General features: G+C 39.3%; 9 protein-coding genes and 1 long non-coding RNA gene across 14 annotated transcripts; 3 read left to right on the top strand and 7 right to left on the bottom strand.

The window, feature by feature from the left end:
* Positions 1-852: 852 nt before the first annotated feature.
* LOC110792598 (protein PHLOEM PROTEIN 2-LIKE A10) lies at positions 853-2811 on the bottom strand. The gene has a single exon (XM_021997423.2). The coding sequence runs from the start codon at positions 2436-2438 to the stop codon at positions 1113-1115; it is 1326 nt and encodes a 441-aa protein (XP_021853115.1). The 5' UTR covers positions 2439-2811; the 3' UTR covers positions 853-1112.
* A 1535-nt stretch (positions 2812-4346) lies between these two features.
* On the bottom strand, positions 4347-16648 carry LOC110792600 (protein FAR1-RELATED SEQUENCE 5-like). The gene is made up of 3 exons (XM_056839809.1): positions 16389-16648; positions 16117-16281; positions 4347-4980 (listed from the first exon to the last, which is right to left on the bottom strand). Exons 1-3 carry the CDS (start codon positions 16646-16648, stop codon positions 4347-4349), a joined length of 1059 nt encoding a protein of 352 aa, XP_056695787.1.
* A 25509-nt stretch (positions 16649-42157) lies between these two features.
* LOC110792597 (ACT domain-containing protein ACR1) lies at positions 42158-48610 on the top strand. The gene is made up of 7 exons (XM_021997422.2): positions 42158-42683; positions 42794-42839; positions 45824-45938; positions 46089-46156; positions 46631-47275; positions 47418-47522; positions 48044-48610. Exons 1-7 carry the CDS (start codon positions 42607-42609, stop codon positions 48413-48415), a joined length of 1428 nt encoding a protein of 475 aa, XP_021853114.1. The 5' UTR covers positions 42158-42606; the 3' UTR covers positions 48416-48610.
* Positions 48611-49365: 755 nt separating this feature from the next.
* On the bottom strand, positions 49366-55880 carry LOC110792595 (uncharacterized). The gene is made up of 3 exons (XM_021997421.2): positions 55162-55880; positions 54239-54426; positions 49366-50294 (listed from the first exon to the last, which is right to left on the bottom strand). Exons 1-3 carry the CDS (start codon positions 55778-55780, stop codon positions 49605-49607), a joined length of 1497 nt encoding a protein of 498 aa, XP_021853113.2. The 5' UTR covers positions 55781-55880; the 3' UTR covers positions 49366-49604.
* Positions 55881-83797: 27917 nt separating this feature from the next.
* LOC110792594 (uncharacterized) lies at positions 83798-106513 on the top strand. 4 transcript variants are annotated; one of them, XM_056840930.1, is made up of 4 exons: positions 83798-84263; positions 84798-84911; positions 85032-85158; positions 99335-106513. In XM_056840930.1, the coding sequence occupies exon 4, from the start codon at positions 100651-100653 to the stop codon at positions 106399-106401; it is 5751 nt and encodes a 1916-aa protein (XP_056696908.1). In that variant the 5' UTR covers positions 83798-84263; positions 84798-84911; positions 85032-85158; positions 99335-100650; the 3' UTR covers positions 106402-106513. The 4 variants fall into 4 exon arrangements, with proteins under 4 accessions (XP_056696908.1, XP_056696909.1, XP_056696910.1 ...); XM_056840931.1 differs by having other exon boundaries at positions 84792-84911; XM_056840932.1 differs by having other exon boundaries at positions 84767-84911.
* LOC110792593 (uncharacterized) lies at positions 87496-88453 on the bottom strand. The gene has a single exon (XM_021997420.2). The coding sequence runs from the start codon at positions 88352-88354 to the stop codon at positions 87872-87874; it is 483 nt and encodes a 160-aa protein (XP_021853112.1). The 5' UTR covers positions 88355-88453; the 3' UTR covers positions 87496-87871.
* LOC110792591 (CBL-interacting serine/threonine-protein kinase 14-like) lies at positions 95449-96590 on the bottom strand. The gene has a single exon (XM_021997418.2). It carries the CDS (start codon positions 96504-96506, stop codon positions 95670-95672), a length of 837 nt encoding a protein of 278 aa, XP_021853110.2. The 5' UTR covers positions 96507-96590; the 3' UTR covers positions 95449-95669.
* Positions 106514-107413: 900 nt separating the features above from the next.
* LOC130470572 (uncharacterized) lies at positions 107414-111310 on the bottom strand. 2 transcript variants are annotated; one of them, XM_056840934.1, is made up of 6 exons: positions 109733-111310; positions 109383-109636; positions 109211-109294; positions 109053-109136; positions 108301-108975; positions 107414-108214 (listed from the first exon to the last, which is right to left on the bottom strand). In XM_056840934.1, exons 1-6 carry the CDS (start codon positions 110805-110807, stop codon positions 107414-107416), a joined length of 2973 nt encoding a protein of 990 aa, XP_056696912.1. In that variant the 5' UTR covers positions 110808-111310. The 2 variants fall into 2 exon arrangements, with proteins under 2 accessions (XP_056696912.1, XP_056696913.1); XM_056840935.1 differs by lacking the exon at positions 109211-109294.
* Positions 111311-115592: 4282 nt separating this feature from the next.
* Positions 115593-118745, top strand: LOC130469926 (protein MAINTENANCE OF MERISTEMS-like). Its single transcript, XM_056839455.1, has 5 exons — positions 115593-116280; positions 116354-117259; positions 117331-117858; positions 117933-118031; positions 118111-118745. Exons 1-2 carry the CDS (start codon positions 116068-116070, stop codon positions 117029-117031), a joined length of 891 nt encoding a protein of 296 aa, XP_056695433.1. The 5' UTR covers positions 115593-116067; the 3' UTR covers positions 117032-117259; positions 117331-117858; positions 117933-118031; positions 118111-118745.
* Positions 118746-125822: 7077 nt separating this feature from the next.
* Positions 125823-127729, bottom strand: LOC130469923 (uncharacterized). Its single transcript, XR_008930101.1, has 3 exons — positions 127495-127729; positions 126392-126444; positions 125823-126081 (listed from the first exon to the last, which is right to left on the bottom strand). It is a non-coding gene; the product is annotated as an uncharacterized lncRNA (long non-coding RNA).
* Positions 127730-144179: the final 16450 nt, after the last annotated feature.

Here is a 144179-nt window from a genome sequence, read left to right as displayed (position 1 = left end):
TAGGCCCGAATAGCGAGTTTGCGCACAAATTTTTTGCCCGAATCTTGGCCCGGCCCGCCATTTGATCAGGTCTACATGCTTTCATCAGAGCGTTGCATAATGACACCAACAAATCTCTATAAGGCAGGGGCGAAAGCCACCTGACAAAACCGTGCTTGGTTCTTCTCCGTCCTGTTCAAGAAGTCTAAGAACCCTACAAGTATAGCCTCAGTTTCTGTCACTTGAAAGTATTTCTAATGCTAAATCATGTTTCTACTGAACAACAGGAAACTACGCGATCCATCTGCCGCCATGCACGTGGCAATAAAGTAATCACTCTTGTAATGGTTCGGAATCTGATAGTTTTCTGAAGAACGAATTCTTCCAGCAGAGAAGGCATTCAAGGAAGGAAGGAATGTTTGGGGGGTTTCTTCAGATTCATTACATGTTTTACAACTGTTACCAAAAAAAAAAAAAAGAGAATACAACATTTATGCAGGAAAAGGAAGACACTCCTAAATTCTGAAGTTTCTACGGCTGTTCATGACTGTACAGCACACAGAATGAGTCGGATCAAGCTAGATCACTTACATTATTCAATCGGAAACTGTGTAGAATAGAGTTACAGATATTCAAACTCGAATGTGAAGTTCAGGCCTTTTCCAAAGAAACTAAATGGGGCAGATATCAGCTTAACCTTTGGAACTAAATCCAATGATATTAGAATCCAATCTCCGAGCAAAAGTTAAACCCTCCACATATGGAGAGAATCTCATGCATAACCAACATAATAATGCTATAATTATCAGAAGTTATAACCAATATTGCAGTCTTGTAAATAATGCACACATGAAAACTCATAGAAAATCGCAATTCAAAGTAAATAAATGATATTCAGGAACTTTACGGTAAGTACTAGACATTTTCGAGAATTCATAGTTCATATATGCATCAAGACTTACAACAAGGTTTCCATCAAGGTATGTCATTACATAGCGCATACTGGAGGACAGAATAACATTCATGAACATGGAATCATCTAATTAACCAAATAAAAAACTATACAAAGTACCGCAGAGGCATATGCTATAAGAACAAGGAGTACTAGCTAACACGGAAGGGACTTACTTGACTCAAGCAGGCATCAATTCACAACGGCCGCCCAATACATATAAGCACAGTGAGAGACATATACTAGCAACAAGGCAAGATTTTTCCGTAAAATATCTCACAACTTGAACACTAGTATCGACAATAGCATCATTCACAACACGGACACTTCTTTTCACGCTGGAAAACAATCTTCCAATCAAAAATTCCAGGAATGATCTCACAGTTTCAAATGTGACTCTCCCAGTAACATCAAGAACAAGCTTTCTATTACTTGGAACGGCCAAGGTGGAAGACACAGTTGACATCCAATTACCACTAGAAGACTTCCTATTTTCCCCTAAATCCAAGAACCCTCCTCCTCTTCTATGCCCACTTTGTTTAACAGTGATGACATTATGCGCGTCATCAATCACCGAGCATAAAGTCTTGGACACCACAACATCTGAATTGGAACGCGTCACAACCAAGCGAGGTAAAGCAGAAGCAGAAGACCCTGAATTTTCACCAGATTCTGAACTTGTTAGAACTTGGTGAGACGTCTTAACCAAAGTTTCAATTGAACTATTGCATACCGATACTAACAAATCTTTGACTTGATTATCATGCTTTGGATTAGTTAATCCAGCAAACAATTCATCATAGGTGTTAATACTCAAAGTTTTGTCAAGATAAACTGAGACAGCAGTGCTAACAAACTTCTGTATGCATTCCCCAATTAGATCCCTGCAACCATTACTACACATTGCATCAACCCATCTAGGCAACGGGGCATCCTTTGAAACCGAACCATCTACGTTCGATCCTTTACCAGACTCTTCAATAGAATAGAATGCCAACACTAAATTTCTAGCAAAACTACCAACAACCACGGAAGCAAAACCAGAGCCAGAATCTGTGAATAGCTTATCCATAAATCGGTCATAAAAACCCGGATTCGAATCAACCCCAGAACCATCATCAATTGAGTTTTCAGCCTGGTAACCCCTGAAAACCCCCCTGGTCAAAGAAGCAGTAACCCTAACAACAGAATCAGAGAAATCTTTGGATTGAGCTATTTTCGAGATTTGCTTCAAACTATTGGGGATTTCATCAGAATCGGATTGTAGAAACTCCCTTAAATCTTTGGAAACAACCCCAAAAGTCTCAGCAGAATCAGAAACAGCCTCAATAATTGAAACTAACGCACTACATAATTTAACAAATTTGTTCCTTTTTCTAGCAACAGAGGGTAAATTGTAAACCCTATATACACCATACCCAGTTACCCCAAAAGCTGCTAAAAGAAGAACCCATTTCTTCTTTCTACGGGTCAATTCAAAACCCTTATTCACCAATTGCAAATCCATTCAAACAAAAAAAACCCCAAAAAAATCTAGGGTTTGGGAATTATTGTTAATAGGTAAATCAACATAATCTTGAAACAATAAAAATAGCAACAATTAATTGAAAAAAAAGGGAAGAAAAACCTGAGGAGAGAAAAGGAAGATGAAGAGAAATCGCGGTTGAGGATGTTTGAAATTTTTCCAAAGACGTCTTGGTTATAATCTGTGAACTTGTGATGAAAATAAGGCGAAAGCTCTATCAGCTGGCAAGTTGCAACACTGAAAACAATTTAGGATTTTTTGTTTTTTTGGTTTTTATTATACAACTGATAATAAAATTCCAAATAAAAGAAAAACACAAACCAAACTATTCTCTCAAGTCTCTCCCTTTCCCTTCCTAAATACTGAAAACAATAATGCTAGACAAAAAATCAATTTTGGCAAGTTGCAACACTGAAAACAATTTAGGATTTGTATAATAAAAAACCAAAAAAAAAAACACAAACCAAACTATTCTCTCCCCTCCTAAATACTGTAATCTCAACTAAAGATCATTGTGGACCGAGATGGGCCATGGCCTGACGGGCTCGACCCACTTACAACATGTCATACCAAGTTGGGACGAGAATTTCAAAAATGCGGTTAGACACGGCTCAAGCCCACGTGTTGGGCCACGTTAGATTGTCGTGTCTAACCTTACTTTTACTCAATTTAACGTGAATTGTCATATCCCGCAGTGTCGTGTCTTGTTTTTTCCTAAAAAATGCGCCTAGGCTAGGTCCACTGACCACGGCCCAGGACTTTGTGCAAGTACCGGCCTAACCCTGTGATATCTTTACTCATAACACTTGCCTCTTACCAGTCGTTTCTGAGTACTTACAAGTCGCAACACTTCCTAATTTCCTATTTTGGCATGGGATATTAATGAGAATACAAAAAAATGATAAAAAACACAACAAGTTAAAAATCAAAAAATTACCAATCGTAAAATGAATCTACAAAGGATGTATGTGTACTCCAAAATAATCATCTGGAATAAAAATTTCCAACTGTGTATTTGAAGCTACTGGATGAACCAAGACACCACCAACAGGTAGGTTTATGATACGCTGGATAAAGAACAAAAAAGGGACCAAAAAGAACATTAAAATGATGAAAAAGAACCTAAAATAATTTCAATAGAACATGTATAAATGAAACTAAAAAAACATCTAGAACAACAACATCAAAAAACGAACAAGGATAAGAAAAAAGAACAAATAATAATATGAAATAGATCACTTCACCTGATTAGAACATTGTTTTATGTTCTTTCATCTTTAAAAAGAATATTTAAGAGAAGAAAAAGAACATCACACAATTTCAATAGAACATGCTAAACTGAAAGTAAAATTAAAGAACATCTAGAACAACAACAGAGAAAAAAGGAACAAGGGAAATCAAAAAGAACAAATATGAGGAACAAAAGAACATATTAATATAAGAAATAGAACACTTCACCTGGTCAGTAGACTGAGTTTCCTCCCTCAAATTATCAACATGTCTTTCTCTTCTTTTGTTCCAACCTTTTAGTTTATTCCGTTTCTTCTCAACAATTCCTTTTGGCCTAACATTCCTCTCATTACTCTTTTCATTCCCTTTCTTGTTCTTCTTTATTCTCTTTGGTGGATTTTTAATCATTGTTGGAATAACTTCTTCAACAATCGGTTCCTCAACAATCGGTTCCTGCAATATTGGTTCTGTTGAAGGCTCAAAAGCATCAAGTAAAGTTTCATTACGCACGAAATGGTTTGATGAAACATCAGCCCCTCCAACTCCACCAATGTACTCCTTAACTTTAGTTGACATATCCAGCACACCCGAATCAACAATATTCCTTGCAGCCGGACAGTGTTGAGCTTCATTTATAACTTTAATGCAACTCCTTATGGTTTACATCCTCCACACCGATGCAGATACAACACTTACTTCATTATCTCTATCTTCTCCCTCATCAACAATTGTATTCATAGCCTGTTTTGTCCATCTCTTCATAATGTATCGATTGGGAATCCTTTCAACATTATGGACGATAAAAACTCGAAGGATATGAGAACAAAGAATGCCTATTTCTCCAAATGACTTGCAAGTACAATCAACAACCATGTCTAACTCATTAAATCTAACATTGTGTCTAATGAAATCCTTTGTAGGATGCCCAACAATATACTCAGAAACTGGATACTCAAAACGAATCCGTTCACTCCTCAAACTAACACCTTTGATGAATCGTTGCTCAAATATCAAATATATTGCAATAGTGTACACATCCCGGGCATGCAAACATAACATGTTATCCGAACATGCATAATACTTATTACCAGTAGAAGAATTATAATCTCCCGTGTTCTCCTTACTTCTCCACTCATCAATTACATCCAAAAAACACTTATAAAAATCACATAAATCGTTGGTTTTATGCAACCTCCTAGAAATAGAATGATTTGTAGTCTCACTCCTTTGAGAAAACAAAACACCCCCAGAAAACCACTCTTTGTTATATGCAGGACACCATTTCTCCTTCAAACTATATAACCTTATTATCCATGTGTAGACACCTACTTTTGTCCCCATTCCCGAAAGGGAAAGGTTCGATGATGAAAGCATAAATCTCCACTTGACAACGCATCTCCTATAAAATAAACGAATCTCAATTCCCCTTTTCATTTCAACCGAAACCTGATATTTATAGAAAACTGCTATTTATGGAAACCTGCTAAAAATAGTAACTGTCGTAAAAGGTAGCTTCTAAAAGTGGAAAATCATAAAGGATAGAAACCTGTCAGAATTAGGTGTTGCATTCCAACATAAATCCTAAATGAGATAGAAAACTGCGAGAATCCTATTCCTAATATGATTCGGAAATAAGAGTTACGTATTAATTAAAATCCTAACGAGCCTAGAGTTCGTAACGGGCCCAGACGCATCCCGTCGCAAGGTTAATACGCACTAAAAGACTCGATTAAGTCTCAAACTCTACGGATTTCAGGAATCCGAATCTGACTAAGAAAACAGCCCAGATCCTATTTTCAACGCCTGGCTCTGGGCGCCGAAATCTTCGGCGCCCAGGCCTGGGCGCTGAAAATACCTGGGTACGTGTTTTTTCCTAATTCTTTGTGGATTAGAACTCTGAAATTCTATCTTTCCACGAACTCTTCTCTATAAATACAGCCCCAAATTCGACGTGAAAAGGACACACAACACAATTATATTCTGAGTATTGACTCCAACCCTTAGCCTAAGCCTCACGCTGCGAAACTGTTCACGCGTTCTGTCGCAATCGATCCATAAATCGAACAGAACGTATCCTATCCCATAACTGAGATTCGTTAAATAAAAAGGAGAAATATCAAAGTCAAAGTGGTTAGTTTTCTGAGAACCGTGACGCACCTCTCAAGGGTGCGTCGTAATGTGCCTCTTCTCGATGATTTAATTGCTTTCTTCGCCCTTTTTATGAACTGTTAAACTAACTAAATCTGATTGTTCTATCACGCCTAACAAATATAATATTTTCGGGAAATTGGATTATCATGCTAGGTCCCTTAATACTATTTAAATCAGATAATCACGATCGATCTAGTATTATATGTTGCATATTGCTAAAATCCACTCAGATTACTTTAATAGTTAACGCATGTCCCTTCAATTATTTATGCTGAGCTAGTAAGGATATCCTGCCTCTGGAGTTATCGACGAGCGAAGTACTCCTCTCGGTAGTTACAGTCCCCCGAACCCTCAATCTCTACCTTGCGGGTGTATGTTGAGAGATCCCCACACCAGGGATCACAAGGGAACCTACGGCCGTCGTGGTCAAACATAATTGCACTCCCTTTATGTCACGATAACCGGGTTTTGTCAGTTTTTCTCATTGTCGTTAAAAACTGAATGGCGACTCCTATATTACTAGTCAATTGGGTGTAAACTCACAGGAAATCCAATTACACTTGATTGAATAAAAAGAATCGTCACACCCACGAGGGACGAGGTCACGCATTAGCCTCGTGCTTTTTCGACCCCCTCACTGTGGCGACTCCACTGGGGATAGTGAAGGAAATACTCGTGTTTGTAGGTAATCAAAATAGCCAAAGGGTGAAACGATCTTACCCCGCGTTTATTTCCCAATCAAGTTGGGACGACCTGAAAATCAGCATATTAATGTGAACGGGCAGAACAGCATAACGAATCTCGGCTCCCTCAGGAGTTGGGACTAAGGATACCTTATTTCGCCAATAGGGGGGTGCATACGCCGCGCATGTTGCCCACTCGGTACTTGTGCAGGTAGTACACCTATCCCGAACCCAATCGCTCGCCCATTAGGTCCCTCTCGCCTGCATGCCCCCTTGGCTTGCACTTGCGGGTTGGCCTCTTGAGCGAAATTCGTCTATTGAAGACACTACTTCGACCGGGGCATGTGTTGGATCTACGATAGAAGCGGTACCAAGCCAGGCGCAAATACTACCCATAGAAGCCTATCATAAACTACGTGACATATTTAATTTTCAAATCCATGTTTGTAATGTAGTTATGTGTAGGGAACTATGTGACTATGTTATGATTGTGCGTACGAATAATGCTAGACAAATAATGCTAGAAAAACAACGACCCTAAAAATTGCCCAAACATTCATGAACCGATTGGCCAAAGAGTTATACCAAAATACGTGTTCCGCAAGCCCGAACGATCGCCACAAAAATAAGCGAAGCTCGGGATGGCCGTAACGAATCCCACAAACGCTGCACAACGCGTAAAGGACGTTATAAGGCAAGCACGCAAAATTAAAGTCGCAAAAACAAAAGTAGACGAAAACTGAAAACGAGTACCAGTCAGGGACGCATTTTCAGCGCCCCTGGCTGGGCGCCAAAATTTCTCAAGCCCACTTCTGGGCGCCGATGTTGCTGCCTGGCCTTTTGGTCAGGCACAGCAGCCTCGGTGCCCGCGCATAAAAAAAAATATACGTAGCAAAAAAAAGACTTTTCGAAAAAAAATTGCTACGAGGGCGTAAGAAAAGCACTCGATTTCAAAAGCGACTCGTAAAAAATTAATAACTCTTTGCGTCGTTGTTAGGCCTCCTACGACGACAATGCTCGGCACTAAAAACCAAACATGCTAATAATTATGAATGTCACATGGGCGAAGTATTCAAAAAATAAATGTTCGAATAAAGTGTTCAAGAAAAAATAAATGTTCAAATAGAAAATAAATAAATCCGAGTCTAGACTAGGCTATGCCAAAGTACAATCCAAATCCTAAGTCTTAGTTGTCTTATCCATAGAATCGGTCCTAATGCTTGGTGTCGTTCTGCAAGCTAAAAGGTTAAACCATATTGAGTCTCCCTTCCTAACATTTAAATCAATGAGCACCCATATGTAATTATCATCCCTTGCTAAGAATCCACGGCCTCAATACTCTCTCTCACCAATAAAAAGAATATATTATAGTATTTGCAAAATGGAAACAGTCACATTCTGAAAATCATTTCCCCATAGTCGCACAACCCCCAAAGTGAACCTAAGGTGTCAATACCGTTAGCAAAAATTAATGGCCTCAAGGCTTATGATCACATTGGGTCACGACTATCATGGTCCTCTCGAGCCACTCGCTCCTTTAAATACTCCTAAGTACGGACTAAAAGATTTTCCATGAATGCAACGTGACCAACCATGAAAATACCCAGATCGGCATACCATAAGGCTACCATTGGGGTAAAGCAATACTCACTAAGAGAGAAGCCGCACTAATGATTCTAGTCTTGCAAAAATAAAATTCGATCTCCCCAATTAACTACCTTGCCAACATTAAGCAAAATGGCGCGTGACAAATGAACACCCAAGGGTTAAAATCTAAAGTGTCAACCAACGAAAGTTATGGTCCAATTAGCCTAAGTCTGAGAGTCGCTTAGTCAAGTATTATAGGCTTACACCACGTCATTATTTTGAGTCTAGGCCACCTCCTTGTATTCATACACGGGTTATAATCAGAAAGATTAATGAAAGTTCGAGTCTAAATCACAACTTCCAGTTAAATCCCAGAAACTGGAATCTGAAAAGAAGCAAAAAGTTATTTTCGATGTAATTCTTTCGTTAAATTTCAATAAGGTAAAAATAACATTTTGAATCTACGCTATTTGCACATTTTAAGAAACGACTAAATACGCTTGCAAAGTAAGACAATTTAAAATGTCCACCCTAGGCCCACTAAAGCTAAAGATCCACCCTAGGCCCACTAAAATTAAAGGTCCACTATAGGCCTACCAAACGAGGCTCACTCAGTCTCGCCGCGTGACTCAAAGACCACAACCATCTACCTTTTAGCCCAAATAAAAATTTTATGTTGGGGAGAAATCCCAAGCAAAAGAAAAAAAAAGAAAGAGAAAAGGGAGAACGAAAAGAGCGAGCCATGAAATACTTAGCCCGTACCTCCCAAAGTGCGAAATTTACCCAAGTAAACGAAGGAAAAGAATTGAGTCAACCAATCCAAATCATAAAATTCTACAATGTCTACCCTTTCCAATCTTTATGTTCTTAGACGCCTTCGCTCTGGGGCCCCTGTTCAGCTCATCCATGTTCTCATTGCCATAACCCAAGAAACCATTACCTCGACCCTTGTTCTTGAACTTGTTATCAACTGCAAACCACGTACGGTCATTGACGCGTGCGTCATACCCATCATTTCCAAAGCCCAAACCTGCTCTTACACCACCGTTGGCATAATGACCATATAACTCGTTTGGATACATCCCGTTGATATACCCTTGAGCTGTCCCCATGCTATTCATTGGCCTTGGTTGATGTAATCCTCATGCTCGACTAATACCTATACAACCTATCCTATCTCATTTAACCCATCTTTCAAGCCGTCTTGAGTCACAAATAAAAAAGAGACAAATGAAAAGTACATTCTACGCTCAATGTAAAATATATATATATATATATATATATATATATATATATATATATATATATATATATATATATATATATATATATATATATATATATATGTGTGTGTGTGTGTGTGTGTGTGTGTGTGTGTGTGTGTGTGTGTGTGAATAATAAAAAAGGAAACTTTGCAAAGCGCCTCTAAAGTTAGTCTAAAAAGAAAATGAAGCATTTAGCGCACCAAAAAAGATCCTCCCAGAAGTCATTATCAGCGCCCATAGCTGGGCGCCGAAATCTTTAGCGCCCCAGCCTGGGTGCTGAATCTCTCTGCTTGCTAAAATTTGTCCAGAAGTGCTCGTCATTTTATCCGCACATGCACGGAAAAATAACGAACACTTGGAGGGGTACATCACGTATTCAGAAATACGTACCACCAAAGAAATACATGTACTCAATCAAAAAAAATATAAAACAAATTTTTGGCTTACGGCAAAGCAGCAGATTAAAATAATAACAAACTTCATTTATTCTACCGTTTCAAATAATATGTTTTCACCTCAGAACATACTTATCGAATTCGGCATTCTAAGAAACCATTTTCTAGGCTAAGAACTACGCAAGACCTGATTCCAAATTAAATCTATTTAAGGCGGATACGTAGGCAATCCATGATTCGGTCCAACCAATTTGCAAAATATTAAAGCCTATAGAAAAACAAGAATAAAGAATAGAAGTCCCTTATTGAAATTTAATTACTTGCAATCCAAGTCGAAAGAAAAATTTAAATCAAAGGAAGAATCCAAGTCATCAAGATGCCAAAATTAATGAGCACACATCGAAAAATAATAAGGGCACATACCCTTGCTAGAAAGAGCACTCACACTCCTAGGCACCTAGCCAAGACTCAAAAGATCGCTTTGCCTCAATTAAGTGGGGGCTAGCGCAAGCGTCCATGACCTCTAAAGTACTCGACTTGACCCTCCCTAAAGCGAACTAACTCACTTAAAGACTTTCTTTCACCACTAGACATAGTCGTTCGCTTAAAGACCTTCTTTCACCACTAGACACAGTCATGATCGCCAACAAGTAGTAAAGGCAGTAAGCTTGCAATGAAAAAGATTGTTCTACGGCATCGCCCCATCGTTCCTTCGAACTCAGGGCACCCGTTCATGGTAATTCGAATGCTTGCTAATCTCCTTTGAAAAAAAATCAGACATTGTCAATAGGACTTGGCACTTAACCAAGGCTCACCCTACTCAGGCATATGACACGGGCATCTAAAATCGAAATCTAAAAGCATCATTAATGGGAAGACATAATAGCAACTGGAGGCTAAAAATTGAAATGAAAGATCTAGGGAAAGAACTAAATATACCTTGACCTTTTGTACAGACATACGCCAAGTAAATCTAAGTCAATTTGAAAACGGTTTATATTCCCGCAATTCTGGAAAAGATGGCCCTTGACGCCTGCACCCTGGCTTCCAGCAAATCCTTAGACAGCATTCCAAAATCGTAACAGTATTTTGATCCACTCATGTAATCCTGTACGAACCCTTCTATAAGTCAAACTTACTTAGGACACCTCGGATTGTATACAGTAGGATTCGGATTTTAAATAATTTTCAAATAATTTTCAAAGACTTTTTCGAACATAATAAAGTGTCGTTGGTTTAAGCTAAGTATGCGTTTATCTCAATGTTGCAAGTGAGTCAAAAGATTTCCAAATATGATTATGGGTAAAGAAAGGCACCTAGCTTTTGGACAAGGCACACTTCAACATATGACTACCTTGACCATGGCAATATCGTACAATACGACATCTACAAGAGAAGTAGCAAAATCACTACTCGAACATACCTCGCACTAAACGAGTCTGGTTCAAACTATTCATATGCCAAGCATTATAGCACCAAGCCAATCCCGTAGCTACAGTTGGAGGCTTGAGAAAAACACTCTAAAAATGCTCGAAATGACGATTTTATCGAAAATTCTCGACGCTAATGCTATACATACATCATAGGGGCACAATCCTAAGCTTTAATCGTGTAAAACGAACCTTAGAATGGCTACAACCCCTCCCAAATTCTAAGCGCTACTTAGAATATATAAAGTCACCCCACTAACAAGGGTAACTGAAAATCGCGAGTCACCAAAACTCCGATCAAACTACTACACATAACGCTCGCCCTACAAGCGCCTGTTACACAGTCTACCTCGTTCAAAAGCAAAAGCGAAAGAAAAAAAATCAAGGATAAGAACTGTCAAAATATACCCAGAAATCATTTTTAACGCCCAGAGCTGGGCGCCTATATCTTTAGCGCCCCAGCCTGGGCGCTGAATATTTCTGCTAGCCAAGTTTTGCCCAGATATAAAAATAAGAAAGAAACACCTATGAATCCTCGCATCGAACGAAGTAATAAGCCGTGCAAACCCACGCAGAAGGTGCTACACTTATTCGAGCACCTGAACAAGGCATGATGAAATACTCCAATGCAAAAAATAATAATGATATCCCAACACCTGGAGAAATGTTCTAATACATGTGGTTAGGCCACACAAGCCTACGTCGCACCATAAATTCAGCTATCCCACGGTACAAGTCTAAAAAAGAGAGTAAGGCATATTGCGCTAATGCGGGCACGACCAAAGAGCATGTGAAAAAGAGGCAAAGACTACTTATCGCCCAAATTCAAAATGCAAGCCACACGACTTCTACATTAAGGATTAAAGGTAGCAAAACATTACCTACCACGGAAGGGATAGCTCGCACCTACACGAGCGGAACCCCAAGGCATCTTTCTCAAAAGAACCTACAAAAATCGTACGCCGAAAGGAAGCATCCCAACATGCATACTTGGGGGCTCCAAGCTGCAAAACAACCATAGCAAAATAAAAATCTCGAAGCAAATGTTTGAACAATCAAAAGAGCACGATGTTTAAGCCCACCTCGTGAAAGGGCCTGAACCCTATCAAGCTTCTAAGCAAACTATTCAAAATCAGTCGTTGCTCAAAAAAAAATGATTCAAACAAACTGATTAATGGACCGCACACAACGGCCATTCTATGAACGCTCGTTCGCACATACATATCATCTTTTCTAAGTATCGTACATTTACGAACGCGTTCAAAAGAAAAAAAAAGAAAACGAACGAACAAAAAGGCCAACTGTGTCATCAAGAAACCTCGCCAGAAATTATTTTCAGCGCCCAGAGCTGGGCGCCGAAATCTTTAACGCCCAGGCATGGGCGCCGAAAATGATCCCAGGCCCAAAAAACAGCTCTGACTTCTATAGAGCCCTTCCGTATCCACTCGACTCAAAATTGCCGATTTCTTTACTGAAAGTCGCACCTTACGACTTTGTTAAGAGTAGCACACCACCACAAAGATCGCTCGCACTTACGAGCACAATCCCAAACACGATCAAGGACATTACAGAATGCGTATCCCCAAGGAACCTCTTTGACAAAAAATGACCGTCAAGCAATAATGCTTGGGGGCTCGAAAGAAAATATATAAAGTTAAAACAATATTCCCAGACTAACGCTGTACGAAGTCCCGTGTTTGGATGTCTCAAAAAATAAAACCGGTTTACGACCTCAAGACAAAGGTCGCCGTTGATACTTATACATAGTCCCCTAATCAAGGACCCAGGTAGTGGCAAAATTGAGCCGAAAAGACTAGCTCAAAACCATGAAAAGGTGATGACCACGAGACTATGGTCCATCTAAACACATTGTCAACCCACATTCAGGTTGCAACTAAATCCGAGCATTCCTCGGAAGAATTCTCTCCTACAAGAATGAATAAAAAGAAATTCTCAAAAGAAATCACAAGAAAAAAAATGAAATAGGGACTTGCCCACCTCAATCGCAAGATCGAACCACGCGAGTTCCAAATTAAAAAACGAATTCAGGGACGTCCATCCTCAGTGGACAGGGCTCGCCCACCTTCAGCGGGCGGGGTCTGCGTCATTAGCCGCGCAGGTCCTCAGTTTTCGAAAATGAAAAGAAAATAAAATCTTCAAAATAAAACAGGCTCGCCATCTTCAGCCGGCGGGGTCTGCGTCACTAACCGCGCAGGTCCTCAGTTTTCAAAAAATGAGATCTTCAAAGCACAAACAGGCTCGCCATCTTCAGCCGGCGGGGTCTACGTCACAAACCGCGTAGGTCCTTATTTTCAAAAAGCACAAACAAATTTCAAAATAGATTCGTCCACTTCTATCGGACAGGGTGTCCACCCTTAGCGGACAGGTTCGCCATCTTCAGCCGGCGGGGTCTACGTCACAAACCGCGTAGGTCCTTATTTTCAAATTTCAAAAACAGATTCGTCCACTTCTATCGGACGGGGTGTCCACCCTTAGCGGACAGGCTCGCCATCTTTAGCCGGCGGGGTCTGCGTCACTAACCGCGCAGGTCCTTAGTCGCTGCAGCGATAACTTTTTCTGGTTTTCCCTTTTCCAAAAATTAAAAGGATTGATTTTCCGTTTTTTCCAAAAAAGAGCGATGTGCTGGATTTTCCTTCGTTTTACGTCCCATAAAAACAAGGGGGTTTTCTCGTTTAGCTAGCCTTGAAAATGAGAATCTTTAAAAACATTTTTACCTCGTGGTTGGGCTTGGCCAGGCCCAATTACACTTTATAGCTTTGATTTCGAAAATATCTGTAGCTACTCCCAATGACAAAGTGAGGGAGTTTCTACGCCTCTTTAGATACTTCCAATGACAAAGTGAGGGAGTATTCTATACTATCCGTCGATAAATCCCAATGACACGTGAGGGATATGTAACATTTCAAGTGATGACCCTTAAGTCAAATGTTATCACTCGGGGGCTCGTGAGACCCTCGCAAAACAGGTCACATACACCATGGCTTGTGTGACGCACTCCGTCTAATACTTTGACCATCGTCTTACTCCAAGACTCAGTTAAAGTGGGGGCTAACTGTAGACACCTACTTTTGTCCCCATTCCCGGAAGGGAAAGGTTCGATGATGAAAGCATAAATCTCCACTTGACAACGCATCTCCTATAAAATAAACGAATCTCAATTCCCCTTTTTATTTCACCCGAAACCTGATATTTATAGAAAACTGCTATTTATGGAAACCTGCTAAAAATAGTAACTGCCGTAAAAGGTAGCATCTAAAAGTGGCAAATCATAAAGGATAGAAACCTGTCAGAATTAGGTGTTGCATTCCAACATAAATCCTAAATGAGATAGAAAACTGCGAGAATCCTATTCCTAATATGATTCGGAAATAAGAGTTACGTATTAATTAAAATCCTAACGAGCCTAGAGTTCGTAACGGGCCCAGACGCATCCCGTCGCAAGGTTAATACGCACTAAAAGACTCGATTAAGTATCAAACTCTTCGGATTTCAGGAATCCGAATCTGACTAAGAAAACAGCCCAGATCCTATTTTCAACGCCTGGCTCTGGGCGCCGAAATCTTCGGCGCCCAGGCCTGGGCGCTGAAAATACCTGGGTACGTGTTTTTTCCTAATTCTTTGTGGATTAGAACTCTGCAATTCTATCTTTCCACGAACTCTTCCCTATAAATACATCCCTAAATTCGACGTGAAAAGGACACACAACACAATTATATTCTGAGTATTGACTCCAACCCTTAGCCTAAGCCTCACGCTGCGAAACTGTTCACGCGTACTGTCGCAATCGATCCATAAATCGAACAGAACGTATCCTGTCCCATAACTGAGATTCGTTAAATAAAAAGGAGAAATATCAAAGTCAAAGTGGTTAGTTTTCTGAGAACCGTGACGCGCCTCTCAAGGGTGCGTCGTAATGTGCCCCTTCACGATGATTTAATTGCTTTCCTCGCCCTTTTTATGAACTGTTAAACTAACTAAATCTGATTGTTCTATCACGCCTAACAAATATAATATTTTCGGGAAATTGGATTATCATGCTAGGTCCTTTAATACTATTTAAATCAGATAATCACGATCGATCTAGTATTATATGTTGCATATTGCTAAAATCCACTCAGATTAGTTTAATAGTTAACGCATGTCCCTTCAATTATTTATGCTGAGCTAGTAAGGATATCCTGCCTCTGGAGTTATCGACGAGCGAAGTACTCCTCTCGATAGTTACAGTCCCCCGAACCCTCAATCTCTACCTTGCGGGTGTATGTTGAGAGATCCCCACACCAGGGATCACAAGGGAACCTACGGCCGTCGTGGTCAAACATAATTGCACTCCCTTTATGTCACGATAACCGGATTTTGTCAGTTTTTCTCATTGTCGTTAAAAACTGAATGGCGATTCCTATATTACTAGTCAATTGGGTGTAAACTCACAGGAAATCCAATTACACTTGATTGAATAAAAAGAATCGTCACACCCACGAAGGACGAGGTCACGCATTAGCCTCGTGCTTTTTCGACCCCCTCACACCATGAATGTTCAGAGCATTTGTAATCAGCCAAAAGACTACAAAAGAACAAATGAGAAGAACAAAAGAACAATTAGGGACACAAAACGAACACCTGAGAAGTATAGACTCTATTAATCAAAGAAAAGAACATTAAAACTACAAGAAGTATAGACTCTATTAATCAAAGAAAAGAACAAACAATCACAATACAAGAAGTATAGACTCTATTAATCAAAGAAAAGAACATTAAAACTACCAGATTAAAAGAACAAGTTTTATCAAGCATGAAAAAGAACAGTACTTAACAATAGAAAGAACATGGGTTGGAATGAAAAGAACAAAATAAAATTTTGAAAAACTAATCAGTCTAATAGCAAAAATAATTTTTACCTATTCCAATAATGCTCGAACTCAGCAACTGTATCAGTATATTTCAAAACATAATCAAACCGACGTTTGAATCCTTCTTTGGCCATAACACCTTTGATGTTTACAATAGCATTTTCTCCAATGTGCCACGTACACAACCGATGCCTCGATTTTGGAAACACTTCCCTAAAATCCATAAACCAAAAGAAAAAGAACATAAAAACTTGTACAAAAATACAAAAGAACAAACATGTTTGATGAACGAACATATAAACATCCTAAACGAACATTACCTTATAGCCTTGTCCATGGCAGAACATTGATCAGTCATGATAGTCACAGGTTGCTTCTCTCCCATGGAAGTAAAAAATGAATTAAAAAGCCACTCAAAAGTACATGCCTTCTCATTCAATATAAAACCAACTCCAAACATAATATTTTGGGTATGAAGATTCATTCCAACAAAAGGCCCACAAATCATATCGTATTTATTAGTACGATAAGTTGTATCATGAATCAATAAATCATCAAAAGCTTCATAATCAGACCGCATTCTTCCATCTCTCCAAAAAAAATTGATCAACTGATTCTGTTCATTCAATTGAAAATAATAATAAAAATCATGTTCATTAGCTTGCCTCATAGCGAACATCTGATCAACTGATTTGAATCACAACCATCCAAATTTTTCTTCTTCTCTGCCAGAACAGCATCATACGCATCGGGAACAGTGAAGCCTAAATGCGCCTCACCACCAACTTCTTTCCTCATAGCTCTAAGAATATCAGCAAGCTTAGTGCCACTACAAGTAAAAGTAGTAAGAAAAGCCAACTGTTCTTTTGAAATGTGCCTATGTGACCTAATAAGGTATCTCTTATTAGCAGGAACCATTGAATGGTTATGCAGACGGCAATGTTTGGAAAGAACATACACTCCAGTTTTCTTATCAACATCAAACTGAACTGAAGCCTTGCATCCAGTTCTCCTATCAATTTTTTTAAAGGATTTAGGCACAACACCATCTGGATTTTTAAACCCCTCGTATGCACAAATAAAAAACCGTTGTCGAACTATTCTAGTTGAAGGAAATAATGCCCTTGGTCCAAGTATGCATTCTATGTTAAGTCTAATAAATGCGGTTCAGTATTAATTAACAAGTTAATAATTCAGTGAGATCAAGTGAGCTGAATGCCTAGCTAGAGGCCGCTTCAGTTCAAGTGGAATTAATGATATTAATCCACAGCTTACTCTTGACTGAACCCGTAGGGTCACACAAATAGTACGTAAACGGATCAAGTATTTAATGGCATTAAATACTCCATCTATGAATATTCGGAACCGACGGATCTTGGTTTCAGTGGGAGCTAAGATCGTCACAGGCAAGAAATGAATACTCCGGAAACGATGATATTGCCAGAAATGGAAATATGGATCGTATCGGAAATATGAATATTATCCAAGTCGTAGATGTTGCCGGAAACGGAAACATGGTACGTATCGGAAAATTTTATTGGAAATGGAAATATTACCAGAATCGGAAATATTACCGGAAACGGAAATATTGTCAGAATCGGAAATATTGCCGGAATCGGAAAATAATTCCGGAAACGGAAATATTAAATATTTGTTCGAAACGGAAATTAATTCCGGAATCGGAAATGTTAAATATTGTTCGTATCGGAAATAGATTCCGGAAATGGAAATTTAATCGGAAGCGTATCGTACGAATAAGCATCGGACGAGGCTTGCCGGACGAAGGCCCAGCACGAAGCCGGGGCCATCGCCCAGCAAGCATGCGCGCCACAAGCCCAGCCAAGGCAGCGGCCAGGCCTACCGCAAGGCAGGCCCAGCGCGCGCCAAGGGCCACGGCTGCGTGGGCCGTGCTGCGCGGGCTGCTGCTCGCACGCGCATGGGCAGCCCTTGTGGCTGCCGTGTGTGTGTGAGTTTGTGCTCATGCGTGATTCCTGAATATGCAAGAGTCAGTGTATGATTAAGTTTCTATTCCTAATTGGATAAATTAATTAAATAGAATTCATGTAGGATTCTAATTCCAATTAATTCGCATCCTACTAGGATTACGATTCCTTTTCCATAACTCTATAAATAAAGGCCTAGGGGTCATAATTTAGACACAAGTTTCAAAGTATTCAAAAGTGAGTTTTTTGAGAGAAAATTCAAACACCCATCTTGCCCCAAAAGTGCCGAATTTTCTGAGTACCTTAAGGGCGATTCTAGTTGGTCAATCTTAAGGCGGATCCGGACGTGCTGTGGACTTTCTACGGAGGGACGACACTTGGAGTCCTAAAAGACTTGTTCTTGTTCGGTTCGGGCGCAGCTAGGGAAGGCACGCAACAAAGAGTATGCATCTAAACTATGCTAAATGATTATGTGTAAATAATATGTTTCCTGGGTTAATGGTTGTTTCCGCATGATCTATGTAATGTCATATGTATCATAACCTAACAGTGGTATCACGAGCCCCTTATTATTTTCATAATCTAAATTGCATGAACATGGTTAAATATTACAAATTTGCAAGAATTAAAAGGGGTGATTAATTTTCGTAATTGTTAATTAGTTGCAAATTGCGTTTATTTAATTATACGTACGCAGTTTTTCGGCAGTTTCTTCATTACTCATCCGAATTGAGTGATTTTTGTGTCAATTCCGCATGTAAAAGGCATTCTAAAATTTTGACAAAAATAGTATTTTTCTGCCGAACCCAGAATTCTCAAATTCGAAGCCTAACTATGACTTTTCGAAGGTTTTAGTTTTTCGAATGCAAAATTTCGTAAATTTAAGATGTTAAATTAAATATTTGCGATTCTTGTTGATAAATCTTGAATTTTTGATTGACCTATTGCATATGTTTAACAAGTTTGAATGCCTAGTCTTGTTAATTATGCAATCTAATTTGTAATTATGATTAATTTGTTGAAAATTAGAATAATTTAGAATTAATTTGATTTTCATAATTAATTGTAATTTAATTAGAAACCTATGATTAAAAACCACCATAAAAATTGTAAATTTACGATAAATTTTAAATTTTTATGACCTAGACTTGAATCCATATCAATCGGAAATCAATTGGATAATAAATTTTCGATTTTTTCGCCCTAAAATTATGAAATTAATATTATTTATTAATTTGTCATTAATTTTAAATATAAATTTTAAATTTTTATGCGATTCGTTCAAATAACTTGCACGCACGAAGCAATGGACGCTTCGTGTTACCCTTAAGGGGTGTTGTATAATGCGGGCATGCGACGACGAGCAAGGGAGCTCGTCGCCCGTGCGGCACGAATGCAATGAGCAAGGGCGTAGTGCACGAGCGCAAGGCAGCAGCCCTGCCTTGTGTCGTGTGCCCCGAGCAATGAACGGATGGGCATGGGCGAGGGGCGAGCCAAGGCAGTCGCGTGTGGGCAGCAAGCGAGCTGCGCCACAGCGCGCGCTGCCTCGCACAAGTGCGCGCAGCCTCGCGCGCAGCGAGCGCAAGCTCGCGTGCCACGAGCGCTGCGCCCAGCACTGCTCGCGCGCGCAGCGCGCGATGTCGCTCGCCCAGCGAGCGATGTCGCGCCCCAGCGAGCGATGGCTCGCGCGCGCAGCGCGCGATGTCGCTCGCCCAGCGAGCGATGTCGCGCCCCAGCGAGCGATGGCTCGCGCGCAGCGCGCGATGTCGCTCGCCCAGCGAGCGATGTCGCGCCCCAGCGAGCGATGGCTCGCGCGCACAGCGAGCGAGCCAGCGCGCCCAGCGAGCGATCTCGCGCGCGCGCACTGCGAGCGATAGCTCGCGTGCGATGGGGCGCTGTGCGGAGGCTTGCGATAGGACAGCAGCAGCTATGCGACGAGCGCATGGGCTGCGCGCACATGGCCAGCAATGGCTGTGTGCGTGCGGCCCATGGGCGTGCAACGCATAGGGTGTTTGCGTTACGATTAGATCGTTTTGAATGTTTAATTTGAAAATTTCAGTTCACGTAATTTTAAAATTAATAATTTGAATTAATTTCTTGGATTTTAATTTTGAATATTATAATTATAATAAATGGAATTTATTCTAATTATTTTACTAAAATTAAAATCATGAATTAATTTAAATACGACTGAAATTAAATTAAATTTTTGGATTCAATTATAAATTTATATGAGCTTTAAATTTTAATTAAATTTGTATGTTTCCGGTTAGACTAGAAATACAATTTTATGTTTAAAATTAGTAAAGCATATGAATTTATTGGTTTGAGTGGGAGCGCTTTTTAGTCATAAACTCTTGATTAGGTCTACAAATCCTTAAGGTTAAAACAACTCGATTAGAATTAATAAGGACTGAATAATTGGTAGATTATTGGTGCCCTTGATTAATTGCTGCAAATGTTTACGTGATGCATAATGTGTTTTACTAACCAGTTATGTGGGCCATTCATGATAATGAATGGGTGAATGGTATATATTGTATATGTACTGTTTTGCAGGTTATGAAGTGACTAGTATGGCCCAAATAGGATAGAAAATATGGTCTGCGTACCATTAATTTGAATGTAATTGGTCTAAAGTACCAAAGTTGTTTTTCAATTCAAATATGGTCTGCGTACCATCAAATAGTTGTAATTAGTTATAACTTATCCTATTTGAAGAAAATGGTGCCTCCCACGGAGATTTTCAAGACGGACTTTGAAGTCAAAGCTTCAAGATGAAGTCGGGCCATACTAGATCACAAATATCTTATGCATGTTTTAAGTTATTTATTGCTTTAAATATGTCTTAAAATGCATGAGATCAAAAGCTTGATTATGTTGCATGATTAAGGATTTTAGTTCACTTAAAATCTAACCAACATAGTAAGAGCCTTAAGTTCCAAACTTAAAAAAATTGAGTTATAAGGTGCCATGCCAAAATATACACTTGCTTGGATATCCTTTACATCAATCTAGTAATAGTTTTCGCTCAGCGAGGTGTTACTTATTGGTCCTAAAGGGGCAAGGTACACAAATAATTGTGAGTACATGTTAGTTTTGGTGAAACTCAACGATATAAGTAAGGAGTCCTTTTATGTCGTGGCAAAATCGATAGGTTTTCCTAATAAGTTCTTAGACGTACCTATCAACCAAGAGTAGTTTCTAGACTATTAGCAAAAGGCTTTTGCTTACCTAAAATGTTTTAGAATTGAGTCGACAAACTGTGCTTAATTCTTCAATGGTTTTAGGATCTTAGAATCATTTTATTCACACCTGCCGGAACAATAAATTCGAATAAAATGCTAATAACTTGTTTGAATTGCATGGTTGCTTTAATTTCAAGTTATTATTCATGATAAATGTTTAGACTTTGCATGCTTCAATGTATGTTTTAATTATTGTTTATAATTAAATATCTTGCACTGCAATAAATCCTTTTAGAAAGGTAACAGTAAATTTCCTCGATTGGTAGTGAATCCAAGAACGATTCACGGAAAAGAGAGAAAGTGAGCAATTTAAAATGTACGTTTCTTATATCGACTTTTATGGTTGTTTTCGAATATCAAAATCGAATGGCAAACCAATTGGTGCTTGTGAATTCAAAATACACTGTAGTTTTGAGATCATAAAGCATTGAGTCTAATACGCTCAGCTTTACCAATGGTTAACAACCTAATATCTTTGTCCATTTAATTCTCGAATGAGTCTAGTCCCTAGACATTCGAATAGATCGATACTTAGAGAACTTTAGAAGCTTCTGGTAAGATCATCTAGTTGAAACTTAATATTCAACATAAATTAAATGTAAAGAACCTTGTTGGTGACATTGGACATGTCTAACAAAGTATAAAAGTCAACACTAAAGAATTCAATTCTTAAGACTATAAGAAAGGGTACAAGAAATAGGAAAACGAGGAACAAATGAAAGGAATTTACGATTCCGTTTCTACCTAAAAGTTAATGTTTAAAGAGAAGTGACCTAGCAATCAAACTTCCTTGGTATCATATACCGCTTGAGGTTCTTACTTCGGTAATAACTCAAACAATGGAAGCTAGGATACACTAATGACCTACAAGTGGGAAATGAAGCATGGCAATGCTACATTAGTTGTAGGGTCATCTAGTTTGTTTTAAGTCCTTTCAAAGGCTGGAACTTAATGGCTATTTTGTTCCATAATCAGCATACCTAAATTTCTGCTTCAAACACAGAAAGACTCACATTCAGAAGAACAAAAACAATGCTTGTTTGTTTGTTTATTTGAATGAAATGGTCAATTACTGGTTGAGTCAATATGCTTGATTAAAACAAACAACTCTTTAAAGAACTTTACTAGGTTCAAATCAAACCCTTGATTTGAGTTCCATTAAATCTTTGGCATTGTTGCTTAGACCATATCAACAAGTTAACATTCATAAGCTCTATTTTGATGGACTTTTGAAAGTTGGTTGATTTCTAGATCAACTTAAGACAAGCTAGTCTTACTTGTTGAAAGTAACAAAGAATATGAACTATTGTTAGAACGCCTAGACAATAGAGTTCAAAGCTAAAGAAAGGTTTTATGACTTTATTATTTCACATGGATTTGAGTGAATATAGGTTTATTTACTCAAATGTGATATAAGTTGAATCTGTTTGGCTAGTTCAAAGATTCAGAAGTATAAAATCCACTTGGCAAGAAATCATAAAGATCTAGGTTAGATCATGTTGATGATTACTTGAGACCAAATATGATCATCAATGATTGTGTGTTGTAATTTCACAATCTAGGTCCATAAGATATGGCATATCGTAGTTGGAATAATCGAAGTCAATTAGTACTTGATTCGATCAATGATGGATCATAAAAACTTTTCCTATAATTTCTAAAACAAAATGCTCAACTACCACCAAACTAAACCAAATTCGTCAAAGCTATTGAAAAGTAATTTCAGGATATCTTTTCAATTATATATCTAAAGAGTTGCTAAACTCAGTGGGAGCTTAGTGTTTGTTATTCAACAAACTAAGGCCCAAGTCTAGATATATGTTTCATTGTGATTTATTCAAATGAGACACAAGGGTATTGTTTCTACCACGAATTTTTGAGAACATAATGTTTGTTTGCTCGAAATAATGTCCTTTTGGAGATTCGTTTCCAAAATGACAAGTGGGAGAAAATAGACCTCGAAAGTTTTCGAGGCGAACAACAAACATAAACGGACATTCCGGAGGCTTTTCGAAGTACTTCAGAAAATCCGAACTTATTCTTTAAGGACTTTAGAAGTGGCTTTAAAGAATAGATATCTCTTAGAAGACTTTACAAGTGCTTCAAAGAGAACAGAATATTCAAAGGACTTTCAAGTGGCTATTGATATTCTAATGTTTGATGTTCTATACCCAAGTAGGCATAGAATTCAAGTCACTGAAACTATGAGATTCTTCTATTAGATAGTAAAGAAACATAGAGATCAGGTCAATGAAACTATGAGATTCTTCTATTAAATAGTGAAGAAACCTACAACTTGCAGTCAAACTATTATCATGTAGATTAATGAGTTTGTGACTTGTAAGAAAGCTATGACGAAACCTAGATTCCCTAAAATGGTTAGAGGCCATATATAGACTCAAATGTTTTAAATGGTTAGAGGCCATAAAACATACTCAATGTTTTGATGACAAAATTGAAATTATTGTTGATTTGCAAGAATGGGTTCACACCTATTGGTTGCAAGTTTGTTTTAAGGATAAAAACCATCAAACATGGAATTGTGTTCACACACAAAGCTAGATTAGTTGCTAAAGGTTACAAGCAAATTCATGGTGTAAATTGTGTTGAAACCTCATGCATAATCGTAATGCTCAAGTCTATAATTCAAGCAATGATTGCATATTGGTACATATAGCAATTGGATGACAAAACGTATTCCTCAATCAAATGTTGGAATAAACTATGTACATGGTATGTCATAGGATTTGTGGATCCAAATAAATGCTTGAAAAGGAAAGCTAGCTTATAAAATCTAAGTACAGATTTAAGCAAGCAATTGGGAATTGGAACTGTATTTTAAGTGAAGCTAATAAGCATTTTAGTTTCATAAAATATACATGATTCTTATAGATGTATAAGAAGTTTAGTGGGAGTACATAAAAACTTATTTGGTCCTATGTGTATCACACACATATCTCTCTATTGTGAAATAACATTCAAATGCTAATGACTTAGATTTGAAATTATTCATCAATGATGGACCATGGCGAAACTTAGTACATATTGGGTATTAAGATCTATTTACAAAGATCTTATAATATTGTTTTAGATTAAGTAATGGCATTTACTAAATCAAACACGAAAGTCTCCATTGGAGATATTCGACCCATGTAAATAAATCTAAGTAAAGAATGTTTGAACTATGTATAAGCATTTACTAAGTTAAACATCAAAGAATCTAAATGAGATTCTTAACCTATATTATATGTCAAAGAATTTAGCTGGATCCAGTATCTACTAAAATTGAATGAGCTAAAGTTACATGAATAGAATTCAATTGGCAATTATTCTGCAAAAGAATTTATCATGTATGATATAATATGAGGATCGCCAAAAACGTATCGTATGACTTTAGGCATGACGAACATATACCAATCTCTATTGATCTAAGTGAAGATCAACTAGATTGAGATCAAGAATACTTATGGTACTTGAAAAGGTACACAGGAATAGTTCTTGATTCAAGGAAATAAAGATACGCTAAATATTGATGCTACACGCATAAACACTGGCAAAGGATCAAGCAAGACCCTTTGGAGTTAACCATTGATAAGGACGAGCTATAGAGCATCGTGTTTTGAAATGGCAACATGGATTGGAGACCATGAGTTGTTGCGTGGGAAATTAAAATATTAATTTCTATGTTCTAAGATATAGTTGGAGAGTCTTCCACATATCTATGAACTGCTTGGATAGGTAAATCCAAACAAAGCATCACTAGCAACCTATGCAGTTGAAGTAAAAGTAATTATTGCCTAAGAAGCAATAAAACAGGGTTGTTTAAAGTTCTTCACTGAACTTGGGTAGATCACCTATCTGCTGGCTTGATGGTTCTTCATTGAAAAATGCGTGGAACCACTCTTGAAGCAAGAAAACCGTCTGCTAACTTAATGGTTCTTCATTGCAAAATGCGTAGAACCACTAATGTAGTAAGAAAGACTAGATCACATAATAAACAAACTCGAAAAGATCTTATCATCATATCTCGAAGAACATTCGATGAAAAGGATATTAAGATTGGCAAAGCATGATAACTAAACCTATGCAACAAGTGAGAAGCAACACTCACATTGTAGCACTGGAAATCAAGCATAGCTTTGAATTCCATGAACTGTTTTAGAAGATGGGTTTGAGGCCCATGCTTGTAAAACATTGGGGTTGAACATTTATCATATATGAAATGTATTTTCATATTCCATTTAATCTTGGTTTAGTATTAAATGATGAGTCCCTTCAATTTGACGATATATTCAAGATAGACTGTCAGGACCAGTCCTGTGACTAAGAAATGTCTATCAAGTGAACTTGAATGTCAAAGATTGAAAATGGTCCCTAATCGGAGTTTTCTATAAAATTGGACGCATAGAAAACGTTAGACGATTAGAATGCAAGATGACTAGTAGTTCTGTTTCTTGAACTATGTGGACATGGCAATGTCATAATCATTTGCATAGATACTTACTTTGGGAAGACTAGTATCGGACAAGACCTATGAAACTTTACTGTAAGAGATGAAAGTCTGTCATAAGTAAATTTCATTAAATTATTAGACACTAAATCCTCAATACCTGAGTGATTTGAGATTACTTGTTTGAGAACTGGTTGCTTTGACGTTGACCAACCGTCGCACCGTAAAAGGAGGCTATAAAGGCAACGCTCAGGTAATCACCTATCAAACGAAGTCTAATCTCAAGATCGCAAGATTGGGATTGTCCTCCCATAAATCGGGATGAGATGCTTAAAAGTTGTACAAGGCCACTCGGAGAGCTAGAAACTGTGAAATGCATGGCCGTGCTCGGATGAATCATAGGCTATGATTATCTGTTTATTTGATCAGTTCAACTCTGAAACCGAGGAACACCTCTGGACATAATAAGGATGACAACTCTTACCTTATGTTCAAGAGCAAGCATCGAGCGACAAAGGAATTAGGAAATGCACACTTGTCCCTAAGGACAAGTGGGAGACTGAAGGAAATAATGCCCTTGGTCCAAGTATGCATTCTATGTTAAGTCTAATAAATGCGGTTCAGTATTAATTAACAAGTTAATAATTCAGTGAGATCAAGTGAGCTGAATGCCTAGCTAGAGGCCGCTTCAGTTCAAGTGGAATTAATGATATTAATCCACAGCTTACTCTTGACTGAACCCGTAGGGTCACACAAATAGTACGTAAACGGATCAAGTATTTAATGGCATTAAATACTCCATCTATGAATATTCGGAACCGACGGATCTTGGTTTCAGTGGGAGCTAAGATCGTCACAGGCAAGAAATGAATACTCCGGAAACGATGATATTGCCAGAAATGGAAATATGGATCGTATCGGAAATATGAATATTATCCAAGTCGTAGATGTTGCCGGAAACGGAAACATGGTACGTATCGGAAAATTTTATTGGAAATGGAAATATTACCAGAATCGGAAATATTACCGGAAACGGAAATATTGTCAGAATCGGAAATATTGCCGGAATCGGAAAATAATTCCGGAAACGGAAATATTAAATATTTGTTCGAAACGGAAATTAATTCCGGAATCGGAAATGTTAAATATTGTTCGTATCGGAAATAGATTCCGGAAATGGAAATTTAATCGGAAGCGTATCGTACGAATAAGCATCGGACGAGGCTTGCCGGACGAAGGCCCAGCACGAAGCCGGGGCCATCGCCCAGCAAGCATGCGCGCCACAAGCCCAGCCAAGGCAGCGGCCAGGCCTACCGCAAGGCAGGCCCAGCGCGCGCCAAGGGCCACGGCTGCGTGGGCCGTGCTGCGCGGGCTGCTGCTCGCACGCGCATGGGCAGCCCTTGTGGCTGCCGTGTGTGTGTGAGTTTGTGCTCATGCGTGATTCCTGAATATGCAAGAGTCAGTGTATGATTAAGTTTCTATTCCTAATTGGATAAATTAATTAAATAGAATTCATGTAGGATTCTAATTCCAATTAATTCGCATCCTACTAGGATTACGATTCCTTTTCCATAACTCTATAAATAAAGGCCTAGGGGTCATAATTTAGACACAAGTTTCAAAGTATTCAAAAGTGAGTTTTTTGAGAGAAAATTCAAACACCCATCTTGCCCCAAAAGTGCCGAATTTTCTGAGTACCTTAAGGGCGATTCTAGTTGGTCAATCTTAAGGCGGATCCGGACGTGCTGTGGACTTTCTACGGAGGGACGACACTTGGAGTCCTAAAAGACTTGTTCTTGTTCGGTTCGGGCGCAGCTAGGGAAGGCACGCAACAAAGAGTATGCATCTAAACTATGCTAAATGATTATGTGTAAATAATATGTTTCCTGGGTTAATGGTTGTTTCCGCATGATCTATGTAATGTCATATGTATCATAACCTAACACTAGTACCACTTCTATACTCCTTTTTACCATTCCTAGTACCAAAACCATTCCTAAATGCATGACTGTTGTATAACTCATACGCCTCATCATCATCCTTAACTACACTTCCCTCTAATGAAACTGGTTCTTCAAAATCTGCATGACGATAAAAAAGAACACAAAGAACATCATAAGTATGATAAAGGAACAAACACAAGACGTAAACGAACATTGTGACAAACAAGTAAAAGTACAATTCATGTACCTTGGCCAACAACAACATAGGATTCTGGATCCTCATTAGGATCATTTTGTTCTGAATTACTAGGCGCATTATGTGAAATATCTGGAGATTTATAAAATAAAAAAAATATCAGAAAAAGAACTTAATAAAAAGAACACATTAAAACCTAAAAGTACTGTCCTTATAGACTTAAAAGAACACTACGAATTAAAAGAACACTCTATGACGAGTTAAAAGAACAATTAGTGTAGTCAATCAAAAGAACACATTAAAACTTAAAAGAAAAATTTGTGCAGATTTAAAAGAACAACCAATGTAGACTCATAAAACAATAAAAGAACAATCCATGCGGATATAAAGGAACAACCAAAAAATAATCAAAAGAACAGTAGCTATAAAAGAGAACAATGCATCAAGAGTAAACGAACAGTCCTTGAAGACTTAAAAGAACACTCGGAATTTAAAAAACATTCAATGAAGAGTTAAAAGAACAATCAGTGTATTCAATCAAAATACCAAACTAAAACTTAAAAGAACAATTTTCGCAAATTTAAAAGAAAAACCAATGTAGATTCATAAAACCTTAAAAGAACAATCCATGCGGATATAAAAGAACAACCAATAAATAATGAAAAGAACAGTAGCAATTAAAAAAGAACAAAGCATCAAGAGTAAACGAACAGTCTATGTAGAAAGAAAAGAACACTAGGCTATAAAAGAACAATCGAAGAAGAGTTAAAAGAACAATCAGTATACAATTGAAAAGCCAAATACAATAAAAAGGAACATCTCAAACGAACACAATCATGTATATTCCTTAAATATACTAAGTTATTACACAATCAATTTCACCACATAAATGAAATAAAATGCAAAATCAACGAAAAAACCAATTCGTAACCTTCATTTTCAACAATCCCCAAAATCAACGAAGAATGAGATTCAAAATTAGATTAATCAAACTAATTACAATCACAAAAACATAAAAAGTACAATTATTATGAAATCGAAATCATAAAATCAAAAAAAAAATTGCAATTCGTTATTACAAATTGAAAAAATACCTTCGCAAGTCCGATTTTCAGTTGAAGAATTCAAATGAGAAGAAGAAGAATCATTCGAAATTGATGTTGAAACAGAGAAATCATAAAATATTTGAGAATTTTTCATCAGTTTCTCTCTCTAAAAACAAAAATGTAAGATTTCTCTCTCCTCTTCGCACTTTTTGAATTCAAAATTATGAAGCCCAGACTTATATATACCCGCAAAAAGGAGCGAAAAAAAAATCGCGAAAACTAAACAGAGAAGAACAGAGCACATGATGTTCTTCTGTATATTTGAACATGTTCTTTTTCTGCGGAATTAATGAAAAATGTCTGCGTTTTGTTTTAAAATCCGCGCGTTTTAAAATCAGGTGCACCTACATCTACGTGCACACGCCTGCACCTACGAAATTGCGCTATCAGCTGGCAAGTTGCAACACTGAAAACAATTTAGGATTTGTATAATAAAAAAGCAAAAAAAAAAACACAAACCAAACTATTCTCTCCCCTCCTAAATACTGTAATCTCAACTAAAGATCATTGTGGACCGAGATGGGCCATGGCCTGACGGGCTCGACCCACTTACAACATGTCATACCAAGTTGGGACGAGAATTTCAAAAATGCGGTTAGACACGGCTCAAGCCCACGTGTTGGGCCACGTTAGATTGTCGTGTCTAACCCTACTTTTACTCAATTTAACGTGAATTGGCATATCCCGCAGTGTCGTGTCTTGTTTTTTCCTAAAAACTGCGCCTAGGCTAGGTCCACTGACCACGGCCCAGGACTTTGTGCAAGTACCGGCCTAACCCTGTGATATCTTTACTCGATCATAACACTTGCCTCTTACCAGTCGTTTCTGAGTACTTACAAGTCGCAACACTTCCTAATTTCCTATTTTGGCATGGGATATGGGACAAAATCACATTTATGGTGTTGTCACACATACTGACGTGACGTTATTTATCTATATAATATATAGATAATTTAGATAATAAGTTAACTGTTGCTCATGAGTGCAACTATTTACATTTTACTCTAACTAATATATATAAAAACATAATTATTCGCCTCATAAGTAAAACGATTTGTATACTTCAATTACTTTCGGTTATATATTCTATACTAATTTTACTATTACTCCTTTATTAACTCCACTAGAACATACCTTCAACATAAAAAATAAAATTAAAAAAAACAAAAAAAAAGTTCCACTAAAATATTACTCTCTCCGTCTCTTTTTGTTCTTTACGTTTGGTATTTTTCACGCGTTTTAACGATTAATTAATTTGCATCGAGATTCCTCAATTTTGTTTTATTTAAATAAGATAAATTACGTTTATTTATAATGTTTTCACTTTTATCAAAATTCTGATATTGGGAAATGAGAAAATTTTAATGTCCCAAAGAAAAAATGTGAGAGATTAAATGTTCCAATGAATTTAATTGGTTAAAATAATAATTGGACACAAAATTTTTGATAGAATACTAAGTCATTTATGTGATAATATAAAAGGAAATGTAAAAACATTTTGAAATACTCAAAAAGGAAAACGTAAAGAACAAAAAGAGACGGAGGGAGTAATTTATTCTAAGCCCACTTGAACTAATTCTTTACCCGTATTATTTCTTTCTCACACGGTCAATTAAAATATCTTTATGAACTCCACTAGAACATTAATTAATTTATTATTAATATACTTATTTCATAAAACTACATGTAAACACAAGTGTCGTGAGTATTTTTAAACGGATGGACTATAAAAGAAAAACAAACTACAGTTCATAAAATATATACGAAGTATATAAAAAAATAAAAAAAAATAAAATAAAAACTACGGAGAAATAAGACGTGATATATCCATGCGGCCACACCCCTAGAATCCTCTTTTAATAGATACCACCTTGTTAATTCTAGAGGTGCACAATATGAAATATTAATGTTTATGTATTGAGAAACGCTATTGATTTGCTTGTCAATTCGCTACTCGGTTTCCTTCTCTAAAGACATTCCACCTCAAACACTCGATAAGCTTGACGCAGTAATTAAACAAATATGTCTAGGAATTAGGAAGTACTAGTATGTTTTTTTTTCCCTGGATGAGGATAATGTCTAATAATATTTTAGTTTCCAATTTAAATTATGACACATAAGTATGTCATGTTATAATTGTAACACGGTTTAAAGGTCGTATGTTACGACTTTTATCATTTCCGTACAAAAATATAAGGAAAGTCTATCACATTCAAAGACTAGTGGAGGACTGGAGGAGCTAATGTTGTAGCCTATGTGAATGTTTGTGCGTTGTATTATCTAATTCTCTGACTTCTTTACCGAATACCAAAAGAGTACACGAAAACAATGTGAATAAAGGCACAAGTCAACATTTATTTTTTAACTGGGCATAAGTCAACCTTAGCGTAATTAACATAACTAGTGAAGTTGGAAGGTCAAGGTGATTTATGTTTATCAGGAAGGAAACCGTATCGACTGTCTTATTTATATTTTTTATAGTAAAAATATTCAATTGATAGTAAAATAAATTGATGATGTGTAGCCTACATGGTGCTTATTTGTACCAATAAAATACCGACACGTAATATTACGACAATATTTTGTTGTCGCAACTTACGACCTATAGCATTGTCCAGCTCCATTTTCTCTCTTTTCGTCGAATTTCAATCATCAACTCCCATTTTCTTTTGTCAATAACTTTTTAAGGTACCAAATAAAGAACAATTAGTCTAGAATTCAAAAAATATTTTCCATGTAAAATTATGTTTCACGAAAAATATTCCTCGTCAAATCCAACGAATCGAAGCCCTAATTATAGTGAATGAGAAAATGTTGGCAAAATTGTTCAACATCTGAATAACAATATACAGAGTATTAAATTGTCAAAGTAGGTTATATTAATTGTATGATTATATCCTAAAATTTATGTTGCAAAAATAAAAACTAGTTCGGAATTAAAATTATTTTATCGAAATCCTAGAGTAAATGACAAAATGTTGACAAAATTGTTCAACATCTGCATAATACTGTGTTAAGGCCTTGTGCTGTTCGACTTATTTTGACTTATTTTAAACAAAATAAGTCCAGATAAGTCCAGATAAGTCCAGATAAGTTCGATAAGTTAAGTTCAGCAAAAATAAGTTTTGTCAGAATTTTCACACACAAATAAGTCTATTTCAAACAAAATAATTTTTTAGATAAAATAAGTTCAGTTAAGTTCAGATAAGTTCAGTTAAGTTCAGATAAATTCAGATAATATAAATTCAATCAAAATAAGTCCAATAAAATGGAGCCTTAAATTAAAAAAAAAAAAAAAAGGTATGTATGACTGTATCTAAAATTTATGTTGGGAATGATATATTCGTATTTGAATCAAATAAATTATTCGTTAAACAAAAAAATGCGAAGACTGATTAGTTTGCTTTTTAGCCACGTGTCAACAGCAGCATTCGTGAGCTGTCACACAATTATACAGGTAATAAATGGTAGAGTTTGCCACCTGGCATAATTTTGTGTACGTGGAAAATGCACAAGAGACCATCTTTCATTTGACCAACCTTCTGGTTTTCTTCATCTTCACTCATTGGCTTTGCACGCAAGTGAGTCGGCTACTTGAGCATATTCACATTTACCCACAAAATGAATACTAAAAAAAACATGGGATAAGTCTTTATTTTTTAATTATCTTTCTAAGGTTTGTTATTTTCAAATTATATAAGAGCCGAAATTATATGAAATTACAAGATTTAATTAACTTATACGACCTTATTTATTTTATAGAACTTTGTAAGATCCTATAACTAGAAGTGTAGAACCTCATGACTCATGAGACCTTATACATCATTGGACCTTATTTAAAGTTATTAGATTATTTCTAAATTTTTAGCCAATATTCATCATAGTTGCAAATATTAATAAATATAAATTAATAAAGTAATCATTATTTACTCTGCTTTTTATATTAATAATATACAAACTTTTATATAAGGCGGTCTTACACAAAAGACCATATTGATGTCATATAAGTTAAACAATGAAATCAATTAGTTAAACACTTGAACTAATTAGTTAAGCACTGAAACAAATTAGTTAAACAATGAAAATAATTAGTTAAGCACTAGAACTAATCAGTTAACCAATAGAACCAATTAGTTAAACAATCAAAGTGGTCTTTCCGGTAATGCGGTCTTACACAAAAGTTGCCGATAATAATATGTCTTTGTTATTATTAGATAATATAAATTATTACTCCGTAATAAAACTAGGTTGCGTTTTATTCACTTGATTTTCACTTTTTTTTGAACTTATATTATATGAACTTATCTAATTTAACTGAAAGTATCTGAACTTATCAAAACTTATCAAAACGTACTTATTTTAGTTATAAATTGTACTTGGGTAGCTTAGTAATACTTTATTTTTAAAATTCAAGTTCGAATTCAGATCTAAAATCTGACGTAACAATAACTATTAATCGTAAATTAGTAACCATGAAATATTTTAATATAACAATATAAATATAAATATAATTTATTTAATATACCAACGTAAAAAAAATAGTCAAACAATAGTAACATATATAATAATGATACAAAATTTATTTACTAGATTTTAGCCAGTGCGATGCACGGATTCTATTAAATTTTTAAGTTAAAAATAAAACTGTTATATATATCAACTGCTATATTTTATATATTAGATTAGATACGTGTTTGATGTTGGATTGAATTTCATTTTAGTTAATTGTTAGTGGTTGGTTTTGGATGGAGTTGTATATACGTAATATTCGTAATTAATTAATAAAAATATCTACGTGTCACCTAATTATTTATCTACGTGGCACTCGACTTTTTTAATTAATAAATAATTTTGAAATCTTATTTTTCATTTTGGATTGAATTTTATTTTAGATTAGTGTTTGATTTTGGATTAAATTTTATTTTATATTAGTGTTTGATTTTGAATTGAATTTTATTTTAGATCTATTTTTTAATTATGAGAGTGTTTGATTTTGGATGAAGTTGTATATATTAATTAGGTGTCACATAGATTTTAGCCCGTGCGATGCACGGATTCTATTAAATTGTTATGTATATACCAATTTTATATACTTCGTATTAATTAAATTAGTTTTTGATTTTGCATTAAATTTCATTTTAGATTAAAAAAGAAGAAGTTATGAGAGTGTTTGTTTTTGGATGAAATTTTATATGCATAATATTATTAATTAATTAATTAAAATATCTACGTGGCGTTTAATTATTTATCTACGTGGCACTCGACTTTTTTAACTCAAAATTAATTTTGAAATCTTATTTTTCATTCGCCAAAACCATTAGATTCCCTACATGGCGCTCTAATATTGGATAATGAATTTTATTTATTTTATTTTAGATATTTTAGATTAGTGTTTGATTTTGAATGGATTTTTTTTAGATTTTTTTTTAATTATTATAGTGTTTGATTTTAGATGGAGTTGTATATATTAGTAATTAATTAATTAAAATATCTATGTGGCACCTAATTAATTATCTATATGGCAATCAATTTTTTAATTCAAAAATAAATTAGAAATCTTATTTTTCATTGGCCGAAACCATTAGTAATCCTAGGTGGCGTTCTAATCTTTCAGCAAATATGCCTCCTTTATATATATATATATATATATATATATATATATATATATATATATATATATATATATTAGATTCTCTTGTGCATTAGTCGTAAGTTTATTTATTAAAAGAGGTCGAACTAAAATTTTCTTCTTATTTTTCCCACCAAAAAGTATATTTGCAAACACCAAAAATTATGTACGTCGGTCTTATATACATAAAAATCAATCCTTTATATTATCCCTTTGTGTGCAAAGGCAGATTATGAGATAGATTTTGAGCATGCAAATCCTAAATATACAAGTAATGTTAGAAGGAATGCTCGTGCAAGTGCTCTTACTATTGTTGCATGGAAAGATTAGAATGTGGATACTCTTAACAAGACTGCTGCAAGCTCTTCAGCTTCTCAAATTGTTTTTGGATCAATCGTGTCAACAATTAAGAAACGTGGATAGTTCTTCAAACAAAGACAAGGTGCAGATGGATAAAAGGTAAAGGAAAGGAATTCATCACTCCCTTTGTTGTTGGTGGTTCAACAGTTGTTAATGCGATAGAGATAGTTGAAGTTGAAGACGGGGAGGTCACCAACAACTGAGGGTTGATGCCAATTTGTGTTTTGGGAAATGCATATTGAAGATGAAGATGATTTGACGTTTTAGGTTTTTGGATTGTATACATTTGGATTATATGTGTTGTATAGTTACTAAGAAAAAGTATTATATTAGGAGATTTGCAATGGGGGGTTGGCCGGGTAGTAGGAATTACCCTTTTGTCAAGTTTTTAATTTGGATATGAATAAGGTTAAACGGAGGAATAGGTCTGGTTTCAGTTTGCAATTGGGGTTTCAACCTCATGTTTTGAGGTTTTATTTTGTACCTTTTCCCCTAACTAATTAATATATATATCGACAGTTTGAGTTTAAAAAAAACATAAAAACCAATTTCTTAATAGTTACACTTTCTAATAAAAATCAAGTAGTTATACATTGTGATCAAGTAGTTATGTTCAAATAATTAAAGGGGCGTTTGGTTGGGGGTCTTCAAGAAAGGAAAAGAGAATCAACTGTCATGGTTTCCTTTCTTGTCGTTTGTTTGACTATTTCAATCATTCCCTTTACCCCGTTGATTCCCCAACATCCCTCTACCATGATTCCCCCCCCCCCCCCCAAGGAATCACCCTAACCCCCAAATTCCTCTTCACCCAACCAACTTAACTACCCGTTTGACAGACCTTGACCACCACACCACCACCCAACCGCCTGCCCCTCTCCCCCCAAAATGCACTAAACAACCGCACCACCACACCACCACCTGCGTCGCTGAACAACCACACTACCACCCAATCACCTGCGCCACCACCCCAAAACCTCCAAAACCCACTGAACAACCACCGTACCACCACCCACGAAACCACTAAAACTACGGAAACCACCATAACACCACCCAACAACCCGCTACAGCCACTGAAACCACTATACAACAACTAAAACAACCCTAATACAACCCAAATCATCTAAAAAACTACCTAAAATAAACCCTAATCTCGCCAGAAAAACTAGATCTAGAAAATAGAGGAGAGAGAAAGGGGAAGGGGCGGCGCATGGGGTGGGGAGGCGGTACTCGTAATGGGCGTAATGGGTGGGTGGGGAGGCGGGGAGGCGGTAGAGTGGGGCGGCGGTTGAGGGGTGGCGGTAGAGTGGTGGTTGTAGATTGAGGGAAGGGATGGTGGGAAGAATGGGTTTCCTTTTGATTTTTGTAAACCAAACAACTTGTGATAATTTAGGGATTTCCTTTCTATTCATTTTCAAACCCTTTGTTGGTTCCATTCCCTTTACCCCTTGTGAACCAAACGGCCCCTTAAATCAATCAAATATATATATTTTTCTAACCAAATATTAAGACTTTTTGTCACTGTGTAGTTATACTTTTTTAACGGCAACATCAACATCTTTATACATATGGTAGTTTCATACAACAAATACAACAAATAAACACATACAACAAATCTCTAAAACAGCCAATTCGTTTATAACAAATACGTAGTAATCACTTTGTTAAAATTGATCATGAAAGTCAAAGTTTATATGCTTTATAAATACTCCATATATCAGATGTGATGGAATTTAAGGAAGAGATCAATGTATTGTGGAACTCTTTGATAATCTACTGTACCTAATATTTGGCCCTAGATGGCAATGAAAATTAAAAACTTGATTCCAAAACGAACGTGTATCTCGTTGGGAAAAATAACACTTATTTCATTAAATGAGCCTAAGGTTTTACAAAATTCACCAAAAGACCCTCATATTTTTAATAATATATATCAAATACGGAGTATTCAAATACACCATTAGCCAATAGCCTTAAACCCTAATAAATCAATTAACCCACTAACCCCACTAAATTAAACTATTAAAAATCTATTGCATGTTGGTTTAGTGGTGGTTGAGGCTGAACTTGGTAGGGAGAACTCCGTGTTCGATCTCCTGCAATAGCAATTGATAGGACTGGAACCTATCCACCTAGAATTCGTCCCAAATTCGGATTAGCCCTAAGGGTGAACCGGGTACCCAAAGAAAAAAAAACTATTAAAAAATTCATTAACCCCAACCCTTTTAATTTTCGGCTCATTTCTCTCCTTTGTCAAGCAACCTTTCCTTCTTCATCCGACCTCTCTCCAATTATCGCCTAGCATTGACAACATCTCCTCAACCAGTCAACCCTAGTCAAAACCCCGCCAAAAAAGTATGTATGTTAGTCAATAAAGCCATTTGATACATTTTCGCAAATCCCAAGGGTATTTGGTGCACTTCTGAATACGTGAGCGTATTTCGTAAAATTTGTGAAACCTTAGGTCATTTCATGAATTTAACGAAAAGAAAATTTAAGTTTGAACTTTTTCGTAAATAAAACTACAACTAATGCATAGGAAAATATATACACGAAAGGGGAAGTAAAAAAAAAAAAAAAAACGGTTAATATATGTAACTATGGGTAGGGGTGTGCAAAATCGGGTTCGGTTACCCGTTATGAATTTATTTCGGGTAACCGTTAGTTTCGGGTTACAAGAATGTCGACCCTAAACCGTATCCATAACTACCGGTACCCGCTTTTTCAGGTTTCGGGTTTTTTTCGGTCGGTTCGGTCGGGTAATAGTTCAAATTAATATGAAATATTTTCTATAAAAATTGCAAATAAAGTAAGTACAAAAATCTAAATATCTACTAAAATAGTCTGACTAAAAAAAATGGAAGAACAAAATCATACACCACTAGCAAACAACAATAATACATCATCCAACAGTAATAGATCGAGCAAAATCCAACATCAATCACAACATTAGCAAAACAGCAAAAACAACTGTATTACTGGAAAAATGAGGAAAGTGAAAAATTGAGAGGGAAATTTCGGAGAAAATAGAAAAATTCAATATTGTTAAAAAGTATTACTGGAAAAATGAATAAAGTAAAAAAAAAATTTGTAATGTCGGGCGGTTCGGTTACCCGCTTTTCGGGTAGGTTACCCGCATGTTCAGTTCGGTTTTTTTAAAAATTCAAAAAGACTGACCCTGACCCTATTATTTCGATTCGGTTACCCGCTTTTTCGATTCGGTTTTTTCGTTTTTCGAATTCGGTTTCGGTTTTTCGGGTTTTTTCAACAGCCCTAACTATGGGTAGAATATATTAATTGCATAGGTTAGAAGGAACCGTTTTATTAAGGGATTTTTCATGAAATGCCCCTGAGGTTTGCCTTAATGCATCAAATACCCCTAAACTTTCCAGAATGCACCAAATACCCTTGAGGTTTTAAAAAATAACACCAAAAGCCCTTAATGAGCATTTTCCGTCAATTCCGTTAAGTCCCCGTTAGTATGAATTTACTTGTTTGCCTTTACTCACCATTTTCTCTACTAATCCTAATATTAATACTTAATTAAAATAATTAAACCCCTAAAAAACTAATTAACTATTATCTAAAAAAATTAAGCCCCTAAAATCATCTAATTAGCTATTAAAAAAACAAAAAAAATTGACCCCAAAATGTGAATCTGCTATTCTGCTTGCTTGCTTCTTCATTTGTCTTCATCTTCACCTTTGTAATTTTGATACGACATCTTCATCATCATCATCTTCTTTCTCATCTCAAACCACCATGGAAGCAATGACCATCACCATCCTATCCCTAATTAACCGTCTCTCCTCCAATTCGCAAAACCCGCCCCTTTTTCTTTCTCACTCTCGCCCAATTTCTCTCTCCTGTTCTTCACCATCACCATCATCATCACAAAACCCAACCATCAAAACCAAACAAAATCAGCCATTATATATAAGCACCCGGAAAAATTATTCACGAAATCTTCAACAAAACATACCCCATCTCCAACCTACACGGGCGACGACGGTGGTGGAGCCTGCAATGTGATTGGGGGAGACTACCATGGCTGCTCACAATGAACTCTTCCTCTTATTTTCTTCCAAACCCAAAAAATCAACCCAAAATATCGACCCAAAAAATCACCCAAAATTGAGAAATATTATCTACACAAATCGAAGAGAAACACCCCTTAATTTGCAGATGATTCACAACAAAAAAACACTCATAATTAGCAGAAAATTCGCAACCAAAAAACCCTTAATTCGCAACCATGGAGGAGGAGAGAGAAAACCCATTTTTTTTTAATTTTTTGTTCGAATTTAAGGATCCATGGAAAGAAGGGGAAGGAAGCAGAATAAAGGAAAAGGAAAAAAAAAAGAAAAAAAAAATAAGGAAAAAAAATTTGATTTGCAGACTCCCTGAGATTTTGGGAAGGAGAAGGAGAAAGAACAAAGGAACATGAAAGAGAAAAGAGAAAGAAAAACAGAAAAATTTAAAAAATTTAATGTTAACGGAGACTTAAATGAATTGACGGAAAATGCTCATTAAGGGTACTTTGTGTTATTTTTTAAAACCTCAAGGGTATTTGGTGCATTCTGAAAAGTTTAGGGGTATTTGGTGCATTAACGCAAACCTCAGGGGCATTTCATGAAAAATCCGTTTTATTAATTGTCGACTTAATTCTGGCTGTTTTTCTTTCTCTATTTATCTCCTCCTCTTCCCACGGTTTATAAAATTAAGGGTTTTCTAGGTTGTAGCTGAAATTTCTATTTCCGACCCTTTGCTTTTCATTTAGTTTGTTTTTAGTGTTGTTTATTAAAACTACATTTTATGTTGTGTATTTGTTAGATTCAAATATATTTGTAGAGGTCATGTGAGTTTTATCCATTTAATTTGTTACAAATAAATAAAACTAGTATTGAAGCCCGTGCGATGCACGGGTTTGTCAATTTTCATACATATCATCGTATAGAAATAGGTATTTTATAAATTATAAGTATAATAGAAAGTAGAATTCTATTGTATGCTTAATAATAGTTATTATGATTTAAATTTATGATATGAATTAATCCAAATATTGAAGGTTTAATATAAATAAAACTCTATTACATATTTGATAATTATCTAGGCATAGAGTGTTTTATAGTATTACGAATATGCATAATCTCTATAACGAATATGCATAAGTATGTAATGGTATAGAATGAAGAATTGTATAGAATGGTCACATAAACTCTATTAAGGATATGCATACGTATGCAATTGTATAGAATGAAGAATTGTAATTATATCTACTTTTCTTCGTTGACTATTCTATCCACTCCCAATGGTATTTTGTCTTTGTGAAAATTCACTATTTGTAATTCTATCTTATTTTTTTAAATAGGATAATTGTATTTTTTTCTGTTATTTACTTAGTACTTTATCTTTTTTATTCTTAGTAAAATTTATCTCTTATTATCTTTTATTAGGTGCTTATTTATCTATTTTTATTTTAATAATCTGAAATATATTATTCAGAGATTTGATGACATGGAAATAACGCATGCCCATCCAAAATAGTCTGCTATACTACGTATCAAAACTAAACAACGCTTTCTAATACATATGAACCTAATACAAAACACAAATACGATAACTACTCAAGACATAGGCATTTAAGTTTATAGACATAGCAAAATCATGATTGACCAAAAATGTGTGATATGCCAATAGCCCATAAAGAGATTTATGAGAACAAAGCATATAAACTTAGACGACATGGTTAGCAAGATGTGTCACAGAAAAACCATCAAAGAAACAACACAACATATCAACTGTTTCCCACGAATCAGAATTCACACCTTAAGCTTCATCTTCTCATGTTCTGAAACAATAAACAGACACCCAAAAATAACAACACTGGATAATAATCTCATCTGTCCCCGGGGTATAATTAACACCACATTGCGTCACATTGCATATTTTATCACAAAAACGTAGAAAGGAAGTAGGATAAATTCCCATCAAAAGCTTATATGTATATATATAAAAAGGTTGAAGAGAAGTAGGATAAATTTTAGTTGGAATCTATCTTATCATATTATCTATCATCTTATCTTATTAAGTGGTCAATCATGGCAAGACTCTAATATTCTTTATTTAATTAATTAATAAGTTAATAACATGTGATGACGTGGAAATCCTACGTGGACGCTCTAAATGTTCTCCAAAAAACTCCCCTTTATATATATATATATTAGATTGTCTAGTACGAAGTATATATTTCTTGAAAAAAAAGTCTTGCACGTATAAGGTGTACAATAAATTTATTGTACATCAGGCTAACAATTACCCTATATTTTTGTAGCTTTTACTTAATTTTTTGATAGATAATACTCCCTCCGTCTCCTTTTGTTCTTTACGTTTGGTATTTTTCACGCGTTTTAACGAATAATTAATTTGCATCGAGATTCCTCAACTTTTTTTATTTAAACAAGATAAATTACGTTTATTTATAATGTTTTCACTTTTATAAAAAATCTGATATTGGAAAATGGAAAAAATTTAATGTCCCAATGGAAAAGTGTGAAAGATTAAATGACCCAATGAATTTAATTGGTTGAAATAATAATTGGACAAATTTTTTGATAGAATACTAAATTATTTATGTGACAATATAAAAGGAAATGTAAAGAACATGTTAAAATACCCAAAAGGAAAACGTAAAAAACAAAAAGAGACGGAGGGAGTAATTTTTATTAAAATACAAAATATATCCTTAAAAAATAAAAGTAAATTTTACGCATTTTAACTTTTCTATAAGACGGTCTTACACAAAAGACCACCTTGGTGTTATATAAGTTAAGCAATGGAATCAATTAGTTAAGCACTTGAACTAATTAGTTAAGTATTGAAACCGATTAGTTAAGCAAGGGAATTAATTAGTTAAGCAATTGAATCAATTAATTAAGCAATGTAATCAATTAGTTAAGAAATGGAACTAATTAGTTAAGCAACCAAAGTGGTCTTTCCGGTAAGACAGTCTTACACAAAAGTTGCCGTTTTAAATTAACTTTTATTTCGGTATACAATATTTATTATCAACTTTTAATAAATAAAAATTTGTGTTTCATGAAATATTAAGCACGTATCCCAATTCCAATCCATTATCCCAACATCTGTTTTATACGCCGTACTTCGTATATATAAACCACATCTCCTTTCCTCACCTTTCTTTTTCTTGTTCTTTTATTTTTGTTTTGTCTCTCCTCTCAACGTCTGTTTTTCCCAACCCATCTTCCAAGATAACAAACTTCAGAAAAAAAAACCTTCCTTTTTGCAACAACAAATAACCAGTTATTTTCTTTCTATGTCATCACTTCTTCACTTTCCTTTCTATCTCTTTCTATTTAACTCTGATTTTCTTCCATAAATTCTCAATTCTGAATCCTCCCATTCAAACCCATTAAGGATTTCTTTCCTTTTTTTAAAGGAAAAAAACTTTTGGGGTTGTTTTTAATTGATTGAGAAGTAAATAAATTTACTGGGAATTCCTACAAATTGAGCTACCCTAATTAAGAAAAAACCAGAGAAGATATTAAAAGAGTCGAAAGAATCCCGTCAAAAAAGGCGCCGAAAAGATCCCGTCAAACAACAGCGACGCAATATCCGTCAAAAATAATAAAAGCGTCGCAAATTAATGGCACAATTTTGCTATTACAGGCCTTACTTCAATCCCCAGCTCGAATCTTTGATCGAACATATAAATCCTCCAAGGTTAATTTATATTTTTTTATCAATACTAATCAGTGGATTAATTGTGCTTAAAGATTCATAATTTTTTGACTTTCATACTTAATTTCTGTTTTTCTGGGTTAATAATGTAGGATTCGAATTGATAACGACGCTTTTAAAGATTGCACTCTTATCAAGGTTAGACATTCTAGAACCACCGCTTTTCTTTTTTATAATGTTTGTGTTTTGTTTTAAAGTATTTGTTTAATCTAATTATGGTTCTTGATTAAGCTTCCAATCAATGGGTCTTTGATTATGGATTCTATATTCTACCTATTATTAGAGGTGGAAACAACTAAAAACAGATACCTTACATCACATTCCAATTAAATTATTGGATGTTCTTAATTATTAAAATTAAACCAACGAGGTTTTGACCGAGTAATTAAGAGTGAGGGTTTTGTACGACATGTCTTATGTTTGAATTTCTCTCATGTATTAGTAATTTGTATTAGTAGTTCAATACTATTTCCTTTCCTATTCGTGAATGTTAGTCTGTTGGGGAACTACAAGAAATTGTACCATTAACGATGAGATTAATGACGGGATTTCCTGTCGCAAACCTATCATAAAATGGGGTCGTCATTAATGGAAAATTACATTATTAACTCATCATAAAAGACATTTACGACGGTTGTTCTCGTATTTGTTTGGTTGTTAGCCCCGTCACAAAAAAAATTTGCGACGGATTTTTTTGACCCGTCGTAATTAGGTTGTCATTAAAGATACAAACTCTTATAGCGGGATAAATGTAATATTCCCAAAGAGACTAACAGAAAAAACAACTCAACAAGGAAAGCAGACTAACATTAAAAAACGGAGGGAATAATATATATATATATATATATATATATATATATATATATATATATATATATATATATATATATATATATATACATATTACGGATATTTCATGAAATACCCCCGAGTTTTGCCTTAATTCACCAAATGGCCATCAAGTTTCAATAATTCACCAAATACCCCTCACAAATGACTTAATACCCCAAATACCCCTCTATGACGTCATCATCCTCATAATCGACCAATTACGATCTAATTACTCACCTAATCCCTCATTAACCCCCTAATCTTTAATTACCCACCCATTAACCCATTAACCCACCCATTTCTTTTTCTTTTTCACTCCCCTTCCTTCTTCCATTAACCCACCACCCACCTCAATTGATTCGGTCACCCTTGTTCCTCATTCCCTTTCCTCCATGGAAGCCCCCTGCTACTGCCTCCAGCACCCCGCCATCTCCTTCATCCTCGTCGAACTCAATGCCCAGGAACCCTAGAAACCACCATAACTCAGGGACCACAAAATCAAGATTCTACTCAAACTCTCTCCCTTTTTCTGGACCATTCGATCACCACCACCAATTTACCAAACCCACCTTGCACCGCCATTTTTGGCTGGAAAACGAGAAGGAAGCAACTAGAATTTTTGGCTGAAAATTATTCGATTAAGACGAATTTTTGGCTGGAATTAACTAATTGAAAAAGTGTGAATTGAATGAAAATTTGATTTGTGTGATATAGGGAGATGAAAAGTGCGAATCCATCCAAAAAAAATTGGAGATGAAAACCTAAATAATGCAAAGAAATCAATAATGGAAAAAGATGGGTTTATTTTGAAGAAAGATAGTGGATCTGGAGGAGGATGATAATTGGGTTTAGAGTTGTTCTTGGATGTCGATTGATGAGATTTGACGCATCATTTGCTTTGAAGAATTGGAATTTGCAAAGGAAATAAAAATGGTGATGATGAGTGGTGTTGGTGTTGTCGGGGGAGGAGATCAGATGGTGGTGATGAGTGGCGGCGGTGGTGGTAATGTAGGGAGGGAGGGCGTGAGGGAGGAGGAAAAGGCGAGGGGCTTCAATGGTAAATGGGGGCGAGGTGGTGGCGGCGGTGATGGGTCGAGGAGGGAGAAAACGGGTGCGATGTGGTGGCGGAAGAAGGGAGAGGAAGAAGGGTTGGTGGCGGAAGGAGTGAGAGGAAGAAGATGGGTTAATTAGGAAAAAATGGGTTAATTAGGAAAAATGTGTAAATGGGTGGGTTAATTAGATGATAATTGAGTTAATTAAGGATGATGACGTCATGGAGGGGTATTTGGGGTATTAAGTCATTTGTGAGGGGTATTTGGTGAATTATTGGAACTTGATGGGCATTTGGTGAATTAAGGCAAAACTCGGGGGTATTTCATGAAATATCCGTATATATTATGTATGGTCTTTAGGGATATAGCTAGTGAAGTCCACGGATGCAAGAAGGATTATCAATGTTATCCGTATGATTAATTGATCATTAATTTCATAAGCTGATCCAACATGGATGGATACCATATTATGGAGTTAGAGGCTTGTCACAATAGGAAACAATCCACATGGTACGGAACTAGGGATCAAAAGTAAAAGAAAAAAGCTTGTTTAAGGATACTTTGGTTGTCATTTGTCAAGAAACATGATAACATGATAACATAGGACTATAGTCCATAGGAGTAACAATAAAAAGGGGTACGTCTCAATTGATAAACGATACAACATATTAGCTGTATCGGGGTGCACGGTGCACCTTTATATAAGTGGAAAATGTGAGAATATTCGTGAACATAAAAATATCCTTGGGTGTACGGTGTACCCGGGTGCACCTAATAATTTTCAGATATACGAAGTATTTGTTTTCCTGGTCTGGCCAATCTCGATTTGGGTTAAATCGGTCAATGTGGTTTCGGTGTGTATTGGATAAGTAATCGAATCTAGGTTTATTTTGTAGCTCTTGTAGGAACATGAAATGTGAGCTTAATTTTGTTGAAACATAGTTGTTTTTCGTTATCAATGAGGTCCTGGTCCAGTGATTAACACTGAGAAGTCTGTATACGATAGGTCTAAGATTCGAATCTTTCCGCTCGCATTTGTTATTTGTATTGTCTCGTGACTTATTCGCACCCAAAAAAAATGTTGCTTTTTGTTGGATGGTAAAAGCAAATTATAAACAGAAACCTCCACATAAGATTGGAATATGTTGAGCAAAACACCTTTTCACGTGAGCAAATTTTGTATGATGGGCAAGTTTGTATATGTTTATACTTAATTAATTGCTTTATGTGAAATCACAGTTTGATAGCGCAAACAAGCATGGGATTCTGCTAGAAGTTGTTCAAATCTTGACTGATTTAGACCTTGTTATTTCCAAATCATACATTTCTTCTGATGGTGGATGGTTCATGGACGGTTAGTAGTCATTTTCATCATATAATTCTTCCCTTTTATGACATAAAAATAAAAATCCAAACAAGATTTCTAGCTGGAAAAATATACAAATTGGTTCCAAGCTTGTCCTTGTGTTTGTGTTTATGTTCATTTTCATTGTATGGTTTTCAGTCTTCCACGTGACGGATCAATTTGGCAACAAGATTACTGATGAAGCTCTCATTCAGTACATTCAGAAGGTCCTCTCTTTTTCCCAACACAATTCTTTCTCATGTTACAATTGTACTTATTTTAAGAGTTTTGGAAATGAAATGAAGAGCAAGGTCTCTGTTCGTTTGAGCTGAATTTTACTGATCTGAACTGAAAGATCTTGAAATTCAACCAAAAAGAACATGTTCTTTTTAACTGAATTTTACTGAAGTGAACTGAAAAATCATGAAATTCAATAAAAAAAGAACAGGTGTGTTCTTTTGAGCTGAATTTTACTGAACTCAACTAAACTGAAAGATCCTGAAATTCAACCAAAAAGAACAGGCATGTTTCTTTTGAGCTGAATTTTACTGAACTGAAATGAAAGATCTTGAAATTCAACCAAAAAGAACATGCATGTTTTCTTGATCTGAATTTTACTGAACTGAACTGAAATATCCTGAAATTCAATGAAAAAGAACAAGGCTTAAGATTGACACAAGTTGTGGTTGAAATTTTTGAAGGCGGTATGCACCAAGAGGAATTCAAAAGAGGCGCAAGTAAACCCAGAAAGAAACCTGAGACCTCGCCATGTAGTTGTAATGGAGCATACGGCCATAGAGATGACTGTAACAGATCAACGAGGCTTACTATCTGAAGTATCCGCAGTCCTTGCTGATCTCGGGTGCCACATCAGCGCCGGTGTTGCGTGGACCCACAATCACCGCGGTGCATGCATCATCTACGTGGACGATCAGGAGACAACCAGACCAATCACAGATCAGAAACGCCTGTGTCACATACAAGAACAGTTACAGACTGTTGTTGATGCACGTAATAAAAATGGTGAAAAACAGAACGTGAGGTTAACCACCCCTGCCACCACTCAGACACACACCGAGCGGAGGCTCCACCAGCTCATGTTGGCTGACGGTGGTGGTGTAGGCGGCGGCGGTGGTGAAGGGGTAGAGTGTGAGAGGCATCATGGGATGACTTGTGAGTGTACTCATGTGTCAATACAGAGTTGTAAAGAGAAAGGGTATACTGTGGTAAATATAAGGTGTAAAGACCGTCCTAAGTTGCTTTTCGACACTGTTTGTACACTTACTGATTTGCAATACGCGGTGTTTCATGCTGCCATTTCTTCCAATTCCTCCATTGCAGCTCAGGTGAATCTAATTAACCTCCCTATTTATTAGTGATGCGGTTGTATACACATAATTGATCAGTTTTATTAGGTATTATTAGCAAAGCAGTGTAGATAACAAAAGAATGTTAACCAGTGTGTGTTATTGCACTCTTTTATCTCAGGAGTATTTTGTGCGACGCAAAGACGGATGTACGGTGGAGACCGAAAACGAGAGGCGTAGAGTAAGACAATGCTTGATTGCTGCAGTAGAAAGGAGAGGCACGCAGGTATGACTGGTTACGTATAGAACTGATCAAAAGACGGGCCGGGTTGGGTTGGGCTGTGCCACGGCCAAAAAAATCTGCCCATTATGTTGGGTCGGGAGAAACTTTGGGCCCATTTCTACCCAAAACCTGCTATTTTGGGCCAAATAATGAGCAACTTGGTCATTTGTGGTTGGGCCGAATTTATAACTAAAATCCAATTTGAGTTGCCTAAATTTTGTGAAAATGAGACCGGGTCCAAAAACGGGCCTAACAATTCTGCCCGGCTCTTCTGTTTTCGGGTCGGGTAGGGTGAAATTTCGGGTCGATTTCTACCCCCAAAACCCACTGTTTCGGGCCAAATTATAAAAAAAAATTGGTCCGGGTCTAAAAATTCTGCCCAACCCCCCGTTGTTTCCGGGCCTGGCTCAAGATGATCCGGTCTGCTGGTTACCAACCCCCTCGTTCCCTCTTTTCTGAAATGAACTTGATCACTGGTCTTAGAAACTTATACTGAATCATTGTCCATACTTTTTTTTATGTAGGGTTTGAAGCTAGATATAACGGCCAAGAACAGAACAGGGCTACTTTCAGATGTAACAAGGGTTTTCCGGGAGCATGGGCTATCCGTAACAAGAGCCGAGATCGGCACCAAAGATGAAACAGCAATCGGAACATTCTATGTTACAGATAGTTCAGGTCGCAGGATAAGCAAAGAAATGGTGGAGGCGATAGAGAAAGAGATAGGTGGAACGACGACTACTGTGGCGGTGCAGCATGAAAAACCGCTCAGCAAAAGCATAGACTATAAAAATACAAATGGTATTGACGATAAGCCAAGTTTGTTATCGTTGGGTAGCTTGCTTTGGTCAAGACTCGAGAGGATATCGGGCAATTTCGGACACATAAGGTCATAAAAGAAACATATATGAAGCAATAATCTCATGTAGTTTGTGAATACAAAGAATAGGTTTTAAGAATACAAAAGTGTATAGGAGTAGTATTTTAGGAAGTTTTTCCAGTTTTTAAGTTTAGGTGTAGGGCTGTATGTAATAATGCAAATAGATCTTTAACAAGTCTCAACAGCTATGGAGTATACGTTACAGGTTGGCGTTCGTAGTTTCTAAAGTACCATATCTGTGAACTATTACTTCCAACTACTGGTAGAGGCTATGCACTAGGATGATGCACCATACACTAAAAATGACTCTGGGCCGGGCCGGTCTGAGGTATGGCACAGCCAAACACGAAAAAAGCAATACTCAATACGAGCACGAGTCGTGGGGTATGGGCTGGGCTTGTGGCTGCACTTTTTGTTTGGAAAAAAAACACGACGAGACAGGACACGATAAAACATGTCTTGTTTAGTGAAACTATGCTCAAGTATGAAACCAGCCCCGATGGTGCATGCATTCCTTTTTTGAAATTTTCCTTACAGCCCAACCCGAAACAAATGGTCTTGATATAGGCCAAACTCATTCAGGCTCAAGACACGCGAGTTTAGGACAAATCACAGTCTAGCCCACAACCATCTTTACAATAGACAATGAGTGAGATTTATAATCTACGAACTTATTTTGGTAATGTTAATGGCAAAGATAAACTTCGGATATAAGAAAACTTTTGAGGTTATTAACGTATTTTTTTAGTATCCCTCCATAGAATCTCTAAAACACCCATTTTAACCATAAATTATACTTCGTAGGAAGTATTAACATTAATTATTGAATACAATAAAAAGGTGAAAAGGAAATCAGTCAATAAATCAATTTTATTTTTTGAACCACAATTTTTAGTTTTTATATAATATCGTACGCATATCTGCGTGTATGAAAGATTATATGCAAAGCAAATCATTGAGAAAAAATTAACAAACAAGACGAGAAATACCATATACAACAGGGATTTACATTGACCATTTCTTTTATCGCGTTTTACAGCTGATAAAAGCGTCATTCCATTAGAAATTTAGAACTAAGACGTAAATTAAAAATACATTATTTACATAGGACGACCATGAGAACGAAATAAACCATAGACAATTTAAGTTAGATAATAACACACAATGCCGATTAAGAAGGTAAAAAATAAAAATTATAACAGACATCAAGCATCATCAAAATCTTCAATATCTAGCCAGTCATTAGATTCCTTACTCTTGTTGGCAATAACATCCTTGGAGGAATCAGCGGAACGGCCGCCGCTAAGCTTAATCCAATCACTAGATTCTTTTTTGTAGTTTGTGGGAACATCGTCTTCTTCCTCAAGATCACTAAAAGATACATCTTCATCATCATTATTTGGTACTTGATAGGAAGTTGACGAAGTTCCCTTGAATGGTTGACCTCCTTCTTCAGTACTATCTTCTTTCAACCAATCGTCTACATCTTCGTCATCTTTTTTATCTATGGTTGTTTTAGGAGTGTCTGGTTTTGGTGTTTTAATGTCCATTTGCTTCTTTGAAGAAACTTCCTCGTCGATGGTGGATGTTGTTGGACCCTCGCTTGCTGTTTGATTCTTAGAGACTTCGTTAACAACTGCTTTGTCGATAACGGGAGTTTCAGTGGAAGTGATTGGATGTTTGTCTATTTCAACGGCGTCTGTCACTGTAGAAGAGGCTGGCTCAACGGCGAGTATCTCAACTGGGATGGACTCAGACCGATCAGCTACTGAAGTAGATGGGTGTTCTTCATGCGAAAACTCTGTAACATCAGCAGATTTCTTGACATTTCTAGCGTCATACGGCTTACCACGGCTATGGAGCTCTTGGGTTAGCATTGCTCTGGCTCTCACAATCTGCATAAACAGAGTGATGGATCAGTATGAAAGTAGGACTAGTAAAGGTATAAAAAAATAGAATGATGAGTGCATTGAAGCTCACTCAACCCATGGACCAAATTTAGTGTTTGATGAAAACAATTGGAAAGATAGAACTTAAATTCAAAATCAAACACTGATGAAACAGAGTAGATAGTTCCAACATATGCAACAAATGAACTATGAAGTACTCCGTATATTTCAATAGAATGCACGAATTACCTGGGATATACATATGAAATAAAATAAAATAAAATACTAAGGCAAGTAATGTATGAAAAAATCTTTAACTGGAAGCAAAGAAAAAGATGGAGACTATGAGGAAGCCTTCTAGAGACGAGTAGTTCACTGCAAATGGTTGTGGGCCGGCCCGGCCTGAGGCCCGACACGAAAAAAGCACGGCCCGACACAAGAACGACGTCGTGGGCCAGGTCTGGGCCACATTTTTTGAAAAAATACGACAAGGCACAACACGTCAAAGCACGCTAAATTTAGTAAAATCAGGCTTAGGCACGGGCCGCCCACAAAGACCAGTGGCCTGGGACCGGCCATGGGCTCTATTTTGAAAATTCAGCCCGGCCCAACACAGAGTGCTTAGCATGGGCCGGGCCTGTTCAGGCCCTTGACTCGGTCCGAAGCCCGACCCATTGCCATCTTTAGTTCACAGGAGAAAACTTCAGTTTATTGATTCTCATAGGCACAAGTTGTAGATTTATAGGTAGCTTATATTTGACTATACCACAGAAGTGGTTCCTCAAAGACTTGGGTTGACTTCAAAAATCATAGTTCAGCCTCACTGCTCAACCTTGTAGGTAAAAGTAGTTCACAGGAGAAGAATTTTATCAGTTAAATAATAGCTCTCATAGTTTAGATCAAAGGCCAGATTACAATGACCAACAGAAGTGGTTCCTCAAAAACTTGGGCTGACTTCAGAAATCATAATTCATCCTGCATTGAATTTTTTTACTTTCTTTTACTGTCCCTCTCTCCATCTCCCCCATACGTATGTACGTGTGTATGTACGAACCACCCAACTCAAAGGTTGCAAGGTTATGCTGTGACAGCTTGGGCTTGGACAGAATCAAAGGAAGAAAAAGATGGGTATTTCTATGGAGTATGAGTATTAAAGAAAGTATAATTGATAACACAAGTCACAAACTGCTAATCACAGATGCAGTGGCTGGTAGTAAAAAAGAACGAAATGGACAAACTCTCACAGTTTGTCTATATTAAAGGTGAAATTATGAGAAGATACAGTCCATGTTGTATTGCATGATGAATATAGGAGCACAGTGATTCTGCTACAAGTTACTCTGTATAGGAGCACAGTGTTCAGTGTTAAAATCAGAATACCCTAACACATTAGTGCAAGAGCCAGGAACATGAAGTAGACAGCAATGTATCAAGAAATCTATCATAAAATTAGTTGCTAAAGCTCTGTCATAAAGTATCAACTGGCAACTGAGATAAACAGCCAACTTCAAAGAAAGAAGATACCATAAGCATTAGCAAATACAAGCAACCAACAAATAATGTAGCGCTTTTTCAGCATGGGGCGAAATTTGCTCAAGAGGATGGTGTAAAGCAAAAATATCATCAAAAAATACAGAATAACACATTTTTTTATGAAAATATGTGATAAAGAGGGTTTGACAGTAAGATTAGCATAAAACGAAAACCTGATGGAGGATAATGAAACAGCCATATGGTTTGGGGCAGGATGTAGACGAGTTCAACTTTAACATGCAGAAAAACGATGGCAAGGGTACCATGGGAATGTAAGTTGGAGCAAACATAGGGTCGTGATGTCTTCCAAAGGATAGTTACCGGAATGACTAATAGGTCGTAATGAGCTTTCCCTCAAGTTTCAATATAATAATTCTCAACATCCTTCATATATGTTAAACAAGTGTGACCCCAAAAATCAATTATGGCATCCACAGTACAATCCTTACTGTTGTAATTCTTCCAGACAAACCCTAGTGTCATATTAGAGCCATGGTACCAAACTACCGAACACTGTCATCATTGGATGATCAAAATGCTTATGGATACCGCCCTAGCTTAAAGGGTCACCAGAGAGTACCCCTTGAAGTTAGAATAACTTCCTCCAAATTCTTCATGGAGATATCTGGCATTGCTTAATTTGATATACTAGGATGACAATAGCCTTTCTTGTCGGTAATACACACAAGACTAGATACATCGAAAGATCTGTATAAAACTCAGATCTGCATATGACTCAAGTTTCCAACAAAACAAAACACGATGACAGTGCTTCCCGTATACTAAAAAATATCAATAGTATTGATCTTTATAATTTTGGGATATGGTTAATTCTACAGATTAAAGCTACACTAGTAATTTGTGCTGTTTGATGTCAATGTATCTGTTTGGTGTGGGCTGCTACTTATTCTTTTAGCATGAGCTTAAAGACTTGTTCTAGTTTAAATTTCATAAAGTTTATCTATTGTCTTCTAGCATATTAGTGGAAGAAGTCGAACAACATGTTATATTTTAGCTAGGATTCTAGTACTTAGCTAGATTAGTTACTTTAATAAATTGAATAATGTTCAGATCTGATTAGTGGCAGCGTAATTAGGACAGATTATTATATTTATAATTATTTAGTCTGATTCATTACTATTTTTTGGCCTATAATTCTATAAATAGGTTTATGCTGTAAACTTTATTTCGACTGGAGATGATTGAATAGAAGTTCTGATATTTTGCTTAAAAACATACTGGTGTGTTTGTGTTTGTCTGTTGAGATTTATTTGCTAACCTGAGGGTGATTTATTCTTTAATCAAGTTGGATAAATTTACTTTCTAGCAATTGTTCTTGGTGGCGTGCTAATATTCACATCAAAACATCAAGCCAAGACACTTAAAATGGAGCTAACTATGGAAAAACCAAAACAGAAATTTACTGAACTAATTCAGTTAAGGGCGATACAACTATACAAGAATTGAACCATTTAGTTTGTCAACTAGTCAGCCAGTCAGTTTCAGCAACGTATTGTATTTGTAACAAAAAGAAGAGCAGAGCGGCAAAGGTAATCCAACATAATTGTACAGGAATTCAAAGCATGGCTCTTGCTACTTGCTAGGATTTGGTAGGACTAAAACGGAAATCTGTTTTCGTCTTGCTTTCTGTAATTGTTAAGAGAACCATATATTATGCTTTAAAAGCTTCATCATGATGACTAGCAGGCAGCAGTATTGTCTTTATAATAAAACTATTATAAGTGCTTCTGATTTGACAGCATAGTTACTTTAGTCCATTAAAACAGCCTCGCAAAGTAAGAAAATATACACCCTGACATACCAACATCATGTCTTCTCCAAATATTTACTAGTGATTATTATGCAACTTAAGTTCGTTCTCCAACCCGTTTCTCTCTCTTCTTTATGATCTCAGACTCTCTCAACGCTGATTTCCCAGTACATTTTTCAGTTCTGAAAGTGATCAACCAAATGCGAACAGGACTACTAGCCTGGATGCATAAGTATGTAAGATAGGTAAAATCCATGCAACAAGATAATAACCACGTGCCATGTAAATTAAAAGAAAAGCTCCTCTGTCCTTGTATTTTGGCTCCCATAGCTGGTCCCGCTTTAAAATGAATCCAATAACACTAAACATTCAAAGATTCCTAAGTCCAATATTACTTGTGCAGTTATGCCGACAACATTACCAAACACGAAGATGATTAGAAGTTTAGAACAAACTGCAGACATTCTATGCTGGCTAATTGGCTTTCAAAAACTGTAATTTCAATGAGTTTAATTTCAACTCCGTAGCTCACAAATCATATATGAGGTAACACACGGACTCATAGTTGATTTGTAAATAGCTAAACATCATATCAAGTAATGAATTTGTAAATAATTAAGGACAAGAGTGAGTAGTGACAACCTACCTGTGGTGTAGACAAGATTTCAGCATCTTGACGGCTAAGTCTAGGGTGCACAAGCACAAAATAAATTTTCCAAAAGGAGCCCTCATTCATGTAGCCTAGGCAAAGTTCAGTTCTTAAGGCAGACAATTCAGGTGCAAGACGTTCAACAGCCAATGCATGTTCTTGCTGAGCATCTGACAAGTCAAAATCTGAAGACAAAAGTGGGAACCTTTGTTATGCTCAAGATATGCTGAAAAATACAAACATCGGAAAATATAAAATCCACACTTTCTGTAAAACCAATTTGCACGATGTAGAACTACAGCCACAGTAAACTCAGAGAAAATATTGCTTTAGAAAACTGGACGTGACTTCCCATAGGAAATTATTGAATAGTAACCAGCAACAAAATGTGAATACATTGCTTTCAACCAATCAAGTTCTTCCATAAGATAAAAAGGAGTTCTCAACAGCCACTCAAGATCAACATGGTCATCGGAATCATTCTCACAGGAACAAAAATACGAGATTACGATCCCTTATCCCATCCTTTCAAAATTTCAGATTTAGCATAACACATCCTACACCAGAAATCCTGAATAAAACTCCAAAGGAAATCTGCTTATTGAACTAAACGACAATCGATATCATAACCAGCAAGGAGTTCAATCAACTATACCACTAGTGTTCTATCACTTCTATGCACAATTCATCTATGAAATAAATAATTCTTCACCATTATTGTATCGAGCGGAATGGCAATCTGTATCACAACCAGCAAGGAGTTCAATCAACTATAACACTAGTGTTCTATCACTTCTATGCACACTTTATCGATGAAATAAATCAATTCTACGCCAAAGATAAAAACACAATTGGCAAGTTAGCAGCTCACAACTCTTGAATAAAAACATAAAAAATAAGGAAGGGAAGTTGAATCAAACCTTCATCCTCGTCATCCTCAGGCAAAGGAAAATCAATCCAAGTCTCAGGATGCATAGCAACATCCCTAGCAAATGAAACCACCTCTTCCGTGACACCAATGACACCTCGTTGAGTGTAATCCTCAATCGACAATTCCTCCTCCGAAGCAAACTGCAGTATATTCGAAGCGATCTTCGAAAATCCGGAAACCGCCTTATTAGTCGAGAGCTTCGAAATTCCGGACCGAAACCTCCCGCCAATCTCCGACAAATCATTACGAATCCCTGTAATTCCAGCAAGATCGCCGGTATTATCCTCGGAATCGTTAATTTGCGGATCGCGATCGGAGATCTGTGGAGGAGGAGCGAGAAAAGAGGCGACTCCCCAAAGTTGTCGAGTTAGGGTTTTGGAGAACTCGGAGAGGTCGTCTTTGACGCCACGAGGTGTGGTGTTTTGATGATCCGGCGGTGAGGATGAATCGGATGAGTCCGTCCGGCGGCTGTGGGTTTGGTGATCGTCCGCATTATTAGGGTTTTTAGGTCGTAATGGAGGATTTTCACCGGAATTTGCGGTGGTGGCATCGTCTTCGTAGTCGTCTAGCTTGAGAGAGTTAGCGATGGAGGTGACTAGCCATGACATATCTTTACAGAGGAGAGAAAAAGCAGGAGAGAGGGGGATAGTGTGTGGGGAAAAGGAGGAGATAAAATTAGCACCGACGAGTCTATGATCAATTATTCACATACTACTCCGGAAAATTAATAAATCTGTTATGGATAAACCTGCCAACCGGTTCAGATCGATTCAGGTTACAACAAATTAGTTTGGTTCGGTTTAATTCAGGTCGATCACTTTTAAGTTTAGGCATGGATAAATGCTTGTTCGTGACCTGAAGTTTTCGGGTATGGTTCAACCTAATGAATTAATGGATTTTAAAACGCGTATTCTATTTTTATTAATTAGAATAATATATAACCATATATATCAACAATAAAAAATACTCAAATATTTAAGTTATTGTAGACACCTAATTTGTGTCTCCCCTCTGAGATGATGACGATACCATTATCCTTACTAGGTGATTAGAATAACTCCAGGCGGAAATCCCAATTGCTAAGAATACTTCCAAAATTCAAGATCATAAATCCAACCCCCGAGACCGTTCCCCTTTCGGTTCTCGGTACAAAATACAACTTTCCAAATCCAATTTCAAAATCCAAGTACAATCTCATCTAGTAGACCATCCCATTGGTTTTACTAGGCCTTTTCCACTCAAAATCATATAAGGCAAGTTAAATTCGGGCGCCGACTCACAAAACCGAGCATGCCGGAGCCCGTCCCGTAAAACCGGAATTCAAAACCCGAGAAAGGCTTGTTTTTAGACGCTAAATGATGCCTTAACCTCCAAGCAAATACAAAACGCCAAACCTAGTACTATTCGTACAACAGGTACAACACTACAAAACGAAACAAGGACGGAGCCCGCGTCCTTGCTTTGGCGGCATTCAAGCCACGTCAGCAGCGCACTGCGCTGGTCCAGCGTGATGCGCGTGTGCTGGCGCCTTGCACCCATTCCTCCTATAAATACCCCTCATTTTCAGCATAATGAGGAGGAGAACAACAATACAACGTCATAATTCTGACATTACGCCTCAAAATACAACTCAAAAACTCCTCAAAAACACATACAAAATTCCTAAATTCTAAGCAATTGAGAGCTCTTGCCTAAACCTAAATAGGTAAATCCGAATCCCATTCTAATCAACTATGTTGCTTTGATTTCAAAATGATTAGCAAGTTGGTGTTTCTTATCATTAAAAACACCACTTGCAACAATCATACATGTTTTCCAAAAATACAAACTTTTTCAAAATACAAAATGCAAACTTTCAAGATTCAAGGATGCCCAAAGTTGTTTACAATCACCTCTTTGGACTAGAATCACCTTCAAGTATGGGGTAATCAAAGATGACACCTTTTAACATTTAAAGGTTTAGTCTTTTGAGATTCAAAACTCCATTTTTCAATATACAAGTTCAAGTTTTCAAATTTCAAGATCCCATCATGTTTAGGGTTGTTCATGGTGTTACTTCCATAAACTAGGATCCTTTCAAGTTCAATTTAAATTATTTCAAGTTCAAAACTTCAATATTCAAGCTTTCAAGTTCAAGTTTAACATGCAAAATCTAGGATATTTGGGTTGAGCAACCTCTCCCAAGTTGAGATTTTTGGCTTTGAATTCGTGTCGGGCGCACTTATTTTTAAGGAGCCGCTTGGCGTTCGAATCTCATGTGCCCAAGTACAAGTTTCAATTATGCACCTTTCAATATTGCAATTTCAATATCGCACCTTTCAATACCGCAATTTCAATATCGCACTTTCAATACCGCAATTTCAATACCGCAATTTCAATATCGCAATTTCAATTCCGCACTTTCAATTCCGCACTTTCAATTCCGCATCTTTACTTGCCTAGTCCATTTCTAGGCAATGTGGACCTACTCCCTAGTCCATTTCTAGGGGGTCTTGTATTTACTAATTCCGCACTTTATTTAGTATTGTGATGTTGCTTTATTTGCTTTATTGCTTTCATCACCGCACATGCTAAATACAACAAGATACAAAGGTTACATCACGCTTAACAAAGATAATTTCTTGGACAAACCGGCCTTAGGTTCCTTAAATTAATCTTTAAAGGAAATTGACCACCATACAAAATAGAGATTCTATTTGCTCTAAATTCAAACCCACATAGTCTAATCTAGGGTATATTTTCGAAAATGTTGTGCCAACGTACTTGAATATTTCTAAAGCTCGCGGAATAAGCATTTCGTTCCCGTGCCCGGATCTCACCCATCCGTTTCGAGGATTCAAAGCCTTATCCAAAATAGAGTCACTTGCGGTCTCTCCAAACGAGACTTTAAACAATGTTTGGTGGCGACTCCTTCGAGGTACAAAAATTCTATGGTTTTCTATAGAACCGCCCCTCTTGTAGAACGGGAAACAAGTTTTGCACAAAAAAACCCCTATAATTCTGGCAACTCCGCTGGGAACTTTACTAATTTCAATTCGAAAATGCAGGCAGATTTCGAGCAGCAAGCCACTGATCTGCTTAAGTACTGGATGCCAGCACTGGCGCCAGGCGCTGCCCCTGCGCCCAACGCCACTGCCTGCATCCAGGACAGTGACTCACAGTGGCTTGTTGCCCACTTTTGCTCAACTTTTCGTGTTGGGAGTTAGTCTATTTTTGAATCTGGAAGGACGCTCCCAAACCTCGTGAACGAGTGCCGAAAAACGAGCTTTACAAATACAAATTCAAGTACGATTTCAATTTTAATTTCTAGGCATTTCATGCATTTTTCGAAAACCATATTGTGCAAAATGAATTTCTACCTTTGCCCAAACGGATGTGTTCTACATTCGGGCTAGCCCCGGGGGCAACGAAATGGTGACTCTCCATACGGTTCCCGACCAAAGTGTGTGACCATTTCCGCGCCTACCGAAACTTGGCATTTACTTGACATTCCCGATGTCAAGTATGGAGGCCGTCTGCCGACACACACTTCCCTTAGACGGATGTGCAAGCTTGTCGCCGGATCCGTCTCTTAGCCGAGTACCTTTTGACACCCAAAGCCGACCACTTGCATCATACAAAACTTAGACCGACCTTAGGTTGAGAACTTTGCATGTCGCATTCATATTCATGATTAGTGTGACAATGTGCTACTTGTGCATTGTGTGGGCGTCTTTGCACGCGTGAATGGCTAACCTCGAGTTCTAGCTTGCCAAAACCAATTAGCCTCCAACTAGGAAACCAAACCCCTAGGAGCATCATTCAAACCTCATGCATCTAATCGCCGATTTTAGGGTCTTTAGGAGTGTCACTCCATTTGATTCAAAACCCTTAAACACGCCTCACGCACAAATGCCAAATTCAAAATTCAATCCAACGGCGTCATAATGCCGGATTTTCAAGTCCCAAATTCCAAGTTCCAAATTCAAAATTCAATCCAACGGCGTCATAATGCCGGATTTTCAAGTCCAAATTCCAAGTTCCAAATTCAAAATGCAATCCAACGGCGTCAAAATGCCGGATTTTCAAGTCCAATTCCAAGTTCCAAATTCAAAATTCAATCCAACGGCGTCATAATGCCGGATTTTCAAGTCCAAATTCCAAGTTCCAAATTCAAAATGCAATCCAACGGCGTCATAATGCCGGATTTTCAAGTCCAATTCCAAGTTCCAAGTTCAAAATTCAATCCAACGGCGTCATAATTTTCAAATCCAAACCTCAAGTTTCCAAGTCAAAGTTCAAATCCAACAGCGTCATAATGCCGGATTTTCTAGTCCAAATTTCGAGTTTCAAGTTCAATCCAAATTTTCTAAGTCCAAAACCTCAATTTTCAAAGTTCAAATCCAACGGCGTCATAATACCGGATTTTCTAGTCCAAATTTCGAGTTTCAAGTTCAATCCAAATTTTCTAAGTCCAAAACCTCAATTTTCAAAGTTCAAATCCAACGGCGTCATAATGCCGGATTTGCTAGTCCAAATTTCGAGTTTCAAGTTCAAATCCAAATTTTCTAGTCCAAAACCTCAATTTTCAAGTCCAAATCCAACGGTGCCATAATGTCGGATTTTCTAATTCAAATTTCGAGTTTCAAGTTTCAAGTCAAGACTCAATCCAACGGCACCATAATGCCGGATTTTCTAGTCAAAATTTCCATTTCCAAACTCAAAACTCAAATCCAACGACGTCATAATGCCGGATTTTCTAGTCAAAATTTCAAGTTCAAAACCCAAATCCAACGGCGTCATGCGGATTTCCTACTTCAAACATTCAAGTCTTCAAACCTCAAACTCAAGTTGCCAATTCCAAGTCTCAAAACCTCAACTTCAAATGTTCGAGCCCGTACCGGCATAATGCCAACTTTCCAACTCGACCTTTCAAAATTTCAAGCTTCAAGGGTCAAATTCCAAATTCATGCCGTCGTAATGCCGACTTTTCTATTCTATATTTCAAACCTCAAGTCCTATACTTCAAGATTCCAAGTCCACGGTTATGCCGGACTTTCAAATTCCCAAATTCAATGTTTCAAATCCACGGTGGCATAATGCCTGATTTTCCAAATACAAAGCCTCATGTTCTACATACAAAAGTGCGTCCTTTCCATTTCAAAGTTCAAACTTCGAGCCAAATTCAAATTCCAAATTCATCTACAAGCTACAAAGAAATCTTGCTTTCCATTGCTCCCCAATACCAAATTCAAAATATTTCCAACGGGTTGAAACTCCCCAGAAATAATACAAGTTCGAGATTCCATTCAACGGGTTGAAAATCCCCTGAAATAATACAAGTTCAAATTCTATCCACGGGTTGAAAATCCCCTGAAATAATACAAGTCCAATCTTCCAACGGGTTGAAACTCCCCTGAAATAATACAAATTCCAATTCTCCCACGGGTTGAAATTCCCTTCAAATACTCCAGATCCAACGGGTTGAAATCCCCCTGAAATATTGACGGGTTGAAATTCCCTTGAAATAATACAAAATCAATTCCCTTTCAATCGGATTGAAATTCCCTTCAAATACTCCAAGTCCAATGGGTTGAAATTCCCCTAAAATATTGACGGGTTGAAATGAAGGAAATAGTGCCCTTGGTCCAAGTATGCATTCAATGTTAAGTCTAATAAATGCGGTTCCGTATTAATTAACAAGTTAATAATTCAGTGAGATCAAGTGAGCTGAATGCCTAGCTAGAGGTCGCTTCAGTTCAAGTGGAATTAATGATATTAATCCACAGCTTACTCTTGACTGAACCCGTAGGGTCACACAAATAGTACGTAAACGGATCAAGTATTTAATGGCATTAAATACTCCATCTATGGATATTCGGAATCGACGGATCTTGGTTTCAGTGGGAGCTGAGATCGTCACAAGCAAGAAATGAATACTCCGGAAACGATGATATTGCCGGAAACGGAAATATGGATCGTATCGGAAATATAAATATCATCCAAGTCGTAGATGTTGCCGGAAATGGGAAACATGGTACGTATCGGAAAATATTAACGGAAATGGAAATATTGCCGGAATCGGAAATATTGCCGGAAACGGAAATATTGTCAGAATCAGAAATATTATCGGAATTGGAAAATAAATCCGGAAACGGAAATATTAAATATTTGTTCGAAACGGAAATTAATTCCGGAATCGGAAATATTAAATATTGTTCGTATCGGAAATGAATTCCGGAACCGGGAATTTAATCGGAAGTGTATCGTACGAATAAGCATCGGACGAGGCCTGCCGGACGAAGGCCCAGCACGAAGCCGGGCCATCGCCCAACAAGCCAAACGCGCGCCACACGCCAAGCCAAGGGAGCGCCCAGGCCCACCGCAAGGCACACCAAGCCAAGGCAGGCCCAGCGCGCGTCAAGGCCATGGCTGCGTTGCGGGCCTCGTGGCGTGGGCTGAGCGCGCGCGCGCATAGGCGCCCCTCGTGGGCTGCCGTGCGTGTGTGTGTTTGTGTTCATGCACGATTCCTAAAGCTATTAGGATTTGGTATATGATTAAATTCCTAATCCTAAAAGGATAAATTAATTAATTAGAGTTCTTATAGGATTCTAGTTTAATTAATTCATATCCTAGTAGGATTCCAATTCCCTCTCCATACCTCTATAAATAAGAGCCTAGGGTCATAATTTATAGACACAATTGAAGTATTCATAGGGTAATTTTTTGAAAGAAAATTCAGCCATACACTTGCACTAACCTAGCCGAAAATCCTAGCACCTTAAGGGCGATTCTAGTTGGTCAATCTTGAGGCGGATCCGGACGTACTGTGGACTATCTACGGAGGGACGACAGTTGGAGTCCTAAAGACTTGTTCTTGTTCGGTTCGGGCGCAGCTAGGGAGGGCACGCAACAAAGTGTATGCATCTAAACTATGCTAAATGATTATGTGTAAATAATATGCTTTCCTGGCTTTATGGTTTTTCCGCATGATTTATGTTTTGTCATATGAATCATAACCTAACAGTGGTATCACGAGCCTCTTATTATTTTCATAATCTAAATTGCATAAACATGGTTAAATATTACAAATTTGCAAGAATTAAAAGGGGTGATTAATTTTCGTAATTGTTAATTAATTGCAAATTGCGTTTATTTAATTATATGTACGCAGTTTTTCGGCAGTTTCTTCGTTACTCATCCAAATCGAGTGATTTTTGTGTCAATTCCGCATGTAAAAGGCATTCTAAAATTTTGACTATGACTTTTCGGAGGTTTTATTTTTTCGCACGCAAAAGTTTGTAAATTTAAGATGTTAAATTAAATATTTGCGATTCTTGTTGATAAATCTTGAATTTTGATTGACCTACTGTATATGTTTAACAAGTTTGAATGCCTAGCCTTGTTAATTGTGCAATCTAATTTGTAATTATGATTAATTTGTTGAAATTCGAATAATTTAGAATTGATTTGATTTTCATGATTAATTAATAATTTAATTAGATACCTATGATTAAAAACCACCATAAAAATTGTTAATTTGTGTTAAATTTTAAATTTTTATGACCTAGATTTGAATCCATGTTAATCGGAAATTATTTAATTAATAAATTTTTGATTTTTCGCCCAAAAATTATGAAATTAATATGATTTATTAATTTGTCATTAATTTTGAAAATAAAAGTTTTAAGTTTTATGCAATTCGCTCATAAAACTTGCACGCACAAAGCAATGGACGCTACGTGTTACCCTTAAGGGGTGTTGTATAGTGCGGGCATGCGACGACGAGCAAGGGAGCTCGTCGCCCATGCGGTACAAATGCAGCAAACAAGGCAATGGTGCGCGAGCACAAGGAAGTAGCCCTGCCTTGTGTCGTGTGCTATGCGCGATGGAGGAGTGGGCAAGGGCGAGAGGCAAGGCAGCGAGCAGTCGCGTGTGGGCAGCAAGCGAGCTGCGCCACAGCGCGCACTGCCTCGCGAAGCGAGCGCGGGCTCGCGCGCAGCGAGCGCTGGCTCACGTGCAGCGAGCAATGCCTCGTGTAGCGAGCGCTGGCTCGCGTGCATCGAGCGCTGGCGCGCGCAGCGAGCACTTGCTCGCGTGCTTCGATTGATGCCTTGCGAGGGTGAGCATCAGCAGACGCGACGCATCACATAGGCTGCGCGCATCGTGGCCAGCGATGGCTGCGTGCGTGTGGCCTATGGTTGTGCGTTGCGTGGTGATGTGCGTACCTTATGTTACGATTAAATCGTTTTAAAATTTTAATTTGAAATTTTCAGTTCATGTAATTTTAATTAATTTTAAAATTAATAATTTAAATTGTTTTCTTGGATTTTAATTTTGAATATTTTAATTATGATAAATTTTATTTATTCTAATTATTTTACTAAAATTAAAAATCTTGAATTAATTTAAATTCGACTGAAAATAAATTAAATAAGCGGATTCAATTATAAATTTATATGAGCTTTAAATTTTAATTAAATTTGTATGTTTCCGGTTAGACTAGAAATACATTTTTATGTTTAAAATTAGTAAAGCACATGAATTTATTGGTTTTAGTGGGAGCATTTTTTGTCATAAACTCTTGATTAGGTCTACAAATCCCTTAAGGTTAAACAACTTGATTAGAATTAATAAGGACTGAATAATTGGTAGATTATTGGTGCCCTTAATTAATTACTGCAAATATTTATGTGATGCATAACGTGTTTTACTAACCAGCTATGTGGGCCATTCATGATAATGAATGGGTGAATGGTATATATTGTATATGTACTGTTTTGCAGGTTATGAAGTGACTAGTATGGCCCAAATAGGATAGAAAATATGGTCTGCGTACCATTAATTTGAATGTAATTGGTCTAAAGTACCAAAATTGTTTTTCAATTCAAATATGGTTTGCGTACCATCAAATAGTTGTAATTAGTTTAATTATAGCTTATCCTATTTAAAGAAAATGGCGCCTCCCACGGTGAAATTCAAGACGAAGTATCCATTTTCAAGACGGACTTTGAAGTTGAAGCTTCAAGATGAAGTCGGGCCATACTAGATCACATTTATCTTATGCATGTTTTAAGTTATTTATTGCTTTTAAATATGTCTTAAATATGCATGAGATCAAAGCTTGATTATGTTACATGATTAAGGATTTTAGTTCACTTAAAATCTAACCAACATAGTAAGAGCCTTAAGTTCCAAACTTAAAAATTGAGTTAAAAGGTGCCATGCCAAAATAACACTTACTTGGATATCCTTTCTTCATCGATCTTAGTAATAGTTTTCCGCCATAGAGAGGTGTTACTTATCGATACTAAAGGGGTAAGGTACACAAATAATTGTGAGTACATGTTAGTTTTGGTGAAACTCAACGATATAAGTAAGGAGTCCTTTTATGTCGTGGAAAAATCGATAGGTTTACCTAATAAGTTCTTAGACGTACCTATCAACCAAGAGTAGTTTCTAGACTATTAGCAAAAGGCTTTTGCTTACCTAAAAGATTTTAGAATTAAGTCTAAATACATAATGTGCTTAATTCTTCAATGGATTTTAGGGTCTTGGAATCATTTTATTCACACCTGCCGGAACACATAACTTGAATAAAATGCTTAATGAACATTGAATTATGCATGTATGCTAGAACTTAAGTTTATTAAGAGAAACTGTGAATGATTATTTATTTGTTTATTCTTTTCAATTGTAGTTTTAATTATGGCAAACAACAATTCATTCAACATTCGATCAATTCTCGGAAAGGAGAAGTTGAGCGGGAAAAACTTCCTTGACTGGCAAAGGAACTTGCAAATAGTTCTTATGCAGGAAGAAAAGGAGTATGTCCTGGAAGAGGCGATTCCCGAAGCCGCAGGCGAAGGGGTCACTCAGGCAGCCCTCAATCGTTGGATTGATGCCAACAAGGATGTGAAATGTCTAATGCTCGCCACCATGAGTGCAGATCTACAGAAAACGTTCATCAACTCAGATGCTTTCACAATCATCAGTGAGTTGAAGAACATGTTCCAAGATCTGGCTCGAGTCGAAAGATTCGAGACTCATAGGCAAATTCTTGAGACCAAGCTTAAGAAAGGCGAGCCCGTAAGTCCACATGTTCTCAAAATGATTGGACTCATTGAGAATATGAGTCGGCTGGATCAGCGATTCTCTCAAGAAATGGCTGTAGACACCATCCTCCATTCTCTTCATAACGGGTATGATCAGTTCAAACTGAACTACAATATGAATAGTCTGGACAAAACTCTCACTGAGCTTCACGGTATGCTGAAGACCGCTGAAAAGACGCTCAAAATTGATAAGCAAGATGTGCTTATGGTGCGTGGGGGCAAGTTCAAGAAATCTGGAAAGAAGAGGAATGCTAAGGAAGGTGGCAACAAGGCCAGCCCAACAAAGCAAATTGGCGCCAAGTCTGAAAAGAGGAAGGTCAGTCAACCCACTTCTGAATCCGAATGCTTCTACTGCAAGAAGAAGGGGCATTGGAAGAGAGATTGCTTGAAGCTAAAGGAAGATCAGAAGAACGGAATAGTCGTTCCATCTTCAGGTATTTTCGTTATAGACTGTACACTTGTTAATTCAACTTATTGGGTATTAGATACAGGTTGTGGCTCACACTTATATTCCAATTCTCAGGGACTAAGAAGAAGTAGAAAGTTAAGCAAGGGTAAAGTCGACCTACGAGTGGGAAATGGAGCACGGATTGCTGCATTAGCTGTAGGAACTTATTTTTTGTCGTTGCCCTCTGGGCTAGTTTTGGAACTGGAAGAGTGTTTCCATGTTCCAAGCCTTACTAAAAACATCATTTCAGTTTCTTGCTTAGATGCTAAGGGATTTTTCTTTTTAATAAAAGACAATAGTTGTTCGTTTTATTTTAAATAGATGTTTTATGGATCTGCTAGATTAGTCAATGGACTTTATTTATTAGATCACGACAAACAAGTTTATAACATAAATACCAAAAAGGCCAAAAAGGATGATTCAGATCTCACCTATCTGTGGCATTGTCGATTAGGCCATATTAACTTGAAACGCATGAAAAGACTTCAAAAAGAAGGAATTCTAGAACCATTTGACTTAGAGGATTATGGTAAGTGCGAATCATGTTTACTTGGCAAAATGACAAAGCAACCTTTCTCTAAAGTTGGAGAAAGAGCAACTGAACTATTGGGTTTAATCCATACAGATGTATGTGGACCAATGAGTACAAATGCTAGAGGTGGTTTCAGCTACTTTATCACTTTCACTGATGACTTCAGTAGATATGGTTATGTCTACCTAATGAAGCATAAGTCTGAATCCTTTGATAAGTTCAAGGAATTTCAGAGTGAAGTAGAGAATCAATTAGGCAAGAAGATTAAGGCACTACGGTCTGATAGAGGCGGTGAATATCTGAGCTATGAATTTGATGACCATCTGAAAGAATGTGGAATTCTATCAGAATTGACCCCTCCTGGAACACCACAATGGAACGGTGTGTCGGAACGGAGGAACAGAACCTTGCTAGACATGGTTAGGTCAATGATGGGTCAGGCCGAACTTCCAATAGAATTTTGGGGACATGCACTAAATACAGCTGCACTCACTATAAATAGAGCTCCGTCTAAGGCTGTCGAAAAGACTCCATATGAGTTATGGTTTGGAAAACCTCCAAAAGTGTTTTTTCTTAAGATTTGGGGATGTGAAGTATACGTCAAACGATTAATTTCAGACAAACTTCATCCGAAATCTGACAAATGTATCCTTGTTGGCTATCCAAAGGAAACAAAGGGGTATTACTTCTACAATACATCTGAGAACAAGGTGTTTGTTGCTCGAGATGGTGTCTTTTTGGAGAAAGATCACATTTCCAAAATGACAAGTGGGAGAAAAGTAGACCTCGAAGAAATTCGAGTCGAACAACAAACACTAGAGAATGCTCAAGATGACATAGGATGAAACTCAGAGATCTTTAGAAGTATCTGGTGAGGATCATGGTCAATCTAGAGATGTAACCCCGCGTAGATCGCAGAGATATAGATCTCAACCGGAAAGGTACTTAGGTATTTTGACGAACGAGAGTTATGACGTTCTATTACTTGAAAGTGATGAACCTGCGACTTACAAACAAGCTATGACGAGCCCTAGCTCCAAGCAATGGCAAGAAGCCATGCAATCTGAATTAGACTCCATGTCAGAAAACCAAGTATGGGATTTGGTCGATTTGCCAGATGGCTACAAAGCCATTGGAAGCAAATGGGTTTTCAAACTTTAAGTTTTCAAAGCTAGATTGGTTGCAAAAGGTTACAGGCAAGTCCACGGTGTGGATTACGATGAAACCTTTTCACCAGTTGCAATGCTAAAGTCTATTCGGATAATGTTAGCAATCGCTTCATATTACGACTACGAAATATGGCAGATGGATGTCAAAACCGCTTTCTTAAACGGCGTTTTAACAGAAACTGTGTTTATGACACAGCCTGAAGGTTTTGAGGATCCAAAGAATGCTAAAAAGGTATGCAAGCTAAAGAAATCAATCTACGGATTGATGCAGGCATCCAAGAGCTGGAATATACGTTTTGATGAAGCAGTCAGTGACTTTGGTTTCATCAAGAACGCATACGAATCTTGTGTATACAAGAAGGTCAGTGGGAGCAAAATTGCTTTCCTAGTATTATATGTCGATGACATATTACTTATCGGAAATGACATTCCTATGTTGAACTCTGTCAAGATTTGGCTTGGGAAATGTTTTTCGATGAAGGATCTAGGAGAAGCACAGTACATATTGGGCATCAAGATTTACACAGATAGATCTAAAAGGATGATTGGACTTAGTCAAAGCACTTATATCAATAAGGTGCTTGATAGGTTCAAGATGGCAGACTCCAAGCGAGGCTACCTACCCATGTCTCATGGAATAACTCTAAGCAAGACTCAGTGCCCAAAAACACTTGATGAGCGTAGACGAATGAATGGATTCTGTATGCATCATTGATTGGTTCAATAATGTATGCTATGATATGTACACGCCCGGATGTTGCGTACGCACTCAGTGCTACGAGCAGATACCAGTCAGACCCAGGAGAGGCGCATTGGACTGCTGCCAAGAACATTCTGAAGTACCTGAAAAGGCACAAAGATGACTTCCTGGTCTATGGTGGAGATGATGAATTAATTGTTAAAGGCTATACGGACGCAAGTTTCCAAACCGACAAAGATGATTTCAGATCACAGTCTGGGTTTGTCTTCTGCCTCAACGGAGGAGCAGTAAGCTGGAAAAGTGCTAAGCAAAGCACCATTGCGGATTCTACAACTGAAGCGGAGTACATTGCTGCACATGAAGCAGCAAAGGAAGCTATATGGCTAAGGAAGTTTATAGGTGAACTTGGTGTAGTCCCCTCCATTAAAGGACCAATAGCCCTGTATTGTGATAATAACGGAGCTATTGCACAGGCGAAGGAGCCTAGACACCACCAAAGAGTCAAGCATGTACTTCGTAGATTTCACCTTCTACGAGAGTTCGTTGAAAGAAAAGAAGTCGAGATAAGCAAGATTGGAACTGATGACAACATATCAGATCCATTGACTAAACCTCTGCCGCAGGCGAAGCACAACTCGCACACTGCAGCTATGGGAATCAAGAATGTTGGAGAATGGCTTTGATGTCCTTATTTAATGTTTTAAAGTTTTAGAGTTTAATTCTTTGTAAAACATTATTGGTTAATCATTCACAATAAATGAATAGAATTCATTTTTCCATTTAATTTGTGGTTTATTAAATGATGAGTCCCTTCAATTTGACGATATATTCAAGATAGACTGTCAGGACCAGTCCTGTGACTAAGAAATGTCTATCAAGTGAACTTGAATTCAAAGGTTGAAAATGGTCCCTGGTCGGAGTTTTCTATAAAATTAGACGCATAGAAAACGTTAGACGACTAGAATGCAAGATGACTAGTAGTTCTGTTTCTTGAACTATGTGGACATGGCAATGTCATAATCATTTGCATAGATACTTACTTTGAGAAGACTAGTATCGGACAGACCTATGAAACTTTACTGTAAGAGATGAAAATCTGTCATAAGTAAATTTCATTAAAATTATTAGACACTAAATCCTCAATACCTGAGTGATTTGAGATTGCTTGTTTGAGAACTGGTTACTTTGACGTTGACCAACCGTCGCACCGTAAAAGGAGGCTATAAAGGCAACGCTCGGGTAATCACCTATCAAACGAAGTCTAATCTCAAGATCGCAAGATTGGGATTGTCCTCCCATAAATCGGGATGAGATGCTTAAAAGTTGTACAAGGCCACTCGGAGAGCTAGAAACTGTGAAATGCATGGCCGTGCTCGGATGAATCATAGGCTATGATTATCTGTTTATTTGATCAGTTGAACTCTGAAACCGAGAAACACCCCTGGACATAATAAGGATGACAACTCTTACCTTATGTTCAAGAGCAAGCATCGAGCGACAAAGGAATTAGGTAATGCACACTTGTCCCCAAGGACAAGTGGGAGACTGAAGGAAATAGTGCCCTTGGTCCAAGTATGCATTCGATGTTAAGTCTAATAAATGCGGTTCAGTATTAATTAACAAGTTAATAATTCAGTGAGATCAAGTGAGCTGAATGCCTAGCTAGAGGCCGCTTCAGTTCAAGTGGAATTAATGATATTAATCCACAGCTTACTCTTGACTGAACCCGTAGGGTCACACAAATAGTACGTAAACGGATCAAGTATTTAATGGCATTAAATACTCCATATATGGATATTCGGAATCGACGGATCTTGGTTTCAGTGGGAGCTGAGATCGTCACAAGCAAGAAATGAATACTCCGGAAACGGAAATATGGATCGTATCGGAAATATAAATATTATCCAAGTCGTAGATGTTGCCGGAAACGGAAACATGGTACGTATCGGGAAATATTATCGGAAATGGAAATATTGCCGGAATCGGAAATATTGCCGGAAACGGAAATATTGTCAGAATCGGAAATATTATCGAAATCGGAAAATAATTCCGGAAACGGAAATATTAAATATTTGTTCGAAATGGAAATTAATTCCAGAATCGGAAATATTAAATATTGTTCGTATCGGAAATGAATTCCGGAACCGGGAATTTAATCGGAAGCGTATCGTACGAATAAGCATCGGACGAGGCCTGCCGGACGAAGGCCCAGCACGAAGCCAGGCCATCGCCCAGCAAGCCAAACGCGCGCCACACGCCAAGCCAAGGCAGCGCCCAGGCCCACCGCAAGGCAGGCCCAGCGCGCGCCAAGGCCATGGCTGCGTTGCGGGCCTCGTGGCGTGGGCTGAGCGCGCGCGCGCATAGGTGCCCCTCGTGGGCTGCCGTGCGTGTGTGTGTTTGTGTTCATGCACGATTCCTAAAGCTATTAGGATTTGGTATATGATTAAATTCCTAATCCTAAAAGGATAAATTAATTAATTAGAGTTCTTATAGGATTCTAGTTTAATTAATTCATATCCTAGTAGGATTCCAATTCCCTTTCCGTACCTCTATAAATAAGAACCTAGGGTCATAATTTATAGACACAATTGAAGTATTCAAAGGGTAAGTTTTTGAAAGAAAATTCAGCCATACACTTGCACTAACCTAGCCGAAAATCCTAGCACCTTAAGGGCGATTCTAGTTGGTCAATCATGAGGCGGATCCGGACGTACTGTGGACTATCTACGGAGGGACGACACTTGGAGTCCTAAAGAATTGTTCTTGTTCGGTTCGGGCGCAGCTAGGGAGGGCACGCAACAAAGTGTATGCATCTAAACTATGCTAAATGATTATGTGTAAATAATATGCTTTCCTGGCTTTATGGTTTTTCCACATGATTTATGTTTTGTCATATGAATCATAACCTAACATGAAATTCCCTTGAAATAATACAAAATTCAATTTCCTAGTACAAGTCCAATTTCCAAAATTCTCGAACGGGTTGAAATTCCCTTTAAAATAGTCCAATTTCCAATAAGTCGAAATATTCATTTTTGGATATTCCAAGTTCTAGTACAAAGAGTCAACTTCCACAAAAGAATGAAGGCTCCTCTCAAACATTTCCAATGGGTTGCAAATCCCGGATACAAGTACAAAAATCCAAAATCCCGAATCTTCGGAGTGGCACTTAGAGTCAAGTCTAGGTCTCATTCATTGCATGCATATCATATCATGTGTCGGAAATTCCAAGTTCTAAATCATGTGGTGTGTCCTAAATAGGAGTCCGAGGATCCTGTGGGTTCGCCGAAGAGGAGAGAGGTTGAAAAGAACTCCATCAGCCCTAGCCTCACTCATAGCCGGCATCGAGCAAGCAGTCAACTCACCTTCTACAAATCAAGCTTCAAGTCCCTCAAGATATCTGCTCCAAATGGCAAAATGTTCAAGATTACTGTGGGCGAAGGATTTATGACGAGCGAGTCCGAGTCAGAGGATGAGTCTGGATCTGAGTCTAGTTACGAGTCTAAGAGTCTAGGGCTAGATTCTTGCATCAATCAAGAGCCTCTAAAGGCCGAGCTTCAAGTCAAAACTGTCGGAGTAATGATTGCCAATTTCAATAACACTTCAATTTCCTCCTACTCTTCGAGTCCAAATTCAAAACACAATCCTAATCCAAACAACTTTGCTTCACAAGAAACTGACTTTGAATTTCTAAAAGCTATCGAAAATCATGAAAACAGGATGCCCATAATTGAGGAAACAAAAAAAATCAACCTTTCTAACAACAGTGATTCAAAACTAGTTCAGATTGGTTTAACTCTTTCTCAAGCAGAGCGGGACGATCTTATCAAGTTACTTTCAGAGTACATAGACGTCTTAGCATGGTCCTATCATGATATGACAGGGGTTGATCCAAGCATCGGTCAACATACAATTCCCCCTCATCCCAGGTTCAAAACCCATCAAGCAGAAACTCCGTCGCATGAAACCGGACGTTTCCCTCAAAATTCAAGAAGAAGTCTCTAAGCAGCTAGAGGCCGGGTTTATTCAAGAGTCCAAGTGTTCAAGGTATTGGGTTCCAAGCAAGCGTCCCAGTTTATTCAAGAAAACATCATATGCAGATACAGTGTTCCTCACAAGTTCATCAGTGACCAGGGAACCCATTTCCAAGGAGAATGTGAAGACCCATTCAACAAGTACAAGATTCAAAATTCAAGTTCTATAATCTCTAACCGAGCAAGGTTGTGCCAAGCAAGGCATCTACAATTCCAAAGTACAAAATTCAAGTTACAAACTCCAAGGTTCAAGTTCTAAAAACATCTACAAGCTTCAATAGTTCAAACTTCAAAAGGGGATACCGTACAATCTTCAATACAACAATCCCAACGGACCCATGCTCCGGGAAATTCAACATCATCGTTCTTCGCCTTATCGCCCACAAACCAATGGGGCAGTCGAAGCAGCCAACAAGAATGTCAAAACCATCATCATGAAAATGACTACCAATTACAAGGATTGACCCCAGAAGCTGCATTTCGCATTGTGGGGATATCGAACTTCAATTCGCACTTCAACTGGTGCAACTCCGTTCTCATTGGTTTATGGAATGGAAGCAGTACAACCTATCGAGCTGGAGATACCTTCTCTAAGGATAGTCCTCGAAAGCAAAATCCCAAGAGCTGCATGGGTACAAGTAGGCCTGGCAAAAATCGACCCGACTCGAAAACCGACCCGGACCCCACCCGAAAATACTGGGTCATGAACAAGATTTTGTGACCCGTAACCCGATTTTACCCGAACCCGAGCAACCCGAAAAGTAATGGGTCAAAACCCAACCGAACCCGTTTCGGACCCGACCGATGGAAAATCATTGTATTTATAGTAATAAATGAGATTATGAGAAAATTTAAGCATTATAAACACGTTGTTTTTACTATTGTTGTGTGTAATATGATTTCAATTTGAATTATTCGCCATTTTATGGTTGAGTTTGACTAAATATAAACTTGTGTTGGAAATTTTGTTAATTTGTGCCCATATTTTGTATATTTATCACCAAAATTAATGAAAATATAATGCGCGTTTTAAAATCTCTCAACCCGTTGGGTCGACCCGGACCCGAAAGTTCTAGGTCTTGAACAAGCATTTGTAGACCCGAACCCGAAAGTGACCGACCCGATTCAACCCTATCCCGAAAATAATTTTTTACAACCCGACCCGACTGACCCGTTTGACAGGTCTAGGTACAAGCAAGATATGACGAGCTAGTCATGCTCGACGAGCGCCGGCTTCAAGCCGTTCACCATGTACAAGTCTATCAGCGCCGAGTGGCCAGACATTTCAACAAAAGGGTCAGAACCCGAAACATCAAAGAAGGCGAGCTTGTCCTGAAAGTGAAGGAAATAATGCCCTTGGTCCAAGTATGCATTCTATGTTAAGTCTAATAAATACGGTTCAGTATTAATTAACAAGTTAATAATTCAGTGAGATCAAGTGAACTGAATGCCTAGCTAGAGGCCGCTTCAGTTCAAGTGGAATTAATGATATTAATCCACAGCTTACTCTTGACTGAACCCGTAGGGTCACACAAATAGTACGTAAACGGATCAAGTATTTAATGGCATTAGATACTCCATCTATGGATATTCGGAATCGACGGATCTTGGTTTCAGTGGGAGCTGAGATCGTCACAGGCAAGAAATGAATATTCCGGAAACGATGATATTGCCGGAAACGGAAATATGGATCGTATCGGAAATATAAATATTATCCAAGTCGTAGATGTTGCCGGAAACGGAAACATGGTACGTATCGGAAATGGAAATATTACTAGAATCGGAAATATTGCCGGAAACGGAAATATTGTCAGAATCGGAAATATTATCGGAATCGGAAAATAATTCCGGAAACGGAAATATTAAATATTTGTTCGAAACGGAAATTGATTCCGGAATCGGAAATATTAAATATTGTTCGTATCGGAAATGAATTCCGGAACCGGGAATTTAATCGGAAGCGTATCGTACGAATTAGCATCGGACGAGGCCTGCCGGACGAAGGCCCAGCACGAAGCCGGGCCATCGCCCAGCAAGCCAGACGCGCGCCACAAGCCCAGCCAAGGCAGCGCCCAGGCCTACCGCAAGGCAGGCCCAGCGCGCGCCAAGGCCACGGCTGCGTGGGCCTCGCTGCATGGGCTGCTGCTCGCACGCACGCGCATGGGCGGCCCTTGTGGCTGCCGTGTGTGTGTGAGTTTGTGTTCATGCATGATTCCTAAAATCATTAGAGTTAGTATATGATTAAATTCCTATTCCTAAAAGGATAAATTAATTAATTAGAGTTCTTGTAGGATTCTAAGTTTAATTAATTCGTGTCCTACTAGGATTACAATTCCCTTTCCATAACTCTATAAATACGTGCCTAGGGTCACATATTTTCAGAGATTAATTCAAGTATTCAAAGTGAGTTTTGAGAGAAAAATTCAGCCACATTCCTTGCTCAATAGTGCCGAAAATTCTAGTACCTTAAGGGCGATTCTAGTTGGTCAATCTTAAGGCGGATCCGGACGTGCTGTGGACTATCTACGGAGGGACGACACTTGGAGTCCTAAAGACTTGTTCTTGTTCGGTTCGGGCGCAGCTAGGGAAGGCACGCAACAAAGAGTATGCATCTAAATTATGCTATATGATTATGTGGAAATAATATGTATTCCTGGGTTAATGGTTGTTTCCGCATGATTTATGTAATATCATATGTATCATAACCTAACAGAAAGCCCTTCGCAAAAGCACCATGGACCCAAGGGGAAAATTCAAACCCAACTGGGCAGGCCCATACATTTTCAAGAAGATCCTCTCCGGGGGAGCAGTCGAACTAACAGACATCGATGGAACAGAATTCAGATCTCTGACCAACCTCGATCAACTCAAGATGTTCTATGTCTAAGTTCCATGTTCAAATTCAAGAATCCAAATTCAAAGTCCTGTAAGGTAGTCAGAACTACGTCCGGCCTGATTCCCTAACGGGACATGTAGGCAACACCTCATTTCGAGGCTCGGCCACTTTAATACAAAAAATTCAAAATTTCCTCAATTAAGGGCATCCTAAAAATCAAATCAAATCAAATTTCAAAAATTGTTGTTGTCTTTATTCCAAATGTGCCAATTCAAAGCAAAGCATATTCAAGCGGAATTTAACACAATAAATCTTTTTATTTGGCCCTAAGGCCTTCAAAGCTAATTCAAATACAAAGTCAGGATCAAGTGAAGCAAAGTTCAAAAGCCTTTTCACTTCCTAAACACATTTTCTAAACACATCTTCCAAACACATTCCAAACACAATTCATTCCAATACAATTTCAAACACATTTAGCCTACAAAGATCTAGGGTCGGGCGACTATGCTCTCGAGTCTTGGCACCTTGAGTACTATCCCCTGACTCCTCCCGCAATCAATCATCAATCTTCCCCTTGCCCAAGCGGCGGGAGAAGGAACTTGCAAGCCTTCCAAGACGGGAGGACGGCGAACCTCCTTTGGATTCCGAACGGTCAAGCACCGGATGGGCCACATTCCCGTCACCTTCCTCATAGTCAGTTGATGCAGGACGTCTAGCTTTAGAACCTCGGACTCTAGCAGGTCCGGAAAAAGAAATGTCCCTCTAGCTTAGACCTCGCATCCATACAATGTACCCCGCAGACAGAGTAACTGGCTCAGGTGGGAACTGGATACTCAAGAATGGTTTGACGACCCAATACCGCCTCCAAACTTTAAGTCGATTTGCATTCAGCACAACAGGTTTCGGGTTCTCTTCAATACAGTCCGGGATCTCCTGTTTCAAGCCATATTGTCTCATCACTCGAGCAGGCGAGTAGAAGACCACCATTGTGATGCTTGGCACCCTCAAAGCGGTGGAACCAGGGGCATGTCTCATAGCAGCAATTTCCCACCAAGGAACTACCCACCTTATACAAGATTCAATCCCAGAGAGTGCGCATCGCCACTCATCCAATGAAGGCCGGCCACACAGCATGGGCCGCACAATGAATCCCTTTCTGTTATAGCTCTCCATGTTCTCTGGTGGTGCCACCAACATGAGCCTCTCCATAAGCCAAACCTTGGAGAGTATACAAGAAGTGCATTTCAAAATTCAACATTCAATATTCAAATACAAGTACAAATTCAACATACAAGAAGGCTCCAGATCCTTACTTGGAGTAATACCGGACTTCCCGACGGCAGAGAAGAGGGGTACGACTTCAGCATATCAAGGCCCATCAATGTTTCGCCAATCACGAGCGGCATTGGGTCCCGACCATTAGCAAACTGCTCTACAATCTCTATTAGGGAGGCATCGCCATTGCCAAACCCCTGCTTCGTAAAGAGAAAGCGAGCGAATATACACCCGAAAAAATGGGGGGCTTATAGTGGGTATATACACCCGAAAAAATGGGGCAAATTTTTTCAAATTTTTTGCAAATTCTCATGCATGCATCTAGCCACAAATTTCAAGGCACACACAACGCATACAATTCCAAACATTCAAACATACAAAAGCCAAACTTCAAAAATTGTCAAACCAATTCAAGTTCAAAAACCATACAACCATACAAAAATTCAAGTTTCAAATCCATACAAATACAATACAATCCAGCCTATACAAAATCAACCCAGGCAAGCTGGAACTCGCTACCATGCAGGGTCAATCTGAGTCATCATCAACAGTGACATCAACCACAGGCGCCTTGTCCCTGTTCCGCCTCCTGAGGCGCTCTAGATCCCGATCCAGCTCTGTCCCAAGGGTACTAGGATCCTGCTCCGAGATACGAAGTATGCCAGTGGAGGGATGAACTCCCTGCTGAGGAGAGGAATACTGATACGGCGGCGGCATCGCCATATACTGGTACGACCCAAACATCTGAGCCTGACGCATCCTCTCCATCTCTGCATAGTAAGCCCAGGAATCTGTACCCCAAGGTTGAGGACCACTTCCTCCGAAGTAGTAACCAGGGGAAGAAACAAAGGGTCGTGAACTGCCTGCACCTCCAAACAAATGCCTGGTGGGATCAGCATGTACAAAAGGGGAAGCTCCCCGCTCAGCATCAGAATGCCTCTGGTGAGCACCAGCACCGGACCCCTGTCCCAGCTCCAAGCTCGGCCCCTCCTGCCTCAAGGACGTCCCCGCCTGGGGTTCTCTGTCAACGGATCCTCTACGGTCTCGACGGCGCTCCTATACAAAATACAATTTCAAGAATCAACATCCAAGTTCGAATTTCCAGAATACCAATTTCAAGATCAAGAAAGGCACCTCTCTGTCCCGGCCAGAAAGCTTCCGGGTCAGCTTGGCACAATGCCTCTTCCAAGAATCAAGCAAGAGCATCCAGCGACGCACTCTCGCCTGAGGCGCCTGCATACAAAATCCAAGATCAGTTTCCCAATACAAGATTACAAACAGTTTTGAGGAAATGCAACAGTACTTACAGCGGCATAATGCTCAGGTACAGCATCATATGATTTCCGGTGCGGAGGAGAAGCAAAAGGGATGGTCTCCACCACCTCTTCCCCGTCCGAGTTCTCATAGCGGAGGATCCTATCAGCATGGGGAATGTCCTCATGATCAACCTCCTCCTCCTACATACAATCATACAATCATCCAATCAATACAAGAATACAAGAATACGAGATACAAGGTTCAAAAGCTCACCGGCAGTACGAAGCGTACTGGTGGAGCCAGCGTCCCCAGGAAGTCGTCATAGCTCCCCTTCCTGTGTACAAAATCCCTCCAAGAGCGGCAAACAGCATCGCCCCTAGCCTCCGCATAGAGCCGGGCAAGATCTTCATCTGGCGCCAGCATGGACTCCGGTGGGTCCTTGAGGACAAGCCTATCCCCCAAATTGTGCTGAGGGGACACTCTCTCCCCTAGATACCACATGTGGTGGTACACCCCTGAAAGCAAAACCCGCCGCCCATACAGGAAATGGGCACGAGCAGCCGAGGCAGGTATAAGCGCGTTGGCAAAAGGACGCCATACCACCTGCAAAACAGACAACTCAGGCAATAATACAAATACAAATACAAGGAGGGCACAACAGTACAAGAATATTACCTCGTCAGCAGGTAGGACTCTCCTAGCTTTGCGAGAGGCCGCCAGAGGCACACTCTTGCGCACCGCTCCTATCCAAGAGGCAGCATACGGGTAAGCCGCATCTCTAGTACGATCCGGCGCCAAAGTCGGAAAGTGCCCATATATCCAAATCTTTCAAGAAACCAGCAAAACATCAGTCAAGTTCAAGATACAAGAATACAAGTACAAAGTACAAGGTACAAGGAGTCTTAAATACCTCCAGCACACTCCACAGAGCAGCCATGCTCGGGTCACTCCCCAGCGCAGTCCGGGAAGCCCGCTTCATCTCGTACAAGAGGTGGCTATATGCCAAGCCACCCAAGTTATAGCTCGAAACAGCTCTCAAGTCCCGCAGAACGGACAAGAACCTGATGTGCACCCGACTATTCCTACTCGGGACCATCACTCTGCTCACCAAGGCTAGGAGAAAGAGCTTAACCCTCTGCTCCGCGGATACACCCACACTGCAGATAGCCTCCACGATCACCGTCACGGAAGCGTGGGCATCATCGTATGACAAGTCAACAACAGGGTCGAGCAAGTCTCTGGCAGCGGCCGAGCGCCACGTCAGCTCAGAATCAAAGATCACATTCCTCTTAGAAAAAGGAAGACCTGTAATCATGGCAAACTCAAATGGGGTAATGGTGATCTCCCCCCATGCCATGTGGAAGGTGTTGGTAGTATCCCACCATCGCTCCAACAAAGCCCACAGCCGGTGTTTAATCCTCGTTCTCCTCGAAATACCTCCCATGGTACGCCAGAAGTCAGCTAGGCCCGTCTGCGACCAAATCTCCATGGCCTCCTCATCAGCACGAAGAGCTTTTAAAGCCCTCTGAACCTCCACCAAGGACCAGAAAGTACGAAACGGCTTTCCATCGGCCTACAGGTGAACGAGTTAACTCCAAACCTATACAAATACAAAATACAAATTCAAAACGCAGTACAAGACTCACCATGCCAGCGCGAGGCCGCTGAGACAAGTGTCACTTCGGCCGAAACATCAGGTCGGAAGGGCTCCAACCAGTACCAACAAAAGTAGCCGCATCTCGGGGAACCATACCCCCGTCTGGCGCATTTATTGCAGCCGCTTCATCATCCGAAGCGTCGTCCTCAGCAGCTCGAACCACCGACGATTCGGCGAGCTTCCTCCGAGTGTGATGAGGCATACTAAATCAAGTGGAGTACAAGGTGTCAAAATTCTAAACTGGGGGCTATCCTATACTAGCCTAAACAAAGTCAGAAAAATTCAAGACAAATCCCCAGTGGACCTCTAGTTCAAGGTACCAGTTCAACACCAACGCCTAGGCTACCCACGCCGAAGCAGGTATACAAGTTTAACACCAACGCCTAGGCTACCCACGCCGAAGCAAGTATACAAGTTTAACACCAACGCCTAGGCTACCCACGCCAAAGCAGGTATACAAGTTCAAACACCAACGCCTAGGCTATCCATGCCAAAGCAGGTATACAAGTTCTACATCAACGCCTAGGCTATCCATGTCGAAGCCGATACAAAAATATACTTTCAAGAAATCTCAAAAAAAAAAAAATTCAAGTCTACAAGTTCCAACAGTTCAAGTTCAAGTGGCAATCAAACAGTCTTCTACAAGATTTAAGAAACTTAAACATACAAGCATCATTTCAAAATACGAGAAAATCAAAACTACATGCAATCCTAGAGTTATTTCATAAGCAAAACATGAAATACTTACATGGACAAGGCAAGAGCAAGACCAAGGGAAGACAATTCGACCTTTGAGAGAGAAAGAAAACAAGAAAGCAAGAAGTGCTCCTCAAAATGGCACGGCAAGGGGCGCTTATATAGTGCAGCCCCGCGCCGTACGCCGCCCCAGAGCCAAGCGCTGCCCACTGCATGCGCGAATCTTCAGTGTGCGGTCTCCCGTGCTGATTGCACGTCCTTTGCTGCTACGGTCTTCCGCACCAAGCATCAAACGTCGCATCGGACCATCCATCGGAAATGCTGGTATACACCTGTATCTCTAAGTACAAACAGATGGATATTTCAAGAATACAAAGTCCAAAAAGTACAACGAATCAGGCGTACAACTCCCAACGGACCCAAGCTCCGGGAAAGTCAGTCGAAATTTCAAAATTCTAAGGGCCAGTAAAAAGCTCTTATCCCCAGCAAAGCACATCCCCAGCGGATTAACTCCGGGTATTCAAAAATTCAAAAATTCAAAAAATTCAAGATTCAAAATTTTCGATGCCAAGCTCCGTCCTGAACTGAAGGCGGAAAAGTACAAGTACAAAACAGAGTCGTCACAACCGCACCGAGGTAGATTCTATTCTTTTTTCTAACGTCTGTTTTATGCAGGTACCGGCGTACAAAGAGTGATCTCGATTGCAGAACATCTTGATCATTCTCCGTCCCTTTCGAAATACTTTGACTTGCGCTTTCCTAACCGAATGCTCAGTCAAAGTGGGGGCTTCTGTAGACACCTAATTTGTGTCTCCCCTCTGGGATGATGACGATACCATTAACCTTACTAGGTGATTGGAATAACTCCAGGCGGAAATCCCAATTGCTAAGAATACTTCCAAAGTTCAAGATCCAAAATCCAACCCCCGAGACCGTTGCCCTTTCGGTTCTCGGTACAAAATACAACTTTCCAAATCCAATTTCAAAATCCACGTACAATCTCATTTAGTAGACCATCCCATTGGTTTTACTAGGCCTTTTCCACTCAAAATCATATAAGGAAAGTCAAATTCGGGCGCCGACCCACAAAACCGAGCATGCCGGTCCCCGTCCCGTAAAACCGGAATTCAAAACCCGAGAAAGGCTTGTTTTTAGACGCTAAATGATGGCTTAAACTCCAAGAAAATACAAAACGCCAAACCTAGTACTATTCGTGCAACAGGTACAACACTACAAGACGAAACAAGGACGGAGCCAGCGTCCTTGCTTTGGCGGCATTCAAGCCACGTCAACAGCGCACTGCGCTGGTCCAGCGTGCTGCGCTGGCGTGTGCTGGCGCCTTGCACCCATTCCTCCTATAAATACCCCTCATTTTCAGCATAATGAGGAGGAGAACAACAATACAACGTCGTAATTCTAACATTACACCTCAACATACAACTCAAAAACTCCTCAAAAACACATACAAAATTACTAAATTCTAAGCAATTGGGAGCTCTTGCCTAAACCTAAATAGGTAAATCCGAATCCCATTCTAATCAAATATGTTGCTTTTATTTCAAAATGATTAGCAAGTTGGTGTTTTTTATCATTAAAAACACCACTTGCAACAATCATAAATGTTTTCCAAAAATACAAACTTTTTCAGAATACAAAATGCAAACTTTCAAGATTCAAGGATGCCCAAAGTTGTTTGCAATCACCTATTTGGACTAGAATCACCTTCAAGTATGGGGTAATCAAAGATGACACCTTTTAACATTTAAAGGTTTAGTCTTTTGAGATTCAAAACTCCATTTTTCAATATACAAGTTCAAGTTTTCAAATTTCAAGATCCCACCATGTTTAGGGTTGTTCATGGTTACTTCCCTAAACTAGGATCCTTTCAAGTTCAAATTTCAATTATTTCAAGTTCAAAACTTCAATATTCAAGCTTTCAAGTTCAAGTTTAACATGCAAAATCTAGGATATTTGGGTTGCGCAACCTCTCCCAAGTTGAGATTTTTGGCTTTGAATTCGTGTCGGGTGCACTTATTTTTAAGGAGCCGCTTGGCGTTCGAATCTCATGTGCCCAAGTACAAGTTTCAATTATGCACCTTTCAATATTGAAATTTCAATATCGCACCTTTCAATACTGCAATTTCAATATCGCACTTTCAATACCGCAATTTCAATACCGCAATTTCAATACCGCAATTTCAATATCGCAATTTCAATTCCGCACTTTCAATTCCGCATCTTTACTTGCCTAGTCCATTTCCAGGCAATGTGGACCTACTCCCTAGTCCATTTCTAGGGGGTCTTGTATTTACTAATTCCGCACTTTATTTAGTATTGTGATGTTGCTTTATTTGCTTTATTGCTTTCATCACCGCACATGCTAAATACAACAAGATACAAAGGTTACATCACGCTTAACAAAGATAATTAACCGGCCTTAGGTTCCTTAAATTAATCTTTAAAGAAAAGTGACCACCTTACAAAATAGAGATTCTATTTGCTCTAAATTCAAACCCGCATAGTCTAATCTAGGGTATATTTCCGAAAATGTTGTGCCAACGTACTTGAATATTTCTAAAGCTCGCGGAATAAGCATTTCGTTCCTGTGCCCGGATCTCACCCATCCGTTTCGAGGATTCAAAGCCTTATCCAAAATAGAGTCACTTGCGGTCTCTCCAAATGAGACTTTAAACAATGTTTGGTGGCGACTCCTTCGAGGTACAAAAAATCTATGGTTTTCTAAAGAACCGCCCCTCTTGTAGAACGGGAAACAAGTTTTGCACAAAAAAAACCCCTACAGTTATGCATTTAAATATAAAAATAAAGGAGTATAAAATATGCACACAAAATAACAAATATTATACACAAGTTTATTGGTAGTCAATTTTAACTGGCATATAAGTTAAACCAAACTCATATTACACGCACCCTTCAATAGTATCAACAATGTGTTTATTCTTAAAATTATAAATGCAACAATTTTTTTTTTTGGTTCGAATGAGCCACAAGGGTGGGGATGAGAATCGATACCAGGATTAACCTGGAACTGGGATGAAAGCTCTAACCAACTGAGTTATCCTTCACTCTCACAATTTTCAATATAACGGTGGAGTCAGACGGGTTCGGTCGGATTATAAAAATCTATTTTTGAGGTTGTTCGATTTTCAGAAAAAATTGAGTTTCGAATTATAAACTTTGTTCAAGACCTAGTATTTCCGGGCTGGTTTTATTTCGAGTCGGGTCGCTTTTTGACATGTCTAGTTATTGAATTAGAATCACTCTTTGTCGGCTTACCTACGCTTCTTACATTATTACTCTAACCGTTAATTAACATGATATGAGGTAATAGAATACGGGAATTGAAGTAATGGGAATTTGGATATTAGATAAATTTCTACTTTATTGAACATGAGGTCAATAATTGGGTCAGTTTGGATTGGGACATCTTTGATCAGGTCACATTTGGCAAAGAATAAATTGGATTGATTTCAAGTTCCTTTGGTACGAGACATCTCAGGTCGAGTCAATTTTGGGTTCTTCTTTGGGTGTTGTTCTCAACCTAGGTTCACATCCTTGCAGGCTGCATTTAATTCATTTGTTTTTTAGAATCTTAAACTTCAATTCGATGCTTTGAAACGAGCTTAACTATAAACGAACATGAACAAGTCGTCATGAGTCTAAACGAGTCTAATATCAAGTTGTTCGAGCTAGTCTCGTTTATTATACGAGCTTGAAAATTTTTGTTCGAACTCGTTCATCTATCAATGGCCTAGCTTTGATCGAACTTTACCAAGGTTGTTTACGAGTTATTCACAAACGCATAGACTCATTATTATAGGACAATATTCCAATAACATAAATAAACATTTTCGATACCCTTATAACTCGACCTACTACCGAAAGATGTTACTAATACCCTAGTAAGACTCAAAAACTTTTTCCGGTATCCTAATAAGACCAACGGATACTTTCTCCGGTAACATAATAGTAAGACTACCGGTTATAATTTCCGGTAACATTTATTTTCAAAACAAAATTTATTTGGCGTCCATTTTTCAAATTACCCTCTCAAACCTAAAATCCTTGCGCAAACCCAATTCTCTATCTCCCCCGCTCCACAACCTCTTCTCCGCCAATACGCCTTGTTCATCTTCCGCCTCCACCGCCTTTCCACGCCGCTAATTGCCCCCGCCACCGCGCTGGTTGTTGCCATTGAGTGTCAAAACTGAATATGTAATCGAAGAATAATCATGCCTCGTTTCCAGCATTGTGGTTGGAGAAATCTTACGGGAAGTCATGCCCACCAAATGTTTGTTTTTATTCCTGACTGAGAAACACCAGCTCACAAAACCATATTTCTAGCAACCGTAATTGTGGAATTGCCTGGATATTGGTAAGTTATTGAATCTTGAATTGAGATTTGCCAATGTTGTTGTGTGTAATATATGCTAGGATGTTCGATTAGGACATCTCATCTTTTATGATTCTATGTTTTTGTCAATGATACACTGAATCTAGCTGACTAGTTGATCAATTTGTGTTGAGGAATGAGGATAATACTCATGTGAAATTCAACGAAGGTATTGGGTTGAATTACCAGTCCTCCTATTCACATATTGCAGATTGTTTGATGAATAGATGATCTAGCTGCAAAATTGCAGGCTTGTAAGCTTGTACGAAGTAGCAATCAATCCATGTCTCTTTCAGAAACAACCGTCCCTAATAGTTCTAATTGCAGCAATCAATCCATATTTAGGAATTAGGAGGATGCTAAATGAAAATCCATGTAGCTTGAATCGGCAGATAGCAATTTAGGTTACCAAATGTCTTTGTTCATAGCTCGATGATTTATATGGTAACACTTGCTTTAAACATACTGCATGTCTGCATTTACAGGATTACTTCCTTTGTCTAATTGTAGTTACAGTTCTACTAGGAGTTGATTACAGAAAACTACAAGCAACACTGAGTATGGACCATGGTTAGCAACATCACCAGCTTACTCAGAGTATGAACATCTTCCCCACAGTGTGATAGTAAGGTAAATGGCACTTCTTTGTCCTTGATCTTGTGAGGAGGCTTTCAAAAAGATTAAAGACGTAATGCTTTAATTTGTTTGAATTGTTTCTAATAGACTTTTGGTGTTACATTGGTATGGCAGAATATTTTTCTGCAAAAAGCTTGGAGAAAATGTGTTGGCCATTGCATACTACAAGAAAGGGAAGCTCAGAACTGAGGAGATTGGTTTTCAGCATCCTGGCAGTAGAGACCGTCGATCTGTGGCACAGGTCTAGTACTTTCTCCCTTCCAAATTTATCCATTGAGCTGAAATTGTATACTATTTACCCTTATATATATATTTGAATCTGAATATCTGATGCCCTTATATATGTAGATAAAAGACTCTGTTTGGCAACACTAGCTGAAATGTAGCTGAAACTGAGAAGTTAGTTAAATTAATAAGGTATTAACTGAAATGGATAAAGTGCTGATAATTTAATGTTCGTTCGAAAATGATAAAGGTCGCAACATGCGACCTTTAAGCCCTGTCACAATGATGACATGGGATGCTTATGTGTCATGATTTAAATTGGAAACTAAAATATTTAACTTATATAACCTATTATACATGTTTTTTAAAAAAAGTAGGAAAATCTTACTATTCTAATGTGTTTCCTTTTGATATCGAATACCTTATTTACATATTTTCATAGTAAAAATATTTTGATGATGCATAACCTACGTGACGCCTATATGTACCAATTAAACTCCGACACGTAAGATTGCGACCTTTATCATCACCCATGTTCGTTAAGTAAGGAGAGTAGCGTCTAGGCAATTTATTTGATTGGTGAAATATGTCATTCAAGGGACATTCTAAAATATTACATACGCAGTATACTGATATACGAAGTACAATCTAATCGACGCGGAGAATATTTAAAAAGTAAAAATAATAAGAAATATGTAGTGATCTGTATATGTAATATTTTAGATTGTGCGGAGTATATTTTTTCAATTTATTTTATGACATATTTCGTTAATTAAGGAAGTGCTTGTTAATTAGGACTAGTTTGGTTAACATTCTAGTGCATGAAAAGTTTCATTTCCTAGGAAGTGAAGAGCAAAGAAGTTGTTTGGTTGACATAAGACTTCCTAGGAAGTTGCTTACCTAGTTTCCCTATGTAAGTAGAACTTTCCATGGAACTTCCTATACTCAATCAAACAAGAATACTCAATTTCTAGGAAGTTAAAGCACATGGTAATTACAAATAAAAGGAAAATGTAACTTCTCAAGTTCAACCAAACATCACTTAAGTTTCTTCACTATGTGAACGCTGAGGATCTGGTCAGTAGACCAGCAGAAAAAACTATTAGGTGATTTTGTTAAAAAAAATGACCTTGTTTGCCTTTCATAACTTATAAACTAAATGATGTGAAATGGCTTGACATTTGTAGACTTGTAGGCAGTTGACCTATTCGCAACCGTTTTAATGTAGTTTAGCAAGTCTAAACGGGACATAACTTGGAGATTCAAAGGTCTTATTTATTTCTAATAGGTTCCTGATTCTCAAAGTAAACTCTTACTTTACTGTTTTTTACTAACAGTTTTTTTCTTGGTCATAGACTTGAAATGCTTAATAGCATCATTAGTCATCTCCGTGTGCTTCACACCAGTTTTTTCTATGCATTTTTCACTTGTAATGGGACAGTTAAAGTCGTTAAATCGTTATCATGAAGTAACTATAAGTTGACTAACTCTTTAGCAATGTTAGAGTCAATATCTAAGGTGTGAATCATGCATCTAGTCTACATTAATTGTAGAATATTGGATTTTGTTCTTTCCACATTTCAACAAAACAAAGTTTCATGGAAAATGCAATATGTTGAGTTCATATTGGACTATTGAAGTTCAACGCACACCTAAGTCAATATTAGGGGAAAAAATAAGTGCTATCTAGTGTTTAGCCCGGTTGATGTTCTGGGTTACTATTTTAAACATCCTAAATTGTGGTGTGCATTATGTAAAAAGTTGGTTTGTATTATAAACTTGGATGTTCCAATTATATATATTTATGTGCAATAAAGATCATATCTAATGGTTGGTTAAAATGGTAAGATATCAAATGTTCGTGTGATAGGTCCCAAGTTTAAATCTTATTGGATGAAATTTCTTCCATAAGCTATATGTGGTAGATATTCTTTACTGAGAAGATGGTGTGGCACGTGCTAGTGATTAGAGAGTTCTATTTGACAAGTATATGTTATTTGAGACGTTTTTAATATATTTAGTATAGAGAATAAGGCCAAATTAGGGGAATTCAGGTGTAAAAACATCTCCGCTTGTTTGTTAGCCGGTAATAAATGGTGGAAATAAGAATGATTCTAAGTGCTATTTGGCGCGAAAAAGTAACATTATAATAAATAAGGAGAATGAGAATAAGTGGTTATGGACCTAGGTCCGGGCATTGCTCATTTATAGCACAGATGTAGCGAGAAAAATAACATCTTAATGTCTATGGCAATGAAACTTTATCTCAAATTCGGTGTTTTTCTTCATGAATTTGCATTCATATGATCATATCCAATACCACTTCCTCAATGTTAATGGACAATAGTGAAAATTCCGAAGAAGAAAAAAAAAATTATCTGAACTAGCATTACCATGAAAATATATATTAATTTTCCTTACAAATTTACATATAAATTGATTCGCGTCTGTTTATAACCGGTCAGGCAGCTACCGAACGGGCCAAGAAGAGTATAGCCTTCATTTTGAATTCCGAGTTTTATTCATCTGATCAAAGATTTAGATGTAGGATCGGAACTTCCAAGTTGTGTAACTGACTGGTGTAAGCTAATTAGTCTAATAAACAATCAAGAATTTAAAGAACAGAAGAAAAAACAACTTTTCCGGCATAAAAAACAGTACTTCTTGCCTCTGGTAAAAAAAAATGAAAATTACAACAAAACAACCTATGTAAATACAGCAGTAATTAATTACAATAGCTGCCGTCCAGGGCTCAACATAGCAAAAGAAAACCAAGACTGAAAATTCGGGGATAAGATTAGTTCAGTTGTACCAACACCATTCTGCATCATCATCTTCTCCGAGAAAAGTTTCTGTTCTTGTTTCTGGTCTTGAAGTTGAAGTTGGTGAGGATGAAGTGGCATAGGAGGTGGAGCAACCACCTGAAGATTACTACCCCTACGCCGTGCTTGAGGCTGAGACTGCGGCGGAGGCTGAGATTGCGGGTTTCGTAACAGTTGTTCAGGTTGTGGTTGTGCTCCGGTGAGTTTTTGAACTAGTTCCCGGAAATGGATGGGTTTCACCTTGTAAACCTTTGGTTGTGGTGGACCTGTTGGTGGTGTTGATGATGGTGGTTTAACTTTTGTGATTTTGGAAATGGAGGATTTGTTGAGTGTGTGAAGATGATCATATTGATCTTCTGATCTATGCTGTTGTTGTTGTTGTTGTTTCATGGTTTTTTTCAGAGATGATGAACTTGAAAAAATGCAGAAGACAACAATATATAAGTATAAAATACAGAGTTTTATGAATTTAGAGTTTTACTTTAGTGGGAAAGGCGCGGAGGCAGCTGAATTTAATGGGACGTGTTTGAGAAGGTAAGCGGTCAATATCATAGTGCTTGACTTTAATATAGAAGTATGGGTATAATTATTATTATCGGACTTGTTTGGTAACTGGCTTTTTGCTGATTTTTTTTTTTTTACTGGTTTTGGCTTTTGGTTTTTGGCTTTTGGCTTTTTATATGGTTTAACAACCAATAATACATGTTTGGTAAATGTCTTTTCCCTTAGTTAAAAAGCCGACTTTTCCGTCAAACTCAAAAGTTAGTAAGAGACTAAGAGTAGCGTTTTATATTGGCTGATGGCTTTTCATTTTGGTGATTATATTTTGTATGAAACAGCTAGTAACCAACAGTCAATTTTACCAATGTAAACTTTAGGAAAGACGGCCTAATGGTTAGACCAATTTTATGCACTGGAACCAATTAGTTATGCTAATTAAATTAGTTAACCACTGAAATCAATTAGTTAAAAGTCTGAAATTCAATTAGTTAAGCAATCGAAACCAATTAGTTATGCAACCGAACCAATTAGTTAAGCACTGAACTAATTAGTTAAACAATGAAACTGATTAGTCAAGCAATGAGATCATTTAGTTAATATTTTATGAGTTTTAGTTCATAATAAGTTTGTTAAAAAATAATAACTATTTAACTCATAAATTTAATTATTTGTATTTATACCTTAACTATTTTGTTATTTAATTAGTTACGATTTTATTACTTTTAGTTTGTTTCACACTAGTTTAGTTAGTACCAAAAAAATGGTATACCCGTTAGGCGGTCTAACACAAAAATTTATGTTTTACCAAAAGCATTCTTAAAAAATCCACTGTCGAACAACCAACATAAAAAACCCACGCAAACAACCGGTCAAGCAAACAAGTGAAACAGTCACCAGCGAATGACCAATTGCCAATTGTCAAGCAGGTCCATTATAATTGTTATTATTATTATTATTATTATTATTATTATTATTATTATTATTATTGTTTAACACGTGGCTAATTTGGCTTATATACGGCCGTGGGCCATTGTTTTTAGTGTTGAGTGTTTGACTAGCCGCCTTCTAGTTGGCGGCTACTTAAAAGGTGATGTAAGAAATTTAAGAATGTAGGATGGGTGCTTGAGTAAATCTTCTCACTACATCACACTCTTTGTTTTGTTTTTCTTTAAAATATAGTATTTCAAGTGTCGGTAATACCCGTGCGCAATAAGAAGTCTTCCTATCTGTATAACAGTATACAGTATACTCCAATTTCATATGGAATTAAAAATGTATTTATGTGAGATTGTTGAGCTGTGGTTTTTTTTGGATATCAGATTTGTCAACACATATATTAGTTAATAACTAAAAGATAAATAGCTAAAAAGAAATTACTATTCTGTAAAAAAAGTATTATTTTTATTTTAAAAATTACTTTTTTGTTTTTTTTTTTTTACTTTTATCTTATGCTATGATATGCATTAACAAACACATATCAGATATGCAAAAATACTTCCTCGATTGATGATGGCTTTTTAGGGTAATTAGAACCTTAGTTGGGTGATGAATCGATGATATATTGCTAGTATTTGCTATACACACATGCCAAATTGATTAACAGATTCTATATACCGTTCTTTATCTTGACTTAAAAGGATTAATAAAAGTTGGGTGATCCATTTCATTTTAGTTCAATTTAGTTTGATTTTATTTATAATTAACAGAGTCAATTTTCTTTTTCTAAATTAGTAAAATAACTTAGGAATCCTTCCACATAAGGGGGAAACCTAAATGGTCGTTTTGTACAACCGATGATAAATGCGGATTATTACAAGGATCAATATGTATACTATTATTAATTAGATGTCTTACATTCGCTATCCATTATGTTGTCTTAGTTGCTTCTTGGTAGACACGTTGGACTGTCAGAACTATTGAAGAATAGTCTTGAAGTCGCTTATGATGTAGTGTAGTTTCCAAGGAAAAGACCAGGTTCCCTAGATATGTTAATAACAAGGAGGTTGTCACTTTCAATGTGGAGATGTTTAATGTTAAGATTTTGGGCTTCTTAAATACTTTTTTGAAGAGTCAAAGCTTCTACCGTAGAAGCTTGAGTTGTGCCTAGGTTGAAGATGTGGGCTGAGACAGAAGCGTCATATGAATCTCTGATGATGATACATGTTGTTGATGAAGATTTTCTTGAACCGTCAAAATTGAGTTTGATGGCTCCCATGGAGGGGGAGGAAATCAACGATCAAGAATGGTGGAAGGAGGCGCGGCTGGGAAGTAGTAGGAGTGATAGTGGAAAAAGGTGTACCCTAAGTTGATGATAATCAACTTATAGTCGTATGTTCCATTCCAATAAGGTCGATGAAGCTTTTAAACCCCGATGAGAATTGAAAGTGACATTATTGAAAATGTAATAAAAAAAATTCCTTCCATAGAGACCAAATTAGAAAAATGATTTTTTTCTAAAGTGGTGGTAAACTTTCAAAGCGAGATAATCATCTCTAATAATTCCGTAAAGGAAGTGGAGAAAACTATCCATTTGATTAGCATGTTAAGATTTCACATAGTTTTCGAAATCGTGTATTGAATAAAAAAAAGGTGATTTATATTTTTGTTATATAGGTAAGTATCATAAAGAGAACAAATATCGAAAGGGAGGGTGCGTCTACAGAAAATGTGTCTCTGACACGAACGATATTATGACATAGATGCCACATAAAGTTTCTAAGTTTAGGAGAAATATCTAATTTTCAGATTCATGCATATAGTCATTTAGGCTATCTGTAGGTAGATTATGCGGAAGCCAAGTGACTGATATAATAGTGAAACTCCGAGAGGAAGTGAGCCCCCCAACCAATTGTGTCTTCTGGTGGTAAACGCTGGAACAACTTTGGGATATCCCTTTCGTAGGAAGAATAATCTCAAAGATAAGTAGGCATCCATCTATTGAGTCAAAATTTCTAGCAAGGAAAGTAAGAAGATTGTCCTGGATAACCCGTTGTCAAATAAGAAACTGAATGATATTAGTGCGGTCTGGTTACCTACATTTTTCAGTTCGTTTATTTATTTATTTTCCGGATAATTTAGACAACCCTAGTTTTTGTTATACAACGATCGGAAAAAACATAAAGTGAAATCTTTGTAGTTATTGGGAGCATCAAAGAAATCCTCCATCCGGACATGTTTTAATGTTACTTAGGGCTGCCAAAAACTGATCTGATCCAACCGATTTCTGGAAAAAATCGAAGTGACCCGAAAAATAAAATTCACACATTCAATCCGCATAAACACAATAAACCCGTACAACTACATCATCCGATTATACCCAAATTGATTATTCCCGATCCGTAACCAACCGATGACCCGATTTAACACCCCTAAATTGTTACTCTTATAACAAGCCAGGTGGTTCGCTATGTGCATGGGCCTCTTAATTGAAATTTGGTTACAAACTTGACTCAACACAACTTCTTTTTGGCTTTCCCTGGCCCATCTAGACTCTTTAATAGTTCTACTTTAAATTAATGGGTCCTCTCTTTTTTTGGGATTGTAAATGAGCCCGTATCTTTATATGATGATGAATTCGAATTTGATCGGTTAATAAAGGCCCAATACTCAAACTGACTTTGATATCATGTTCAGTTTGCTAATCATTTGGCCAATTATAGGAAGCTTTCCTATCAAAAAAAAAAACAAAAAGACAATTTTAACATAGTTAACATCTTAACATAATTACAGGAAGCTGATGTGAAGTTCATGAACAAAGTTTTAACATAGTTACGTACTTCGTATTTCATTATGTATAAACAACCAAAACAGGGTCTAAAAGATACTAATTGAAGTTGGCATGAGCGGTTAAGGGACTCTTGCTTCTTACCAAGATCTCGGGTTCGAGCCTTGGGAATGGAAAAAATCTCAACTGGGGAGATGCTGTCCATCGAGGTACCCATACAAACTCCCGCGGGATATTAGTCCAATCGCCCTAATAGTAAATATTTTCAATATGGTACGAATAGTAAATATTTTCAATATGGTACGAATAGTAAATATTTTCAATATGGTACAACCGAAAATGCAGGGCCTAAACTGCGTGAAGGGGATATGTAGCATTTTTCTTAGCTCAAAAAGGCCAATATTTTAAGTTTAGCAATATGAGTGAGTGTTTCCCTTTCCTTTGCTAAACTTAAAAACATTGGCCTTTTTGAGCTCAGTACAATGCTACATAGGCTCTGTTTGGCTTGGCATAAAATATTTTCAGTGAAAAATGCAATTCTTTGTTTGGTTTCTTGCAAAAAAATCATAGAAAACGGAAAATAGGAGATGGTGGGCCATGGGTGAAGATTGATAGGAAGAAGGAAGAGGGAGGTAAGGATAAAAAAAATGGTTTCCCTTTCCTTTCAAATGGAAAGGGTTTTTCCACCTTTAAGAATGTTATGGAAAACTGTTTTTGATTTCTTACCAACCAAACAACGTAAAATGATTGAAAAGAGGAAAATCATTTTCCATAAAGCGTTTTACACAAAATCAAACACACCCCTAATTCGATTGTATAAGATTGAGGTGATGTTTGGTTGACATGAAAAATCATGGGAGGTATAACTTCTTAGGAAGTGGAAGATTTTAGGATTGTTTGTTTGACAAAAACATGGGAAGTCACACTTCCTAAAAAGTTCTACTTCCTACAAACTGGAGGAAGTTGCTTACCTAGATTCTCCTAGGTGAGTGAAACTTCCCATGTTTAACCAAACAATATCACTCAATTCCTAGGAAATGCTTATCCATGAGAAAAGTTTCTTCCTAGAAAATTCTATTTCCCACGATCAACCAAACGACCCCTGAATAGAGGTATGTGATTCCTACAAAATGTAATTTGTTAAAATAATGTACTAGTTTCATGTTAAAATGCACATTTTTAGCTCTTAATTCCCCAAATGGTTAGAAAATCAGGTAACCTTGAGACTCGTGAGGTTTTTAAAAAGACACGAGGTCTCTCTCGTTCTAGAATATTCTATGTTAAGGAGGTCCATTTAAAAACCCCTTGGAATGTTCTACGAGTAGCATACTTTTCTTCTTACACACCGTACATGTTTTTGTACTCCGTACTTATTACGTAGGTTGAACATATAAAGCTTTCTGGGTATGTTCATTTTACATTTAGCCTTATGGGCCCTTCACACTTTGTTGACTAAGTGCACCGAATTACTATCTTGTTATTATCTACCCCCATACCTTTTTAAAGAGTATAACAATAATAATAGAAGTCTTTAGTGTAAATTGTTGAAAATTTTGTCAATTATCTACCCCCATACCTTTTTAAAGAGTTTGTCATAGTTTAATAAAAATTACCAATTGTTTGTTGGTTCAGTGGTGATTGGGGCTGAACTTGGTAGGAAAGGACTCGTGTTCGATCCCCCACAACAACAATTGGGAGGGGACTGGAACCTATCCACCCAAAACTCGCCCTGAATCCGGATTAGCCCTAAAGGTGAACCGGGTGCTACCACCAAAGAAATAGTTTAATAAAAATTATCAATTACTACCTAGTTTTCTAACACGTAATAAAATTATCCTTAAATCATTTTAATGAATAAATAAAAATTAATCCCACCAAAGTTTAAGAAAAGTCAGTCAAAAGTATAATAGATTTCGAGTAATCTGGATTCGAGTTGGGTCAGACACCAGTTGAGATATTGATCAAGATAAGTACTTTCCACATGTGGTTGAGGAGATAGGAATCATGCAGTCTCTGCTAACATTTGTGAGTTCATTTAAGGATTTTTTTAACACAACTACGGAGAATATATTAGATTAGCCCGTAGGCTCCAAAATAAGTTTGTAACAAAAGGGCTTCAACCACAAAACTTACATCCCATAATAACTAGGAAATTTTGTGAAACACTACCTTTAAGTTTAGTGGTTTTGTGAATTGCTACCTTTTAAAAACTTTTTTTAATTTTACTACCTTATAAGTTTGATTTGTTTGACTAACACTACCATTTGACGTTTTCCGTTAATGTTTTCCGTCGTGTATTTGTTCTATTCTTTTAAATATATGCGTTCCTTTGCCGTTTTGTTCATTTGCCATATTAAAATTTTTGTTTTAGTGGGGTTCAAAGACGGAAAATATTAACGAAAAACGTCAAATGGTAGTGTTAGTCAAACAAAACAAACTTATAAGGTAGTAAAATATAATTTTCTTTTTAAAAGGTAGCAATTCACAAAACCACCAAACTTAAAGGTAATGTTTCACCAAATTTCCTAATAACTACGATAACATGACTTACACTTCCAAAACAGAGTCCCAAAAACTTAACAAAAACTTCACCTAGCACCTTAACTAAACCTTTGAATTTCCATCCAGCTAGGCAAAGGATTATGCCATCCCAATTATTCGCTGATTTCCACAATGGTAGTCGGATTTCCCATTACTTGCTTTCCTTTTTCTTTGCTGCTCCCTTCAGTCATTATATCCTTTCCTTTTTTATTTTTGTTGCCGTTGTAAAATTCACTTCCCTCGTTATGGTAGTAGCAATAGAACCGAACATAATTTGATCCTCTGAAGTGTCAACTTTTCTGGCATCTGAGCTTATGAATTTCCAATAATCTCACTTGCTTGCCCTAATGATGGACCGGAAAGGGATCCTCTACACCAGATCTAGGGCAAATCACCTTCAAATCTGCATCATAAGCCTCCTGGGCACATTCTGGCACCACCAAATGTATCTTCTGTTTTCCCTCCGTACGCGCGTACCCCAAAAACATGTAGCCAATAAGACCATCTAAACTACATTAAAGGTTTGAATGATCCCTTCAAAAGGATAAGTAAATTTTGTTTGAAAATTCTGAAAAATGCAAGAACACAAAGATAAGACAATTGTCTTAGGATAGTACAATATTTACAAGATTAATAAATATTCTGATTTTATTCTAAAGAATATTTATGTAATCTATCATGAATGATTAAGCTGAATAACAGAGCTGAGACTTGAGAGTAGTATAAGATTCATAATGTCCATTGTATTTATATTTCTCCATTAATTGCTACTATGTTAATTATTTATTAACAAAACATTAGATACAGATTCTTTCTACTAAAATTTTAAAATAAACCCCCAAAATTTACAACCTTTCAGCAATAAACCCCCCAAAGTCATAAGAAAAATTTCACACATTTTACATTTAGATCAAAAAAAAAAAAAGTCCATTAATCATCTCAACAATCTTCTTCATCACTAATTACTTCTTCATACCCCTGTCGAAACCACCCATCTTGAATAATCTCATCAACACTAATCCGGGTTTCCGGGTTCGGATCCAATAATCTCAACAACAACCACTTTAAACCCGTAGACATTTTCTTAAGCAATCTAAACTCCCCTCTCTTCATCTTCCCCACCATCTCCTCTAAATCAACGTTTTCACCATTAAAGGGTAAAAACCCAGCACATAGCACATACAAAACGACACCGCATGACCAAACATCCGCCTTCGCCGCATCATACCCACCACCACCTCTTTCCGCCATAATCACCTCCGGCGCCGCATACTCTACAGTCCCACACGATTCCGTCACCATCGGGCCGCCGGAATCGACGATTGCGGCAAGTCCGAAATCAGAAAGCTTAAGACTCCATTTAGCGTCGAGGAGGAGGTTCTCCGGTTTAATATCGCGGTGGAAAACACCGCGGGAGTGGCAGTGGTTGACGGCGGAGATCAACTGCTGGAAGTAGTGGCGCGTGAGATCTTCCCCTAATGGGGCGCGTTTCGCGATCATGTCGAACAAGTCGCCGCATCTTGCGAAATCTGTTACGACAAAGACTTGGCCTGTACTAGCTGCAGCTATGACTTCGACAAGCTTAGTGACGTGGCGGTGGTTTAAACGGCTCATCGCCTGTATCTCCACCACGTCAAGGTTGTGCGGCGAGTCGAATGACTTTATCGCCACCGTGTCGCCGGTTCGAGTGTCTTTGGCTTGGTAGACTTTAGCGTAGGTGCCATTGTTTAGAAGCTTGGTTAGCTTGTATTTTCCAGAGAAGTGTCTTTCTGGCATTATATTTTTGGTTATCAGTTTTTTGGGAGTTAGAAAAAAAAATTGGTTTGTTTTTTTTGTTTGTTGAGAGGTGTAAGACCGTATCTATTGATAAGCCGAAGTGGTCATATATATAAGGGGGTTATAAAAAGCATATAATAAGGGGCCTCATAGAATAATACTGGGCAGTGACGTGGTTACTTTAGATCGAAAATTATTAGGTACATCTAGGTGTAAGTGTACCGTGTACTTAATATCATTTTTGTGTCTATTGATAGTATCCATCATATTTTCTCCTCACATGTAAGGAGAATATGTAAGAGGATGCACGATGCTCCCTTGTGCATATAATATGTTCTAAATTTAGATCGCTGTTTGATTTGTTGACTGTATAAATTTGGGACTTGATTGCAGCTTTTTTCTCTTCACTTGATTTGGTCCGATTTTTCTAACTTGTTGTCTCGTTTGGTATAGTGTGGTCTGTTTTTTCTAGTCTATCTAATAGAAAATAAGAATAAGATAAATAGAACTGCGTATTCAGTACGATAGTGTTTTACTGTATCAAAATTTGAGAAGAAAAAGTATCAGATCAAATGACACGTGTGTTGGCTGTAAATTCAATAACTTTAACTGTATAAATTTGAGATTTAATTGTATATTCAGTAGAATAGTGGACAATCATGCCTAATATTTGATAACGAGCTATAATTTCTCATATGATAAAAGAAAAAAAATGGGTGATTGATTAATAAAAAAATGTGATAAATAATGAGGGTGGGTGGTGAATAGCCTGCATGGTGACGAGGGTATGAGACAAAGAATGAGGAAGTTGATGACTTAAAGAGATTGAAACCACGTGAGAATGCGCTGGAGCTGAATTAGAATGGTGTAATTAGGTTGAATTAGAGTAAGATTAGCGTTAGTCTAAGCAATAATTTAAATAATAGTTTTATTGAATATTAACCTAAAACCTTCTATTTAAGTGGAAGAGTATGACAAAAGTATGAGCAAAAGTCTTGGAATTCCAAGACTCTACTTAAGAAAACGTTTAAACAGTAAATTTAATCTTAATTATTATTATTATTATTATTATTTTTATAAGTTTGAGGAGTCTTGAATGAGAACGGGGTGAAGTGGAAAAATTAGGCTGCGTTCTATTCACCTGGATTTCTACTTATTTTTCCTGAACTTATCTTATCTGAACTTATCTGAATTTAACTGAATTTAACTGAACTTATTTGAACTTATTATGACTTATCAAAACTTATTTTAGTTATAAATTGTACTTGGCCAACCCTTATTTTTCCTGAACTTATTTAAACTTAACTGAACTTATCTGAACTTATTTTTCCTGAAATAAGTGGAAATAAAGTGAATAAAACAGGGCCAAGTACGTGTTAAAGGATCTCGACATGAATCTAATTAATAAAAAGATGATATGAAAGTCTTAGTTTACTAGCGCTAATCATCACGTAAACTATTATTCTAATTTTCTCCAAACAATGGCGGTTTCAAGTTCGCGCATTTAACCGCTATTAGTCAACTGTTAGGGGCTGTTACAACAACACAAGAGGTAGTTGTTCCTTATTACATCTACACTACTTTGTAAATTAACCAACTTTTTTGTATTCTAAACTAATCAAATATTCTTGGAATTATTCTTCGTCTTCAAACTATGTTTTCTTTTTTTTTTTTTTTGGATTATTCTGACCATGCATTGTAATCTATACCTAACTTCCGCATTTTATTATTAGGTTGCATTTCAAGATAATTTCAAGATAATTACAGGTGAAACCAGTTTTGAAATGATAACTTTAAAAGTTAGGATCCCGTTAGTACTATTGATGTCCGTTTTTCCTTTTTAAGAAAAAACATATACACGAACATACTCCCTCCGTCCCGGAATACTCGACCCGGTTTGACCGGCACAGAGTTTAAGGGACTTGAATTGACTTATTTAATTTAATAGGTAGTAGTTGATAGTGGGGTATTATTTTAATGTAGTTAGTGGGAAATGAGTAAAGGAGTGGGGTTGGGGAGAGTAGGGGTTGAATTTTTAATTATTTTTTGTACTAACATTTGATATTTTTCACCTTTTAGGTACTCACCTTTTTTTTTCACCGTTTGGATACTCACTTCCCAATTCCGGTGAAAATTAATTAAAGCCCATTAAAAACTTAAACCCTTGAGTTAATATGTTAGTCCCTTGGTTAGCAAAAAGTCAGTCCCCTAATTTCTTTTAAACAAAATCACCGTAATTTTTTTTCTTTATTCGCCGCTTCTTCTTCTTCTTCTTCTTGTGGAGCTTGGATTCAAGATAATTTTGTAATTTTTATTTGGCATATACACTTATCCTAATGGATTCCAAAGACAAGCCGTGGTAAGTTAGTTCGTTATACATATCATATTATTTAATTTATTTAATTAGCTTTAACTTCCTAATTTGATCAATGCTCTAATAATTCGAAAATGATAAAGGTCGCAACATGCGACCTTTAAGGCGTGTCACAATGATGACATGGCATGCTTATGTGTCATGATTTAAATTGAAAACTAAAATATTTAACTTATATAATCTATTATACATGTTACAAAAAAGGTAGAAAAATCTTAATATTCTGATTTGTTTCCTTCCTTATATCGATAATCTCATTTACATATTTTCATAGTAAAAATATTGAATTGGTAGTAAAAATATTCTGATGACGTATAGCCTACGTGGCGCCTAAATGTGCCAATTAAACTGCGACACATAAGATTGCGACAACTAAAAGTTGTCGCAACTTGTGACCTTTATCATCACCCCTAATAATTTGATCAGTGCTCTACTAAATTTAACATGCTTGCAGTTCATTAACACAAATGGATCACAAAGCAGTGTTGCATCAGCAAGTACACACCATGGTGGTCTATCATCAACCATTATACAACAAGGAGGTTCATAATAGCAGGTTAAATAAATATCTTACTTGAACATAATAACTAAACCTAGTACAATATATCGTTAGCGATATGATTACAATGCTTGAAACCATAACTTTAATTTGGCTTTGTATATTATTTTCCTATGATGCATATTTCTTTTGTTAATATTGATACCATTTGTACATTGTAGAATTCGTCGTCTTGGTAATGTACATTCTTATTAAACCTGAATGAGTTTGTCAATTATCATTTGTCAACTAGGAAATGTTGCTTTGTACAAAAGTTGTTTGGGTGTTACTATGGGTAGTGTGTTGTTTCTCCATTTATCTATATTCAGGTATAGTAAGTTTAATATTTTTCTTTACTTCATGGGCTTTCATATTGTATAAAATGAAGTAAACTACGTAGTATTTTTTCAAATTTTCATTAGTACTTTAAATACTTGAAGCTAAACTTTTAACCTCTTATTACTGTATTTGTTTTCTTCGAAAGGGTGTGCATCCTGGTCTCAGGTTTGTGTTATGAGAACTGACAATACAGTAGCAGTCTAGCACAATACATAAATTTTTGTACTTCAGAGGATCAGATTTTTTTTCACTCTTTTGTGAAGTGTTGTTTCAAGTAAAGCTTCATTGATTATTTGGCATGTTGGGTTTCAACTTATATTAATTGCCGACTTTACAAGGCCTTCTCATTATTAGAGCCTCTGTTTCATTTATAATTTCCATTTTCTTGATTACGTAAATGTTTGGGCTCCCAATTGATTCTCAATTGGGCCACTAAGTCCAAAGCCCAATGGCTCTAAACAACAACATCAAACCTACCAATGGCTATTCAGCCATCCATTAAGGCCCAAGGCCCAATAACAATAAGTGACCTATGGGCATTTATTATGCAAACACTATAAATAGGCCGCCAAGGCTCACACCTCAAGGTACGTCAAATTTACCGCCTTAAGACTACTCTTCTAGAGAACTTCTCTCTAGAATCCGAGCATCATTCTTACTTAGGCATCGGAGGGGCTTTCCTCGGAAACACCCCCGAGGCTAGTAACTTTGCTATTGTGCAGGTGAATTCGGACTCCACTCATTCAAACAAGCAAGATCTTCAACACATACAAAAGGGCCTTCATTCGAAGCCCATTGTTTCCATCTTTACAACACCGGAACAATTTGGCGCCGTCTGTGGGGAAGAACACTTCAAAGCCTTTGGAAGACATCAACCACCTCTTTCCGCGAAAATGGTGAATGATGTTGTTAACAATGACGACGATATGATGGTGCGGTCAGATTCAGAATCTGACCAAGAGGGGCACCCTCAATCGATGGCGAGGTCACAGCCAAGCAGAGCTACGACCGCCACAAATGCAGGACCTCCGATTCCAACTAGGGAAGAGCTCACTGCGGCCATGACCATCATGCAAAACTTCCTCTTCAATGAGAAGCAGCAAGGACTGGCAAACGACCGCAGAGAAGAGAGGAGGACCAGGCGAAGGCTGAACGAGCCACCCAGTGCGGAAATGTCCAGACCCGAACGAGAACTCCTTCCCTTGACAGGAACACACTTGACGTCGAGGTGGACGGAAAGCACGTGGGACACCCAAAAAAGGGCACAACAGCAACCAGATTGGTTTGCGAGACCATCGCCTACTCCAACAGCTCTCCAAAGCGAATCAACTACTCGTAACACTCGGATCCGAAGCTCGGTGCTCAGCAGGTTGAGGCCCTCGGTCCACTCAAGGTTAAGACCTTCGATCCACACGAGACTCGGAGTAGGTGAGTCGAGCAGATCTGGCGAACGACCCGAGGTCAGTAGCCGAGAAAGAAGAAGAGACAGGAGGCATGATCGAACCCCTAGCCCCCATCGTACGCCCGAACGTTCTAATCATAGAACCTCGGCAAACGAAGGCATCAGGGCTAGACTCGGGAAAAGAATCATGACTCCTACGTCATCCCCTTTCTCGGACGAGCTGATTATGGAAGAAATACCGAAGGTAAGACTGCCAGCTCACCTAACCTACAGCGGAATCACAGATCCGAGGGATCATGTCATCTCCTACGAGCAGCAAATGTTCTTGAGTCCCTACTCCGAAGCATGCTGGTGTAAATACTTCCCAACCACGCTAACCGGAGTGGCGGGAGAGTGGTTTAGATCGCTGCCGAAGGGATCGATCAAGAGCTGGAGAAAGCTGAAAAAGAGATTCTGCACACAGTTCGTGAGCAACAATCGCCCCGAGCGAACCACAGCAGAACTGACCTCAATCCAACAAGAAAGAGACGAAAGTCTGAGAGAATTCATGGCCAGATTCATGAAGGAGTCAACAAACATACCAAACTTGCAGCCAGACGTGGCCATCTTCGCCTTGAAGCACGCGCTCCAGGAAGGGAAGTTCCGTGACGAACTCTCAATGAAGAACCCCTCCAGAATAGCTGACGTGCTCCAAATGGCTGACGCGTTCATCAGAACCGAGGAGTTCAACAAGGCCGCTGCAAGACTGAAAGGATCGTCGGATCCGAGAGACACAAAGAATACCCAGAGCAAGCCCGAGGGTAGCTCAAGGAAGGGGAAAGAGAAAGTAGGAGCTAGAGAGATGAGCCCGAAGAAAGACGGGAGAAGGGGTGAACTTCAACCCAAGTACACCAACTACACTCCACTAGCTCTGCCCCGAAAGGAGATATTCAGCCTCAACAGAAATGACGAAAAGTGGAAACTACCTGGGAAGCTCAAGTCCAACCCAGCTCGGAGAAACAAGAACAAATGGTGCGAGTTCCATGATGACTTCGGTCACCATACCGAAGAATGCAACTCGCTGAAAGACAACATTGAGGACCTCGTTCGCCGAGGCTACCTGAAACAGTACTTGTTAGACCGAAGGGAGGAAAAAGAAAAGGCCGCAAGCGGCAAACAACACGAGCAACCCCAGAAAAGGGTCTACGAAGCAACAGGGCACAAGAAAAATGACATCCTAGTGGTGTTCGGGGGACAGAAGTCTGGCCAGGCCAGCAAAAAACACCTAAGAGCCCTCTCCCATCGGGTCAACTTCAGCGCGGTGGGAGACAACCAGCCACACCCCCCGAACATGACCTTCACTGCTGATGATTGCTTCGGAGTCCAGTACAAGCATGATGATCCTCTGGTCATCTCCATGGACCTCAATAACCACAACGTACATCGAGTATTAGTCGACGGAGGAAGTGCCGTCAATATCATCTTCAGAAACTGCTTCGAGCAGCTGATCCTCGAAGAGCCAGAGGAAGCACTGACGAAAGTCAGTTATCCTCTGATCGGATTCAACGGATCCGCAGCTATCCCTCGAGGAAAGATCACCCTGCCAGTCACAGTGGGCGAAGGCCAGGCAGCAAAAACCCTTCGGGACGAATTTTTGGTGATGGACTGCGACTCCGTATACAACGTAATCATGGGGAGAACCATGATTCACAAGATGCAAGCAGTCCCCTCCACATACCACCAGCTGATGATATACGTCTCGGATGCAGGATTCGCCGAACGAATCAGGGGTGATCAAGAAGTGGCGAGAAGAACCTGCCACACTGCTGTCCGAAAGCCCAAACTAGAGGACGGCCCCGAGGAAGAAAAAGGAGCTAAGGGAGAAGAAAGCGAGGCAAAAAGAAGAAGAGCAAGCACGAGCAGCTTGTCTCCCGCAGAAGTTGATGCTCGCCCCGAAACCCTATCTCCCGAACCAGATCAAGAAATGGAGGATATCTTCCTCGAAGATAATTCAGACAGGAGCGTCCGAATAGGCAAGGGCCTAAGCTCGGGGCTCCGAATCGATTTGATCCGACTACTCAGGGATCACAAAGACATCTTCGCATGGTCAGCAGCAGATATGCCAGGGATAAATCCGAAGCTGATTTGTCACAAGCTGGATGTCAACGCTGAAGCTCGGCCAATCAAGCAAAAAAAGAGAAATTACTCCTCGGAGAAAAACAAAGCCATCGCCGAGGAGGTTAAAAAGTTGCAAGAGGCCGGATTCATCGAACCATGCATGTATCCGAAGTGGCTGGCCAACGTGGTGATGGTCAAGAAAGCGAACGGCTCATGGCGAATGTGCGTAGATTTCACAGATCTGAACCGAGCCTGCCCCAAAGACTGCTATCCCCTGCCAAGGATAGATCAACTGGTTGACTCCACCAGCGGCCATGCACTGCTCAGCTTCATGGATGCCTTTTCAGGCTACCACCAAGTATTCATGCACCCCGATGACAGGGCAAAGACAGCGTTCATCACAAGCGCAGGAGTGTTCAACTACAAAATGATGCCTTTCGGCTTAAAAAATGCCGGAGCCACCTACCAGAGGTTAGTTGACCACGTCTTCGCCGACCAGAAAGGGAGGAACGTGGAGGTCTACGTGGATGACTCCATCGTAAAAAGCATCAAGGAGGAAGACCATGTCAAAGACTTGGCAGAGACCTTCGGAAATCTGAGGAAATACAGCATGAAGCTGAACCCAAAAAAATGCGTCTTCGGGGTGAAGTCAGGGAAATTCCTCGGATTCATGGTGAGCGAAAGAGGAATTGATGCGAACCCAGACAAAGTCCAAGCGGCATTGGATTTACCCGAGCCGAAGACCAAGAGAGATGTGCAGAGGCTAACCGGCAGGTTAGCCGCACTAACAAGGTTCATATCAAAAGCCTCGGACAAGGGAGCCCCCTTCTTCAAGGCACTGAAACCAAAGAACCTCCCCGGAGGAGAAGCAGAACCAGTCAAGAAAAAGGGGGTCCCGAGGAAAATGGATCCCGAACTGATATGGGAACAGGAGCAAAAAGAAGCTTTTCAGCAACTCAGAGCCCACCTAGCTCAACTGCCGACACTGGCCAGACCAAAGGAGGGGGAAACCCTGTACCTATATGTCGCAGTTAGCCCTGGAACCGTCAGCGCAGTGCTTCTTCGGGAAGAAGAAAAGAAGCAACAGCCAATCTACTTCACCAGCCGAACACTTACAGGAGCCGAAACCCGGTACCCACTCATCGAGAAAGTCGCATATGCAGTAGTGGTAGCTGCACGAAAACTGAGGCCATACTTCGACTCCCACCAGATCACAGTGCTAACTGACCAACCGCTCGAAAAAGTACTCGACAAAATAGAGAGGTCAGGAAGATTGGCTGCCTGGGCCTTCGAACTATCAGAGTTCGGCATCAAATATCAGCCGAGGACAGCAATCAAAGCACAAGCATTGGCAGACTTCTTGGCCGAGTGCTCATACCAGGAAATGTTGGATGATACGAAAAGCACTTGGGAGGTCTTCACTGACGGATCTTCCACAGTAAACGGCTCAGGGGCAGGAGTTGTACTAATCCCCCCGACGGGGAAAAGCATAGAGTATGCATTGAAGTTCGGCTTCAAAGCAACCAACAACGAGGCCGAATACGAGGCCGCAATCGCAGGGATAGAGCTTTGTTTATCCCTGGAGGCCGAACATGTTCGCCTCAAAACTGATTCCCAGCTTGTAGCCAACCAGATCCGAGGAGAGTATGAGGCCAAATGGCCCAGCATGACAGCCTATTTAGCAAAGATTAAATCCTTAACGTCAAAGTTAAGATCCTTTGAAGTCATCCTCATTCCCCGAGGACAGAACGCGCAAGCAGACGCACTGTCAAAACTCGCAAGCTCGACACTCATCGACCTAAACAGGTCGGTCCACGTGGAAGTTCACCAGGAGAGAAGCATCGACTTGCTACCCACCACAGTATGCAGCTTACGCACCGAACCGAGCTGGATGGACGCAGTAGTTGCATACAAAGAAAGGGGAGAACTCCCTGAAGATAAGCTGCAAGCGAGAAAACTGAAAAGATTCAACAGATGGTTCATCATCAGCGCCGAAGGAGAGCTCATGAGGAAATCATTCTCTGCTCCGCTGCTAAAATGTGTGGGTCCAACAGACGCTGACTACATCCTAAGGGAAATCCACCTCGGGATATGCGGAAACCACATTGGAGGTAGGACATTAGCACATAAAGCCCTTCGGGCTGGGTACTGGTGGCCCACTATGGTTTCCGAGGCAAAGCAGATGGCAAGGAAATGCGAGAAATGCCAAAAGTTCGCACCAGCCATCCATCAACCAGCTCAAGCCCTACAATCAACACTGTATCCCTTACCATTCGCACAGTGGGGGTTAGACATCATTGGTCCCTTCCCCTCAGCGACGAACCAGAAGAAGTGGTTGATTGTAGGAGTCGACTATTTTAGCAAATGGATCGAAGCCGAAGCTGTCTCCTCCATCACCGAACCTCAGGTCCGCAAGTTCATATGGCAGAACATCATCACAAGGTTCGGCATACCAAGACTGATGGTCTTCGACCACGGGAAACAGTTCGACAACACCCCGTTGCAAAAGTGGTGCAAACAGTTCGGCATACACCTAGCATACTCGGCAGTCTGTCACCCACAAAGCAACGGGCAAGCCGAAGCCGCTAACAAACTCATCCTCAACGCACTCAAGAAAAGAGTCGAGGATGACAAAAACAAATGGTTAGAAGAGCTACCCGGAACGCTATGGTCCCTTCGGACCACTGAAAAAGAAGCTACCGGACAAACACCGTTCCACCTTGTATACGGATCCGAAGCTGTAATTCCTGTGGAAATCGGAACAGAAAGCCTGAGGATCCAGGCATACAACAGGTATGATGGGCTCCAAGGAGAAAGCAACAACCAGCTTCTATCCGAAGCTCTCGATCTACTGGATGAAGCTCGGAACGATGCAAGGACACTCAACGCAGCCTATTTGCAGAGGGTCAACAAGCATTACAACCGAAGAGTCAACGCCAGACCCCTAAAAGTCGGTGATCTAGTACTCAGAAACGCCGCCTCGGTTCAGAAAGGACGGATCCATGGCAAACTCTCAGCCACTTGGGAAGGACCATACATCATCCATTCCGAAAAAAGGCCAGGCACGTATATGCTGAAACAGTTAGATGGAACAATTCTGAAGAACCATTGGAATACCGATGTTCTCAAGAAATATTTTGTATGATCTCTGTCTGTAAACCAAGTAAGTTGTTTAATGAGAAGAGGAAAGCCATTGGCACCATGTGTTTCATTAAACTTATCTCTACATTTATTGTCCCCTTATATATATATGCAGCCTCGGATCTGATCAATCCGAGACTAAAAACAGGTTGACTTTGTCCATTCCTTGATAAAATGCAAGAAATGACCAAATCATACACTTCAGGGAACCGTCCAGAATCCTCGGATTCGCGGTACCCTAATAAAATTTGTTCGCAACAAACAGTCGCTCGAATCAAGTTATAAAACTCCGGCTCAGATCCACGGATCGCCGAAGGCATAACTAAAGAGGCAGACTAGCGATCTCTTGCCCAGGTTTCCGAACCACAAGAGATCGGAAGAACAATCCAAACCTCTGAGCAGATCGACGGATTTGAAGAGTCTGGAAACTAAAGAGTCTCTTAGCAGATCTACGGATTTGAAGAACTCGCAAAACTAAAGAGTCTCTTAGCAGATCTTCGGATTTGAAGAACTCGCAAAACTAAAGAGTCTCTTAGCAGATCTACGGATTTGAAGAACTCGCAAAACTAAAGAGTCTCTTAGCAGATCTACGGATTTGAAGAACTCGCAAAGTCAAAGAGCCTCTTAGCAGATCTACGGATTTGAAGAGCTCGCAAGGTCAAAAGGTTTTTAGCAAGTCTACAGAAAGAGGAGCTCGAGAAATCTACGGATTTAAAGACCTAAAAATTGCGAAAGAACAAGTTGAAAAGAAGCAGCCAAGTAACAAACATTCATTTTTTATTCAATATTTGGGGGAAGTACAAATACATCGAAAAACCTCAAAAATTGAAAACAAAATGAAACAAGTTAAAATCGGCAGCCATCAACAGACAATACCGGCCTACCGAAGTACTAAAGAAAACAAAAAAGAAATAAGTACAACGCAGCGCCGAGGCAAAAGGGGGGAAAGGCAAGCACATGTTCGGAAGTCCTCAACTGGAACCGACCGACTCTGAAGAAGACGACTGCCCGAATCCCTAGCTCTTGGGAGTCTCAGGAGCATCCCCCAGAGGAGCATCCTTCGAAGAACCCCCAGCAGTAGTATCACCTTCGGAAGCCGCCTTCTGGGCCCGAGCCTCTGCAAGAGCAGCTTGGCGTTCAGCTTCAGCTTCGTCTCGATCGGCCTGGCACTCCACCAAGTGATCCTGGGCCCTCATCCAGAGCGGAACCTTCTCATTCCAAGGGAAATGAGGCATGTGCTTCGCGAACATCCGCCGAGCACCCAGGATGCCATTCCAGTATTGCTCTCTACACTGATCAGCAGTGTAGAGGTCAACTCTCTCTTGCTCCAACTTCCGAATGGCAGCATCTTTCTCTCGGATCTTCAGCTGGAGAACGGGCACCTTGTCAGCTTGATTCTGAACAATCTCCCGGTGCTTGATAAACTGCTGAAGCCTCGCCTCCGCTTCCTGGCTCTGCTTAATGGCCGCCTCAAATTTAGACGTCATCTCCTTGAGAAGACTGTCTTTTTCTTCAAGTTCGCTCGCAAACTTGGCAGCCATTTCTCTCCTCTCCCTGTCAAAGGAAGCTATCTTTTCAGCATCCTCTTCAACTTGGAAAGTGAGCCTCCCAACTTCGGCCCCGATCTGTTCCGCCGCTTCCCTAGCCTCACGACTGTACTGAAGGTACAGTTGCTTGAGGTCCACCATCTCGGCCATGAGCTGCCCAGCCTTCTGGTCCAAGACAGGGATATCACGAGCATAAGCCTCCTGATACCTCCTCAGCTGCCTTTCCTCAACCGAGCTACACTCGGAAGCGAACGAGGACCAGAAAACAGCCTGGGAAAGAAGAAAAGACAAGAAAAGATGAGGAAAGAAGACAACAAACCAAAAACGGAACTCAAAACAAAATTTCCAACACTTACCTCATTCAGATAATATTGGGCCATCATAGCTGGGTTCCTCTCCTCAGCTCCAGGAACCCTCCACTGCGGGTTGGCCCGAAGAAGATTCTCCCGTGCAGCTTCGGGACCCACCAAAGATCCCACGTGAGCCATGGGGTTCTCCCCCAAAACCGGAGCTCTGGCATAGCGAGCCATCGCTTCCCTTACCTCCTCGGGGATCCGTTTCAGCGGAACATCCGAGCAAGGGTCAGCGTGGATCAGTCTATCCAGGGCCGAGGTCGAAGTGGAGCCCAAGGTCGAATGACGCCTCTTCCTCGTCAGACCCTGCTCGGGTTCCTCCTTCTCAGCTTCGGGAACCTCTACGTGAGCTTCGGTGAGATCCACCATCTCCTTATCCGGACTTTTCTCCCTTTCGAGAGAAACGTCAGCAGCTTCTTCCTTCTGCTCGGCCACAATAGGGACATCCGAGCCAGGAACAAGGTCGGCTTCAATTGCCTCCATCACCTTGGTTATATCCTGGATCTCGATCCCTAAAGCAGCAGACGGCTTCAGCGGAGAAGGGATGGTATCTTCCTCAGCCAGCGGTTGGTCCACGGGAGGCGGTTCCACAACCACCACACTCTTCAACTTCTGCCCGGGCAAGGGCATGAAGTGAAGGAGGTTTTTGGGAGGAGGCATGACTTCCGAAACCACTTCCTACAGGGCAAACGCTCAAAGGTCAGTTTCAGAAAAAGAGAGAACAGACCACAAAAGCTCTAAGTCAGAACAAATACCTTCTCCGAAGACTGATCAGCTTTCGCCTTCTTCGGATGCGCAGAAGGCCTCAAAAGAGTGCTGCTCTTCCTTTTGCGCTGATCCTAAACAGAAGAAACCAAGGGTCAATAAAGGTAAAACAAGACAAAGGAAGGAATAAAGAAAAATCGCGAAGTACCCGGTTCCTAGATAAAGAGATATCTATCCGAGCCGGAGATGAAACCGAAGGAACGGCACGCGGCACAGCGTCAGTCCCAGGACCCTAAAAAGATGGTCCAGGACCAAGACGTTAGCCGACGGCCAACCAAAAAGAAAGACAAACAAAAGATATTGAGACTAGAAACACTCACCGGATCCGAGGTTGTCCTCAAATCAGGGAGCACGACTTTCACTGGAACAGCTTCGGGAGAAGAGGCAGAATCCCACGGATCAGCTCGAACTTCAGATATCCGAGCGACACCCGACGGAGACAGCACGTAATCCTTCAAGCGAGGATTACGAGGATTCTCCTTCCCGAACTTATAATCAGGGGCCGAGTCGTGAATGGTCTTCAGATCCAAAGAAATACCCAAGACCACAGGATCAACGCAGCTGAAGCCGTACTCTGCAGAAACAAAGCACAAAACGAAATCAGTAAAACGAGACCAAAAAGGAAGAGGGCAAACTTACTAAAGCACGGTCCCAGCCGAAAGACACCTACCCCTGTCAAAAATCCTGCTGAGACCGGCAACAGCAAGAATGTCCTCCCGCAAAATATAGTTGAGGTTCGGGAGCCAGTTGGACGGCAATTTGTAGTTGTCCTCCCGAGCCAAAAACCACTGGAGGAGATCCACGTAGTGGTGATGGTTCCGATCCGGAGCAGCCACGCTTCGCATATCAGGATCAGGAGTCACAAACCACTTCGGAGGGCGGTAAAAATGTGGATGCTTCGGATCTGTCGGCACACGAACGAACAACCACTCCGTCTTCCAGTTATGATCAGAGCTGAGGTAAGGGTAGGCCGTAATATAGTTCGGCTCCCCCTTTCTTCGGGATCTTTTGTTGATAATGGTCCACCAACCATACCCATCCCCCTTGGAAGCATGGTTGAAAGACAGATCGTGCAGATCCCGAAACACGGCAACAGAGCATGGAAAGTTAATAAAATCGCACACCCATCTAAATCCGATGATGTGCCTCATAGATTTGGGGGTAAGCTGGGCCAAACTGATGTTATACGACACCAGGAGCTCGGATATGAAGGGATCCAAAGGAAAGCGGAGGCCGTTCTCCAAATGATGAGTATACACAGAGATGAACCCCCTCGGCGGATGAGTCACCCGAGGACGCTCCTGGTCGGGAAGCTCGCACCAGTACCCCAAGGCGTGCTGGATTCCGTATAACTCTTCGGCCCTCCGATGGTAATGCCCCAGCTTCGCCTCCACCAACCAGTCACCACTGACCGATTTTTCCAAGGGACCATCGATCTTAGTGGTCTCATGCAGAATCGGGGCATACTTACCCTGCGGATCAGCTTCAGTCCAATGAACTGGAAACTCAGGGTAGGAGCGGCGCACACCCGAAGAGCCAGCCTTTTTACCAGAAGTTGCGCGTTCAGACACGCTAGACCCGCCAACAACATCATCTTTCGAAGCATCCCAACCAGTCGAACGCCTCTCCACTGGCCTCTCCGAAGGCCGAACCCTCGAAGTTTTCGGCAACCTTCCCGAAGGCACGTTCTCCCTCTCACTAGAGGAGCCAACGACGAACTTGCTCTTGCCCCTATTCTTTGCCATGGCCGCGAATTCTCGGTCTAGGGTTGAGATTGAGGGGTAGAAGGAAAAACGAAGAAAAAAAGGAGAATTCAGAAACAAATTACCTTCTTCCGAAGCGGAATTCGCCGATAAAACGAACAGCACAAGTTCCCGAAGTCCAAAGTTGGCCGAATTTCGTAGATCTGAAGAAACAAATCGCACTGCGATCGCCGGAATTTAGAGAGAGAAAGGGTTTGAAAGAAGGAGTAAAAAGTTCGAAAAGAGCAATGCACCCCGTATTTATAGAAAAGAAAAGGGGCGCATCAACTTCCTCAACCCACGATCTACACGGCACAATACAACTCCCAACACTTGTCATCAATGCAAATCATCCCTTTTCAAAAAAGAGAGGGAACTTTCGGACTTCTGACAGCTGGAAACCCACCCATTTAATTCTAAATGGACCGGGTCTGGGGGGCATGTTGTTTGGGCTCCCAATTGATTCTCAATTGGGCCACTAAGTCCAAAGCCCAATGGCTCTAAACAACAACATCAAACCTACCAATGGCTATTCAGCCATCCATTAAGGCCCAAGGCCCAATAACAATAAGTGACCTATGGGCATTTATTATGCAAACATTATAAATAGGCCGCCAAGGCTCACACCTCAAGGTACGTCAAATTTACCGCCTTAAGACTACTCTTCTAGAGAACTTCTCTCTAGAATCCGAGCATCATTCTTACTTAGGCATCGGAGGGGCTTTCCTCGGAAACACCCCCGAGGCTAGTAACTTTGCTATTGTGCAGGTGAATTCGGACTCCACTCATTCAAACAAGCAAGATCTTCAACACATACAAAAGGGCCTTCATTCGAAGCCCATTGTTTCCATCTTTACAACACCGGAACAGTAAATATCACAACTAAGGAAATGCATCTAATAGTTTGTGAGACAAAGCCATTAGATATTTACTTGAAACACAACTACAATCGTTTTTTTAATTGTTTCAGAAGCTTATGAAAAGGAATATAATTTGCTCTTATTCACACTTCTATGATGCAGGAATGATAAGGGCTGATGAACAACTCGTCAAGAAGAGTATTTATGTGCTGCTAATTGGAAATAGAATAATGTTTTTTAGGCTATCTTGGAAATATTTATTTGATTTTGGCAAGATATTGTACTTTGTTTTGACATTGATATGATATTTATTAATGACCGTTTGGAACTTAAGGAACAAACATAAATTTCTGTTTCTTTTTTCTTTTTTTTAGAAGTGCTAATGCAATTGTTGGACATATAATGATTTTTTTTTTTTTTAAAATCAAAGTATGGTTAACGGTGAGTTAAAGGTTGGTTAACTCGCCGGAATTGGGAAGTGAGTACCCAAACGGTGAAAAAAAAAGGTGAGTACCTAAAAGGTGAAAAATATCAAATGTTAGTACCTAAATGTTGAGTGCGTCGAGGCGGATATCGGGCATGCAACAACAAACACATATCAACTAAAAGACAAACAGCTAAAAGACAAAAAAGGAAGTACTATTCATGTAAAAAAAGTACCATTCTAATACCATTCTGTAAAAAAAAGTACCATTTGTGTTTAGAAAAGTACCATTTAATTTTTTTTTTGTCCTTTTTCCTATTTTGTCTTATGTTCTGATATGTATTTGGACACACATATCAGATATGTGTTTTTACTTCCTCCCTAAATGTTACCTTAACTCAACTTTTTTGTATTCTAAACTAATCAAATATTCTTGGAATTATTCTTCGTCTTCAAACTATGTTTTCAATTATTCTGACCATGCATTGTAATCTATACCTAACTTCCGCATTTTATTATTAGGTTGCATTTCAAGATAATTTCAAGATAATTACAGGTGAAACCAGTTTTGAAATGATAACTTTAAAAGTTAGGATCCCGTTAGTACTATTGATGTCCGTTTTTCCTTTTTAAGAAAAAACATATACACGAACATACTCCCTCCGTCCCGGAATACTCGACCCGGTTTGACCGGCACAGAGTTTAAGGGACTTGAATTGACTTATTTAATTTAATAGGTAGTAGTTGATAGTGGGGTATTATTTTAATGTAGTTAGTGGGAAATGAGTAAAAGAGTGGGGTTGGGGAGAGTAGGGGTTGAATTTTTAATTATTTTTTGTATGGAGTAGGGGTAGGTGGGTTAATAGGGGTGGAGTGAGAAATAATATAATATTGTTAGAATATTTTCATTTTTAGAAACAGGTCAAGTATTAAGGGACGGCCCGATAAGGAAAACATGTCAAGTATTTCGGGACAGAGGGAGTATTCTTTAAAGAAAAATTGAAAATATAGTTTGGTACTCCGTATATTAGTACATAATTGGCAATGTACACTCTCCGTCCCTTTTTGTTTGTCACAAATTTCTTTTCGATCGTAGTGTCTTTTTGAGAACACGTTAGCTCTTAACTTCTGGCAACTTATTAGTGTAGGGGTATTTTTTTGTATGCAATTCCCTACAAGGGGGGCGGTTTTTAGAAACCATCGTATTTTTGTACCTCGAAGGAGTCGCCACCAAACATTGTTTAGGGTCTTGTTTGGAAAGACCGTAAATAACTCTATTAGGATAAGACTTGAATCTTCGAAACGGATGGGTGAGATCCGGGCACGGGAACGAGATGCTTATTCCGCGAGCTTTAGAAATTATTCGAGTACGTGACATAACATTTTCCAAAATACCCTAGTTTAGACTATGTGGGTTTGAATTTAGAGCAAATAGAATCTCTACTTGTATGGTGGTCACTTTGCTTTAAAGTTAATTTAAGGGAACCTAAGATCGGTTTGTCCAAGAAATTATCTTTGTTAAGCGTGATGTAACCTTGCATTTTGTTGTATTTAGCATGTGTGGTGATGAAAGCAATAAAGCAAATAAAACAACATCACAATAGTAATAAATGCAGAATTAGTAAATACAAGACCCCCTAGAGATGGACTAGGGAGTAGGTCCACATTGCCTAGAAGGACTAGGCAAGTAAAGATGCGGAATTGAAAGTGCGATATTGAAATTGCGGAATTGAAAGGTGCATAATTGAAATTGCAATATTAAAAGATGTACTACGTATGATTGTTGCAAGTGGCATTTTTAGTAATAAAAATGCCAACTTGCTAATCATTTTTGAAATAAGAAAATCAAAGAAACATGATTGAATATGGTGGGATTCGGAATTACCTATTTAGGTTTAGGCAAGAATTCCTTTTAGAGCTCCCAATTGCTTAGAACTTGAAGTTTGTATCTGTTTTTGAAGGATTTTTTGATTTTGATTTGAGGCGTAATTTTGGTATTACGACGTTGTATATTGAATCTGCCTCCCTTAATGTTGGAAATTAGGGGGCATTTATAGGAAAAATGGCTGCAAAACGCCAGCGATTGCCAGCGCAACACGCAGCTGGCAGCGCTGGGCGCTGGTGACGTGGCGTGGATGCCGCCAAAACAAGGACGCGGGCTCCGTCCTTGATTTATCTTGTATTGATGCACCTTCGTACGAATAGTACGATGCTTGGCACGTAGTGTTTTCTTGGGGGTTAAGACTTGATTTTGCGTCTAAAAACAAGCCGTTTCGGGTTTTGAATCTCGGTTTTACGGGACGAGGCCTGACTTGCTCGGTTTTGTGGGTCGGCGCCCGAATTTGACTTGCCTTATATGATTTTGAGTGGAAAAGGCTTAGTAAAACCAATGGAATGGTCTACTAGATGAGATTGTACTTGGATTTTGAAATTGGTTTCTGAAAATTGTATTTTTCCCAGAGGGGAGACACGATTTAGGTGTCTACAAAAGCCCCCACTTTGACTGAGCGTTCGGTTAGGAAAGCGCAAGTCAAAGTATTTCGAAAGGGACAGAGAATGATCAAGACGTTATGCGATCAAGACTATTCTTTGTACGCCAGTACCTGCCCAAAACAGGCGTTAGAAAAAAGGATAGAGTCTACCTCCGTTCGGCTGTGACGACTCCGGTTCGTATTTGTACTGCACTTCCGTCTTTGAATTAGGACGGAGCTTGGCATCGAAAATTTTGAATTTTTGAATCTTGAATTTTTGAATCTTGAATTTTTGAATTTTGAACACCCGGAGTTGATCCGCTGGGGATGTGCTTTGCTGGGGATAAGAGCTTTTTATTGGCCCTTAAGATTTTGAAATTTCGGCTGACTTTCCTGGAGCTTGGGTCCGTTGGGAGTCGAACGCCTGAGTCGTTGTATTTTTTGGACTTTGTATCCTTGAAATATTTATCTGTTTGTACTTGGAGATACGGGTGTATACCCGTATTTTCGACAGATGGTCTGATGCGACATTTGATGCTTGGTGCGGAAGACCGTAGCAGTAAAGGACGTGCAATCAGCACGGGAGACGGCGCGCGGCAGATTCTGCGCATGCAGCAGGCAGCGCCCAGCGCGGGCCTCTGCATCAGGCGCGGGGTTGAGCTATAAAAGCTCCCCTTTCCGTGCCATTTGGAGGCACACTCTCTTGAATTCTTTGCTCTTCTCTCTCAAAGGTCGATTAGCCTCTCCCCTTGGTCTTGTTCTTGCCTTGTCCATGTAAGTATTTCATGTTTTTGTTTATGAAATAATCTTTAGGATTGTATGCAGATTTGAATTTTCTCGTACTTGGGAATGATGCTTGTATGCTTAAGCCTCTTGAATTTTGTTGAGAATTGTTTGATAGCCACTTGAACTGGAACTGGTGGAACTTGTAGATTTGAATTTTTGAAAATTTTCTTGAATCTTGTACCTGGTATTTGTAGATAGTGGTCTCACTAGTGACCTTGCTAGGTCTCAGGAGAGAATAGGCTAGGATGCCTAGATGTTGTTTGTAGAGTTTTGGAACGCTGGCTTCGGCATGGGTAGCCTAGGCGTTGGTGTTGAACTTGTGTACCTGCTTCAGCGTGAATAGCTTAGGCGTTGGTGTAGAACTTGTATACCTGCTTCGGCGTGGATAGCCTAGGCATTGTTGTAGAACTTGTATACCTGCTTCGGCGTGGATAGCCTAGGCGTTGGTGTAGAATTTGTATACATGCTTCGGCGTGGATAGCCTAGGCATTGGTGTAGAATTTGTATACCTACTTCGGCGTGGATAGCCTAGGCGTTGGTGTAGCACCTGTATTTTGAACTAGAGGTCCCTGGCTGAAATAGTACTGCCACTGGGGATTTTTGAATTTTTGACTTTGTACAGGCTAGTATAGGATAGCCTCTGAATTTTGATTTTCGCACGGGCTAGTATAGAATAGCCCCCAGTTTAGAATTTTGACACTTTGTACTCTGCTTGATTTAGTATGCCTCGTCATACACGGAGGAAGCTCGCCGAATCTTCGGTGGTTCGAGCTGCTGAGGAGGACGCTTCGGACGATGAAGCGGCTGCGGTAAATGCGCCGGATGGGGGTATGATTCCCCGGAGAGCACCCACTTTTTTTGGTACTGGCTGGAGTCCTTCCGATCTGGCATTTCGACTGGAGTTTCACTTGTCTCAGCGGCCTCGCGCTGGCTTGGTGAGTCTTGTACTGTGCTTCGAATTTGTATTTTGTACTTGTATAGGTTTTGAGCTGAATCGTTTATCTGCAGGCCGATGGAGAGCCGTTTCGCACCTTCTGGTCCTTGGCGGAGCTTCAGAAGGCCTTTACAGAGGAGGCTATGGAAATCTGGTTGCAGACGGGCCTGGTTGACTTCTGGCGTGCCATGGGAGGTACTTCGAGGAGAACGGGGATCAAACCCCGGCTATGGGCTTTGCTAGAGCGGTGGTGGGATACCACCAACACTTTCCATATGGCATGGGGGGAGACCACCATTACCCCTTTTGAGTTTGCCAAGATTACGGGTCTTCCTTTTTCTGAGAGGAATGTGACCTTTGATTCGGAGCTGAAGTGGCGCTCGGCCGCTGCCAGGGACTTGCTCGGCCCTGTTGTTGACTTGCCAGAGGACGACACCCACGCTTCCGTGACGGTGATTGTGGATGCTATCCGTGGTGTGGGTGTGTCAGCGGAGCAGAGGGTTAGGCTATTCCTCTTAGCTTTGGTGAGTAGGGTGGTGGCCCCGAGCAGGAACAGTCGGGTGCACATTAGATTCCTGTCGGTTTTGCAGGACTTGAGAGCTGTTTCGAGCTACAACTGGGGTGGTTTGGCCTATAGCCACCTCTTGTACGAGATGAAGTGGGCCTCCCGGACTGCGCCGGAGAGCGAGCCGAGCATGGCTGCTCTTTGGAGTGTGCTGGAGGTATTCTTTGGAGTGTGCTGGAGGTATTGAAGACTCCTTGTACTTTGTGCCTTGTACTTGTATGTTTGAATTTGAACTTGACTGATGTTTTGCTTGCTTTTTTGAACGATTTGGATATGTGAGCACTTTCCGACTTTGGCGCCGGATCGTACTGGAGATGCGGCTTACCCGTATGCTGCCTCTTGGATAGGAGCGGTGCGCAGGAGGGTGCCTCTGGCGGCCTCCCACAGAGCTTGGAGAGATCTACCTGTTGATTAGGTAATATTTTTGTACAGTTTTGCTCCTTTGTATTTGTATTTGTACAGTTGTGTGAGTTGTCTGCTTTGTAGGTGGTGTGGCGTCCTTTTGCTAACACGCCTGTACCTGCTTAGACTGCTCGCGCCCATTTCTTGTCTGGACGGCGGGTTTTGCTCCCAGGGGTGTATCGCCACATGTGGTATCTGGGGGAGCGAGTGTCCCTTCAGCACAGTTCGGGGAATAGGTTTGTCCCCAAGGACCCACCGGAGTCCATGCTGGCGCCGGATGAAGAGCTTGCCCGACTCTATGTGAATGCTAGGGGTGATGCTGTTTGCCTCTCTTGGAGGGACTTTGTACAAAGGAAGGGTAGCTATGACGACTTCCTGAGGAGGCTGGCTCCACCCCGGTGAGCTTTCGAACTTTGTATCTTGTAGTCTTGTATTCTTGGATGATTGTGTGATTGTATGTAGGAGGAGGAGGTTGATCCTGAGGACATTCCCCATGCTGATAGGGTCCTCCGCTATGAGAACTCGGACAGGGAACAGGTGGAGGTGACCATTCCTGTAGCTTCTCCTCCGCACCGGAGATCGTATGATGCTGTACCTGAGCATTATGCCGCTGTGAGTACTGTTGCATTTTCTTGAAACTGATTGTAATCTTGTATTTGGGGAATGATCTTGAATTTTGTATGCAGGCGCCTCGGGTGAGAGTGCGTCGCTGGATGCTCTTGATTGATTCCTGGAAGAGGTATTGTGTCAAACTGACCTAGAAGCTTTCTGGCCGGGACAGAGAGGTGCTTTTCTTGATTTTGAAATTTGTATTCTGGAAACTCGAACTTGGATGTTGATTCTTGAAATTTGTATTTTGTATAGGAGCGCCGTCGAGGCCGCAGAGGTTCCGTTGATAGGGAGCCTTAGGTGGAGACTTCCTCGAGGCAGGAGGGACCGAGCTTGGACCTAGGACAGGGGTCCGGTGCTGGTACTCGTCAGAGGCATTCGGATGCTGATCGGGGAGCTGCCCTTTTTGTACATGCTGATCCTACCAGGCATTCGTTTGGAGATGCAAGCAGTTCGAGGCCATTTGTTCCTCCTCCCGGTTACTACTTTGGAGGGAGTGGTCCTCAGCCTTGGGGTGCGGATTCATGGGCTTACTGGTCGGAGATGGATAGGATGCGCCAGGCTCAGATGTTTGCGCCGTACCAGTTCATGGCGATGCCGCCGCCTTATCAGTATCCTTCTCCTCAGCAGGGAGTTCATCCCTCTCCTGGCACTCTTCGTATCTCGGAGCAGGATCCTGGTACCCCTAGGACAGAGCTGGATCGGGATCTGGAGCGCCTTAGGAGGTGAAACAGGGACAAGGAGCCTGTGGTTGATGTTACTTGTCCCTGGATCAACCACATGACTCGGACTGACCCTGCATGGTAGCAAGTTCCAGCTTGCCTGGGTTGATTTTGTATAGGCTGGGTTGTATTTGTACGTATTTGTACGGTTTGAAACTTGAATTTGTATGGTTGTATGGTTTTGAACTTGAATTGGTTTGAAATTTTTGAAGTTTGGCTTTTGTATGTTTGAATTTTTGAAATTGTATGCGTTGTGTGTGCCTTGAAATTTGTAGCTATATGCATGCATGGAAATTTTGAAAAAAATTGCCCATTTTTTCCGGGTGCATATACCCACTATAAGCCCCCAATTTGACTGAGGTTTTATGGTAAGGAAAAGCACAAGTCAAAGTATATTCAACTTTTGCTTATGCATATGCAGACTCGACTTAGGACGCCGATCTAGGACTAGAATGCTTGAAATTTGAATAAATTGACCCGAAATCTGCCCGAAGCGTTGACTCGGACTGCTTGAAATTGCGCGGCTTGCGGCTTTGGAATCTTGAATAATGGAGGTTGTACTTTGCTGTCCGAAACACTAAAGAGTGTGTACTCGGAGTCATAAAAGAGGACGGTGGCCCCGTCCTTCGCTGCAGGACCCTGCGCCTAGTGCAGGACATGACGCCTGGCGCCAGCGTGCTGTCGTGCAAGCCGACTCTTGTATAAATAGGGAGTATTTCAGATCATTTCTTGCATCAATCCTTCCCTGCTATTCCTTATATACTCCTTCCTCACGAAAAAGAAGAGAGAATATGGCTATGTCCTTTGAAAATGCCTTGAACTCGTGGCTTGGTTCGCTAGGCAAATTGGAGAAAATGGAGCTTGATGGCATGCATCTTGGGGTGCTCGCCTCCTTCCGGTTTGTAAGCTGGATGTGCACTTCATTCTTGCTGCTTTGGAGGCTTGGGATTCGAATCATCATGTCTCCCCCTTTGGGAATAATGAGGTATGTCCCCTCCCTGAAGAGTTTAGCGCCATATTGGGGTGGCCCATTATGCTGGAGCCGTGCATGCCAGTGTTGAAGAACACTTTTTCTTGGGCTTTGAAAGATATTTGGGCTTGAAGCCCCCACTTTTGAGTGTTGTTGTATATGGCAGAGGGGTAGATTTGTCCCTCATTGTCACCTACTTTGCTGGGCTTGATGTTCCCAAAATTTTCCGCTTGAGGGCCTTGAGTTTTTGTATCTTTGCTCGCTTCCTCTTTTCGAAGCAGGGGTTTGGCAATGGTGATGCCTCCCTAATAGATATTGTAGAGCAGTTTGCTAATGGTCGGAACCCAATGCCGCTTGTGATTGGCGAAACATTGATGGGCCTTGACATGCTGAAGTCGGACCCCTCTTCTTTGCCGTCGGGAAGTCCGGTGTTACTCCAAGTAAGGATCTGGAGCCTTCTTGTATGTTGAATTTGTACTTGTATTTGAATTTTGAATGTTGATTTTTGAAATGCATTTCTTGTATACTCCCCAAGGTTTGGCTTATGGAGAGGCTCATGCTGGTGGCACCACCGGAGAACATGGAGAACTATAATAGAAAAGGGTTCACTGTGCGGCCCATGATGTATGGCCGACTTTCATTGGACGAGTGGCAAAGCGCACTCTCTATGATTGAATCTTGTATAATGTGGGTAGTTCCTTGGTGGGGAATTGCTTCCATGAGACATGCCCCTGATTCTACCGCTTTGCGGGTGCCAAGCCTCACAATGGTGGTCTTCTACTCGCCTGCTCGAGTGATGAGACATTATGGCTTGAAACAGGAGATCCCGGACTGTACTGAAGAGAACCCGAAACCTGTTGCACTGAATGCCAATCGAATTGAAGTTTTGAGGCGGTATTGGGTCGCCAAACCATTCTTGAGTATTCAGTTCCCACCTGAGTCTGTTACTCTGTCTGCGGGGTACATTGTATGGATGAGAGGCCTAAGTCAGAGGGACATTTCTCTCTCCGGTCCAGCTAGAGTCCAAGGTTCTAGAGCTAGACGTCCTGCATCAACTGACTATGAGGAAGGTGACGGGAGTGTGGCCCATCCGGTGCTTAACCGTTCGGAGTCCAAAGGAGGTTCATCGTCCTCCCGTCTTGGAAGGCTAGCAAGTTCCTTCTCCCGCTGCTTGGGCAAGGGGAAGATTGATGATTGATTGCGGGAGGAGCTAGGGGACAGTACTCAAGGTGCCAAGACTCGAGAGCATAGTCGCCCGAACCTAGATCTTCGTAGGCTAAATGTGTTTGAAATTGTATTGGAAGGAATTGTGTTTAGAATGTGTTTGGAAGATGTGTTTAGAAGATGTGTTTAGGAAGTGAAAAGGCTTTGAACTTTGCTTCACTTGATCCTAACTTTGTATTTGAATTAGCTTTGAAGGCCTTAGAGTCAAATAAAGAGTTATTGTGTTAAATTCCGCTTGAACATGCTTTGCTTTGAATTTGCACATTTGGAATAAAGACAACAACAATTGAATTTTGCAATTTGATTTGATTTTTAGGATGCCCTTAATTGAGGAAATTTTGAATTTGTTTGTATTAAAGTGGCCGGGCCTCGAAATGAGGTTGCCTACGTGTCCCGTTAGGGAATCAGGCCGGACGTAGTTCTGACTACCTTACAAGACTTTGAATTGGGTTCTTTAATTTGAACATGGAACTTAGACATAGAACTTCTTGAGTTGATCGAGGTTTTTCAGAGATCTGAATTCTGTTCCATCGACGCGTCTGTTAGTTCGACTGCTCCCCCGGAGAGGATCTTCTTGACAATCTATGGGCCTGCCCAGTTGGGTTTGAATTTTCCCCTTGGGTCCATGATGCTTTTGCGAAGGGATTTCAGGACAAGCTCGCCTTCCTTGATGTTTCGGGTTCTGACCCTTTTGTTGAAATGTCTGGCCACTCGGCGCTGATAGACTTGTACATGGTGAGCGGCTTGAAGCCGACGCTCATCGAGCATGACTAGCTCGTCGTATCTTGCTTGTATCCATGCAGCTTCTAGGATTTTGCTTTCGAGGACTATCCTTAGAGAAGGTATCTCCAGCTCGATAGGTTGTACTGCTTCCATTCCATAGACCAATGAAAATGGAGTTGCACCAGTTGAAGTGCGGATTGAAGTTCGATACCCCCACAATGCGAAATGCAGCTTCTGGGCCAGTCCTTGTAATTGGTAGTCACTTTGATGATGATGGTCTTGACATTCTTGTTGGCTGCTTCGACTGCCCCATTGGTTTGTGGGCGATAAGGCGAAGAGCGATGATGTTAAATCTTGTATTCGGTGAATAGATCTTCACACTCTCCTTGAAAATGGGTTCCCTGGTCACTGATGAACTCGTGAGGAACGCCCGTATCTGCAAATGATGTTTGCTTGTATGAACTGGGCCACTTGCTTGGAACCCAACACTTTGAATGATCTGGCCTCGACCCATTTGGTGAAGTAGTCGATAGCAACCAGTATGAACTCATGACCCCCGGTGCCTGTTGGAGTGACTTTGCCAATGACGTCGATACCCCAGGCTGAGAATGGCCACGGTGATGATTGAGAGTATATCAATGATGGGGGAATGTGCTTCAGATTCGCACACTTTTGGCAGGTAGGACATTTCTTGACAAAGAAGTAGCAATCCCGTTCGAGGGTAGTCCATTAGTATCGAGCCCTGATGATCTTGAGGGCTAGCATCTTCCCATTCATGTGGGTGCCACAGACTCCAGCATGTATGTCGTCCATGACTCTTTGAGCTTCGTGCTTGTCAACACATCGGAGGTTAGGACCGCCAAGGGACCTTTTGTATAGAATGCCGCCTTCTATGACGAAGTTGGCTGATTGTAGTCGTAGAGCCCTTTGATTCTTGCTTGAAAAGTGCGGGGAATACTCTGAATTTTGTAGATACCTTTGAATGTCTGTAAACCAAGGTTCATCTCTGTCTTGCTCGACGTCGTCAATAACATGGACATATGCTGCTTCTTGACGTGTTTCAATTGTAAGCGGCATTTCAGCCATGCCGTTTGGGATGTTGATCATTGAGGCCAGCTTTGCCAGTGCATCGGCGAATTGGTTTTCCTCTCTCGGGAGATATGTATAGCGAAGCTCTTCTATTTGCTCAGACAGCTGCTCAAGATAGGACTGGTATGGAGCCAAGCTCTCGCTCCTTACTTTTCATTTGCCGGAAATTTGATTGATGATTAGGGAAGAGTCCCCGTATACTAGAAGTTTCTGGACACCCAATGCTAAGGCGGCTTCCAGGCCCATGATGCATGCTTCATATTCTGCCGCATTGTTTGTGACGTTGAATTGCAGTTTTGCTAATATAGGAATGTGAGTGCCGTCTCGGGCTACTAGAATTACTCCAACACCACACCCGTTCTGATTCGAAGCACCGTCAAAATGCATTGACCAACTATCATCACTGGTCATTAAGATTTGCTCGTCGGGTAAGTCGTAATCCTTCTCTTCTGCCTCGACGGGACAGTCGGCTAGGAAGTCTGAGACTGCTGAACCCTTGATAGACTTCTGCAGGATATATTTGAGGTCGAATTCTGCTAACATGACCAACCACCTGGACAACCGTCCGTTGAGAGCTGGTTTTTCGAATAGATACTTGAGAGGATCCGCTTTGCTGATCACATGCACTGTATGGGAGAGCATGTAGTGCCGTAGTTTCTTTGTGGCCCAAACCAAGGAGATGATGAGTTTCTCGAGCTAAGTGTATTTGGTCTCGTACTCGATCAGGTTTTTGCTTATGTAGTATACGACGTTCTCCTTGCCTTCAACTTCCTGGGCGAGCATAGCCCCTACCGCTGAATTTGTTGTTGTGAGGTAGAGCTTGAGGGGAATCCCTGGCATGGCTGGCTTTAGTACTGGTGGGTTGGAAAGGTAGTTCTTGATAGTGTCGAACGCATGCTGAGAGTCGTCATCCTTCACTTTGGGCTCAGTTTTTCGGAGCTTTTGAAATACCGGTTCACAGATCATTGTGAGTCTTGAAATGAACCTACTGATATATTGTAGTCTGCCGAGAAAACCCCGAATTTCCTTTTCATTAGTTGGTGGTTGCTTTGATTTTCGAAGGCTCAACCTCTATGCCTCGAGAGCTGATAACATATCCGAGTAACTTGCCTGACGTTACCCCGAATGCACACTTTTGAGGATTGATCCTCATGTTGTATTGCCTGAGCCTGTTGAAAAACTTTCGAAGTACTGAGGTATGCTCGTGTCGCTCTTTGGATTTGACAATCATGTCGTCGACATATACCTCAATTTTCCTGTGAATCAAATCGCTCATGATGGTTGTGGCTGTTCTTTGATAGGTTGCTCTTGCGTTCTTCAGTCCGAACGGCATAACTGTATAGCAATATGTACCCCACTGAGTGATGAAGGTTGTTTTCTCCATGTCCTCCTCTGCCATGGGAATCTAATTGTAGCCTGCATTCCCGTCCATAAAAGAGAGTAAGGCATGATTTGCGGTGTTGTCGACCAGGATGTCGATGTGGGGTAATGGAAAACCGTCTTTAGGGCTGGCCCTGTTAAGATCTCTGTAGTCCACACACATTCGTACTTTGCCGTCTTTCTTTGGAATTGGAACGACATTGGCGATCCATTCTGGATACTTTGCTTCTCGAATAAACCCGGCCTCTAGCTTCTTGGAGAACTCTTCTTGAATTTTGAGGGAAACGTCCGGTTTCATGCGACGGAGTTTCTGTTTGATGGGCTTTGAGCCTGGAATGAGGGGAATTGTATGCTGAACGATGCTTGGATCAACCGATGGCATATCATGATAGGACCATGTGAAGACGTCTATGTACTCTGAAAGTAGCTTGATAAGATCACCCCGCTCCGCTTGAGAAAGAGTTAAACCAATCTGAACTAGTTTTGAATCACTGTTGTTAGAAAGGTTAATTTTTTATGTTTCCTCAATTATGGGCGTCCTGTTTTCATGATTTTTGATAGCTTTTAGAATTTCAAAGTCAGTTTCTTGTGAAGCAAAGTTGTTTGGATTAGGATTGTGTTTTGAATTAGAACTCGAAGTGTAAGTAGAAATTGAAGTGTTATTGAAATCAGCAATCATTACATCGACTGTTTTGACTTGAAGCTCGGCCTTTAGAGGCTCTTGATTGATGCAAGACTCTAGTTCTAGACTCTTAGACTCATTGCTAGACTCAGATCCAGACTCGTCCTCTGACTCGGACTCGCTCATCATAGATCCTTCGCCCACGGTAATCTTGAACATCTTTCCATTTGGAGCAGATATCTTGAGAGACTTTCTCCAGCCATTGGCCATCTTCTCACTCGGAGTAATTAGCTTAGATGGGTCGAAATCTTCGATTTGAGTGATCATTTGAACCATGGTGTCTTCGGAAATGGTTGGGGTTATTTCCTGGCCAAACAATAGATCGAAAGCTGATGAATCAAGGCATTGCAGGAAATAATGCCCTTGGTCCAAGTATGCATATAATATTAAGTCTAATAAATGCGGTTCAGTATTAATTAAAAAGTTAATAATTCAGTGAGATCAAGTGAGCTGAATGCCTAGCTAGAGGCCGCTTCAGTTCAAGTGGAATTAATGATATTAATCCACACCTTACTCTTGACTGAACCCGTAGGGTCACACAAATAGTCACTACTACATTTCTAGTCAGATGCGACGCCTAAAATCATTGCATTATGCATGAAAATCCGTCGCATTAGACCTAACGCGACGCCAAATGACCCTTGCATCTTGTGGCGTTGCATTAGGCCTAATGCAATGTCTAGTGACCTGATGCAACGGAAAAATAATACCGTTGCATTAGGTTTCCACCTAATGCGACGGTTCGTAGATGGAGTGTCGCATTAGTTCTTTAGCAAATGCGACGGTCAATTAAGGTAATGCGACGGTTTATTTAGCTAATGCGACGGATTATTTTGGCTAATGCGACGGGTAATTTTAGCTAATGCGACGGGTACCTACAATGCTTAATGAAATAATGCAACGGCTTTTCCCTAATGCAACGGTAAATTTTTGTACACAAAAACCTTTTGGGCACCTAATGCAACGGTTCATGATGATGATAATAATAATAATAATAATAATAATAATAATAATAATAATAATAATAATAATAATAATAATAAATAATAATAATATGAGTGGGGGCCCAGATTGTATCTCGGCTCCCCTCCAACTTCTTGTAGTTCACCTGATCTTTGTAGCTTGTTAAGCTTGTAACGTTTTGGTGTATTCCCATAACAATAATAATAATAATAATAATAATAATAATAACAAAAGATTTTCATTGACTTGAAAAGTAATATTACAATTAATATTAGTGCCCATAGGACACATGCATTACAAAATAGTTGTTCACTAATTAATTTGGTGATTTTAATGACAAAAGTACATAAAATTAAAATCCATAGAAACAAATTCAACGTTACTAGGAATTACAAAACGACCCAAAACAAATAAGAGCCTCCACCGTCTCATTGCTAGATCTACATTTCTTCTCCATTTAGCTCACCGTGCTCCTGCAAGTTTAAATCACGAATGAGCACAAGTTAAAGATGGTACAAGTTTAAATCCAAAAGGTGTTGAATGAGGGGCAATTAGAAGATCTTCTAATGTTTAAATCCCAAAAAACGGAGCAATATTGTAATAATAAGGGTGAAGCTGACAGAAAGCAAAGAACTCTTCCTGTTAATTAGTGAACCAAAACTTCCTGGTTAATAAAATCCTCATCATTTTTGTTTGTAGCACCCATACTTACATTATTATCGTTACTGCTATTATTATTATTATTATTATGATTATCAGCATAATTAGCAGTAGGATTTTGACCTGAAGCAAACCAATTTTGACCTGAAGCAAACCAGAAGGAACAAGAGCAGCAACTGAAAAAAAAAAACAACAAAAGTCAGAAGCCAAGCCTTCAAAAATGAGCAATACCAAATTCAAAAGCAATAGAGATCCCATAACAAAAAAGAAAAAGGGGGGGGGGGGGGGAGGACCAGAGGGGGATATTAATTAGGACTTGGCTTTCATATGTTGGACATCGAGCTTCCATTCCACTTGATGGTAGCTTGAATCTGTGTCCTTTGTTTTGAATGAACCAAGGGTAGCTTGAATCTGTTTGATCATAATTATTTGTGTCCACAGTAAATATACTATCCTTAAAGCTACCAAAACCGTGACTCCAGTGACAAACTTTGGATCACCCAATCAAGCAGTAGTCACGCACTCCCATCACCCATTCCTCTAACTAAGAATCTCATAACTTAAGAAACCTAAAATAGGTATTGTTTTTCACCCGATCTCAAACTACTTTTAGTATTATTAACACCTCGTGCTTCTCTTGGTTAATGGGAGTCCTAATAATTACTCGGGCTTGACCCTTATCTTCACTTTGTGGTTGATATTCATATTAAGATCTTTTCTTAAAGAGAAAAGGAAGACAAAATTAGGCTTTTAATTGTAAAGAAAAAAAAAAACTTCTACTTGTTTACGTAATTAAGCTAGTCAATAAAATTTACATAATCAATAAAAGTTCACTAGTCATCTAAATAAAACAAATCTCTTAATTTGAGCTTTTCTTTATCTGTTCTAAGAATGAAGAAACATAAGAGGAATACACATTACATTATAAAACATACTAATAAGCAGATCTATCAATATCCTAGCACTAGAAAGAAGGCATATTTCAGTGCAAAATCTGAAGGGAAAAAACTAAATGACTCATCCATTCGTAGTAAAAGTTAAAAGAATAAGCAATTAAGCAATAATACTACAACATCAAATTCTTATCAACTAGTGTTTTTAGATTTTAATTAGGAGCCTGTGTATTCTTCTATTAAGAAATAAAATGATCACTCCTAATGTTGATACATTATCAGATGTATCACAAATATGAACAAGTTTAAACTAGGATTGCAACTTAAATGTACCTCGGTAGCCCCTTCAATGGATGATAGGTAATGATACTAACAACAACGCAAAGCATATCACGAGTGCAAGTGTGGGGCGACTCATTCATATTTTTGTTTGTCACCTGCATCAATGACATGTCTTCATAAGATAAGTACTAAATTTCTTACAACTCATAGAAGTACCCAATAATCAAGTGAAGCTAGAAACAAGATCAAATTCTGAAGAAGCTAGGCTTAATATTCTTTAAGTAAATGTATCTAACATGATAATCTAGCTAACAACTAAATCATCAAACTGTATACAATAGGCTAAGGCGACTTACTTATGAGCTTAAACATCCAACAAACTCAACACGATTGGCACACCCGTCGCATTAGCCTAATATGCCGTCGCATTTGACCCCCTATTGCAACGGCTTTAGACATACCGTCGCATTAGCCCAGATTTCTGAATTGTATACAAGATACCGTTGCATTAGCCTTCTCTATTGCAACGCTTCTCGGTAAGGTGTCGCATTAGCCTTTTCTTGACCGTTGCATCTGATAAAAAATGTAGTAGTGAGTACGTAAACGGATCAAGTATTTAATGGCATTAAATACTCCATCTATGGATATTCGGAATAGACGGATCTTGGTTTCAGTGGGAGCTGAGATTGTCACAAGCAAGAAATGAATACTCCGGAAACGATGATATTGCCGGAAACGGAAATATGGACCGTATCGGAAATATAAATATTATCCAAGTCGTAGATGTTGCCGGAAATGGAAACATGGTACGTATCGGAAAATATTATCGGAAATGGAAATATTGCCGGAAACGGAAATATTGTCAGAATCGGAAATATTATCGGAATCGGAAAATAATTCCGGAAACGGAAATATTAAATATTTGTTCGAAACGGAAATTAATTCCGGAATCGGGAATATTAAATATTGTTCGTATCGGAAATGAATTCCGGAACCGGGAATTTAATCGGAAGCGCATCGTACGAATTAGCATCGGACGAGGCTTGCTAGACGAAGGCCCAGCACGAAGCCAGGCCCGCGCCCAGCAAGCCGAGCGCCCAACATGGAGCTGCCACGCCTCGCCAGGCCCAGCAAGGCCTTGGCGCGCGCACGCTAGGCGTGCTGTTGGGCTGCGAGCAGCGACTGCACGTGTGGGCCGCAAGGCCTGCGCGGGTGGTGCGATGCTCGTGGCCTTACGATGCTCATGTTCGTAACGAATCCTAATCCTATCGGAATTCGTGTATTGATTAAATCATTATCCTAATAGATTAAGTTTATTATTTAGAGTTCAAGTTGGATTCTAATTAATAAATCCAAATCCTACTAGGATTATAATTCCTTTTCCATACCTCTATAAATAGGTGCCTAGGGTCATAATTTATAGAAACAATTGATGTATTCTAAAGGTAAGATTTTGAAGAAAAATCAGCCATACACTTGCACCTAATAACCGAAATTCCTAAGCTACCTTAAGGGCGGTTCTAGTTGGTCAAGCTTAAGGCGGATCCGGACGTGCTGTGGACTATCTACGGAGGGACGACACTTGGAGTCCTAAAGACTTGTTCTTGTTCGGTTCGGGCGCAGCTAGGGAGGGCACGCAACAAAGTGTATGCATCTAAACTATGCTAAATGATTATGTGTAAATAATATGCTTTCCTGGCTTTATGGTTTTTCCGCATGATTTATGTTTTGTCATATGAATAATAACCTAACAGTGGTATCACGAGCGTCTTATTATTTTCATAATCTAAATTTCATAAACATGATTAAATTTTACAAATTTTCAAAGAATTAAAAGGGGTGATTAATTTTCGTAATTGTTAATTAATTGCAAATTGCATTTATTTAATTATATGTACGCAGTTTTTCGGCAGTTTCTTCGTTACTCATCCAAATCGAGTGATTTTTGTGTCAATTCCGCATGTAAAAGGCATTCTAAATTTTTGAATAAATTAGTATTTTTCGGCCGAACCCAGAATTCCCAAATTCGAAGCCTAACTATGACTTTTCGGAGGTTTTAGTTTTTCGAGCGCAAAAGTTTGTAAATTTAAGATGTTAAATTAAATATTTGCGATTCTTGTTGATAAATCATGAATTTTTTATTGACCTACTTTATATGTTTAACAAGTTTGAATGCCTAGCCTTGTTAATTATACAATCTAATTTGTAATTATGATTAATTTGTTGAAATTCGAATAATTTAGAATTGATTTGATTTTCATAATTAATTAATAATTTAATTAGATACCAATGATTAAAAACAACCATAAAAATTGTTAATTTGTGTTAAATTTAAAATTTTTATGACCTAGATTTGAATCCATGTTAATCGGAAATTAATTGATTAATAAATTTTCGATTTTTCGCCCTAAAATTATGAAATTAATATGATTTATTAATTTGTCATTAATTTTGGAAATAAAAGTTTTAATTTTTATGCAATTCGCTCATAAAACTTGCACGCACAAAGCAATGGACGCTACGTGTTACCCTTTGTGAGGGGGTCGAAAAAGCACGAGGCTAATGCGTGACCTCGTCCCTCGTGGGTGTGACGATTCTTTTCATTCAATCAAGTGTAATTGGATTTCCTGTGAGTTTACACCCAATTGACTAGTAATATAGGAGTCGCCATTCAGTTTTTAACGACAATGAGAAAAACTGACAAAACCCGGTTATCGTGACATAAAGGGAGTGCAATTATGTTTGACCACGACGGCCGTAGGTTCCCTTGTGATCCCTGGTGTGGGGATCTCTCAACATACACCCGCAAGGTAGAGATTGAGGGTTCGGGGGACTGTAACTACCGAGAGGAGTACTCGCTCGTCGATAACTCCAGAGGCAGGATATCCTTACTAGCTCAGCATAAATAATTGAAGGGACATGCGTTAACTATTAAACTAATCTGAGTTGATTTTAGCAATATGCAACATATAATACTAGATCGATCGCGATTATCTGATTTAAATAGCATTAAGGGACCTAGCATGATAATCCAATTTCCCAAAAATATTATATTTGTTAGGCGTGATAGAACAATCAGATTTAGTTAGTTTAACAGTTCATAAAAAGGGCGAGGAAAGCAATTAAATCATAGAAAAGGGGCACATTACGACGCACCCTTGAGAGGTGTGTCACGGTTCTCAGAAAACTAACCACTTTGACTTTGCTATTTCTCCTTTTTATTTAATGAATCTCAAATTATGGGACAGGATACGTTCTGTTCGATTTATGGATCGATTGCGACAGAACGCGTGAACAATTTTGCAGCGTGAGGCTTAGGCTAGGGGTTGGAGTCAATACTCAGAATATGAATTGTGTGTTGTGTATGTTCTTTTCACGTCGAACTTAAGGCTATATTTATAGAAAAGAGTTTGTGGAAAGATAGAATTGCAGAGCTCTAATCCACAAAGAATTAGGAAAAAACACGTACCCAGGTAATTCCAGCGCCTAGGACTGGGCGCCGAAGATTTCGGCGCCCAGAGTCAGGCGTTGAAAATAGGGTCTGGGCTGTTTTCTTAGTCAGATTCGGATTCCTGAAATCCGTAGTGTTTGAGACTTAATCGAGTCTTTTAGTGCGTATCAATTTCATGACGGAATGCATCTGGGCCCGTTACGAACTCTAGGCTCGTTAGGATTTTAATTAATACGTAACTCTTATTTTCGAATCATATTAGGAATAGGATTTTCGCAGTTTTCTATCTCATTTAGGATTTATGTTGGAGTGCAACACCTAATTCTGAAAGGTTTCTATCTTTTATGACTTGCCACTTTTAGAATCTACCTTTTACGGCAGTTACTATTTTTAGCAGGTTTCCATAAATAGCAGGTTTCTATAAATAGCAGGTTTCGGGTGAAACGAGAAGGGTGATTGAGATTCGTTATTTTTATAGGAGATGCGTTGTCAAGTGGAGATTTATGTTCTCATCATCGAACCTTCCCTTTCGGGAATGGGGACAAAAGTAGGTATCTACAGTTAGCCCCCACTTTGACTGAGTCTTGGAGTAAGACGATGGTCAAAGTATTAGACGGAGTGCGTCACACAAGCCATGGTGACCTGTTTTTTTGCGAGGGTCTCACGAGCCCCCGAGTGATGACATTTGACTTAAGGGTCATCACTTTGAAGTGTCGACATATCCCTCACGTGTCATTGGGATTTGTCAACTGATAGTATAGAAACTTCCTCACTTTGTCATTGGAAGGATCTAAAGGTGCGTAGAAACTCCCTCACTTTGTCATTGGGAGTAGCTACGGATGTTTTCGAAATCAAAGATGTAAAGTGTAATTGGGCCTGGCCAAGCCCAATCACGAGGTAAAAATGTTTTTAAAGATTCTCATTTTTAGGGTTAGCTAAACGAGGAAACCCCCTTGTTTTTATGGGACGTAAAACGAAGGAAAATCCAGCACATCATTTTTTTTTTTTTTTTTTTTGGAAAAACGGAAAACCAATCTTTTAAATTTTGGAAAAAGGGAAACTACTCACATCGCTTTTTTGGAAAAAACGGAAAACCAAAAGCTACTCACATCGTTCTTTTTTTTGGAAAAACGGAAAACCAAAAGCTACTCACATCGTTCTTTTTTGGAAAAACGGAAAACCAAAAGCTACTCACATCGTTCTTTTTTGGAAAAACGGAAAACCAAAAGCTACTCACATCGTTTTTGGGAAAAACGAAAAACCAAAAAGCTACTCACATCGTTTTTGGGAAAAACGGAAAACCAAAAAAAGGTATTGCTGCAGCGACTAAGGACCTGCGCGGTTAGTGACGCAGACCCCGCCGGCTAAAGATGGCGAGCCTGTCCGCTAAGGGTGGACACCCCGTCCGATAGAAGTGGACGAATCTGTTTTGAAATTTGTTTGTGTTTACTTTGAAAATAAGGACCTACGTGGTTTGTGATGTAGACCCCGCCGGCTGAAGATGGCGAACCTATTTTGAATTTGAAGACTTTATTTTTCGAAAACTGAGGACCTGCGCGGCTAGTGACGCAGACCCCGCCCGCTGAAGGTGGGCGAGCCCTGTCCGCTAAGGGTGGACATCCCTGAATTCGTTTTTCTATTTGGAACTCGCGCGGTTTGTGGCGCGATCTTGCCCGATTGAGGTGGGCAAGTCCCTATTTCATTTTTTTCTTGTGATTTCTCTTGAGAATTTCTTTTCTTATTCATTCCAGGAGCGAATTCTTTCGAGGGATGCGCGGATTTAGTGGCAACCTGAATGTGGGTTGACAAAGGGCTTAGACGGACCATTGTCTCGTGGTCATCATCTTTCATGGTCTTGAGCTAGTCTTTACGGCTCAATTTTGCCACTACTTGGGTCCTTGATTAGGGGACTACATATAGGTATCAACGACGACCTTTGTCTTGAGGTCGTAAACCGGTTTTTTTTTTTGAGACATCCAGACACGTAGTCTGGGAATATTGTTTTAACTTTGTATAATATATATTTTCTTTCGAGCCCCCAAGCACTCGTGCTTGACGGTCATTTCTTGTCAAAGGGGTTCCTTGGGGATACGCAATTTGTGATGTCCTCGATCATGTTTGGGATTGTACTCGTAAGTGCGAGCGATCTTTGTAGTGGTATGCTATTCTTAACAAAGTCGTGAGGTGCGACTTTCAGTAAGGAAATCGACAATTTTCGAGTCGAATGGATGTGGCGGGGCCCAATAGAAGTTAGGGCCTTTTTTGAGCCTGGGTTCATTTTCGGCGCCCAGGCCTGGGCGTTGAAATAATTCACGCCCAGGTGGGGCGTTGAAAGTGTTGTTTGGGCTGGTCTTTTGATGACACAGTTGGCCTCTTGTTCATTCGTTTATTTCACTTGGAAGTTCTATGTATTCTTTTTTCTTTTGTTATTTTCTTTGTTTTTAGAACGTGATGATTTTCTTGAGAAGCCGTAGCCGAGTGGTGGACTACGGTGCTTGTTGCTTTGGGGCGATTATTTTAAGGAACTGTTGCTCTTAAGGCGTACAGGTATTGCAATAGTTGGGCGAGTCTATATGGCCCGAGGAACATACCTTGAGGCGTAAGACTTTGACCGCTCTTGTGGTTGTATATTTTTCTTTTTGAACGCGTTCGTGAATGTTCGATACTTAGAATGATGATATGTATGTGCGAACGAGCGTTCATAGAATGGCCGTTGTGTGCGGTCCATTAATCAGTTCGCTTGAATCATATTTTTTAGCAATGACTGATTTTGAATATTTTGCTTAGAAGCTTGATAGGGTTCAGGCCCATTTATGAAGTGGGCTCAAGCATCGTGCCCTTTTTGATCGTTCAAACATTTGCTTCGAGATTTTTATTTTGCTATGGTCATTTCGTAGCTTGGAGCCCCCAAGTATGCATGTTGGGATGCTTCCTTTTGGCGTACGATTTTTGTAGGTTCTTTCGAAAAAGATGCCTTGGGGTTCCGCTCGTGTAGGTGCGAGCTATCCCTTTCGTGGTAGGTAATATTTTGCTACCTTTAATCCTTAATGTAGAAGTCGTGTGGCTTGCATTTTGAATTTGGGCGATAAGTAGTCTTTGCCTCTTTTACACATGATCTTTGGTCGTACCCGCATTAGTGCAATATGCCTTACTCTCTTTTTTGGACTTGTACCGTGGGATAGTTGAACTTATGGTGCAACGTATGCTTGTGTGGCTTACCAACATGTTTTAGAACATTTCTCCAGGTGTTGGGATATCATTATTATTTTTTGCATTGGAGTACTTCATCACGCCTAGTTCAGGTGTTCGAACAAGCGTAGCACCTTCTTCGTGGGTTTGCACGGCTTATTACTTCGTTCGATGCGAGATTTCATAGGTGTTTCTTTCTTATTTTTATATCTGGGCAAAACTTGGCTAGCAGAAAGAATCAGCGCCCAGGCTGGGGCGTTAAAGATATCGGCGCCCAGCTCTGGGCGTTGAAAATGATTTCTGGGTATATTTTGACAGTTCTTATCCTTGATTTTTCTTTCGCTTTTGCTTTGGAACGAGGTAGACTGTGTAACGGGCGCTTGTAGGGCGAGCGTTATGTGCAGTAGTTTGATCGGAGTTTTGGTGACTCGCGATTTACAGTTACCCTTCATAGTGGGGTGACTTCATATATTCTAAGTAGTGCTTTAGAATTTGGGAGGGGTTGTAGCCATTCTAAGGTTTGTTTTTCACAATTAATGCTTAGGTTTGTGCCCCTATGACGTATGTATAGCATTAGCGTCGAGAATTTACGATAAAATCGTCATTTCGAGCATTTTTAGAGTGTTTTTCTCAAGCCCCCAATTGTAGCTACGGGATTGGCTTGGTGCTATAATGCTTTGCATACGTTTTTATGCATTCATGGTGACATGGATCATGAATAGTTTGAACCAGAATCGTTTAGTGCAAGGTACGTTCGAGTAGTGATTTTGCTGCTTCTCTTGTAAATGTCGTATTGTGCGACATTGCCATGGTCAAGGTAGCCACATGTTGAAGTGTGCCTTGATCAAAATCTAGGTGCCTTTCTTTACCCATAATCCTATTTTGAAATCTCTTTGACTCACTTGCAACATCGAGATAAATGCATACTTAGCTTAAACCAACGACACTTTATTATGTTCGAAGAAGTTTTTTTTTTTGAAAATTATTTGAAGATTATTTGAAATCTGAGTCCTACTGTGTACAATCCGAGGTGTCCTAAGTAAGTTGACTTATAGAAGGGTTCGTACAGGATTACATAAGTGAATCAAAATACTGTTACGATTTTTGGAATGCTGTCTAAGGATTTGCTGGGAGCCAGGGTGCAGGCGTCAAGATACACTTGTGCCCGTTTGGCATTTGCTTTAGGCTTTTAGGGCCATCTTTTCCAGAATTGCGGGAATATAAACCGTTTTCAAATTGACTTAGATTTACTTGGTGTATGTCTGTACAAAAGGTCAAGGTATACTTAGTTCTTTCCCTAGCTCTTTCATTTCAATTTTTTTGCCCCCGGTTGCTGTTATGTCTTCCCATTTAATGATGCTTTCAGATTTCGATTTTTGGATGCCCGTGTCATATGTCTGAGTAGGGTGAGCCTTGGTTAAGTGCCAAGTCCTATTGACAATGTCTTATTTTTTTTTTCAAAAGGGATCCGCAAGCATTTGAATTACCATGAACGGGTGCCCTGAGTTCGAAGGAACGATGGGGCAATGCCGTAGAACAATTCTCTTTATTGCAAGCTTACTGCCTTTACTACTTGTCGGCGAATAAGACTGTGTCTAGGGGTGAAAGAAGGTCTTTAAGCGAACGACTATGTCTAGTGGTGAAAGAAGGTCTTTAAGTGAGTTAGTTCGCTTTAGGGAGGGTCAAGTCGAGTATTTTAGGGGTCATGGACGCTTGCGCTAGCCCCCATTCAATTGAGGCAAAGCGATCTTTTTGAGTCTTGGCTAAGTGCCTAGGAGTGTGAGTGCTCCTTCTGGCAAGGGTACGTGCCCTTATTATTTTTCGATGTGTGCTCATTTTGGCATCTTGATGACTTGGATTCTTCTTCGTGCTTTCAATTTTTCTTTCGAGTTGGATTGCAAGTAATTAAATTTCAATAAGGGACTTCTATTTTTATTCTTGTTTTTCTATAGGCTTTAATATTGGTTGGACCGAATCATGGATTGCCTACGTATCCGCCTTAAATAGATTTAATTTGGAATCAGGTCTTGCGTAGTTCTTAGCCTAGAAAATGGTTTCTTAGAATGCCGATTTTAAACAAGTACGTTCTGAGGTGGAAACATATCATTTGAAATGGTAGAATAAGTGAAGTTTATTATTATTTAAATCTGCTGCCAAAAAATTGTTTTATATTTTTTTGAGTACATGTATTTTTTGGTGGTACGTATATCTGAATACGTGTTGTACCCCTCCAAGTGTTCGTTATTTTCCGTGCATGCGCGGATAAAATGACGAGCACTTATGGACAAAATTTTAGCAAGCAGAGAGATTCAGCGCCCAGGTTGGGGCGTTAAAGATTTCGGCGCCCAGCTGTGGGCGCTGAAAATTATTTCTGGGCGGATCTTTTTTGGTGCGCTAAATGCTCCTTTTTCTTTTTAGACTAACTTTAGAGGCGCTTTTGCAAAGTGTCTTTTTTATTATTCACATTTTATTATTTTTTTTTGCACTTTTCATTTGTCTTCTTTTCCTTACTCGTGACTCAAGACGGTTTGAAAGATGGGTTGAATGAGATAGGATAATTTGTATAGGTATTGGTCAAGCATGAGGATTATATCTGCTAGGGCTCACAATTTGCAGCCTCAAGCTAGTGTCACGAGTTTACATCAATTAAGGCCAATGAGTAGCATGAGGACGGCTCAAGGGTATATCAACAGGATGTATCCACACAAGTTATATGGTCATTATGCTAATGGTGGTGTAAGAGCAGGTTTTGGAAATAATGGGTATGACACACGTGTCAATGGCCGTATGTGGTTTGCGGTTGATAACAAGTTCAAAAACAAGAGTTGAGGTAATGGTTTCTTGGGTTATGGCAATGAGAACATGGATGGGTTAAATGAGCTGAACAGGGACCTCAAAGCGAAGGCGTCTAAGAGCATAAGGATTGGAAAGGGTAGACATCGTAGAATTTTATGATTTGGATTGGTTGATTCAATTCTTTTCCTTCGTTTGCTTGGGTAAATTCCGCACTTTGGGAGGTACGGGCTAACGCAATTCTTTCCCTTTGTTTACTTGGGTTAATTTCGCACTTTGGGAGGTACGCGCTAAGTACTTCATGGCTCGCTCTTTTCGCTCTCCCCTTTTCTCTTTCTATTTTCTCTTTTTTCTTGGGATTTCTCCCCAACATAATTTTTTTTATTTGGGCTAAAAGGTAGATGGTTGTGGTTTTTGAGTCACGAGGCGAGACTGAGTGAGCCTCGTTTGGTAGGCCTAGTGGACCTTTAACTTTAGTAGACCTAGGGTGGACTTTTAGCTTTAATAGGCCTAGGGTGGACCTTTTAATTGTCTTACTTTGCAAGCGTATTTAGTCGTTTCTTAAAATGTGCAAATAGCGTAGATTCAAAATGTTATTTTTACCTTTATTGAAATTTAACGAAAGAATTACATCGAAAATAATTTTGGCTTCTTTTCAGATTCCAGTTTCTGGGATTTAATTGGAAGTTGTGATTTAGACTCGAACTTTCATTAATCTTTCTGATTATGACCCGTGTATGAATACAAGGAGGTGGCCTAGACTCAAAATAATGACGTGGCGTGAGCCTATAATACTTGACCAAGCGACTCTCAGACTTAGGCTAATTGGACCATAACTTACGTTGGTTGACACTTTAGATTTTAACCCTTGGGTGTTCATTTGTCATGCGCCATTTTGCTTAATGTTGGCGAGGAAGTTAATTGGGGAAATCGAATTTTTATTTTTGTAAGACTAGAATCGTTAGTGCGGCTTCTCTCTTATTGTGTATTGCTTTACCCCAATGGTAGCCTTATGGTATGCCGATTTGGGTATTTTCATGGTTGGTCATGTTGCATTCATGGAAAAAATTTTAGTCCGTACTTAGTAGTATTTCAAGGAGCGAGTGACTCGGGAGGACTATGATAGTCGTGACCCAATGTGATTATAAGCCTTGAAGCCATTAATTTTTTTCTTTGCCAATGGTATTGACACCTTAGGTTCACTTTGGGGGTTGTGCGACTATGGGGGAATGATTTTCAGAATGTGATTGTTTCCATTTTGCAAATACATAACATATTCTTTTTATGGGTGAGAGAGAGTATTGAGGCCGTAGACTCTTAGCAAGGGATGACAATTACATATGGGTGCTTATTGATTTAAATGTTAGGAAGGGAGACTCAATATGGTTTAACCTTTTGACTTGCAGAACGACACCAAGCATTAGGACCGATTCTATGGATAAGACAACTAAGACTTAGGATTTAGATTGTACTTTGGCATAGCCTAGTCTAGACTCGGATTTACTTTTTATTCGAACATTATTTTTCCTTAAAAACTTCATTTAAACATTATTTTTGAATACTTTGCCCATGTGACATTCATAATTATTAGCATGTTCGGTTTTGATGCCGAGCATTGTCGTCGTAGGAGGCCTAACAACGAGACAAAGAGTTATTTATTTTTTATATAAGTCGCTTTTAGAATCGAGTGCTATTTCGTACGCCTCGTAGCAATTTTTTTTCACGAAAAGTTTTTTGCTACGCATTTTCTTCATGTGTGGGGACCGAGGCTGATGTGCCTGACCAAAAGGCCAGGCAGCAACTTCAGCGCCCAGCTATGGGCGTGAGAAATTTCGGCGCCCAGCCAGGGGCGTTGAAAATGCGTCCCTGACTGGTTCTCGTTTTCTGTTTGCGTCTACTTTTTGTTTATGCGACTTCAATTTTGCGTGCTTGCCTAATAACGTCCTTTACGCGTTGTGCAGCGTTTGTGGGATTCGTTACAGGCCATCCCGAGCGTCGCTTATTTTTGTGGCGATCGTTCGGGTTTGCGGAACACGTATTTCGGTATAACTCTTTGGCAAATTGGTTTATGAATGTTTGGGCCATTTTTAAGGTCGTTGGTTTTTCTAGGATAGTTTGTCACACACAATCATATATTTCGCTACACATAACTAACATTCCATCATGAGGCAATAATAGTATGTCATGTAGTTTATGATAGGCTTCTATGGGTAGTTATTCGCGCCTGGTTTGGTACCGCTTCTATCGTAGATCCAACACATGCCCCGGTCGAGGTAGTGTCTTCAGCAGACGAATTTCGCTCAAGAGGCCAACCCGCAAGTGCAAGCCAAGGGGGCATGCAGGCGAGAGGGACCTAATGGGCGAGCGATTGGGTTCGGGATAGGTGTACTACGTGCACAAGTACCGAGTGGGCAACATGCGCGGCGTGTGTACCCCCCTATTGGCGAAAAAAGGTATCCTTAGTCCCAACTCCCGAGGGAGCCGAGATTCGTTATGCGGTTCTGCCCGTTCACATTAATATGCTGATTTTCAGGTCGTCCCAACTTGATTGGGAAATAAACGCGGGGTAGGATCGTTTCACCCTTCGGCTATTTTGATTACCTACAAGCACGAGTATTTCCTTCACTATCCCCAGTTGAGTCGCCACTGTGAGGGGGTCGAAAAAGCACGAGGCTAATGCGTGACCTCGTCCCTCGTGGGTGTGACGATTCTTTTCATTCAATCAAGTGTAATTGGATTTCCTGTGAGTTTACACCCAATTGACTAGTAATATAGGAGTCGCCATTCAGTTTTTAACGACAATGAGAAAAACTGACAAAACCCGGTTATCGTGACATAAAGGGAGTGCAATTATGTTTGACCACGACGGCCGTAGGTTCCCTTGTGATCCCTGGTGTGGGGATCTCTCAACATACACCGGCAAGGTAGAGATTGAGGGTTCGGGGGACTGTAACTACCGAGAGGAGTACTCGCTCGTCGATAACTCCAGAGGCAGGATATCCTTACTAGCTCGGCATAAATAATTGAAGGGACATGCGTTAACTATTAAACTAATCTGAGTTGATTTTAGCAATATGCAACATATAATACTAGATCGATCGCGATTATCTGATTTAAATAGCATTAAGGGACCTAGCATGATAATCCAATTTCCCAAAAATATTATATTTGTTAGGCGTGATAGAACAATCAGATTTAGTTAGTTTAACAGTTCATAAAAAGGGCGAGGAAAGCAATTAAATCATAGAAAAGGGGCACATTACGACGCACCCTTGAGAGGTGCGTCACGGTTCTCAGAAAACTAACCACTTTGACTTTGCTATTTCTCCTTTTTATTTAACGAATCTCAAATTATGGGACAGGATACGTTCTATTCGATTTATGGATCGATTGCGACAGAACGCGTGAACAATTTCGCAGCGTGAGGCTTAGGCTAGGGGTTGGAGTCAATACTCAGAATATGAATTGTGTGTTGTGTGTGTTCTTTTCACGTCGAACTTAAGGCTATATTTATAGAAAAGAGTTTGTGGAAAGATAGAATTGCAGAGCTCTAATCCACAAATAATTAGGAAAAAACACGTACCCAGGTAATTCCAGCGCCCAGGCCTGAGCGCCGAAGATTTCGGCGCCCAGAGCCAGGCGTTGAAAATAGGGTCTGGGCTGTTTTCTTAGTCAGATTCGGATTCCTGAAATCCGTAGTATTTGAGACTTAATCGAGTCTTTTAGTGCGTATCAATTTCATGACGGAATGCGTCTGGGCCCGTTACGAACTCTAGGCTCGTTAGGATTTTAATTAATACGTAACTCTTATTTCCGGATCATATTAGGAATAGGATTCTCGCAGTTTTCTATCTCATTTAGGATTTATGTTGGAGTGCAACACCTAATTCTGACAGGTTTCTATCTTTTATGACTTGCCACTTTTAGAATCTACCTTTTACGGCAGTTACTATTTTTAGCAGGTTTCCATAAATAGCAGGTTTCTATAAATAGCAGGTTTCGGGTGAAACGAGAAGGGTGATTGAGATTCGTTATTTTTATAGGAGATGCGTTGTCAAGTGGAGATTTATGTTCTCATCATCGAACCTTCCCTTTCGGGAATGGGGAAAAAAGTAGGTGTCTACACCCTTAAGGGGTGTTGTATAGTGCGGGCATGCGACGACGAGCAAGGGAGCTCGTCGCCCATGCGGTATGAATGCAGCGAGCAAGGCGAATAGCACGCGAGCACAAGGCAACAGCCCTGCCTTGCGTCGAGTACTGCGATAATGCATGGGCGGATGGGCGAAGAAGCAAGGCTAGCGAGAATGGCAGGCGCGCGCGCGCGGGCAGCGAGGGGTGCCTCGCAGCAACGAGCGCTGCCTCGCCCAGCCTCGCCAAGCAACTGCTGCGCTACGAAGCAGCGAGCGATGCTGCGCGCAAGCGTGGCTCGGCTTGCTGCGTTTGCGCGTGGCAGCTGCTCGTGCCTTGCTGTGCGATCACTCGTGAGAGGCGATGCTGCCTCGAGGACTCGACGAGGCATGGGCGCAAGCCCATGGCCTCGTCTTGACCCGATTGATGCGCTTTGAATTTAATTTTTAATTTTCAGTTCGGAAACGATTTTAATTAATTTTAAAAATACGTAATTCAAATTGTTTTCTTGGATTTTAATTTTGAATATTATAATTATTATAAATTTTATTTATACTAATTATTTTACTAAAATTAAATCTTGAATTAATTTAAATTCGTTTAATTCAACTGAAATAAATTAAATTAATGGATTCGATTATAAATTTATATGAGCTTTAAATTTTAATTAAATTTGTATGTTTCCGGTTAGACTAGAAATACATTTTTATGTTTAAAATGAATAAAGCATATGTATTTATTGGTTTAAGTGGGAGCAATTTTTAGTCATAAACTCTTGATCAGGTCTACAAATCCTTTAAGGTTAAACAACTTGATTAGAATTAATAAGGACTGAATAATTGGTAGATTATTGGTGCCCTTAATTAATTGCTACAAATATTTATGTGATGCATAACGTGTTTTACTAACCAGCTATGTGGGCCATTCATGATAATGAATGGGTGAATGGTATATATTGTATATGTACTGTTTTGCAGGTTATGGAGTGACTAGTATGGCCCAAATAGGATAGAAAATATGGTCTGCGTACCATTAATTTGAATGTAATTGGTCTAATGCACCAAATTTGTTTTTCAATTTAAATATGGTCTGCGTACCATCAAATAGTTGTAATTAGTTTTAATTATAGCTTATCCTATTTGAAGAAAATGGCGCCTCCCATGGTGAAATTCAAGACGAAGTTACCATTTTCGAGACGGACTTTGAAGTTGAAACTTCAAGATGAAGTTGGGCCATACTAGATCACATTTATCTTATGCATGCTTTAAGTTATTTATTGCTTCAAATACGTTTTAATTATGCATGAGATTGTGGCTTGATTATGTTGCATGATTAAGGATTCTTCAATAGTTTTAGGGTCTTGGAATCATTTTATTCACACCTGCCGGAACAATAAATTCGAATAAAATGCTAATAACTTGTTTAAATTGCATGAATGCTTTAATTTTCAAGTTATTACTCATGATAAATGTTTAGACTTTGCCTGCTTGAATGTATGTTTTAATTATTGTTTATAATTAAATATCTTGCACTGCAGTAAACCTTTTTAGAAAGGTAACAGTAAATTTCCTCGATTGGTAGTGAATCCAAGAACGATTCACGGAAATGAGAGAAAGTGAGCAATTTAAAATGTACGTTTCTTATATCGACTTTTATGGTTGTTTTCGAGTATCAAAGTCGAATGGCAAACCGATTGGTGCTTGTGAATTCAAAATACAATGTAGTTTTGAGATCATAAAGCATTTAGTTTAAACGCTCAGCTTTACCAATGGTTAACAACCTAAAATCCTTTTTCCATTTAAATCTCGAATGAGTCTAGTCCCTAGACATTCGAATAGATCGATGCTTAGAGAATTTTAGAAGCTTCTGGTAAGATCATCTAGTTGAAACAGAATATTCAACATAAATGGTAAGAACTTTGATAAAATGACATTGGACATGTCTAACAAAGTATAAAAGTCAACACTAGAGAATTCAATTCTTAAGGCTATTAGAAAGGGTACAAGAAATAGGAAAACAAAGGAACAAATGAAAGGAACTTACAATTCCGTTTCTACCTATAAGTTTATGTTTAAAGAGCAGTGACCTAGCAATCAAACGTCCTTGGTATCATATACCGCTTGAGGTTCTTACTTCGGTAATAACTCAAACAATGGAAGCTAGGCTACACTAATGACCTACAAGTAGGAAATGAAGCATAGCAATGCTACATTAGTTGTAGGGTCATTTAGTTTGTCTTAAAGTCATTTCAAAGGCTGGAACTTAATGGCTATTTTGTTCCATAATCAGCATACCTGAATTTCTGTTTTCAAACACAGAAAGACTCACATTCAGAAGAACAAAAACAATTCTTGTTTGTTTGTTTATTTGAGTGAAATGGTCAATTACGGGTTGAGTCAATATGCTTGATTAAAACAAACAACTCTTTAACAATAAAAACTTTACTAGGTTCAAATCAACCCCTTGATTTGAGTTCCACTAATCTTTGGCACTGTTGCTTAGACCATATCAACAAGTTAACATTCAAAAGCTCTATTTTGATGGACTTTTGAAATTTCATTGATTTCTAGATCAATTTAAGACAACTAGTCTTACTTGTTGAAAGTAACAAAAGATATGAACTATTGTTGAACGCCTAGGCAATAGAGTTCAAAGCTAAAGAAAGGTTTTATGACTTTATTATTTCACATAGATTTGAGTGAATATAGGTTTATTTACTCAATGTGATATAAGTTTGAATCTGTTTGGCTAGTTCAAAGATTTTGAAGTATAAATCCCACTTGGTAAGAAATCATAAAGATCTAGGATAGATCATGTTAATGATTGCTTGAGACCAAAAATGATCATCAATGATTGTGTGTTGTAATTTCACAATCTAGTTCCATGAGATATGGCATATCTAAGTGGAATGATCGAAGTCAATCAGTACTTGATTCGATCAATGATGAATCATAAAGACTTTTCCTATAATTTCTAAAACAAAAGGCTCAACTACCACCAAACTAAACCAAATTCGTCAAAGCTATTGAAAAGTAATTTCAGGATATCTTTTCAATTATATATATATATCTAAAGAGTTGCTAAACTCAGTGGGAGCTTAGTGTTTGTTATTCAACAAACTAAGGCCCAAGTATAGATATATGTTTCATTGTGATTTATTCAAATGAGACACAAG

Source organism: Spinacia oleracea, chromosome 3 (assembly GCF_020520425.1).
Source record: "Spinacia oleracea cultivar Varoflay chromosome 3, BTI_SOV_V1, whole genome shotgun sequence".
Taxonomy (NCBI): domain Eukaryota; kingdom Viridiplantae; phylum Streptophyta; class Magnoliopsida; order Caryophyllales; family Amaranthaceae; genus Spinacia; species Spinacia oleracea.
The sequence above is the reverse complement of the archived record's forward strand: the minus strand, read 5'-3'. Positions and strand labels throughout refer to the sequence as shown.

Excerpts from the sequence above, each read along its gene's own strand:
- LOC110792594 (XM_056840930.1), top strand. The coding sequence starts at position 100,651 with ATGGTGAATGATGTTGTTAACAATGACGACGATATGATGGTGCGGTCA.
- LOC110792598 (XM_021997423.2), bottom strand. The coding sequence starts at position 2,438 with ATGGATTTGCAATTGGTGAATAAGGGTTTTGAATTGACCCGTAGAAAG.
- LOC130469926 (XM_056839455.1), top strand. The coding sequence starts at position 116,068 with ATGCCTCGTCATACACGGAGGAAGCTCGCCGAATCTTCGGTGGTTCGA. Across the intron at positions 116,281-116,353 it reads AGCGGCCTCGCGCTGGCTTG|GCCGATGGAGAGCCGTTTCG; the intron begins GTGAGTCTTGTA and ends GTTTATCTGCAG.
- LOC110792600 (XM_056839809.1), bottom strand. The coding sequence starts at position 16,648 with ATGCGGTCTGATTATGAAGCTTTTGATGATTTATTGATTCATGATACA. Across the intron at positions 16,282-16,388 it reads GCCATGGACAAGGCTATAAG|GGAAGTGTTTCCAAAATCGA; the intron begins GTAATGTTCGTT and ends TATGGATTTTAG. Across the intron at positions 4,981-16,116 it reads TTCGAGCATTATTGGAATAG|TTTGAAGGAGAAATGGTGTC; the intron begins GTAAAAATTATT and ends AAGGTTATATAG.
- LOC110792597 (XM_021997422.2), top strand. The coding sequence starts at position 42,607 with ATGGCACAATTTTGCTATTACAGGCCTTACTTCAATCCCCAGCTCGAA. Across the intron at positions 42,684-42,793 it reads GAACATATAAATCCTCCAAG|GATTCGAATTGATAACGACG; the intron begins GTTAATTTATAT and ends TTAATAATGTAG. Across the intron at positions 45,939-46,088 it reads TGGTGGATGGTTCATGGACG|TCTTCCACGTGACGGATCAA; the intron begins GTTAGTAGTCAT and ends TATGGTTTTCAG.
- LOC110792593 (XM_021997420.2), bottom strand. The coding sequence starts at position 88,354 with ATGAAACAACAACAACAACAACAGCATAGATCAGAAGATCAATATGAT.
- LOC130470572 (XM_056840934.1), bottom strand. The coding sequence starts at position 110,807 with ATGGCAAAGAATAGGGGCAAGAGCAAGTTCGTCGTTGGCTCCTCTAGT. Across the intron at positions 109,137-109,210 it reads TCTCTTTATCTAGGAACCGG|GATCAGCGCAAAAGGAAGAG; the intron begins GTACTTCGCGAT and ends TCTTCTGTTTAG. Across the intron at positions 108,976-109,052 it reads CTGATCAGTCTTCGGAGAAG|GAAGTGGTTTCGGAAGTCAT; the intron begins GTATTTGTTCTG and ends TTTGCCCTGTAG.
- LOC110792595 (XM_021997421.2), bottom strand. The coding sequence starts at position 55,780 with ATGTCATGGCTAGTCACCTCCATCGCTAACTCTCTCAAGCTAGACGAC. Across the intron at positions 54,427-55,161 it reads TGAGGATGACGAGGATGAAG|ATTTTGACTTGTCAGATGCT; the intron begins GTTTGATTCAAC and ends TTTTGTCTTCAG. Across the intron at positions 50,295-54,238 it reads AAATCTTGTCTACACCACAG|ATTGTGAGAGCCAGAGCAAT; the intron begins GTAGGTTGTCAC and ends CTGTTTATGCAG.
- LOC110792591 (XM_021997418.2), bottom strand. The coding sequence starts at position 96,506 with ATGCCAGAAAGACACTTCTCTGGAAAATACAAGCTAACCAAGCTTCTA.